Source organism: Schistocerca nitens, chromosome 7 (genome assembly GCF_023898315.1).
Source record: "Schistocerca nitens isolate TAMUIC-IGC-003100 chromosome 7, iqSchNite1.1, whole genome shotgun sequence".
NCBI lineage: Eukaryota > Metazoa > Arthropoda > Insecta > Orthoptera > Acrididae > Schistocerca > Schistocerca nitens.
The window spans coordinates 176513252-176657430 of record NC_064620.1 but is presented as its reverse complement, the minus strand read 5'-3'; the positions used below and the strand labels follow the sequence as shown (position 1 = coordinate 176657430).

At 42.7% G+C, this 144179-nt stretch overlaps 2 protein-coding genes across 5 annotated transcripts; one reads left to right on the top strand and one right to left on the bottom strand.

Annotated features, from left to right (window-relative positions):
- The first annotated feature begins 46064 nt into the window (after positions 1-46064).
- On the top strand, positions 46065-103894 carry LOC126195332 (ubiquitin-conjugating enzyme E2 C). Of its 3 annotated transcripts, none has more exons than XM_049933904.1 (6): positions 46065-46301; positions 46427-46454; positions 74077-74163; positions 100863-101067; positions 101146-101278; positions 103444-103894. In XM_049933904.1, exons 1-5 carry the CDS (start codon positions 46198-46200, stop codon positions 101256-101258), a joined length of 537 nt encoding a protein of 178 aa, XP_049789861.1. In that variant the 5' UTR covers positions 46065-46197; the 3' UTR covers positions 101259-101278; positions 103444-103894. The 3 variants fall into 3 exon arrangements, with proteins under 3 accessions (XP_049789861.1, XP_049789863.1, XP_049789860.1); XM_049933906.1 differs by lacking the exon at positions 103444-103894 and adding an exon at positions 101403-101672; XM_049933903.1 differs by lacking the exon at positions 103444-103894 and adding an exon at positions 101426-101672 and having other exon boundaries at positions 46067-46301.
- An 8027-nt stretch (positions 103895-111921) lies between these two features.
- LOC126195331 (kxDL motif-containing protein CG10681) lies at positions 111922-136865 on the bottom strand. 2 transcript variants are annotated; one of them, XM_049933902.1, is made up of 4 exons: positions 136573-136865; positions 136284-136483; positions 112545-112684; positions 111922-112468 (listed from the first exon to the last, which is right to left on the bottom strand). In XM_049933902.1, the coding sequence occupies exons 1-4, from the start codon at positions 136713-136715 to the stop codon at positions 112427-112429; spliced, it is 525 nt and encodes a 174-aa protein (XP_049789859.1). In that variant the 5' UTR covers positions 136716-136865; the 3' UTR covers positions 111922-112426. The 2 variants fall into 2 exon arrangements, with proteins under 2 accessions (XP_049789859.1, XP_049789858.1); XM_049933901.1 differs by having other exon boundaries at positions 111939-112468; positions 112550-112684; positions 136573-136841.
- Positions 136866-144179: the final 7314 nt, after the last annotated feature.

Genomic DNA, 144179 nt, shown 5'->3' with positions numbered 1-144179 from the left:
AATAAATAATGTCTGAACATCTTTCCAGAGTAAAGAATATACTACAAAAACAGATTAAATTTGAAGATAACAGAATTCCTCGTCATAGTAAATACAGATTAGTACTAGAAGGAAAAAAAATTCTAGCAAATTTATCTTATCAGGTAAACACACAGACACAGGAAGAACATAGACACACAAGGGTACACATAAACATAGTGGAATAACACAAAAGGAAAGGACAGGGTCTGTTTTCAGTGTAACATTTGGTACTGCAGTACTTGTGCTACTTCATTTCCAACCAAAACTTCATTTAATTCCTACAGATCTTTCTTTTTATTTCAACATTTGTTCGCAAAAAACGTCCTATCTATCTGTATTTATACATTAATATATTTCTTACCTCATCATTTGTTTCCAAGAAAATCCTACTTAAACCTGTTCTCACTGTACCCTACTTACGTCTGTTCATTTCCTTTTTGAAAATAATTGTTCCTTATTGTACAGTATTCTTTGGCGAAACCTTTTCTTATAGCTTCTCAATGCATTTCATTGCAACTCTTTTTCTTATATAGCATACCCCCTCTTAAACTAACTTGAATCTATTGAGTTCAAATACATAAACTAGAGAATGAGGCAATGCAGCAGCACAAAACAATTAACACAAACAACAATGACAAAAAATGCAAATTGGCTAAGCAAACAGCAGCATATCTGAATTAGCAATGCAAATGCAACATTAATATAAGGCAATATGCAGCAAACAAGAAAAATAAATGAGTGGTAAAACTGGCCTAGCACAGTAATACAAATTAAAATTCAGGAGGATATTGCCTGACAAATAGCAGCAGCAAATGAAATAACTTATACCTAAACATGATAAAGCACAAGCAGAAAAACTAATACGGTAAAGACAGCAATGCAGATAAGGGAAATGTCTATTCACATCTTAATGTCTATGTCACATCTTAACACTAGAGTGGTGCACCACAACAACTTATTCTACCAAAAAATTACCAAGTCCTTGAAAAGTAAATTATGTATGCAATTCCTGCTACTAGTCACTTCGTCTTATTGTTCTTTCCTTCCAAGTGCTCTTTTTTAAGAACATGGATCACAAAATTATTATTTAATGGATCTGTTGACAGAAAGTGTTTACATTAGCATATGAATTGAATTTTAACCAATGCTGCAGCACAGCTAGAAACCAGATATCAAATAGAATAAGCAAACACATATACAAAGCAAAGCATAAAAGCACCATTCACTAGCCATATGGCATTTCATAAGTTAGTAAAAATTCTCTCAACTCTCATGGAAAGATACTTGTCATAATTAGGTGTGTAGACGTAAGGATATTTCTCATGACTTCATAAGCATTTCAGAAAGTAGCACCAAGTACAAGCTCCAAAGTGTAGTCATATGTCTCCAAGTAATAGTGTGTCAGGTTTGTGGTGCGTTCTGCAAAGAAATATCAATAGCGACGTCAATGGCCTCTCTTTTCTACAGCTGTGCGAGCACATGCGGGAGTGCTGTTAACCTAAAAGTGCTTAAGTGACGCCATTAAATTTGAAAGGCAACACAACAATGGGTTTTTCCAGGCGGCTAGTGCACAGCTGGGCGCAGCAGAGCATTATGACAAGGTCACATACACTCCTTTCCAAAACATTTACAGCAGCAGTTTCCACTATAATGACAGTTTGATACAAATAAAAAAATTTCACACATTGAAAAATTACAGGAGAAGCATGTAGAAACGAAATCTCATAAATAATCGAGTCCAGAAATTTCCGTTGGCATTCTGGTATTCACATCCACATATGAAGGGCTTATTTGAATAGTGGTATAAGTCCATTTTATTTCATCTGAGATACAGAGTTCTAAAGTTAAATGAGCACTGAAAAATCTGCTCATATATATATATATATATATATATATATATGTGTGTGTGTGTGTGTGTGTGTGTGTGTGTGTGTGTGTGTGTGTGTGTCTGTGTGTCTGTGTGTGTACTTGATTATTTATTTATATAAATTTATATTTAACTTTATTCAAGTATGTATACTTGAATATTTCTGGTATCTCAACTGCAGCAGCACTCATTTAACTTTAGGACTCTGTATCTCAGAATGAACAAAAATGGACTTGTACCATTATTGAAATATTGAAATAAACCCTTCATATACACTCACTTTTCATAATGATCATTACCATATCTCGACGTCATAATACACATTGTCGTCGTAAAAAAATCGTCTTAACCACATCAATCAAATCTCAAAATCTTCGTAGCTTCCTCCAATAATCTCAAAAATTTAAAAAAAGTTCTCAGCTCATTTCAAAAATCATGATCCCATCAATATACATCGCTCAAACCTCTCATAGTATCACAATGGTTCCGAAAATATATGAACAGTTCACAAAGTACAGACAAAGTACCGGTACAATTTCATAAATGCAAAGTAATCGAACTGTGTAATTATGTAAATATGTGTCAATGACGTAGTACAAAATTTGTTTCTCTCAGTTAAATGACCAGATAGCTGTGTAATTCTGTGTTAGGGAAATATGGTACCGATGTATAAAATTGTATAAGCAAATACCATATTGGCTAGGGCTCCTTGCACTTGCCACATGCATGGTACACAAAGTAGGTGTACCCCCATGAGGGATAATGTAATTATGCCTCAGATGTTACAGATTAAAACTTCGGAATTAAATGTATCGCCGAAAAACTTCTCTGTATTATTGTAGTTCAAAAATATTTCTAAAAATGTTCCAAGTACAAAAAGTAATCACTCAAATGCGTGTCCTGCAGCGCTAAACTATGCTTCTTGTTGTAAGAAAATTTCTGTCATCGCATAACAGTAATAACGTACCAAATGTCGTAGTTATCGTCGTCCATTAACAAAGATCTCCAAAAATCAATGTACTTACCTTGTCATATACAAAAGTAAAGTGCTACGCGTATAAACATCGTAGTTATTACGTCCATTGCCATGGCCTTGAAAGTACTATACTGTAAAGTGTTGTTGTGTTACGAAAGTAAGTGTCTCATCGTAGCCCTGCCACAAAAGTCATTACCAAAACACGCTTTACTTTTCAGAAGAATGCAGAAAACCATGCAGACTTAAAACAGATACAGCGTAAAAGCAATAATGAAAACTGTGTCACTCATAAGTAGCGTCATAGTATAATCATGTAGCTGTCAAACAAACTATAACATCCTCGATATATATATTTTTCTATTACGAGTGGAATATGAACGTGTGGAAAATTATGTAACCAATATTCATTCAATTATGTAATTATTTCTTAAGAAGATGATAATTATGTAGAACAGAGACAATATTTGTCTCACATTCTTTGTTAATCGATGTCATTCGTTTCTTTTGTTTTGTACCCTTGTCACTGATGCAAGGCGCGAATCGATTTGAGGTCTGTTGAATGAAAAACATTTTAATGTAAAATTATTGTACTTTTATGTTCATTTACTGGTAAAAAACAAATAGAGCCAAATGCGTTAGAACTATTTATGATTAATTATTGGAAAATCACTTCCTCTTTTAATTATAATTTTGTATTAATTGTTTTAACATAGCTGCAAGAAGCACAGCCATTGTTAGTTGCTATGAAAATAGCATGGGTTTGTGTTAAACTAATTTGCAAAGCAATTTAATAAATTTTTTATTGATGGCATTAATTTGAATGATTAATTATTTATTGAGCGAAAAAAATCATAATTAAAAAGGAAATCCTATCTTTTGTTGGCCGCCATCTTTACTTTTAACACAGTGGCAAATTTAAATTACTTGAAACTGCAAGCTATATTCTGATGTGTATGAAATAAATGTGCACTGATGGTACTGAACTCTATTCATAAAAGAAAAAATTAATTGAATCAGATTGCATTTTCTAAGAACAGTGGTGATGGTATTTATTGTTGAATAAGATTTCATTGCTGATGTATGAGGCCAAAATTAAACTACGCACAAATCACAGAGAAAATATTTCTGGTTGCATACGTCAGTGTTGTGTGTGGGTGGTATTCTGTGGTTCCTTTTCATGATCAATTTGCTAAGAATAAATAAAACCATTGAAGATAAAAATTATAAATCTCTGATGTACGAGCTGTAATTTTAGTGATATGAACACAACTTACAGTCAACATTATTACACTACGTCAGGTGGAATTCTTGTGTAATTTCAACAAAATAATTATCCAGGGGAAGTTGTAGTATGAATATTATACATGTGTATAATATTGTCAGTATCATTTACAAAATCAAATCAGTGCAACTGCAAAAAAAGAAAAAGAAACAAAGTGAATTCAAACTGCAGAATACCATAGAGTATTGTATCATCCATATTCATTGCACTTGTCCATGTTGATGATACGCAAAAACCGCCACACTGCCCCCCAAACAGGGACCACCAATGCACATTTGTTCATTTAAATGAAATAATAACACAAAAATTTGTAATTTATTTCAGGTATAAATTGCCACAACAACTTAGTAATTATTTGTATGTATTGTTTTTCACGAACATTGATATCTGTCCACCTAGTTGCTGTATATGTGATGTCGGTGTCACAAGTTACGTCATATACAAAAAAATTACATATATATTTCATATATTGTTATTTTTAATTTATGAGCATGCTTCTTTCTCTCAACGAAATTGTCTTTTCTTATCACTTTTACTTAAGTGCATAAGTAAATATGAAATGGGTTCTTGAAGGGCGCCATACTGTAGGTGCAACCACAACGGAGGGGTATCTGCTGAGAGGCCAGACAAACATGGTGGTTCCTGAAGAGGGGTAGCAGCCTTTTCAGTAGTTGCAGGGGCAACAGTCTGGATGATTGACTGATCTGGCCTTGTAACATTAACCAAAACGGCCTTGCTGTCCTGGTACTGCGAACGGCTGAAAGCAAGGAGAAACTACAGCCGTAATTTTTCCCGAGAACATGCAGCTTTACTGTATGATTAAATGATGATGGTGTCCTCTTGGGTAAAATATTCCGGAGGTAAAATCGTCCCCCATTCGGATCTCCGGGCGGGGACTACTCAAGGGGACGTCATTATCAGGAGAAAGAAAACTGGCGTTCTACGGATCGCAGCTTGGAATGTCAGATCCCTTAATCGGACAGGTAGGTTAGAAAATTTAAAAAGGGAAATGGATAGGTTAAAGTTAGATATAGTGGGAATTAGTGAAGTTCGGTGGCAGGAGGAACAAGACTTTTAGTCAGGTGAATACAGGGTTATAAATACAAAATCAAATAGGGGTAATACAGGAGTAGGTTTCATAATGAATAAAAAAATAGGAGTGCGGGTTAGCTACTACAAGCAGCATAGTAAACGCATTATTGTGGCCAAGATAGACACAAAGCCCATGCCTACTACAGTAGTACAAGTTTATATGCCAACTAGCTCTGCAGATGATCAAGAAATTGAAGAAATGTATGACGAGATAAAAGAAATTATTCAGGTGGTGAAGGGAGACGAAAATTTAATAGTCATTGGTGACTGGAATTCGTCAGTAGGAAAAGGGAGAGAAGGAAACATAGTAGGTGAATATGGATTGGGGGGAAGAAATGGAAGAGGTAGCCGCCTTCTAGAATTTTGCACAGAGCATAACTTAATCATAGCTAACACTTGGTTCAAGAATCATAAAAGAAGGTTGTATACCTGGAAGAATCCTGGAGATACTAAAAGGTATCAGATAGATTATATAATGGTAAGACAGAGATTTAGGAACCAGGTTTTAAATTGTAAGACATTTCCAGGGGCAGATGTGAATTCTGACCACAATCTATTGGTTATGAACTGCAGATTGAAACTGAAGAAACTGCAAAAAGGTGGGAATTTAAGGAGATGGGATCTGGATGAACTGAAAGAACCAGAGGTTGTAGAGAGTTTCAGGGAGAGCATAAGGGAACAATTGACAGGAATGGGGGAAAGAAATACAGTAGAAGAAGAATGGGTAGCTCTGAGGGATGAAGTAGTGAAGGTGGGAGAGGATCAAGTAGGTAAAAAGACGAGGGCTAATAGAAATCCTTGGGTAACAGAAGAAATATTGAATTTAATTGATGAAAGGAGAAAATATAAAAATGCAGTGAATGAAGCAGGCAAAAAGGAATACAAACGTCTCAAAAATGAGATCGACAGGAAGTGCAAAATGGCTAAGCAGGGATGGCTACAGGACAAATGTAAGGATATAGAGGCTTGTCTCACTAGGGGTAAGATAGATACTGCCTACAGGAAAATTAAAGAGACCTTTGGAGAGAAGAGAACCACTTGTATGAATATCAAGAGCTCAGATGGCAACCCAGTTCTAAGCAAAGAAGGAAAGGCAGAAAGGTGGAAGGAGTATATAGAGGGTTTATACAAGGGCGATGTACTTGAGGACAATATTATGGAAATGGAAGAGGATGTAGACAAAGACGAAATGGGAGATAAGATACTGCGTGAAGAGTTTGACAGAGCACTGAAAGTCCTTAGTCGAAACAAGGCGCTGGGAGTAGACAACATTCCATTAGAACTACTGACAGCCTTGGGAGAACCAGGCCTAACAAAACTCTACCATCTGGTGAGCAAGATGTATGAGACAGACGAAATTCCCTCAGACTTCAAGAAGAATATAGTAATTCCAAGCCGGCCGAAGTGGCCGTGCGGTTAAAGGCGCTGCAGTCTGGAGCCGCAAGACCACTACGGTCGCAGGTTCGAATCCTGCCTCGGGCATGGATGTTTGTGATGTCCTTAGGCTAGTTAGGTTTAACTAGTTCTAACTTCTAGGGGACTAATGACCTCAGCAGTTGAGTCCCATAGTGCTCAGAGCCATTTGAACCATAGTAATTCCAATCCCAAAGAAAGCAGGTGTTGACAGATGTGAAAATTACCGAACTATCAGTTTAATAAGTCACAGCTGCAAAATACTAACGCGAATTCTTTACAGACGTATGGAAAAACTGGTAGAAGCGGACCTCGGGGAAGATCAGTTTGGATTCCGTAGAAATGTTGGAACACGTGAGGCAATACTAACCTTACGACTTATCTTAGAAGAAAGATTAAGAAAAGGCAAACCTACGTTTCTAGCATTTGTAGATTTAGAGAAAGCTTTTGACAATGTTAACTGGAATACTCTCTTTCAAATTCTGAAGGTGGCAGGGGTAAAATACAGGTAGCGAAAGGCTATTTACAATTTGTACAGAAACCAGATGACAGTTATAAGAGTCGAGGGGCATGAAAGGGAAGCAGTGGTTGGGAAAGGAGTGAGACAGGGTTGTAGCCTCTCCCCGATGTTATTCAATCTGTATATTGAGCAAGCAGTAAAGGAAACAAAAGAAAAATTCGGAGTAGGTATTAAAATTCATGGAGAAGAAGTAAAAACTTTGAGGTTCGCCGATGACATTGTAATTCTGTCAGAGACAGCAAAGGACTTGGAAGAGCAGTTGAACGAAATGGACAGTGTCTTGAAAGGAGGATATAAGATGAACATCAACAAAAGCAAAACGAGGATAATGGAATGTAGTCAAATTAAATCGGGTGATGTTGAGGGAATGAGATTAGGAAATGAAACACTTAAAGTAGTAAAGCAGTTTTGCTATTTAGGGAGTAAAATAACTGATGATGGTCAAAGTAGAGAGGATATAAAATGTAGACTGGCAATGGCAAGGAAATCGTTTCTGAAGAAGAGAAATTTGTTAACATCGAGTATAGATTTAAGTGTCAGGAAGTCGTTTCTGAAAGTATTTGTATGGAGTGTAGCCATATATGGAAGTGAAACATGGACGATAACTAGTTTGGACAAGAAGAGAATAGAAGCTTTCGAAATGTGGTGCTACAGAAGAATGCTGAAGATAAGGTGGGTAGATCACGTAACTAATGAGGAGGTATTGAATAGGATTGGGGAGAAGAGAAGTTTGTGGCACAACTTGACTAGAAGAAGGGACCGGTTGGTAGGACATGTTTTGAGGCATCAAGGGATCACAAATTTAGCATTGGAGGGCAGTGTGGAGGGTAAAAATCGTAGAGGGAGGCCAAGAGATGAATACACTAAGCAGATTCAGAAGGATGTAGGCTGCAGTAGGTACTAGGAGATGAAGAAGATTGCACAGGATAGAGTAGCATGGAGAGCTGCATCAAACCAGTCTCAGGACTGAAGACCACAACAACAACAACAACTAAAATATAGTTGCCGTTAACTGAATTAAATGTAATTTTGTTAATTTTTATTTATTGACTGCAAAGCAAGGCTTGAGAGAATTTCGGTTGTTGCCGTGGAGTGGCCAAGATAAAACTTACTGAACTCATGGAATCTGTATAATTTAAAAACATGAACTTTAACGTAAATTAATTATCTGTTGCAAATTAAAACGGTTCTTATAACGAAATCTCTCGCATTTACAGTTACTGTTAACACTGAAAAATAAATTAATACTTCAGCGCGTAATGGCCGACCAGAGGCTGCATCGGAAGTGAGCTTCTCGCAGCGCAGATTACTGAAAAATGCTTATTAAAATAATTAGCCACTGCGAGCATTTGAGGTGACAACTATTACAAAGAAATTCACTTTGTAATAATAATAACAATTTTATTTTAGCAATAAATACGAATGGATTACATAAAATATGTGTAGCCGCTCAATGGCTGCCTTCCGTAAATCGAAACAAAGCAGTGTGTGTACCACAAAATACGTCCTTCCTCCTCGGCCGTACAATCGCGTCTGTTTCGATCCTTTTTTATTTTCATAGACATTAAATAAAGATACTACTCTTAAATTATCGCTGCATATCAGTTGTTTCAAGAACATTAACTATATCTTTTACACTAATTATATTCATAAAATACTTAATTACGGTTTACAACCGATGAAAATGCCAATATTCATGTGACGTACCGTCACATGGGCCCCCTAGTGAGGGTCTACGTAATAAAGTCCACTGTTTATGTACAGACTCACTACGGTTTTACATTTAGTTCAGTTTTGTGGATGGCCAAAAGTTTATGTTTAGCCCAACTATTTCAGTTCACTGTTTAATACTCTGTTCATTATACAATTATGGGTGTCATACATAATTCACAATTACAGGTGAGTATGTCTATCAGTCCCATCAGTCTTTCTGTTTTATTAAGAATAGGAACAATCCCGTATCTTACAGACCCGAGGCACTTTGACTTGCGCTCCCCCATTCGGGTTACAAGTGTAAGGAAAAAAACGGGCCAAAAAAACCGCGCCTGGAGCCTTCGGATTGTTGTTATTACGGTTAATTTTGATTTACATTGAATGTGTAGCACCTGCGCACAAATTAACAGACAAATATATACGTATACATTCACATTACAAAAAATCATCACTAAAAGATGAAGTTACATAACGTCCAACAGTCTTTTTTTATTTGTACAGATAGTTGTATTAGGCTTTGTGTTTTTGATTGTTACAATTTTACATGGTATATCAGTTTATCGTCGACTACAACATTTTTGGATCTGATCGAAGTAAATGTTGCCAACGGCGGTTTGTTGCTGGTCTGGTGGTGTGTCGCTGCTGGTGTAGATGGTAGAAAGTGTGACCTCTTGTTGCAGCCGGCGCCGTTTCGTTGGCCCAAGCGGTGACGTAGGCGCGAACAGCTGCCGGTCGGTGGGCGTGGTGCCGCGCCCGCTGCGTGGACAGGGCAACCGCCGATCGCTCGCCGTGTCACGCAACATGTAAACATTTCACCGAGTATCAGTTCATCAGCATAATAAAGTAAATATATCTGCTGTAAGTGTTGGAAGAAAATTCATTAGTTTCCCAAACACTCCACAGTCACTCGTGTTCACTGTTTACGGAATGCATTGTAAGAATGTACGAACGAACGAGTTCCAGGTCTTTAAATAAGTTCTGGTACGAACTCACACATTTTACACTGGTTTAACATAACTGTAGTTTTAAGGTAAGTGTTCATTTGATCGCAGTACGCTCTGTCACTATGGTGAGTGTTCAGTTGAGTACATCGCGGTGACACTTTTCGCTTCATATCACTTGGCCTGCGTCGCTTCTAGCGTGCATCTGCCGGTCTGGAAACCACAGTTCGCTGTGCGCTACCTATAGCGTATTTTCACAGTCCACTGCTATGGCTCCGTTTATCAGAAGTCTCACTTCTTTGCCGAAACATTTATCCACACTGAATGTCTATCATGTTTCGCATCTAAATTGTTTTCTGGGAAAGGTACACCATTTGAGCTATTAATTTTTATGTTTTTGTTCACTATACTTTCAGGACAGTCTTCCACTGTTAAACACAGTCACACATGTTGTGTTCTTGCACAGTTAACTGTTCACACTTTTATGTCGTTCCAATTCGTAGTTCAGTTCATCAGTTTTTTCGCTATTTGAGCATTCGGATAGTCACTTTTAAATTGGAACATGGTTTATAGCATTTTACTAGAATTACATAATAAATTTGCTTTCCATTTTACATGTTAATATTGTATATTTAGAATTCCTTCTAGGTCCGTTTATCACTTAGTATTCAGTGATTGACCTAGTTGTCACCTCTTATTTAAAGTGTTGACCAGTTGGTGATACTGGACCCTTGAGTTCAGTAGGTTTTATGACATGTGTTTTATTTATTCATTCAACACTGATTCAGAAACTTTTGTCATTGTTGCGTTTGCAGCTGCCTTGCTTACGCACGGGTGTACCTGCGAGCGCCTTCAAGCTGGAATCAGTGTGGAAGTTAAGAGATATTATTCTGTTCGAAATTTTTTATTACGCGAATTCTCGCGTTTGTACAGCGATTCGCTGTTAATTTGCGCGTCCGACGACCGTGCACAATGCTTCTTCTCTTTTCAAGGTTTATCCTATACAGAGCGTCCTTATGCATATTCATTTACTAATCTCTTTTCTGTCACGGCACTTGTTTAAGTGCAGTGTTCTCCTTCTGTCACAAGTCACTCATACATACACTTAGCAACTATTCTGTATCTAACAATCACAAGTATAAAATCAAATAAGCATTAAATAAATCTTACTAACTAAGCATACAACTTACATCTACTTTTCACACTACACATTTTAGACTTAAACCCTTAAGTATCCCTGGATATAAACGGTTTTAAGTCCTTGTGCGGGAACAACCCTCTTATCTTTTCTGTATACGGGTGTGCCAACAGGTAACACCCGTCATGTGGTACCTCTAAAACCCTATGTGGTTTTGTATACAAGAGTTGCCACTTTCTGTTGACTTTTTTGATACTTGATGACCTAGGATGACTCTTGAGCATCACCAAGCCTCCTCTGTTGTACGTGTAGAGTTTATTCAATGTGCGATCGTACTTCTTCTTCCTAATGGTTGCATTGTGTTGCAATGCGAGCAGGGCTTGCTGTAGCTTCCGCTCTCTGTTTACAAGTCGTGGAATTCGTGGTAAAGGTTTTCTCGAATTGAGGTACTAACTCAATCCACTTCGTTTGATGATTTGCCGCATATGTGCGGACAAACCTGTTGAAGTCGCGGAAGCAACGTTCCACAGGGTTCGCGCTCGGGTTATACAATGACACACAAACATGCTTGATGTTATGTTCCCAAACAAACACTTTCCAGTCGTGACTTTTAAAATAAGTAGCATTGTCAGTTAATAAGGTCATCGGCTTTCCGACGTTCGGTATGTAATCTGATACCATTTTCCTGACTATTGCTTTTGTGGTAGACATTTTTGTAGGATACAACTTCAAATGTTTTGAAAAAATGTCCAAGGCTGCTACAACATACTTCAACCCGCCTCTTGCTATCGGCAAGGGCCCTGTCACATCAACAGCAACAATCTGTGCTGGTGCTGTCGGCACTATTGGGTGTAGCTCATGTCTCGCGCCACGAGTGCACGGTTTTGTCTTTTGACAAATAAGCCAAGTTCTCACTAGAGCCTTCACCTTACGATGTAAGTTTGGGAAGTAGCAGTAACTAGACAATAAGTCTGCACATTTCTTTCCGCCAAAGAGTCCCCAAGAATCGTGTGTGTACCATATTAAATTCTCTACTTGACTGTGTTGGAATACACACACACCAGTTTTCTGATGTTTCAGCCCTTCGGTGGTACAAAATATCATTTTGTGTCATATATAATTTGGCAAGTTCCTCATGCAACGGATCATCATGCTGCATGATGTTCTATCTCTCGACACATACGCACATATTTATTCTGCCCGATGGAATCTCCCAGTACCAAGATTTTGAATTCTGTAGATTGTTCTACAAGCCCTGCAAATTCTGGTAATGCTCGGGGTAATCTAGACAACGCGTCTGCCACAACATTGTCCGACCCTTTCGCATGCCTGATTTGAAAATCATAGTCCTGTAGAGCTAAAATGCACCTCGTGAGTCGCTTGTGCAACAAACGGCACATAAGCACATAGCTGAGCGCCTGGTAGTCGCAAAAGATGATGACTCTTTTGGCATATACATAGTAATGAAATTTCTTTAAGGCCCAAATTACTGCAAGTGCCTCTAATTCAGTTGCAGAATAGGACCATTCACATGAATTTAACACTCGGCTGGCAAATCCTATTATCTTAACTTCTCTTTGCTGGCCATTGTTGTCTACTTGGAATAAACAACATCCCAGCCCGCAAAAATATGCGTCTGTTGCTAAATAGAAATCTCGTGACATGTCAGGATGGTGTAGGATTTCTACATTCACTAACGCCGCTTTAATTTGGTCCTAGGCTCTCTTGCATTCTTACGTAAAATTCCATGGCCGATTCTTTCTAAGCAGACCTTGTATGTCCTCACTGTTTAGCAACTGCGCCGGTAAAAACCGCCTAAAAAAGGAGGCCATTCCAAGGAATGCTTTCAATTGCTTTTTCGTCTTGGGGTACGGCATCTCCTCTAATGCTTTTAGCTTCTTTGGGTTAGGTAGAATCCCCAGCGAAGAAATAATATGTCCTAAGAACTTTATTTCTTGCCGGCCAAATTTTGAGTTTTCGAGGTTGGCAGTAACCCCGACGGCTGCAAATCTTGCCAGCACACGGTACAAAATCTCGATGTGCTCAGACCAGGTTTCTGTGGCGATGAGAATGTCATCGACGTACACCGTTACCCTTTCAAGAAGAACAAATCCTAACACGGTGTCCAGAGCTGCAATGAACACGCCCGTACTTATTTCAGCCCAAACGGTAGAGCTCGAAATTGATAGCTTCTACCGGCGAAAATAAACGCGGTATATTTTCTTGAATTTGGCGTTAACGGCACCTGCCAGTACGAACTTTTTAAATCCAGGCTTGTTAAGTACTTAACACCTTGAAATTTCTGAATTTGTTCCTCTATATTTTCCGGCCGGGTCCGAACAGGTATTATTATGTTATTAATATCCCGCGCGTCCAGCACCAGCCGAACGCTGCCGTCTCTTTTTGTAACCGCTAACAGCGGGCTACTATATGGTGGTGCTGACGGTTCTATTATTTGCCACTGCAGCATTCTCTGAATTTCTCTCCCCACGGTTTGTCTTTTCGACCACTGTATTGAATAGGAGGCACAGCAGAAAGTTTGGTGAGGTTTTACTTGCATGTCGAACTCATACTCTTTTATTATCCCTGGTTTTTCTGGAAACACTTGAAAAAATTGGTTCAGCACTTGGCTCAAATCGGACTGCTGTGACAGGCTGAGGTACGAAGATTCGGCTACTTTTGATTCAATACGTTGCTTAGTAATAGCACTTTCCCGTTCCCAAGCGGGTTCCGGTTCGCTGCTGTCTTGATTTAAAACACAGTTGTGATTCAACGCGTGAGGATCCTGTAAAGTTACCCAGACGTTCCGGCAGTAGTTCACATACGTGTCCGGAGTCCTCATTAATGGTAGATCAATTTGTCGGTTTGGATAGGTTAAGGTGCATCTGGCTTGGGGAAATTCAATTTTTGCCTTCAATTCCCTAAGTGCGTCAAGACCCAGGATGCAAGGTACTGTGAGATTTTTTACCACCAGGAATGAGCACAGTATGGCTTCGTTTACCCGGGCAATCTCTGCCTGCACCTGATTCTTTATTTGCTGCACCCTGCCCCATAGGGCACCTACTATCCTACAATTTTCTACTGCCAGGCTCGGTAACTTTTTCAACGATCCACGCACTTGAATAACTGCTCATCAATACGAGAAGCACTCGCCCCTCTATCCAATTTTATTATTACTTCGATCCCATTTATCTTTGCCACAAAGGCAGCCTGCACATGTTCTATTTCTTGTTGGTCCGCAGGTCGCGGATCAACGGTCTATTCATCTTTCATCTCGCATCTGTCATTGTAGCTGAGCATATTCACTCCCACATTCTGTCTGCCCCCCTCTTTCATCTTGCCGACCGTCTGGGATTGGCCTACAGAGGTCGGCCAGAGTTTGACGACCTGTCGCACCCTGCCGACACGTGTTCAGACACATCGGTTATTCGAACATTATCAGTCACAGTTGGTGACGTGCACTGCTGTGCGTACACATGTGACTGATTGTTCGGAGGCTGAGGTGGAGGCGGTGGCATCCGGATGACATTCATGTGATTAACTGGCACGTGACCTGACGGCATGTTTTGATATGCCTGCCAGGTTGCTGGCCCTGCCCGTTGCCGCTGCTCATTGTTAGTTCTCATATTTTTATTGCCGAAGTTGGAGTTTCGTCCCCCTTCACCTCGTCTCTTTCGATTGTAGTTTTCTCCGCTCCTTTTGGTGAAGACGGATTTGACTGGTCATGTTGGTACGTATTGTATCCAGTGCTGTGTCAGTGACCATCCACAGTGGGCACACTATTCATAGTGTTTCCTTTATTAGTTAAGTTTTCCCATTGCGAATATGCGTCACTCTTTGAATATTCGTTCGTACGAGGGCTATTATTGGATTGGTTTTTTCCTTTACCGTTCCCTTGTCTGTTGTTTATACTCCCCTGATCTCCCTGCCTGGCATCCTCGTGTATTAAACCGATGGAGTCTGTGGTTGCCATAAACAACTCCAAGTCCATGCCAGGGACGTGTACGAGTTTCTCTCTTATCGTTATAGGCAGTTTACCCTTCAAAATTCTCAGAACGTCCCTGGCAGACATGGGTTCGTCCCAGTATCTTTTTTTGTTCAGGTATCTTTCAAAATATTTTCTCAAGTTACATGAACGGGGATTGAATGGTTCCGGGTTATACATTTGTTTCCGGAGATGCTCCTGAACAGACCTGGACCAGTATCTGGCAAGATATTTACTTTCGAATTCAGACAACGACGGACACTGCTCCGCGATTTCCATCGCCCACAGTGCCGCGTCGCCTGTGATGAAAGAGATCACAAACTGACCGAGCGGGGTGGCGCAGTGGTTAGACACTGGACTCGCATTCGGGAGGACGACGGTTCAGTCCCGCGTCCGGCCATCCTGATTTAGGTTTTCCGTGATTTCCCTAAATCACTCCAGGCAAATGCCGGGATGGTTCCTCTGAAAGGGCACGGCCGACTTCCTTCCCAATCCTTCCCTAATCCGATGAGACCGATGACCACGCTGTCTGGTCTCCTTCCCCAAACCAACCAATCACAAACTGAACCTTTAGGTGCTCAGTCCATGATGCTGGGAGTACATTCCGGAAACTTTTTATAAATATTACCGGATGGACATTCTTTTTCTCGTCATTAAACGTCTGGAACTGCCTGTGTTTTAATAGTGATTCCTCGTGCTTTATTTGCGCTACAGTTGATAGCGCTACCTCTCCGTTCGCGGCGACAACGCCTGAACAATTGACGGGCGAGTAGGGTTGCACTTTCTCGCAGTCAGTTTTTTCCACTCGGCATACATTTATCGGCACATTTGCATTTTGGATGTTCTTGTTGAATGGCGCGGGCGTAAATACCTACTCGGCCCGCTCCAAGCGAGCTATAGCCTGTGATACGCAGTCATCGACTCGCTGCTCGAGCGAGTTGGAAATTTCATCAACAGTTTTAACAATATCTTTCTCTTGGTTTTCCAACACACTCTGAGCTTTGTGTTATTGACCCAAGCGCTCGTCCAATTGCGTGACCTTTTGTGGAATGTCTTTGTTCTGGTCTACCAAGTCAGCCACTTGCTGTTTTACTACATCGATCTCCTGTGACAAATATGACACTAGCGCCCTGTCACGTTGTTCAAACATTTCATTCATTTTTGCCAGGAACCGAGCATCACGCTGCTGTTCCCTGCGTTAAGGTGTTCCTGTCTTGCCTTTTCCTCACGTTCGAGACGTTCTTATGCTAAAATGTCGTTAACTTGGTTAATTAATGCCTGCTCCCATTGCTTGTCTCTCATGTCTAATTGTGCCATCAGCACCATTAGAAAATCGGTCGTTGATACAGGTACTTGTACAACATTCGCTGTCGACACAGTAGCATCCTCCTTCCCTGTGCCAGTAATCGAGTGGATTTCTTTGCTCAATTGAGCTTGATCCTGATCAGTGCCTAATATTTTGTCCGTTTCAGGTTGCTCAGCTTCCGGTTTTGGAAGTTGAGAACCAGTCATTGTGGGTGGGTTCCTCACTGGAAACTCTTGTATATTTTCGTCTGTGTCATAGCCTGACAGATCTTCCCCCTCTAACCGTTTGTCCTTGCGTGTCTTCACCATTTCGACTAGTATTAATCCTGACTGGTAAGACACGAGTACACATAAAATCTATTTTCCCCCAAAAAGACACACACACAAAATATACTAACTACACAAAACACTGAAAACAAGTAAAGCAAAGAAGCTACCTATTACTATTACTACTGAAACTGTTGCACTTTCGTACTCGTTATATTTCCGTTGCACTGTGAAAAATTTTACTTCTGCAAAAACCTTTTGGCAGTCAACTGCATTAGCATTTATTAGATTCAGACAGCTGATTGTGGACCTCAAATGCAGAACACTAATCACTGTCTCAGAATTCTAACACTGATTTTTGTTCAGTAGTAGTAAATGAATCTGTTTCACTATCCACTGACGTTGAAACAAATTGCATAAACACTTTTGACAAATTTTAACTCAAGAAGATAAACACAGTGCAGGGCCCCCGGATCCTTTCTTCCTTTAGCTTCTAGCCCAGAAGCGCATGCATATACACCCTTACCTTTATTAGTTATTGTTGCTTGGTGTTGTCTTTATCTCAGTCGAGACAATGGTATGCATCTAGTCAGCTTCATGTCCATTTATCTTCATTGGTTGAATCTCATACAACTTTTTTATTTTGTGGTACATGGAAATAGATTACATATATGGCATTAATTTCACACACATATAATTATGTACATAAAAAATTTTCTTTTAAATATAGTTTTCTAGATGGACAACCATATCTCAGTCAATTTCTGTGTACTTAATATTGGTACATAAAATTTCGGGCCCTCACGTTGTTGGGCGCCACTTGTGACGTCGATGCCAATTCGTTTCGTCATATACAAAGGAAATTACATATATTGTTATTTTTAATTTATCAGCATACTTCTTTCTCTCAGGGATATTGTCTTTTCTTATCACTTTTACTTACGTGCATAAGTAAATATGAAACGGGTTCTTGAAGGACCTCAGTTATTCATGTACCAACTTTAGATTTTGAACGTGATGACTAAAATATAGTTGCCATTAAGTGAATTGAATGTAATTTTGTTAATTTCTATTTATTGACTGCAAAGCAAGGCTTCAGAGAATTTCGATTGTTGCCGTGGAGCGGCCAAGATAAATCTTACTGAACTCATGGAATCTGTATAATTTAAAAACATGAACTTTAACGTAAATTAATTATCTGTTGCAATTTAAAACGGTTCTTATAACGAAACCTCTCGCATTTACAGTGACTGTTAACACTGAAAAATAAATTAATACTTGGGCGCGTAATGGCCGACCAGAGGCTGCATCGGAAGATGAGCTTCTCGCAGCGCAAATTACTGAAAAATGCTTATTAAAAATAATTAGCCACTGCGAGCATTTGAGGTGACAACTATTACAAAGAAATTCATTATGTAATAATAATAACAAGTTTATTTTAGCAATAAATACGAATGACTTACATAAAATATGTGTAGCTGCTCAATGGCTGCCTTCCGTATATCGAAACAAAACTGTGTGTACCACAAAATACGTCCTTCCTCCTCGGCCGTACAATCGCGTCTGTTTCGGTCCTTTTTTATTTTCATAGACATTAAATAAAGATGCTACTCTTAAATTATCGCTGCATATCAGTTGTTTCAAGAACATTAACTATATCTTTTACACTAATTATATTCATAAAATACTTAATTACGGTTTACAACCGATGAAAATGTCAATATTTAAGTGACTTACAGTCACAACTACTAATAGTGGAGCTCGTGCGACAGGCGAATCACATAGAGCACTGCTGACCACTTCAGAGAAGTACAAGGGTAGGAACAGGAGTTCATGTTAAACCTTAAAAGTTGAAATAGCACACACTCAACTTACATTCAACAGCAGCAGCGATAAGTAGTAGAGATTCAATAAACCGGCTGCGAGAAAGTTGCTGCTAAATGTAATAAATTTGCAAAAGATTCTCTACACAGATCTAAAGAGTTTTCAGTGTTAACATATACAGGGTGAGTTACCTAACATTACCGCTGGATATATTTCGTAAACCACATCAAATACTGACGAATCGATTCCACAGACCGAACGTGAGGAGAGGGGCTAGTGTAATTGGTTAATACAAACCATAAAAAAATGCACGGAAATATGTTTTTTAACACAAACCTACGTTTTTTTAAAATGGAACCCCGTTAGTTTTGTTAGCACATCTGAACATATAAACAAATACGTAATCAGTGCCGTTTGTTGCATTGTAAAATGTTAATTATATCCGGAGATATTGGAACCTAAAGTTGACGCTTGAGTACCACTCCTCCGCTGTTCGATCGTGTGTATCGGAGAGCACCGAATTACGTAGGGATCCAAAGGGAACGGTGATGGACCTTAGCTACATAAGAGACTGGAACAGTACATTACGTCCACATGCTAACACCTTTTTATTGGTCTTTTTCACTGACGCACATTTACATTACCATGAGGGGTGAGGTACACGTACACACGTGGTTTCCGTTTTCAATTACGGAGTGGAATAGAGTGTGTCCCGACATGTGAGGCCAATAGATGTTCAATGTGGTGGCCATCATTTACTGCACACAATTGCAGTCTCTGACGTAATGAATGTCGTACACGCCGCAGTACATCTGGTGTAATGTCGCCGCAGGCTGCCACAATACTTTGTTTCATATCCTCTGGGGTTGTAGGCACACCACGGTATACATTCTCCTTTAACGTACCCCACAGAAAGAAGTCCAGAGGTGTAACATTAGGAGAACGGGCTGGCCAATTTATGCGTCCTCTACGTCCTATGAAACGCCCGTCGAACATCCTGTCAAGGGTCAGCCTAGTGTTAATTGCGGAATGTGCAGGTGCACCATCATGCTGATACCACATACGTCGACGTGTTTCCAGTGGGACATTTTCGAGCAACGTTGGCAGATCATTATGTAGAAACGCGATGTATGTTGCAGCTGTTTGGGCCCCTGCAATGAAGTGAGGACCAATGAGGTGGTCGCCAATGATTCCGCACCATACATTTACAGTCCACGGTCGCTGTCGCTCTACCTGTCTGAGCCAGCGAGGATTGTCCACGGACCACTAATGCATGTTCCGTAGATTCACTGCCCCGTAGTTTGTGAAACCCGCTTCATCGGTAAACAGGTAGAACTGCATTGCCCATTGACAAAATTGCACTCGATGATTAAAGTCATCACCGTGTAATTGCTGATGTAGCGACACATGAAACGGGTGAAAGCGGTGACGATGCAGTATGCGCATGACACTACTTTGACTCAGTCCACCGGCTCTCGCAATATCCCGTGTACTCATGTGTGGGTTCATGGCAACAGCAACTAACACACCAACTGCACCCGCTTCTCCTGTGAAGGGCCTGTTACGGACCCGTTTGCGTGCTACGACCATACCTGTTACATACAGTTGGCGGTAGATGTTTTGCAATGTGCGGCACGTTGGATGCTCTCTGTCCGGGTACCGTTCTGCATACACCCTGCAGGCTTCAGCTGCATTTCGTCGACACTCGCCATAGATGAGTATCATCTCCGCCTTTTCAGAGTTCCAAAACACCATGGTCACAGTTCCTACAACACTACACTATCACAGACGTCTGGTAACACGGTGTACTACAGTTGGTCTGCGTGCGGAGACGAATGCAGAATAACAATAGCAGCAAGCGCTACATGCGGACACTGCGACAGCTAGACCAAACCATAAAGAGTGCACTACAGCCACACTCGTAAACACGGTCGTCATCGTAAACATGTCCCTGCAGATGCTGCTCGCCGACCGTGTCCCGTGTTTGTTACAACACGCAACTGAACGTCGGACGTTTCAAGCGTCAACTTTAGGTTACAATATCTCCGGATGTAAATAACATTTTACAATGCAACAAACGGCACTGATTACGTATTTGTTTATATGTTCAGATGTGCTAACAAAACTAACGTGGTTCCATTCAAAAAAAGTAGGTCTGTGTTAAAAAACATACTTCGGTGCATTTTTGTATGGTTTGTATTAAACAATTACACTAGCCCTCTCCTCACGTTCGGTCTGTGGAATCGGTTCGTCAGTATTTGATGTGGTTTACGAAATATATCCAGCGGTAACGTTAGGTGACTCACCCTGTATTATATATATATATATATATATATATATATATATATATATATATATATATATATATATATACGTGTGTGTGTGTTAGTTATAAGATTATTTTGTGTTTATGTCTATGTGTCAGATATATATATATATATATATATATATATATATATATATATATATATATATAGACATGTTGTGTTATATTGTGTATAAAATGGTTAGGCCAAGGACACTGGTTAAACCTAGTGAGGATACAGAGACAGAAATGGTATCAGATCCTCCAGTAGAACAATCTGTTCACACTCCTACTCAGTCAGTAGAGAATTTAATTACCGATGACAATTTTGTAGATGATGTTCCGACAGGTAGTGAGACTGAAGAGCTGCCAAAGCAGACTGGCACTCCACCAGTCAATCAGTTAGAAAATAGAGACACTACTTGTACCGGCCCAGGGGCACAAGTGCACAACGCACAAGCTATGCAGTTACAGGATATGTTAACAGCATTATTCGAAAAATTTACTATCCAGCAGAGGTGAGAAAGGGCTAGAGAGAGACAGGAACAATAAATTAAAGACCAAGAAAGGGAAAGGAAATTAGTTGAAAATATCAACAACATATTTCTTAAAAGAGATGAGGAAATTGTCCGCCATATCAATCAAACTTTACACGAACGGAATAGTGCAATTACTAATCATGTGAAACAAGAGATTGATGCAGTGAAATCTACAATCGAACCATTAGTGAAAATTCCAGTTCAGGTTAGTAGCCTTCAAATTGATAAAGATAAATAAATAGATTCAAAGCTCTAGCCACAGCTGTCGAAACATTGCAGGAAGATATTCCTTCCGAAATTCATGGGCAAGTCAGAACCGAGATAGCCAGACCGATGTATCCTGAAAACCGTGACCCACAAAATCTGTCAGTATGCAGCAATAACAACACTAATGCTGACAGGCAAACGTACACAGAACATTCTACACCGAATCTTGTTGTACCACAAAGAAAACCAGACTTTGGTAATCAAATGATTTTGCCACACCAATGGGTGACAACAAGAAACGGAGAACTTTTTATGCAAGAAACAATCATGATAAGAAAGCAGAGTGTACTTGTAAAAAGGTAAATGCGACACCTGCAAATGATAGCAGTTCAATGCAACTAACAAATCTGATGCATGAAGAGAGTCTCATCAAGCATCGGCAGTTTCAGATCTTCAATGAAGAAAGCAAAAGAAACGTACACCCTGTTGTATTGATCCGTAATTTCAAAAGTGTTCGCCCAAAATCATCTTCAGAAGAACAAAAGATACAATTTGTGGTATGGTGATGCGTCATTATGGGCATTAAATGCCGCAAAAACATGTAAAACCAAATCAGGTTCATTAAGGAAATATTTTGAAAAATATGTTAACATGACCAGATACTGGGATGAGCCAGTTACCACTAGAGATTTGTTACGAGTACTAAAAGCCAGCCTACCAATCCACGTTAGAGAGAAACTGTCCAATGTTACAGACACCGACTTAAAAGAATTTCTGTCTGTAATCGATTCCTTGGATCTTGTGCAGGAGGACGCCAGAAAAACTTGTGATGTCACCAGCAATACAAACAGTCGGAACGGAAAGAATTCATGGAATTCAAACAAGGGAAATAGGGGCGAAGCTAGTCCTAAACAAAATAAAAATAAATCTTATGGAAACAGCAATTACAACAATAACAGTAATAGAAACCAATACAACCAAGATTGTGGTTACAACGATAATAATAACAGGGATTATAGGAAAGCTGAAGAATACCAACAGCCGAATGGTAATCCAAGGCAGCATCACAATCAGAATTCAATTTTTCATAGTGATATTAACAACCGAAAAAGACGGAATGACCACAGACCAGACAGTCCGTACAAAGATAAGCCAAAGAATATGCACGGAGATAACGAATATTAGCGGCAACCAGGACCAAGCCATTGGCAACCGCCGCAAGGTTCATTTAATACAGGCCAGCCGGTAAACGATGTCCAAGCTATTCCGATGTTAAACAGCCAATATACACCGTGGTGGGATACAAGAAGGCCACCTCCAACTACAACAGAAAATTCACAGAATGTGAAAATAACAGAGGTACCTTCTGATACCAAACAAAATTCACGGAAGCCAACAAACTAATTGCGGTCCGTGTAGGACTTTGCCAGGCGACCGAGGGTAACAAGAAAGGCAATAGGTTGAAGAAGCACAGTGTAAACATGATTCTATATCAGGATGGAATTAAATTAGAAGATGAGCTATATCAAGAACCTGTCATTTCTGATAAGATAGAAAAGGAAATAATTCAAGCAAGTGTCACCGGGAGTATAAATGGGATACCAACTACAATTCTGCTGGATACAGGTGCAAATGTATCCATAATGAATACGTAATTTTTCAAGAAGGTTTTGCAACTAAGAAAATTACCGATCTTACCCGTCGCAAATTGCAAGGTTATTGGAGCATAGGGAAATAAGACACAAACCATAAAATTCTAGACACACGTGGAAGTTACCTTAAGAAATGATCGCTTGACATGCACGTTCCTATTGATGGATAACTTATCCATACCAGTGGTACTTGGACTTGAGTTCCTTCGGGAAAAGGAAGGTATAATTAATCTTGCTCGGGGGACGTGTGATGTTAATCACCAACAGCGACCGATAACTTTGATGTTGAATCGGGAGTTCAGCACAAACCTTCCATTAATGCAAAAGGTACACCTTTCTGTCAGTAAACAGAAGATGTTAATTTTGAACCAAGAGCACCCGCAGGTATGTAGTCAAAAACGAAATAACGATGTACCCAGCAATGCGAATGACATCGTGTCAACAATACCAGAAAAAATAAATGAGACAACCTGCATTAATACTTCTGAGGTTAAGCAATTGACCGAACTATTGTGTGAATATCATGAAGTATTCGTTGAACAACCTGATATCATAAAAGACTATCAGTATAAAATGAATGTATTCCCGCACAAGACCTATTGTAGAGCAGCTTACTCGGTTCCCTGGACTAAGAGGAAGGGGCTATATTGCCATAAAGACATGAAAAAATATTAGCAAAAAATGTTTGTATTTAGAAAAGACTAATAAGAGGTGCTAATGTACCGAACATTAATAAATGTGATGTTTAGATTTACTAATGCAATGATATTATATGTTTGTTAGTTTGCAGATTTACATGTCAAGTGTCACAATATAATTTTCCTAAATTATTTGTGCAAGTAGTAAAGAATCTCCATGAAAACACATTTTATTAAAAGAAATCAGTATCTTCATAAAAGTTCACTTAAATATTATTGTATTAGATGTAATAAATTTTATTATTTTTTTAATGTAGCATACATATCAATGATATGCATAAAATATTTTAAATGAGATTGAGTCATATTGTCCCACACATGCAACGAGTGTTGGTCATGTGTGAGCTGTGTGATCATGTCAGCCACCTCTCGAATAGTATCTGACTGTGCACTAATTAATGTACATATTTCAGTATGAAGTTATATAAAATGACTTATCAGGGACATTCTGGTTAAAAGAAGTCAAACATGGATCTCTGTCTCAAGAGATGATAAAATATGTGTATTTGCCATAATCATGGCAATGTACTGTTATCTCGATTGTTCGAGAATGATCTAATGATCACAACAATGTAGCAGATTCCTAAAGTTTTATACTGTATTATGTTTACGTAACTGGATAAAATTTTGATGTTGTTATTCAGTTATTGTAATGCGAAAATATGTGCAAATGTACTGGACCTCTTTTCATGAAAGGTGTCCTTTGCATATAGACTGTTTGTAAGTACTATGGACATGTACTCACAGCAATCAGAAAGTTGATCTGTGTCTTACAATAACTGCACAAAAGTCTAGTGGACACTGATTTATTTAGCGAAAAATGTGAACAGTGATAAACTGTGATCAAGAAACCTTAAGAACACTCATGTAGTTTCGAAGGTAACAGCAACGCTATGGACGTTATGTTCTGTTTCCAATATTAGCAGTTAAAAGGAACTCGTGACCTCTAATAATTCGATTCAGAGCGTCTATGCAGGTAAAATATTATGTGACTGACTGTAGAGCCAGCCGTGCCACACAGAAAGAATGCAACGTTGGTTTTGCAGTGTGTTGCGAGAGAGAAAGTGTAATCACATTCTCCGAATATACACAAAGCACGCTACGGACACTTGTGATCAACAGTGCCGCGATTGAAATGTGCATATTGTGATGAATTCCTAAATGAATCACTACATTGTATTGAACAGTGTCAAGATACAGTACAAAATTAATTCCGTCTGTGTAAATGTGAGTGATATGGACACTAACAAACTTTCTCCACAGGATGGTAAGAGTGTTTATCTTGTCAGTGACACATGTATTTTGACATTTCATGTACCCGTCTTGAACTGAATGATGAGGCACAAGAGAATCCAGAGCTGCTGCAGGGCTAGTTCTGGCCGGCAGCAGATTGCAATCACGACACAGCCGACGGCAGTTGACGCTATACCGACGCGGCCAGGGGCGGACTGGCGGCAGTCACTACCTGACTGCGTTCCGAAGGGTCGACATGGAAGAAATTTTTATAACGTCAACGACACATTGTTATGTCATACCCAAGAAATATATTAAAACTGTTAAAAAAACCATCAATAAATTTCAATGTATTTCACACATATGACAGAAACATAAATTCGTGTTCCAGTATGTACAATCTCAACTATGTCAAGCCTGACTGTAAATAGTAGGTGAGTGTATTGTCTTGAAGACCCTTGGACGGTTTTGATCCCGGTTTTCCGATTCCAGCTAACCCGAAGGGGGGGGGGGGGTAAGATAATCTGGGAAGTTCTGAAGCAATTTCTGAGGCAATACAGTCACGGAGTTTTGTTGTTATTGCTTAATTCAAATACAATTTTCTATGTCAAGTTACATTGAAATCAAATATTCAGACATTAAAAACAATGAATCTTCGTGGATTATGTGGGCTGATAAAAAAAAGGGTGATGAGAAATAAACGTGGTGAATAAACTATTTTTTTATCAGCCCAAGGGGCAATATAACATCCACGATATATATATATATATATATATATATATATATATATATATATATATATATATATATATATATATGTAATTATTTCTTAAAAAGATCATAATTATGTAAAACAGAGACAATATTTGTCTCACATTCTTTGTTAATCTATGTCATTCTTTTCTTTTGTTTTGTACCCTTTTATCGTCTTCTTCTGATGTACATTGCCGACGCAAGATGCGAATTGATTTGAGGTCTATTAAATGAAAAACATTTAATGTAAAATTATTGTACTTTTATGTTCATTTGCTGGTAAAAACAAATAGAGCCAAATGCGTTAAAACTATTTATGATTAATTATTGAAAATTCACTTCCTCTTTTAATTATAATTTTGTATTAATTGTTTTATTATAGCTTTAAGAAGCGCAGCCATTGTTAGTTGCGATTATATAGCAACTTTGTCTGTACTTCTAGTTGAAAATAGCATGGGTTTGTGTTAAACTAATTTGCAAATCAATTTAATAACTTTTTATTTATAGCATCAATTTAAATGATTAATTATTTATTGAGCAAAGGAAAATCTTAATTAAAAAGGAAATCCTCTATCTTTTGTTGGCCTCCATCTTAACCTTTATCACAACAGAAAATTTAAATTACTTGAAACTTCAAACAATATTCCGATGTGTAAGAAACAAATGTGCATCGGATGTACTGAACTCTATTTATAAAAGAAAAAATTAATCAAATCAGACTGCATTTTCTAAGAAGAGTGCTGTTGGTATTTACTGTTGAACAAGATTTAATTGGTGATGTATGAGGCCAAAATTAAACTACACATGAAACACGGAGAAAAATATTTCTGGTTGCATACATCAGTGTCGTGTGCGGGTGGTATTCTGTGGTTCCTTTTCATGATCAATTTGCTAAGAATAATTAAATCCATCAAAGATATAAATTATAAAAGCTCTGATGTACGATCTGTAATTTTAGTGATATGAACACAACTTACAGTCATCATTATTACACTACGTCAGGTGGAATTCTTGTGTAATTTGAACAAAATAATTATCTGGGAGAAGTTGTAGTATGAATAATGCATTATACATGTGTATAATATTGTCAGTATCATTTACAAAATCAAATCAATACAACTGCTAAAAAACAGAGTGAATTCAAACCACAGAATACCATAGAGTATGATATCATCAATATTCATTGCATTTGTCCATGATGATGATATGCAAAAACCGCCACAAAACCAAATACTGTTTAGTCTGTGACCTCTCAGAAAGTACTTCAAATAAAAAAATCTCATTTCAAGTAAATCAAAATGTTGCAGTAAAACCTCATTAACAATACATGTTCCAAGAATATGAACGTTATGGTAGTCATGTAATAGTACAACTAACAAGCTAAATATACACACACTGAGACTGTGTTGTCTGTTCCCTATAAAAAGTGAACTCGTAAAATTACTGTCTTAATAAATTCCATAGGTTCCTGATTAGATAGTTAACTTCAAAACATCGCTGTATGTAAACAGTTTCTATATGTGACAAAGCGTAATAGCAATGTGAAGTGAAAAGTTTCATAGGAAACGCTAAGTCAGAAAGCAAATTATTTCTCAATAAACGGTTTTACATGAGAAATGTGGTGTAATCCTTTATTTTTCTTAGTACTCATAGTTTCAACTTCAACGCAATTATCATGCAGCATACACCGGATCCTGTAAGGTCCATTGTAAATCAGAAAGAATTTGTGACTCAAATGTTTCTTCTTTAATTTTGTCTGCAGCAGAATTTATATTTTTAATAGCCAAATCAATTATGTCTTTATGTCGAAGTTTACGTATATTTGGACGAGGTACAAGCACTTTTGATTCTGTTCGGTTGTTCCTCATTCTTCAGTACAAGAATAGGTGGTAAAGCAGTGGAGTCATTAGGCATTTCATTCAGCACATTTTGAAATAAGTGTAAATATCTGTCCCAATATTGATGCTTCCTGTGACAATAAAGTCTGCAAAGCTTATTAATTTCATTCATAATGGATTCAGACGGGTTACAACATGGAGAGTACAACGAAATCGGGCTTGATTTTACGATTCTGAAGCATGCATGACCAAAAAGGAGAACTGAATTGTGGTCCGTCATCGGAAATGACTTTGGCAACGTGTCCAACTTCACATAAGAAATTTTTAACAAAGGCGTTGGACACAGACTGTCCAGTGGCTTTGCGTAACAGTGTGAAAGAAACAAATTTTGAAGTAAGTTCAGCAGCGACGAGAACATACGAAAACGCGTTCAATGTTTTGACTAGGGACCCCAAAAGATCAACAGCAGCAAATTCTTTTAATCTAGTAGGAATAAGGGGAAACAATGGAGTACGATGTAAGATGGTAGATGGTTTAGCTTTTTGACAAAGTTTACAAACAGACAAGACTCTCCTAATTCTCTTTTCCATGTTGTAAACATAATAAGTGTTCTACAGAATATCATAACATTTTCGTGGACCAAAATGTGCGTAGCTGAAATGAGTGTACCAGATGAGCTTATAACAAAATCGTCAAGAATACAAACTACTCATAGCTTATCATCAACAGAGCAACGTTTGAAGAGTTTGTTGTTTATAACCAAATAATAATGACGAATCTGCGTGTGTGTCTTTTCATGCCATTTACTTCTGATGTATTCCCAAATCAGATCCTTGTCTTGTTCATAAGCAATGTCCTTTAAAGATGGAGTGACGAAGTTTTCAAAGGCTACTTTTTGAATGTAAAGAATACCGAATTTTTTCTCATGGTTACCTTCTGTTCAAGGCCAGCTGGTTCACGTGACAGTGCGTCCACAACAATGGTTACCTTGCCAGGAATATAGATTATTGTGAAGTGGAATTCTTGCAGAAATAATGCCCAACGTTTCAACCTGTCATGATTTAATTTTGATGACATAAGAAATTGTAATACTCGATGGTCACTATAACCTTTTACGTGTTTTCCCAGAAAGAAAGAAACGAAATTTGTCAAATGCCCAAACGATAGCTAAAGCTTCCAACTCAGTGACACAATAATTTTTCTCGGATTTTGTTGAACATGTGTAGCAAAAGCGATGGTTTTCTGAACAGTAATGTTATTTTGTATTACTTCTTGAAATAAAAGGGCACCAAGACCAATTTTAGAGGAATCCATGGTAAGGTAGAAATCTTGTGACAGATCTGGTTGAGCTAAGACTGGCGCTTTAAGTAGCGCTTCTTTCAAAGAATCGAATTCCAACTGTGCCTTTTCGTCCCAATTCCAAATAGTGTTTCTGCCAGTTCCAAATAGTGTTTTTGCCGGTGAGAGAACAAAGTTTTGGTGTTACTAGAATTTGCATATTCAGGAAACGACAGTAGAAGTTTACGAGACCTAGAAAACTAAGAACTTGTCTTCTTGTGGATGGAACTGGAATGGCTCTGATTTCTTCCTACTTTTCATAATCTGGCTGAATGCCTTCAGAAGAAATAACGTCCACCAAAAACTTCACCTTTGTCCTACCGAATTCAGATTTTTCCAAGTTAACTGTAACCCCAGATTCTGCAAAAATACGTAATACACTGTTGAGGATACGATGATGTTATTCCAAAGAGGCTTCTGCTATTAAAATATCGTCCATGAATGAGGTGGTGATGTGTCTTTTTAAGAGCTCAAGTAATATAGAATTTAGCACACAAATAAATGTTGCCGAAGAAATGTTCAAACCAAAAGGAAGTTTCCGAAATTGATAACATACTCCAAAACAAAGAAAAGCCGTATATTTTCTATATTCTAGATGAAGTTCAATTTGAGAATAGCTGGATCCGAGATCAATAGAAGACAACACTTTTACGCCATTGACATTTTGAAGAAGTTCTTCCAACGTTTGTGGCCTATTTGTTTCAGGAATGATCATAGTGTTTATTTGTTTGGTATCTAAGAAAAGCCTAATCGATCCGCTTTTCTTCTCAACAACTTGTAATGGATTATTGTATGAGCTTTCTGCTGGTTCAATAAAGCTGTCTTCAAGAATAGATTGTATTTCCGTTCTAACATGGTCCCTATAATGTGCCAGAATTACGTACAGTCTGATGCGAAATTCAGTACATTCACGAACACGAAATTGGTATTGAAATCTTTTAATTGTTCCTTTTTTATGAGTGAAAACTTGGAATGTGCTTGTAAAATGTTGAAAACGTCCTGCCTGTCAGTATAATTACAGTTCTCAATTATTTGAATTTTTTCTGAATTAAAATCTTAGTATTTAATACATCATCAATATCATCCCTGTCAGTATTTGCAAAGTGATCTTTAGTGTCAAATACAGTCTTAAGTCCCAAACTATGATCTGACAAAAGGTAAAGCCGAATGATTTCCTTGTCATGGTTTGAAAGCCAATCTTCAAATTTCAAAGCTATTGACTTACCTTCTTTCTCTAAACTTATTTCAGCTTTGTGAGAGTTTAAAATTGCTTTATACTCATTCAAAAAGTCTACGCCCAATATAATCTCGGTCAACAATAATGGAACAATAAGAAAATTCATGGTAAAGCTGTGGTTTTGACAAGATAATTCTAAGTTAGGTTGTTGGCGTACATCTACACTTTTCCAAAAATTGCACCTTATAATTTAATCTTGCGATTTGTTCATGTAAATTTTTAATTTCAAAAGTCCACAAAAAATGTTACAAGGTGTAAATACATGATCTGGTAGGCCATTCCTGGTTGCTATGCAAAGAGATAATTTTTTGAGCAAACTTTTCACTTAGTGGAGCAGTTGTTTCACAGGATGTGTGATATGTCACATCATCTTGTTGAAACCAAAAACCTTCATTTTCATCAATAAGAGGGAAAACCAGTCAGAAAGCATGTTTTGGTAACAGTCACTATTCACAGTGACAGCAGCTCGCTCTTCATTTTCAAAAAAAGTACAGGCCAATCAATCCTCCTGACCAGAACCCACACCTCATAGTCATGCATTGTGGACACATCTCATCTTCCACAGTCACTCGCGGATTTTACTTACGCCAAATTCTGCAGTCCAGTTTTTTGACGTACCCACTGATGTGGAAGTGCTCCTCATCTGAGAAAATTATTCTTTTTGTGAAGTTCTTGTTCTCCACGTGTTGAGCCAAGACCCACTGAGCAAATCAATGCCTCTTTCCATGACCTGTAGGTAAGTTGAACCTTGAATGAATGCATTTTCAGATTTTGAGAAAGGATTTCATGCCGTGAACTTAGTGATAAACACAAGTGTTGAGCTGGTCTGTAAACCGATTTTCTGGAGCTTACTGTCACATTTTCACACACACAACATCAATGTTTCCTTGTGTTGGAACAGAACGTGATCATCCTGTTTCCTTAATGTTCGAAACAGAACCTGTGGTCTCGAACTTTCGGATCAACTTCCGAACTGGTGATTCGGTTGGAGCAGCATTACATCTGTGTGTCACATGCAGTTCACAAACGGTTGCCATGGGACTTTCATTGTTTTTGTAATAACTTTTTATCACTTGGATACTTGGCTCAGTTGTCATCTGCTCCATGATGAAGATAAACATCAAACAACAACGCTCACCACACAAAACCTATCAGGTTCATTCAGGGAATGATTGCAGATAACAAACATGAAAAAAAAAACACAGCTACCAATCGTCATATGACAAAGTGGCTCAAAAATCAAATTCGTCCTTACTTTCCAATTACATACTGAAAACAATAATGGTCCTGTCACATTTCCTTGGGGCACTCTAAAATTTCCTCTGCATCTCTAAAAACAGTAACAGTCCTGTCGCGTTTAATTGGGGCACTCTGAAATTTTCTTTGCATCTATTGATTTTGTTCCGCTGAGAACAACGTATTGAGTTCTATACGCAGGAAGTCGCAAATCTGGTCCAGTATTCGGAAAGATCGTTCTTTTTCACTAAACAAAGTGCAGCACTGTGTCAGATGCCTTCATGAAGTCAAGGAACATGGCATCATCCTGAGTCCTGACATCTACAGTGCTATGGATCTCATGGAGGAACAGACTTGGATGAGTTTCGCAAGATCTGTGTTTGTAGAACCCATGTTGATTTTTATAAGGGAAATTTTCGTTCTCCAAAAATGTCATATTACGTGACCATGATTTATCAACAGAGTGACGTCAGTGATATAGGCCTATAATTAGGCACATCTCTCCTACAGTTCATTTTGAATACGGAAATGGGATGAACTTTTTCCTGTAGCTAGGAACGCTTTGTTGCTGCAGCGACCTACGATAAACTGCTTATAGAAGCGGAACAAGATTTTTCGCATAATCTCTGTAGAATCTTACAGACATCTCATCTGGTCCAGAAGTTTTTCATTATTAATCGATTATAGTTATTTTTCTTTTCTGCAATCAGTTAAGCCTATCACAATATCTACCATTTCGAAGTTCATACGTTAACTCAAAGGAGGGACCACATTATGATCTCCCACAGTGCAAACATTTTGGAAAACCGAACATAGTATTTCGGTCATTTCTCTGTAATCTTGTGGTTTGGTGCCAATATGGTCACTCAGTGACTGAATATGGGATTTGCAGAAGACCAAAACTCTTAGGGTCTCCAGTCAGATCAGCTGGAAAAATTTTACTTTCAAGTCAATGAACCCTTTTCTCATTGTCCTCCTTAGGCTCATTTTTGTTTATTTCAACTTTTGTTTGTCAGTTAGGTCATGACTTCTCTTGAATCTGTGATGAAGCCCTCTTTGATTACGTGTCAACTTTTTAATACGGTTTGTAAACCACAGTGGATCTTTTACACCCCTTAACGGCTTTCTCACAACAATACAATGGTTGGCAACACTGCGCCAACGCGGACTCTTCGAGTATTTGCTGCAATAAATAATTATAAAAAGCGTTGTTATTAAGCTATTTTTAAACGTTTACAGGTGTTATAAATATAATATAAGTGTTGTTAAATTAGTGGAAGTGTTAGTGAAGTATAAAATAAGACTAAACTGAGTAAGAAGCGTATTTTTCTTCTGGCGTCTGTAGCACGAAACCTAGGCCTAATTTCATGCGCGCGAATCGTAAGTAAGCAGTGAATTAAACTTATAGGTAAACTTTCCAGTTGGTATAAATATATTATAAGTGTTGTTACATTAGTGGAACTGTTAGTGAAGTGTTAAATAAGATTAAACGGGGTGAGAGGTTTATTTTCCTTATCGCGCCTATAGCACAGATTTTAGGCTTAATTTCACGCGCGCGTATCGTAAGTAAACAGTGACTTAAACTTATATGTAATCACCAGTTTTTTATTCATTACTCTTTCAATTTATTTATATCTGCCTGAATAGTTTCTAGGGTCCTTTGTTTACGTATTAGTCAGTACTTAAATCAGTTTATACGATTTCTGTTTTTGCCATGAGTGAGAAGTGTGTGACATGCTGTAGGATCGTTAGTTCCGGGGTATGGTGTGATGGGTGTTGTAGTTTCTTTCATTGGGGCGAATGTAGTGGCGTGGGAAATGGGGACATAAATGAAGCTCACCAATATTATTGTTGGATCTGCAGTAGAGACAGGAAAATACTGGAACAGGAAGGGAAAATTGCAGCTCTTCAAGTTGACCTAGACAAAGCAAGGGAGGATCTGGACAGGTTAAAGAGGGAGAAGGGTGAACAGAGGTGGGAAGTGGCGACAGGTAATAGGGGGAACAGGCAAAGGAGAGCATCAGACAGCTTTGTGATAAATCTTGAAAATAGATTCGACCTGTTGCCTCAGTCAGAATCGGATGAGCCTCATGCAGCTGAAGCTGTAGAAAGGGCACAACAAGCTTTCATGGACTTGAAAAAGGTAGGGAAATTTGTAAATAGAAAGAAAGTTCTGTTGTTAGGTAGTTCCCAAGTTAGAGGTGTTAGCCAACTACTGCAGGAAAATCTAGGTCCAGAGTACCAGGTCACAAACTTTTTCAAGCCTAGTGCAGATCTGGGTCACGTAACAGAGGATATAGGTTCTTTATGCAAGGATTTCACGAAGGAGGATGCCGTGGTTATAGCGGGTGGTCCGGGAAACAGCATTGACAGAGACTCTGAATATTCCATAGAGAGTGACCTGGTGAAGATAGCATCAGCAACGATGCATACAATTGTGGGATTTGTGTCTGTGTTGAGACGCCATGATCGGTCTCATTTGAACTCTTCCGTAGGGAGGGTGAACTTGGAGTTGGAGTGGCTGCTTAGGATGGATATAGGGTCCCATATTGGTTTGATTCCTGTGGATGCTATCGATAGGTGGGACTACACTAGGCATGGCCTTCACCTCAATAGGAAAGGGAAGGGAAAACTGTCTGGGTTGATTGCAGAAAACTTAAGGGGTGACACTGTCACAAGTGGTAAAATACCAGTCGTCACAGGTGTCAGAGGGATGCCTTTTTTAGGATAGGGAAGGGGGAAAGAAAACGAGTTTTAAGAGAGATTGGCAGACACACTCAGTTTGAGAAAACAGATGAACAGGAGTCAGATTTTAGCATACAGCTTCCATTTAAACAGTGTTTAACAGTAAGTAATCAGAAACTGCCAGTTCATCTTCGCCAAAGCAGTTACAATCCCATTAGTATGCAGTATCAGTTATTTTTATTACACCAGAACATTCCGGGACTCAGAAATAAAGTTGATGAACTACTCATTTGTATCGATGAAATGAATTCATCTAACCAAATTGACATAATCTGCCTCTCTGAACATCAAGTGACCACTGGTATAGATGTGTTAGACATTTCAGGATTTAAGCTAGCTTCCTACTTCTGCAGAGTAGATACGGATGGAGGAGGAGTTGCCACATTTATTAAAAACTGCCATAAATTCAAGAACATTGACATTAATAACTTCTGTTTAGAGCAGCATTTAGAAGCATGAGCAACAGAAGTAGAGTTCCATAACAGATCCTATATAATAGTAACTATTTAGTGAGCACCTGCAGGAAATTATAATCTATTCATAAATCATCTAGAAGCTCTTTTCGGTTATTTAACAGAAAGAAACAAAGAAATTATGATTGCTGGTGACTTTAATACAGATTTTCTAATTCAATCTTCCAGTAAACATTTACTGCAGTTAGTAATGTTGTCTTCCAATCTAACTCACACTGTAAACTTTCCAACTAGGATCACAAAATCCTCAAGGACAGCCATTGATAACATTTTTATAGACAAATCAAAGGAACAAAATCATATCATAAAACCTGTAATAAATGGACTATCAGATCATGCAGCTCCTTGTTTTAGATGTAAATTCTAAGCAGATTATCAAGACTGCTAAATCTGAGTACAGGAGAGTATTCAATCAACCAAAAAATGAGTGTTTTAGAAAACTCCTCAAAGATATGAACTGGAAAGATGTTTATAGTGCTCATGACATGAATGAAAAATGTAACACATTCATGTACAATGTCGGTACCATGTTTGAAAACTGTTTTCCTCTAAAAGTTACTCAAATTAAACAGAAGTCTATAATAAAACCATGGCTCACACAAGGAACAAAGATTTCCTGTAAGACAAATAGGAAAATGTATCTGTCGAGCAAGAATAGCTCCAATGCTGATGATTTAGCAAAATACAAGGAATACTGTAAAATATTAAAAAAAGTAATTCAGACATCTAAACAAATGCACTACGAGAAGAAGATAGCAATGTCAGGTAACAAAATAAAACCAATATGGGATATAGTGAAAGAGGAGACTGGTAGAACCAGAAAGGAACAGGAGCAAATAGCACTAAGGGTAGATGACATATTAGTAACCGATGCGCATAGTGTGGAAAATCTATTTAACAAGTACTTTATATCCGTTACTGATAGAATGGGATTGTCAGGATCAGTAAATAATGCCCTTGAATATCTGAAACTAGCCTTTACAAATAGCTTCAGGTACATGAATATGTCACTCAATTCACCAAAAGAAATAACTTCCATAATAAAATCTTTAAAAACAAAGCATTCTAGTGGTTACAATGAAATATCAACAAAGTTAATTAAGGTGTATTCTTGTGAGTTTAGTACAATTCTAAGTTACTTGTGTAACCAGTCGATTATAACTGGGACATTTCCTGACTGGCTAAAATATGCAGATGTTAAGCCTCTATTCAAGAAAGTTGATAAAGAGGTGCCATCAAACTACAGACCAATTTCACTTTTGCCAGCATTCTCAAAAATTTTAGAAAAAGTAATGTACAGACAGCTTCTCAACCATCTGACCACAAATAACATATTATCAAGAACACAGTTTGGATTTCTGAAGGGTTCTGATATCGAAAAGTCTATTTACACCTACAGTGAAAATGTACTTAATTCATTAAATAACAAGTTACAAGCAGCAGGTATTTTCTGTGATTTGTCAAAGGCATTCAATTATGTAAACCACAACATCCTTTTAAATAAATTAGAATTCTATGGTGTCACGGGCAGTGCTGCAAAATGGTTCAAGTCATACCTCGCTAACAGGAAACAAAGGGTGTCAGTGCAAGGGACTAGTGAATTAAGTCATCAGTCATCATCAGAATGGGAAGAAATTACATGTGGTGTCCCACAAGGATCCATCAGTTACACTGCCAGAAGCAGAGTTCATTTTGTTTGCAGATGACACAAGTATTGCAATAAATAGTATGTTGAGTGTAGTTCTAGAAAGATCTGATAATGATATTTTCATGGATATTAATAAATGGTTTAAAGCCAACTCACTGACATTGAACTTCGAAAAGACTCACTATATGCAATTCAGAACCTGTAAGAGGTTTGCACCTAGCATATGCATAAAGTATGAAGAAGAGCAGATAGAAGAGGTTGACAGTCTTAAATTCCTGGGATTACAACTTGATAATAAATTCAGATGGGAGGAGCACACCACAGAGCTGCAGAAACGCCTTAACAAATCTGTATTTGAAATTCGAGTGTTAGCAGACATAGGCGACATAAAAATGAAAAAGCTTGCATACTTTGCCTACTTTCATTCCATAATGTCATGTGGTATAATATTTTGGGGTAACTCATCAAGTCAAACAAAAGTTTTCAGAGTCCAAAAGCGTGTAATACTGATTATTTGTGGAATAAACTCACAGACGTCTTGTAGAAAACTCTTCAAAGAACTGGGTATACTAACTACTGCCTCTCAGCATATTTACTCCTTAATGAATTTTGTCCTAAATAATATATCTCTTTTTCCAACAAACAGCTCAGTTCATACATACAATACCAGGAACAAAAATGATCTGCACAAGGACTTAAAAGCACTTACTTTAGTTAAAAAGGAATATCCATCTTCAATAATTTGCCAGCAAACATAAAAAATTTAGTTACAAATAAATATCAGTTTAAAAGGAGCAGTCTGTATCCTGTCACTCTCGCTAAGCAAAAATCTTTTCCTACCTTTATTATCAGTCTTTATAACACCTGTAGTCATTCATGCTATTGCAGCCTTATAATGAAACCATTTAAATAGTTTTTTCACTAAAACTTGTATACAGTGGTTTAGGAACAAGCTAATCTACTTAAATCACATACGAGTACATTGAAGATTAAGAAAATAAAAATTTCCCTAAGTGATGCAGTAAGTTAAGTGTAATAGAACGACGATTACAGGTTGATGATAACGAAAATCGCAAACTTGTCAGTTTATTAATAATCTTGCCTCTCTTTTGAGACTGAGTGGAGAGAGAAGAAAAATAAAGATCGTCATCATATTGGCATGTAGGTCATTACAGCTGGTTCTAAGATCAAACCATACAGTGATGAGGAATTAAATCTATCCTATCTTTTTCATCCTGCCATTTACCTAAGAGAATTTTGGAAAACTACAGAAAACTTTAATGCAGGTTTAGGTTCTAATGCGAGTTTCGGCAATTGGCTGTGCCTCACCAGTATGGCATATGCCATCTGAATTGCTTTGAGACCGGAAATGTTTTTATGATATATGAGAAACTAGTTTCTTACTTCGATCACTTAAGTGAACATGTGTCAGAGATGTACACAATTTGAAGGACACTCACACGTTCAACAATATTGTCAAATTTTCCATATACAGGGTGTTACAAAAAGGTACGGCCAGACTTTCAGGAAACATTCCTCACACACAAATAAAGAAAAGATGTTATGTGGATATGTGTCCGGAAACGCTTAATTTCCATGTTAGAGCTCATTTTAGTTTCGTCAGTATGTACTGTACTTCCTCGATTCACCGCCAGTTGACCAAATTGAAGGAAGGTAATGTTGACTTCAGTGCTTGTGTTGACATGCAACTCATTGCTCCACAGTACTAGCATCAAGCACATTAGTACGTAGCATCAACAGGTAAGTGTTCATCACGAACGTGGTTTTGCAGTCAGTGCAATGTTTACAAATGCGGAGTTGGCAGATGCCCATTTGATGTATGAATTAGCACGGGGCAATAACTGTGGCGCGGTACGTTTGTATCGAGACACATTTCCAGAACGAATGTGTCCCGACAGGAAGACGTTCGAAGCAATTGATCGGCGTCTTAGGGAGCACGGAACATTCCAGCCTATGACTCGCGACTGGGGAAGACCTAGAACGACGAGGACACCTGCAATGGACGAGGCAATTCTTCGTGCAGTTGACGATAACACTAATGTCAGCGTCAGAGAAGTTGCTGCTGTACAACGTAACGTTGACCACGTCACTGTGTGGAGAGTGCTACGGGAGAACCAGTTGTATCCGTACCATGTACAGCGTGTGCAGGCACTATCAGCAGCTGATTGGCCTCCACGAGTACACTTCTGCGAATGGTTCATCCAACAATGTGTCAATCCTCATTTCAGTGCAAATGTTCTCTTTACGGATGAGGCTTCATTCTAACGTGATCAAATCGTAAATTTTCACAATCAACATGTGTGGGCTGACGAGAATCCGCACGCAATTGTGCAATCACGTCATCAACACATATTTTCTGTGAACGTTTGGGTAGGCATTGTTGGTGATGTCTTGATTGGGCCCCATGTTCTTCCACCTACGCTCAATGGAGCACATTATCATGATTTCATACGGGATACTCTACCTGTGCTGCTAGAACATGTGCCTTTACAAGTATGACACAGCATGTGGTTCATGCACGATGGAGCTCCTGCACATTTCAGTCGAAGTGTTCGTACGCTTCTCAAAAACAGATTCGGTAACCGATGGATTGGTTGAGGCGGACCAATTCCGTGGCCTCCACGCTCTCCTGAACTCAACCCTCTTGACTTTCATTTATGGGGGCATTTGAAAGCTCTTGTCTACACAACCCCGGTACCAAATGTAGAGACTCTTCGTGCTTGTATTGTGGATGGCTGTGATACAATACGCCATTCTCCAGGGCTGCATCAGCGCATCAGGGATTCCATGCGATGGAGGGTGGATGCATGGATCCTCGCTAACAGAGGACATTTTGAACATTTCCTGTAACAAAGTGTTTGAAGTCACCCTGGTACGTTCTGTTGCTGTGTGTTTCCATTCCATGATTAATGTGATTTGAAGAGAAGTAATAAAATGAGCTCTAACATGGAAAGTAAGCGTTTCCGGACACATGTCCACATAACATATTTTCTTTCTTTGTGTGTGAAGAATGTTTCCTGAAAGTTTGGCCGTACCTTTTTGTAACACCCTGTATTGACTGTCTGAATGAATTATTTTCAATCCTAAAAATACTGATGAGCAGTATTGATAGACCTCAAAATATTCTCAGTATTGTTTAGATTAGATTAGATTTACTTTCATTCCAATTGATCCATAGTGAGGAGGTCCTCCAGGATGTAGAACATGTCAAAAAAACAATAATACATGACAAAGATTTACAACTGAAACAAATAAGCTGATGTACCTTCCACAGTTCCCAAGTGGAATGATCGTCAGTTTTTTAATGAACTCGATATGAAAAAAATATTTTACAAACACTAATGCACTGAAATTAAAATAAAAAAGTTTTTTATTTATAAGGTAATAAACATGTAATAGAACTACACACTTATTTACAATGAACACATTACTGCACTGAAATCGTTGTGAAGTGATATTGTACTTACACACACACACACACACACACACACACACACACACACACACACACAAATCATCTGGTTCTACTGAGAAATTCGTCAATGGAGTAGAAGGAGTTGGCCACCGATAAATCCTTTAGGCTTCTCTTAAAGTGAATTTAATTGGCTGTTAAGATTTTTATGGCTGCTGTTCCTGAATAATGCACACCTTTTTGTACAAGAGTAAGTGACTTTAAATCCTTTTGAAGATTATTCTTATTTCTAGTATTGATTCCATGAATTGAGCTATTGGTTTGAAGTAGTGATGTATTTTTAATGACAAATTTCAGTAAGGAATAAATATATTGGGAAGCAGAAATTAGTAACCCTAGTTCCCTAAACAGGCTTCTGCAGGATGTTCTTGAGTTCACACCACATATAATTCTTACTGCACGTTTTTGTGCCCAGAAAACTTTAGCTTGGCTTCACGAATTACTCCAAAAAATAATCCCATATGACATTATGGAATGAAAGTAACTATAGTATGCCACATTTTTCATTTTTATTTCCCCTATGTCTGACAGAATTCACATTGCAAATAGAGATTTGTTTAGATGCTTCAGCAGTTCTGTGGTGTGCTCCTCCCAGATGAATTTATTATCAAGCTGTAATCCCAAGAATTTAACAATTGTGACCGACGTGTGGGTGCTATTCTGTCATTCTGCGCAACGGATTAATCTGAGATGTACCCTTTACCCTGTGGCTCCAGCAAGATGCAATTTCCACCCCCACACTACTACAGAAGTCAGACAGACGCTCCTAACGTGCTAAAGAGAAATGCGTGAAAAACTTTCAACAATAAATATCTTCTGGAGTCGTCTGCTGTAAGGAAATGACACAAAAATTCACAAAATTTCTTGCGTAACTAGTGGGATACTTGGGTACTGGAGTAGTGCTAGTCAGTGTAAGAAAACCATGAAACTAACGAAAATAATTTTTTTTTGCAAAAATTCTGAGAAATCACAATGGCACTTTTAGTTATGAACTGAACAAGTTATTTCCAGGTTCTTTTCGGAATGTGAAGTTACCTCTTAAGGATAGGATTCGCTAATGAAATTTCTATACAAAGTTTAAGATTGTTATTGACTTGGCAGAATGGCTGAGAGCCACGCCTACTCAACTTGAATAATTATCCATTAGAATGTTGCTAGGCATGATCGAGGCTGTCGTGTGTGATATGCAGTGAAGCGTACTGTTGTGGAGGATATATGGGGCTCGCAAGAGCTGTAGCGCACAATACCGTAAGCTGCGATGACTGCTGTCTGTGCCGCTCGCTGCTGACAAATAAGATAACTCTCGTCTATCTAGATTGACCTTCGTCAATAAAACTCTCCCTACGCCTTGATGAAGTCAAGGATTCCTATTTGCCCCTAGTCTAACTATTGGCGTGGTATACCGGTTAGATAACCAGTTCACCGCAATGCCACTCAAAAGTTCGCGTGCAGGCGTTTAACTATAACTCTGTCCATTCACGCCGCACAATAAGTGTGGCGGCCAACACAGTGAACAACGCTTAATCGCAAGGACTCAATATAGCATCGCACTCCGATTTGCTCTCGACAGAGGTGCTCTCCCAGTGAAGTACTGAGGAGAGACTTGTTCCTCGCTCTTTGAGTACACATACGAGCACACACGCTCTCGTTATGTGTTCTCGCTCCAAGAGCGACAATGGAATGGATCCTCTCCACGCCAGACATGAAAGGGTATATCTTTCGGTCTCTTCCATTACTCCTTCAGCTCAAGGCGTCAGGAATATCGTCTGCCAATCAGCATTACTCTTCTAAAACGGCAGAATGACGTTTCGTATAAGGCGACTAATCCGGAAATCTGTAGCATCAGCGTTTGGCGTTTGCTGTCTCCCTGTGAAAACCTCTAAAACTGCGTGCTATGTCTGTAAAGAATGCGTAGGCTGGGCTCTCCCACACAATGTAGCGGAATTTGCTTTTATGCCGAATTCGGGATCGTTCTCCCTTTCACTCGGGCAAACGCTGTCTGCTCTACGGGCAGTCGCCGGCCGACGTAGATAGGTTGACTCATCCTCTGAAGGGACTGGCCTCCTGGCATGAGGTTTGCCTCTCCCAGACTAAAAGCTTTTGTGACCGTCATGTCTTGAATGTGTGTGTGTATGCCTGCCTCAAATATTTCAACCTCGGTGCACATTTGCAATTTACTTGTTATTTGCATATCGTTTACATGAATTCATACAACATTGACTTTATCTTATCGAGACTGGGATAGAATGAAGCGTGTTGAAGTGCGGAATATGATTGTGAGAGCGGAATATGTAAGCAATGAAGATCAGGAGACCACAACGTCTTACACAATGTCCACTTATTCTATATGCTTGTAATCATATGTGAGGAATATATTCGTGGGACACCCCTTACAAGTTCTGAACTGACTGTAGTGTGTCTTTTCAAAGTTTAGTGACAAATAATTGGCTAGGAACCAGTGATTAATGTCCACAATTTTTTTATTAACCGATCTTTCTAAGACTACACTTGATTTTCTATTTATTGCAATGTTTGAATCATAAGCAAACAAAACGATCTTGGCATCTGGTAATGTTACTGATGAAAGGTCATTGATATATACAAGAAAAAGTAAGGTCCCTAAAATGGAACCTTTTGGGACACCACATGTAATTAGTTCTCAGTTGGATGATGCGTGATACATGTCTCTTACCTAATAACACCCTTTGTTTCCTGCCAGAGATATGAGATCCGAACCATTTCTCAGCATTTCTGTTACACTATAATTTTCCAATTTACTTAAAAGGATATTGTTATTTATACAGTCAATTGTCTTTGACAGATCGAAAAATATACCAGTTGTCTGTAATTTTTTGTCTAGTGAATTAAGCACATTTTCACTGTAAGTGTAGATAGCCTTCTCAATATCAGAACCCTTCAGAAATCCGAACTGCGACTTCTACAGTATGTTATTTGAGATAAGATGGTTATAAAGCCGATTGTACATTACTTTTTCTAAAATTGTTGAGAATGCTGGCAAAAGTGAAATTGGATGGAAATTTGATACTATTTCTTTATCTCCCTTCTTAAACAATGGCTTAACTTCAGCATATTTCAACCATTCAGGAAATATTCCACTAATAAACGACTGGTTACACAGATAGCTTAATATGTTACTTAACTCAGAATCACATTCTTTAATTAACTTTGTTGATATTTCATCATACCCACTAGATGTATTTGATTTTAAAGATTTTATGGTGGACATTATTTCTGCTGGGATAGTTAGGGTCAAATTCATATTATGGAAGTTACTTGAAATGTCTGGTCTGAGGTATTCCATAGCAGCATCTACAGAACCTGACAACCCCATCTTTTCAGCAACAGTTATAAAATGTTTGTTAAAAAGTTCTACGACACTACACACACCTGTCACCAATGTATCATTTACTCTTAATGCTATTTGTCCCTCTTCATGTCTGGTTCTACCAGTCTCCTTCACTATATCCCATCTAGTCTTTATTTTGTTATCTGATATGACTATCTTTTCCATGTAATATATTTGCTTTGATGTCCGTATTACAGTCTTCAATGTTTTGCAGTATTTCTTGTAATGTGCCATAGCATCAACATCAGAACTGTTTCGGATTGACAGATACAGTTTCCTTTTTGTTTTAAAAGATATCCCTATTCCTTGATTAATCCATAGCTTCTTTGTAGACTTTGCTCTAACTTTGGTTAGTTTTGGGGGAAAACAGTGTTCAAATAAGGTAAGCACTTTATTAGCAAAGTGTTGTATTTTTCATTCATGCCATGAGCACTGTAAACATCAGTCCAGTGAACGTCTCTGAGGAGTGTCCTAAATAATCAATTTTTGGCTTATTGATTAACCTCTTGAGCTCAAATTTAACAGATTTTATATCCTGTTCAGTATTAACATTTAACAGAAGGAACTGCATGTCATGGTGTGATAGACCATAGAATATTGGTTTTGTAACATCATTTTGTTCATTGGACTTTTCTATAAAGATATTATCAATGGCTGTTTGTGAGCAATTGGCTATCCTAGTGGGGAACTTTACAGAAGGAATTAAGTTGAATGACAGTGTTACTAACTCAAATAAGTTCTTTTTGGGAGAGTCTTTGAGGAAACCTACATTGAAATCACCAGCAACAACTAATTCTTTGTTTTTGGTTGTTAAATGGGCCAGTGCAGCTTCAAGGTGGTTTACGAACAGATTAAAGTTACCTGCAGGTGCTCGATATACACTTAATATCATGAAGGATTTTTTGTGAAATTCTACTTCTGTTCCACATGCTTCCATATGCTGTTCTAGGCAAAATTTATGAAAGCCAATGTTCTTACATTTATGACAGTTCCTGATGAATGTGGCAACTCGTCTTTCTCAATTTCTGCTCTACAAAACTGAGACGCTAACCTAAACCCTGTAACACTTAAAAGTTCTATACCAGTGGTCACATGATATTCAGAGAGGCAGATTATGTCAGCTGGGTTTGAGGACTCTAATTCATCTATGCAAATTATTAATTCATTAATTTTATTTCTCAGTCCTCGAATATTTTGATGCTTTAAAGATAGCTGACATATCACATTGACTGAGTCTTAACTCAGTAACTCAGAGATGAAATATCTGCTGACTGTTGAAAATTCTTAACCAATAGCTGTTTATGCTGATGTAACAAGCTAGAATTATGTTTTTTGGTTTCTTTCTCAAACTGTAGCTTGTTCTCACTCCTAACCTCTCTTAAAATTTGGTTTCTTTCTGTCATCCCTACCCTAAAAAAGGTCTTTTCTGAACCCTATAACCACTGGTATTTTATCACTCATGACAGTGCCTCCCCCCTTTAACTTTCCTGCTATTTTCCCAGCCAGTTTACCCTTCCCTTTCCTGTAGAGGTATGGGCCATGCCTAGTATAATCACCCCTACTGAGAGAATCAACAGGAACCACACCAATGCGTGACCCTGCACCTGACATAAGCAGCTGTCCCAACTCCAAATTAATTCTCTTCACAGAAGAGTTCAAATGAGGTCGGTAATGGCGTCCAAGAACAGATACAAACTCAACACAAGTGTGCTTTGATGCTGATGCAGTCTTTGCCACGTCCCACCCACTATAACCACGGTGTCTTCCTTAGTGAAATCTTTGCAAAGTGATCCTAAATCCTCTGTCACCTGCTGCAGACCAGCACTAGGTTTAAAAAAAAAATTGGTGACCTGGTATTCTGATTCTAGTTCATGTATTGTCAATACATACTTAATGTGTGAGGTCAATTATTGACTGTTTGACAATATTCTCCATTCAGGTGGTGACAGAGCTTCAGGAACCAGCAACGAGGTGTTAGTGTGCACTGTTTATTTTTTTCGATTCGCCATTGCATATCATACCTTAGATTGAATTCTCAACGAGTCTTTTAACACAAAAGAATTTTAATAGACATATGCAAGGGTAATAATTGTATATACCACTTTCGGATAGTAAACGGAGGATTTCCTATGGCGTCGCTTACTTCATTAATTTTATAATATAATATGGATTGTTGCGTTACACAGCAGTTCTGAAAAACGTACAAATTTCGAAAAATACGTCATATATCTGCAGTGACTAGTAAGAGATCTCTGAAGTGCGTGTCAGTTCCACCAAATTACCACAAAGCATAAAAAAAGAAATGTTTAACGTTAATTTCCTGAACAGGTCCTTGCCGTGGAGATATAATTGCTTCATAAGTTGCCATAGAATTTTACTAATTGTGCTTGCTGATATTACAGAACTAAATTTCGAGCATTGGAATGACCGGTCTGTCGCCAGAAATATCTCTAAGATGTGCCTATCTCTTGCCGAATGCGACTGTCTCCCTCATTAACGTGTTTTGCTTCCCGATTTTAGCTCGTATCGATACTAATAATAATCTCGCACTCATTTCCTCTTTCTCGTTGTTTTCTGTTGCTTGCAAGATAGAACTAATATAATTGCAGTAAACGCTTTCTTTTGGGTCTTCGACATCTTAACCGTGTAAACTAGTGTTGTCAAAGGCAATTTTTATCATTGTTTTTGTTAGTGTGAGGTCGCTTCCATATATTGAAGGTTTGACAAACCATTATTGTCAATAAGTATTGAGCTTGTGCAGGCCCCTTTACTTTTTGTCAGATTTTATAAACCTGTTTTGGACCCACAGTTAATTTATGTTATTCTTAAGTTACTTGTACTTGGCATTTTTTGGCCACCTACTAACTGCCTTTAGAATGTTCGAGCCAAACAATATTTTTCATCTGTATCTCGCTGTGTGTGTTGCCGAACCTCCTTGGTGCCGCTGTTGTGATTGTTTGTTCTTCCTCAGATAAACTTTGCATTATGAACACAGTGAGCGCTCTGTTCCAGATATCTTATTGGCTGTGAGTAGTTTTAAAAACTGGGGTGCCACATTTATATTGGTTTTGAAAGCAACGTACGTTAAGGGATGGCACAAGAGACCAATCGTCTTGTAGATGACAGTAGGACGCTTGCGAAAGCAAATGAAGAATCGCAAACAATCTCAAGAGATAATCATGCAGTTAGTAAGAGGTAATGTATTTCTGTTTATTTTGTTGGTGTTGTGGATAATATTTTAATGCAGGAAGTTGCTTGTTTCTAACTCAGTTCATAGATCAACCTGAAAACTGATGATATGATGCTTCTCTCTTTTTCAGGCTACAGAAAGAATTAATGTCTCTAATGGTGAGTATAGGTCAGATGCCTAGTAAATTTTGTTGTCAGTTCTATCTTTTTGTGAGTAGTTTTGTGTCCCGGATCTCACCGATAAATTTTCAAAGAAATTGGAGCTGCGGATATTTGCTTCAAACTGCTATCGTGGTATGACCATGAAGTATTGTTTTACCGATTTGCTATTTAACTAGCTGTCTATTGAACTATAGCTAGTAGCAAATGGAATTGGATAATACGAGGGTTGGAACTTCAATAGTGGCAACTATTTATTTACAGTTCTCCCAAAATAGAGACGTGTTTCAAAGTTTTACTGACCTTCAAAGTTGTCACCAGCATTGTGTATAAACCGTTGCCAGCTATGTGAAAGTCGTAGTATGCTCTTAGCGGTGCCAGTTGTGTTGACAGCTCGAGCGGCGCGGACGAATTTGTAGCAGTTCTGAAGCAAATGCCGTGAAGTGTTTCCTTTAGTTTAGAAGTAGAGTTGAACTCACGAAGGCTTAAGTCAGGGGAGTGCAGTATGTGGTATAGCACTTAGCTGCCCCGTCAGTCAAACAAATAAATAATAGCTTGCACTGTACGTGCTAAATGATGATCAGGTCCTGCAGAAAGTGTCATCACTTCTGCCTCGAAGCTGGTCATAGGTTGTGTTCCAAAAATGAACAGCATAGAGGTGGAAGTGATGACACTTTCTGCAGGACCTGACCATCATTTTGCAGGACAATGCTGAAGCACACACAGTGCAAGCTGTTACTGATGGGGCTAAGTGCTAGACCACCTACTGCACTCCCCTACTTAAGCCCTCGTGAGATCAATTAGATTTCTAAACTGAAGGAAACACTTCATGGCATTTGCTTCAGAACTGCTGCAAATTTGTTGCTCAATTGTCAACAGAACTGGCACTGCTAAGAGTATTCTAAGACTTCCACAGCACTGGCAACGGGTTATACACAATGCTGGTGGCTACTTTGAAGATCAGTAAAACTTTGAAACATATATCTATTTAGTATGAGCTGTAAATAAATAGTTGCCACTATTAAAGTTCCAACCCTTGTATATATTGAGCCCATTGTACTTGTATTTAATTAGCATCTGTTTGACAAAGCTGCTGATAGAGTATTTGTCATGAAAGTTTATAACAAATTGAAAGTTTACATTAAGTCACTGCTCACAATTCTATACTTACAGCAGCATACAAAAGTGCTGATGTAATTTTACCAAGTTATGCCCATTAACATGCATAAACACTGGGCAGTCACTGGTAAAGTGAAACTGGGACAGTCAAGAAATTTGCTAGATTCTTAGTCATAGCTGTCTGTGTGCTACTCTATGAAATTTGTCACTTGCTTCATTGGTTTCAAACATTACTGTTCAATGCTTGTTATCAGAAAGCATGTGTATTTGTTACTTAAAAGTTTAGTAGAGGACCCCTTGCTTTTTTATAGTTTTTGTGTGATATGTGTTCATAATTCACACCAAAATACTTCTCCAAGAAGTAACCATTATATATAGGTGTTTTGAATTTACATTGCAGTTTTAATCTTTATAATAAAAAGTGAGTTGAACATGGCTACACTGCATGTCAGTATGTTAAAAACATTTATTTCGTATTTATATTTGTTGGCCTCACCCCTTCATTCCAATCTTCCAACCTAAATTGGACACTGGGCTATGTGACAGATTAGTCTTCTGGTTGGCAAGGGTTGGGGGTGGTGTTCACTGTAGCAATTTTGTTGACTTAAGTGATTGTAGAGTCAAGATCTTAGGGTGGGCGACAGGTCCGTGTGCCCCTAGTGTTGAATGCTAATTGATTTGTTTTGTTTTAGAACTAGTACTTACTTTTAAGTGTCAAATATATTGGTATGTTCCCCACTGTGCTGTGAACACATTTCCATACATCTCCATGTTCTTGGCATATTTTTGAGCATGTTTGGTTTCATAGTGTGAAATGTTTGCCCCGATAGCTGAGTGGACAGCGTTACGGATTGCCGTCCTACGGGCCCGGATTCAATTCCCGGCTGGGTCGGGGATTTTCTCCGCTCAGGGGCTGGGTGTTGTGTTGTCATCATCATTTCATCCCGATCGGGCGCGCAGGTCGCCCAATGTGGCGTCCAATGTACTGAGACCTGCACCAAGGCGGCTGGATCTGCCCCATAAGGGGCCTCCCGGCCAATGACGCCAAGCGCTCATTTCCATTTCCATAGTGTGAAATGCATCCTGAATAGTATTGTGCTGGTCTTGTAGCATGACTACATGAAGATAGCATATGCAGGTGTTACTGGTGAACCACGACCTATCCAACATTCTAGAAAGAGTTCATTTAGGAACTCGCGCACTGCAAGAGCATAGTGAGGAGGCTCTCTCTTGCTGCAACTGTATGATTTTTGTGAGGCCCTTTGCATCAAGCTGAGATATGAATCATGTTTGTTGCGTAGGCAAATAACTTGTGCCGTTCAGTCTCTACAAAAAAGTATGGGCGAAGCAAATGTTGTGATGTCATTGCTGCCCATATCATTACATGAGGTGGGCTCCTTTCTAACTTGACTGTGTAAGGAGTAGTCTCTTTGGCCCAGGCAACATTATTTCTAGCAGTTGTGGTTCGTGACTAGCTACTATGGGGCTCCAGCCTTTGCAGCATTACTTCCACTATCCATTTCCCCCTCTGCCTCTTGGTTGGTTTTCATGGTGCTGACCCAGCTTGGATCGGATTTATGACTGGACCCCAAGTTTCCACTTCCAGCATATTCTACAATTTTTCATTAAACAAACACATGGTCCCTGTTGTTGGATTTGACGTACCATCAATTTTCAAAATTCTCCAGAAGTGTGAATTGTGCAAGAAGGTCATCCAGGGCAGTGTATGCTCCACCTTTGTGCCTTTCCATATGTGCACCATTCCCTTTAATATGGCAATACAGCCAAAACACAACACAGTAGTCATCCTGTTGGGGAGGGGGGGGCGTCAAGTACCTCCACCACAGTAGCCCCCAGGCCACGCAGGGTCACACTGTTGGTGCTGAAGCTGAAAACTCTGTGTATGCCATGGGACATGTGCCTGTAATGACTGGGGCGCAGGGAGTCTGAGCAACAGATTATGGCCCGATTGCCATTTCTGAGGCTGGGTGGGGAGAGGCCCCATTGAGAGTGAAAGGCTCCCCTGCAGATGAGCCGCAGAGGAAGTGAATGAAGTTATCTCCTGCTAGTGGCCATACAGTTCTAGCAGTCTCCATGAAAGGACATTCCTCTTTCAGTGCAGAGAGAGATGACCCTAAAATGTTTCCTTCCCTCGCTATGCCGTGGGAGGAATGTAGGGCTTGGCGGCAAGCAGAGCAATGCTTCATTTGTTTGAGAATTGATGCAGATTCCTTCTTGCCATAAAGCAGTTATTTTTTGTTGAGAACTTGGAAGGTAAGGTTGGGCAAGTGGCAGCCACCTGTAAAATGAAAAGTGGGTCAGTTTTGATCAAAATGGCAGCCCCTGCCCAGTCACGGCTGTTGCTCGCTTGTAACAAGATGGGTGACATACTGGCAACTGTCACTCCCCATAAGTCTAAATTTGGTTCAGGGCATCATTTTCCACAGAGACCTGGACTTACAATCAGATGATGAGCTAAGTGCTACCTTGGAGCAATTCAGTGTACACTTCATCTGTCAAGTATATAGGAGGGCCAAATGACAATAGGGTTGCTACATGTGCCTTAATCTTGGCCTTTGAGGGTGATTCATTGCTTGAAAACTTCAGGGTGATGGTATACCAATGTGCTGTGAAACTGTATGCTCCCTCTCCCTGCCCCAGTGCAGTGATGCAAGTGTCTGGAATTCAGATACATGTCTTTGCATTGCAGTGCGAGCCCCATATGTTGAGATTGTGGACAAGCGCTACATGTGAATGCTCCTTGTGCCCCTGCCCCCATCTGCGTCAACTGTTGAAAGCACCATTCTCCCTGCTCACCAAATTGCACTGTTTTCCAGAGAGAGAATAAAATACTCTCTGGGAAAACTCGCCCACTGAGAGGGAAAGAAGTATGAGCTTTTGCACCTAGCATTTCCAACAATGTCACACGCAACAACATCGCCCTCTTTGGGGACGGTACTCCTGCCCATTACACCGCCTATAGTGGGTCCTCAGGGCTGCTCACCCGTGCCTGTCCCCTCTGATGGTTGGGGGCTCCCCTCTTGCTGCTTCTCCCACACATACTTTGGGATAAGTGGCTTCCTGTGCACCAGGGACATTGGTCCCCACCTCCCAGCCAGAGACAAATCATATTCCTCAGGCTTATTTGGGACACTGTGTTCCAACATTTCCACCGGTCGACATCCGGACACTAGCCAGTGGCTGAAGGAACAACAGACTGCTGGCCGCAGAGCTTCGTGATCAACCTCTGTACCTGCAACTGATTCAGAGAAGCCCTCAAAATCATCAAAACCCTCTAAGGAGAGGTAAGACAAGAGAATGAATGCAAGAATGACATTCCAGTGTCCCCCCATGCCACCAGATCCTCCCTGTTCCATTACTGTGGCTGAGGTGGAGAATCTGGCAGCTCCTGAGGCCCCAGTTCGCAACATACAACGGAACTCATTGCCTATGTATGTTGACGCCATAACCCTTAACCAGTTATAGCAGGTGACCCTAAGGCATAACCTTCTCTCTTTGTTCGTTCAAGGCCTCGAAATACATCGACGATATTATTCTCAAGAGGAATTGTAGCAGTATTTTCCACCACCTGGCTGAGCTATTCATCTTTTAAACATTTGTCCTACCTTCTGCATTGCCCTTCAGGAGACTTGGTTTCCAGCAATGCAGACCTTGGCCTTTCGTGGATACCGTGGATATTATAAGAATAACGCTACTTATGACAAGGCGTCGGGTGGAGTTGGCACGTACATTCTGGACACTCTGTATAGCAAGTTTGTAGGCTGTGGCTGTTGGTGTAAGGACATTTCAGGATATTACCATCTTCAACGTTTACCTCCTTCCCAATGGTGAAGTCTCAGAATATACTGTTTGCATTGGTTTCTCAGCTCCCTCCACCTCTCCTACTCTTGGGTGATTTCAATGCCCATAACCCTTTGTGGTGTGGAACTATGATCACTGACTGTCATAAAGTCCTTCAACATTTACTGGCACAATATGGCATTCTTCCCTTGAATACTAGTACCCCCTAACACTTCAGTGTGGCACACACAACTTTTTGGCCATTGATCTTTCCATTTGCAGCTCCTATCTTGTCCCATCCTTCCAATGGAGGGTCCATGGTGACCTGTATGTTGGTGACCACGTGCTGATCTTCCTGTCCCTCCGCTGGGTGCCTGCCCAGATGGGCTCTTCACAGTGCTGACTGGGGTGCTTTCACCTCTGCTGTTTGGAGATATTGATGAGACAGTCCCGAATATAACTACCGCCATTCTTTTGGCAGATGATCTAGTGGTCCCCTGTTCCTCAGACCCACCACGACGGAAGACAGTACCTTGGCAGTCATCGGAAATTGGAGGCTATTCGAGGTTGTAGGGCAGGCTCTCCAACACCCGGGTCCCCCACTTAATAAAAAGATGGAAGTGAGAATGTTGGTAACGGTATGTTTCAACCATCGGACAGTGTTCTTCCCCTTATTAGGTTTGGGCTAAGATCAGACATCTCTTTGGGTACCAGATGCCTGCAGGTGTATCTGGTATTAGGATTGCACTATCTATGCTGACGAAAATGCTGTCATTGAATGTTTTGCTCTGCACTATGCTAAAGTCTCAGAGCCTGCAAATTATCAACATGCCTTTCATGTTTTAAAATAGCTGGAGGAGCAAAAGAAATTATTTTTCACTACATGCTACCTGGAGCCATATAATGCTCCCTTCATTGAGTGGGAGTTTGTCAATGTCCTAGCCCACTGCCGTGATGCAGCACCAGAGCTGGACGGCATGATAAAGCACCTACTGGTGAATGGTAAGCGCATTTCCTTGCCATCTTTAACTGCACCTACATTGAGGGCGAGTTCCCATTGCAGTAGTGAAAAAGCATCATTGTCCGAGTATTGAAACTGTGTAAGCACCCTCTAGAGAATTGCCCAATAAGAGTCACCAATGTTATCTTAAAGTTGCTTCATCGCATCGTGACAACACTGTGTTGGCCCCTTGAGTCATGGGGTGTTGTCTCATGGTGGTTTCGCCAAGGCGGTTTACCCTACTGATAAATCTGGTTTACTTGGATTCTGCCATCCGAACAGGTTTTGTCTGACATACCCACATTATAGCTGTCTTCTTTGACCTGCAAAAGACTTAAGACATCACATCCTTGCTACCTTGCAAGAGTGGAGTCTTGGGAGTCTGCTTCAGATTTTCATCCAGGCCACACTCTGTTCTGGTTTTTGGGTTGGTGCTTTCCACAGTACCCTCCATACCCAAGAGGTTAGAGTCCCGCAGGGTTCTGTATTGAGTGCCCCTCCCTTTCTAGCAGCTGTCAATGGTCTAGCAGCAGCTGTGAGGTCCTCAGTATCACCTCCCTTGTATGCTGACAACTTTCGCCTCTACTGTTGCTCCTCTGGTGTGGGTGTCACTGAATGTAGATTATAAGGCACCATACGAAAGGTGCTGGCATAGGCCGTCACCTGTGGTTTTAGATTTTCCACCGCGAAGACTTGAGTGATTCACTTCTGTTGACATTGTACCATTTACCCCCAACTTGAACTTTACCTTGATCACCCACTATTCAATGTGGTGGTGGTCGTAGATCATCATGTCACACTTCGCTGTCTGAGTATCACCAGCTGGGGTGTAGATTGCACTACTCTTACGCAGCTTTACAAAGCAGTGATAAGTCCCCCTATAAGTCCAGCATATGGTTTGGTATCTCCCTCAGCATTGTGGATACTGGGTCTGATAAATCACTGTGGCGACAGGAGCCTTTTGAACTAATCCTATGAACAGCTTACTTGTAGAGGCTAAATTCCCTCCATTGTGGATCAGGTGCCGATGACTGCTTGTCAATTATGTTAACCACATTTGCAGGTCCCTTAAGCATCCGAACTACCATTTCCTCTTTTCCAAACACAGTAATCCGTCTCTCATATCAGGGATTATGATCAAAATCGGCTTCCAGTTTACCCTCTCTGAACATCAGCTGTTTACTATCCACTCCCCAATTTCTGCCCCCCTGTGGGTCCGGTGGTGAGAATAGACCCGAGGTATTCCTGCTTGTTGTTAGAGGCAACTAAAAGGAGTTTCACACGTTTTGGCCTTTGTGATGGTCCCTTCTAGGGTTTGACCTCCATTCTTCAAAATTTTCGCGAAGAGTGAGCCAATTGGGGAAGGGTGCCTTACATGGTGCATCGTGTCTGTCGTGCATTGAGATCTTTTGCCCACTTTCTCGTCATCACATTTTAGTCCTGCTCAATCTCTTGGGCAAGGAACCTTCCTGGGTGAGTTTTCCACCAAGCACTATGCAGTGTCGCTTTCTGGGTCGACAATGACCATGGACTTCTTTGCACCTGATATCCAGCACGGTAGCCAGTCCGTTGTGATGGGGCCGCCATGTACCCTGTTGGTTGTAGCCCCCTGACCACATTGGGATTGCTCTGCTGATGCCTGCACTGTTAACTCCCTACATATGTCAAGGGGAAGATGCCCATCCCCTTGGGGCATCGGGACTCCCAGCAATGGCCATCTTGCCAGATGGCCTTTGCTGTGGCTGGGTGGCACCTATGAGGGCCCATGGTCGGAATGGGTGGCATCAGGACGTATGACGCGTGATGAAGCATAGTCCATCTCTTGCCAGTGGTGAAACACCAGCAGTCTCTAAGCGATCACAAGCTCAATTAAACGCCCAGAAGTATGACCCCAAATTGTTCCCCTGCCTGGCCACACGTTGGAAGGAATGTCAGGCTAAGGATGGCAGCTGATCTTATTTGCCCTGGTATCTTGTATGTTCAAGAGCTGGTAGGGAATCTTTCATGATGATGAAGCCTCAGTTTTTTTGTTGAGCATTTAGAGGACAAGTTTGGGGAGGTGGAGGGCTTGTCCTAAATGAGATCTGGGTCAGTCTTGATCAAAACGGCATCCTCTGCCCAGTCACAGACATTACTCGCTTGTGACAATCTGGGGGATGTTTCTGTAACCATCACACCCCATAAGAGCTTAAATATGGTCCAGGGTATCATATTTCACAGGGACCTTCTTTTGCAGTCTGACGATGAGCTGCGTGCCAGTTTAGAGTAGCGAAGTGTACATTTAGTTCGGCGTGTCCACCAGTCAGAGGGATAATCAGGATGCCTCCGGTGCCTTCATCTTGACCTTTGAGGGTGATACGTTGCCTAAGAAGGTCAAGGTGATGGTCTACCGGTGTGATGTAAAGCCCTATATCCGTCCCCCAATGCGGTGCTTTAAGTGGTGGAAGTTCGGTTGTATGTCTTCCTGCTGTACTTCCAGTGTCACATGCCGAGATTGCGGATGCCCATCACATCCCAAATACTCCATGTGCCCCGCCTCCCGTCTGTGTCAACTGTGGAGAGCACCATTCACCTTGCTCGCCTGACTGCAGGGTTCTCCAGAAAGAAAGGAAAATCATGGAGTACAAGACCATGGACAGACTGACCTACACTGAGGCTAAGAGAAAATTTGAATGCCTGCGTCGTGTACGTATGACAAGTTCTGGCACAATCAGCTCCCCCAACCCCAGTCACCTCTCAGAGCTGGAAGACTACACCTGCCCCCCTGATGTTGGGGGGGGGGGGGGCACGTCTCTCCATGTTGCTCCCACACAACCTACTTCAGGAGCACCCCCCCCCCCCCCCCCACACACCCAAACCATTGGGAGTCAATCCCCACTTCTAAGCCAAGGAAGCATGTATTCTTCGGCTTCTCTCACTACGAAGGGCCCCCTTGGGTCACTCCCTTCCCAGGTTTCGGCTAGTGGGAAAAATGACACCTACGAGTGGCTGAAGAGCTCAAAAGCAGCTGGTCGTAGGGATTCACGTTCATCCTCATTCCCGGAGACTGAGCCAGTGAAGTCCTCCCAGCCAGGGAAACCCAAGGAGCAGCGAGAGAAATAAAAAAACACCCATAAGACCAAGGAAATTGTGGTGGCACCCACACCACTGCTATTTATAAACTCTGCATCTGAGGATGGGGTGGAGATTCTGGCGCCCACCGAGGACCTATATCTCGCCAGACCCTCAGACACAATGTATATACAGGGTGTTACAAAAAGGTACGGCCAAACTTTCAGGAAACATTCCTCACAGACAAAGAAAGAAAATATGTTATGTGGACATGTGTCCGGAAACGCTTACTTTCCATGTTAGAGATCATTTTATTATTTCTCTTCAAATCACATTAATCATGGAATGGAAACACACAGCAACAGAACGTACCAGCGTGACTTTAAACACTTTGTTACAGGAAATGTTCAAAATGTCCTCCGTTAGCGAGCATACATGCATCCACCCTCTGTCGCATGGAATCCCTGATGTGCTGATGCAGCCCTGGAGAATGGCGTATTGTATCACAGCCGTCCACAATACGAGCACGAAGAGTCTCTACATTTGGTACCGGGGTTGCGTAGACAAGAGCTTTCAAATGCCCCCGTAAATGAAAGTCAAGAGGGTTGACGTCAGGAGAGCGTGGAGGCCATGGAATTGGTCCGCCTATACCAATGCATCGGTCACAGAATCTGTTGTTGAGAAGCGTACGAACACTTAGATTGAAATGTGCAGGAGCTCCATCGTGAATGAACCACATGTTGTTTCGTACTTGTAAAGGCACATGTTCTAACAGCACAGGTAGAGTATCCTGTATGAAATCATGATAACGTGCTCCATTGAGCGTAGGTGGAAGCGTAGGTGACGAAACTAAAATGAGCTCTAACATGGAAATTAAGCGTTTCTGGACACATGTCCACATAACATCTTTTCTTTATTTGTGTGTGAGGAATGTTTCCTGAATGTTTGGCCGTACCTTTTTGTAATACCCTGTAGACTGCTCAAGCAAAAAGTCAGTGGCAGCAGATGAACCTGAGGCGTAAACTGCCTCATTGAATGTTCTATGCCTTCCCAGTCTCACTAGGTCATTCTCCAGTGGAATTGCGGCGGTTTTTTCCACTGCCTGGCTGAGCTACAGCAACTGTTAAGCTTTACACCTGTTATCTGCATTGCCCTCCCCCAGGAAACCTGGTTCCCAGCAATGTTGACCCCTGCCCTCCTCCGTGGCTAAAAGGGATATTACAGGAATCATAGCGACTATAATTGAGTGTCAGGTGGAGTTTGCATTTATGTCCTAAACTCAGTCTACAGTGACACTGTGCCCCTTCAAACCCCTGTTGAAGCTGTGCTGTCAGGATAAGGACAACACAGGAAATAACTGTCAGCAATGTATATCTTCCTCCAGATGGTGCAGTACCCCTGAATTAGCTGCACTGATTGATCAACTCCCTAAACCCTTTTTACTTCTGGAAGATTTTAATGCCCATAACCCCTTGTGGGGTGGTACCATGCTTACTGGCCGAGGCAGAGATGTCAAAACTTTAATGGCGCAATTCGAACTCTGCCTCTTAAATACTGGGGCCGCCACACATTTCAGTGTGGCTCATGCTAGTTACTCGGCCATTGATTTATCACTTTGCAGCCCAGGACTTCTCCCATCTATCCACTGGAGAGCACATGACTACCTGTGTGGTAGTGATCGCTTCCTCATCTTGCTGTCACTGCCCCTGTGTGAAGCCCACAGCTACCTGCCCAGATGGGCTTTAAGCAAGGAGGACTGGGGAGCTTTCACCTCTGCTGCCACCGTTGAACCTCCCCCACACGGTAACGTCAATGTGATGGTTAAGCAGGAGACTAGCACAATTGTTTCTGTGGCAGAAAAAGCGATCCCTCGCTCTTTAGGGTGCCCTGGCGTAAGTAACCTTAGTGGTTGCCAGAAGCTGCTGAAGCAATTAAGAAGTGTCAGTGATCTCTACTGCGGCATCCTTCCCTGCAGCTCCTCATAGCCTTTAAACGGCTCCGGGCTCGTGTTCACCAACTTATCAAATGGCGGAAGCAGGAGTGTTGGTCGAGATATGTCTGAAGTGGGAGTGTTGGTCGAGATATGTCTCTACCCTTATGTGCTATATGTCACCTTCCCAAGTCTGGGCAAATGTCAAACGTATTTTTGGGAAGCATATCCCAACAGGTGTTCCCAGTGTTACCATAAATGGCGTGTTCTCTACCGACGCAAACATGATTGCCAAGCACTTTGCTTGAGCCTCTGCGTCGGAGAATTACCCCCAGCCTTCCGCACTCTCAAACGGTTGCTGGAAGGGAAAGTCCTCTCATTCACTACGTGCCACAATGAATCCTGTAACACCCCATTCACAAAGTGGGAGCTCCTCAGTGCCCCTGCACATTGCCCCAATGCAGCTCCTGGGCCTGATTGGATCCACAGCCAGATGATTAAACATCTCTCATCTGACTACAAGCGACGTATCCTCATAGTCTTCAACTGGATCTGGTGCGATGGCATCTTTCTATCGCAATGGCGGGAGAGCACCATTATTTCGGTGCTCAAACCCGGAAAAAAACCGCTTGATGTGGATAGCTATCGGCCCATCAGCCTCACCAATGTTCTTTGTAAGCTGCTGGAACGTATGGTGTGTCAGCGGTTGGGTTGGGTCCTGAAGTCACGTGGCCTACTGGCTCCATGTCAGGGCGGCTTCTGCTAGGGTCGCTCTACCACTGATAATTTTGTGTCCCTCGAGTCTGCCATTGGAACATCCTTTTCCAGATGCCAACACCTGGTTGCTGTCTTTTTTTGACTTACGAAAAGCGTACGACACGACCTGGCGACATCATATCCTTGCCACATTGTGAGTGGGGTGTCCAGGGCCTGCTCCAGATTTTTATCCAAAACTTCCTGTCGCACCCTGCTTTCCATGTCAAAGTTGGTGCCGCCCATACTTCCATCGATATCCAGAAGAATGGAGTCCCACAGGGCTCTGTATTGAGTGTCTCTCTATTTTTAGTGGTCATTAACGGTCTAGCAGCAGCTGTCAGGCCCTCCATCTCACCTTCTCTGTATTCAGACGAGTTATGCATTTCGTACGGCTGCTCCAGTACTGGTGTTGCTGAGTGTCACTTACAGGGAGCTATCCACAAGGCGCAGTCATGGGCTCTAGCCCATGGCTTCCAGTTTTCCGCCATGAAGACGTGTGTCATGCATTTCTGTCAGCATCGTACCATTCATCTCGAGCCAGCACTTTACCTTAATGATGATCCACTCACAGTAGTGGAGACATATCGATTCTTAGGTCAGGTTTTCGAGGCTAGTGCGACTTGGCTTCCTCATCTTTGTCAGCTTAAATGGAAGTGCTGGCAGCACCTCAGTGCCCTCCACTGCATGAGCAACACCAACTGGGGAGCAGATCACACCACGCTGCTGCAGCTGTACAGAGCCCTTGTTCAATCCTGCCTTGACTTTGAGTGTGATTTATGGTTTGGCGGCACCCTCAGCATTGCGTTTGCTTGACCCATTCCACCATTGCGGAGTTCAACCAGCAACAAGAGCTTTTAGGACAAGTCCGGTAACCAGCGTACTGGTGGAGGCTGGGGTCCCTTCATTGCAGATCAGATGTGCTTAACTGCTCGCCAGTTATGTTGCGCACACATTCATAGCTCTCCTGAACATCCTAATGACTGTCTTCTTTTCCCAACCATGACGATTCACCTCCTGCATAGGCGGCCCAGATCAGCGCTAACGATTGCAGTTTGCATGCTATCAATAATGTCTGAACTGGAGTCCTTGCCTGTACCACCACTCCTCGAGGTCCATTCACTTACACCTCTGTGGTGCAGCTGTAGGCCGAAGCTTCGCCTGGACCTTTTGTGTGGCCCTAAGGACTCCATTAACCCTGCAGCTCTCTGCTGTCACTTCCTCTTGATTCTTGAAGTGTTCTGGGGCTCTGAAGTGGTTTACACCAATGGCTTGATGGCTGAGGGTAATGTTGGCTATGCCTTTGTTCACAGAGGCCATATTGAACAGTATTCCTTGCCCGATGGCTGCAGTGTATTCACTGCAGAGCTGGTGGCCATATCTTGTGCACTTCAGTATATCCGTTCATGCCCTGAGGAATCGTTTCTTCTGTGTTCTGACTCCTTAAGTAGCCTACAAGCTATCGACCAGTGCTACCTTCGCCATCCTGGTGGTGTCCATCCAGGAGTCCATCTATGCCCTGGACCGGTCCTGTTGTTGAGTGGTGTTTGTTTGGAACCTAGGACATGTCTGCATCCCAGGCAATGAACTTGCTGATGGGCTGGCCAAACAGGCTACCGTATTTACTCGAATCTAAGCCGCACCTAAAAAATGAGACTCGAAATAAAGGAAAAAAAAATTCCCGACTCTAAGCCGCACCTGAAATTTGAGACTCGAAATTCAAGGAGAGAGAAAAGTTTTAGGCCGCACCTCCAAATCGAAACAAAGTTGGTCCATTGTAATATGAGACACAATTTAGGTCGAATGAATGACGATACACCTACAGTAGTTTGGTTCGAGTCGCAAGCTTAGCCGTTAAGCTTTACCAGGTAACCCTTGCTATGCGTCAGGCGCTCCGTCCGTATTTATACGGGTACCCTTCCTTTTTCACGTGCTTCGTCTGGTTTGAATTGATTGCTTATTTTGATTTGATCTGATAAGTGCCGTTTTCTTTGTTATAGGTGTTAACGTCACTCTAAGCTGAAAATGCATTACTGTACTGTGTCATGCATTGTTTGTCGCATTCTTATAGTGTGTGTTTACGGCCTGTCGCCGCTCGCGGCATGGCTTGCTTTTGTGCGCGCTACCGCCGCTTACAATTAAAAAAAGAATCATCCCATTAGCGAAACAACGGCAAGAGACTGCTATTTGTTGTTACTTACACTGCTGCTTTCTTTGATAATGATCAGCAAGAACCAAATAATAGACTGCTTATGATAGAACATGTTCTGAACGAGAGTTAGGTGAAAATTTTTCTCCGTTTGAAAATCTTTGCGGCCGCTTCTTTAGAACATCAAATTCTGCACAGAAATTAGTCATCTTAGATTTAAAAATCTAGTCGGTTGCCGTGCTTCATTTCTGACTGTATCACTATTAGGCATAAGAATAATAAGAATATAAACATGACACGATACGTATATTCTTCGGCGTTTGCTGTAGTCTCTCTAGTTTCGTAGTTTATTAGGCAGACAGGATTTAAATGAGATAGCAGCAAACACGAAAGAATACATGGCAAAATGTTTATGTTCGTATTATTCTTATGGCGAAGAGAATACTGTATGTGATTCACATTTCATCAGGTTTCTATTAGCAACCATCTCTTCTCACAGGTAGGAAAAAATTCAGAACGTAGATTTGGCCATATTGACAAACATCCCAAACAGTCTTGCCAGTCGGATTTTCGTAGTACATTGAAATTCTGCTACATTCGAAGATGAACAATACGAATTTGTATTTACTTCGTTGAATAATGTATGAAAATGTAGTGGTTGAAACTCGGGGCGGAGAAAAAAGCTCGTCTTCCACCTTTTTTTAAATTTATTTACTGACGCAGAGATTTTGGCGCCAGTATTTATATTTATGCCTACAAAGCATGACTGTGTAGCGTTACATATATTCGACGGCAGAAGTTAGTTGTGGCGGCACCTACCAACATTTTTCAGAACTTCCGCTTGCTTTGCACTCGATTCTAAGCTGCAGGCGGTTTTTTGGATTACAAAAACCGGAAAAAAAGTGCGGCTTAGATTCGAGTAAATACGGTATGCGGAAACCACTTCTGCAGATGGGCATCGCTGAACCTGACCTGCATTCTGTCTTACCCCACAGTGTTTTTCGGCTTTGGGAGTCTGAATGACATAACAGTACGCACAACAAACTGCGTGTCATTAAGGAGACTGGGACTGATGACCTCAGAAGTTACCCCCCTGCGGGTTCGGGGGTAAGAATAGGCCCGCGGTATTCCTGCCTGTCGTAAGAGGCGACTAAAAGGAGTCTCAACTGTTTCGGCCTTTAATGTGATGGTCCCCTGAGCGGTTTGACCACTCTATTTCCAAATTTTTCCGTTAGTGCGTACCATTTGGGGAAGGACACCTTACGTGGTGCATCTTAAATCCATCTTGCCCTAAGATCTGGCACACCTGATATTTTCATGGAGTTGGACTTACATCGAGCTTCCGGCCACATCCGCTGCAGTGTGTTCCGGATAGCATCCCTTCCCTCCATTGTGCACTTCCATCTTTGCCCTCGTGATGTACATGGATATTTCAACACCCGACCTGCAGCACGGTAGCCAGTCTGTTGTGGTGGGGTCGTCATGTACCCTCTTGGTGGTAGCCCCCTGACTACACAGGGATCGCACTGCTGATGCCTGAGCTGCTACCTCCCCACGTATGCTGAGGAGTAGATGCCTATCCCTTTGGGGCATCGGGACTCCCGGCAAAGGCCATCATGCCAGGTGGTCTTTGCTGCGGCTGGGTGGCGCCTGTGGGGAGTGGGTGGCATCAGGGCGGATGACCCGCAATGAAGCGTGGTACATCATCTCTCGCTGGTGGGCCTCCACCAGCAGTCTCTAAGCAGTCGAGGTCTAACCTCAATGGAAAGAAATTTGATCAGAGGTCATTTCCCTCCCTGGCCACTCCATGGGAGGAACGTTTGTCCAAAGAAGGCAGTGGAGATTATTCACTCCGGTACCTCGTGTGTACGTAAGTAAATGGGGAATCATTTATGTCGACCAAGCCCCAGTTTTTTGTGGAGCATTTAGAGGACAGGTTCGGGGAGGTGGAGGGCTTGTCCAAACTGCGCTCTGGGTCAGTTCTCATCAAAACAGCATCCTCTGCCCAGTCACGGAGGTTGCTCATTTGCGACAGGTTGGGGGATGTTTCTGTCACCATCACTCCCCATAAGAGTTTAAACATGGTCCAGGGTATTATATTCCACAGGGATCTTCTTCTGCAGTCAGACGATGAACTACGCGCCAATCTAGAACGAGGTGTTCACTTCGTCCGGTGCGTCCATCGGGGTCCGAGGGATAATCAGGTAGCCACCGGTGCCTTCATCTTGGCCTTCGAAGGTGATGTTTTACCCGAAAAGGTCAAGGTGATGGTTTACCGCTGTGATGTGAAGCCATATATCCCTCCTCCGATGCGGTGTTTTAAATGCTGGAAGTTCGGGCACATGTCATCTCGCTGTACTTCCGGCATCACATGTCGAGATTGTGGACGTCCTTCGCATCCCAATACTCCATGTGCTCCACCTCCCATCTGTGTTAACTGTGGAGAACACCATTCCCCCTGCTCGCCGGACTGTAGGATATTCCAGAAGGAACGAAAGATAATGGAATATAAGACCCTGGACCGCCTGACCTACACCGAGGCTAAACGGAAGTATGAGCGGCTCCATCCTGTGGCAATGTCGTCGACCTACGCCGCTGCTGCAACAACGGTTCTCCCATCGTCACTTATCGTTGGCTCTAAGATCTGTCAGAATCCACCGGCCCCCTTGGTTGTGGGGGCACTTCACTCCCTGTTGCTCCTGCTCCATATTCTTCAGGAACAACAGCCCCCCCCCAACCATCGGGGACATCAGTTCCCCCTTCCCAGCCGGAGAAGAGTAAGACTTCTTCGGCTACTCTCGCCAGGAAGGGGTCCCTTCGGGACCTACCTTCGCAAGTTCCGACCAGTGAAAAAGTGGACACCCACAAGTGGCTGAAACAACCACCAGTCACTGGTCGTAGGGCCTCACGGTCGTCGTCTGTCCCTGAGACTGACCCAGTGAAGCCCTCCAAGCCTGAACCACTGAAGGCACAGCGAGAGAAACAGAAGAAGAAGAAGAAGAAGAAGAAGAAGAAGAAAGTCCCCAAGGCTAACGACATTGCGGTGGCACCCATCCCACCGCTTCCTACAAGCACTGCGTCTGAGGACGAGGTGGAGATTCTCGCATCCTCTGAGGACCTCGATCTCGCCGGTCCCTCAGACGCCATGGAAAGCACTAGCACAGGTGCTCATTCGGAGGCAGCAGGTGACCCAGTGGCGTAATCTGCCTTCCCAGTCCCGTCACGCCTTTCTCAGACATGGACAATACCATCCTGCAGTGGAACTGCAGCAGTTTCTTCCACCATCTAGCTGAGATTCGCCAACTTATCAGCCTTCACCCTTTCTTTTGCATTGCACTTCAGGAAACTTGGTTTCCAGCAATGTGAACCCCCACCCTCCGTGGCTATCGGGGTTATTATAAGAACCCGGGCAGCTTATGAAAGGGTGTCTGGTGGCATCTCTTCACAGCGAGTCTGTCCCTCTACATACAGCTTTAGAGGCTGTCGCTGTTCGGGTGTGGACACCACAGGCTGTTACTGTCTGCAGTCTTTACCTTCCACTGGGTGGTGATGTCGCGCAGCGTGTCCTGGCTGCGCTGATAGCCCAATTGCCGCCGCCTTTCTTGTTACTGGGTGACTTTAACGCCCATAACCCTCTGTGGGGTGGGTCAGTGGCAACAGGTCGAGGCGCCACCGTTGAGCATTTATTGGCGCAGCTCGATCTCTCGATTTTAAATGATGGTGCCTCCATGCACTTCAGTGTGGCGCATGGCACATACTCCGCCATTGACCTATCGATCTGTAGCCCTAGCCTCTTACCGTCTGTCCAATGGAGTGTGCATGACGACCTGTGTGGTAGTGACCATTTTCCAATCTTTCTGTCACTGCCACGGCGTCACTCTTCTGGGCGCCCCAGCAGATGGGCTATGAATAAGGCTGACTGGGACTTGTTCTCCTCCATTGCCGCTATTGAGCCTCTCTCTAGTGACGACATTGATGCGGTGGTTCACTCAGTCACCTCCAGCATCGTTACTGCCGCAGAATCTACCATTCCCAGTTCTTCTGGGTCCCCTCGGCGGCGGACTGTGCCACGGTGGTAGCCTGAGATCGCTGAGGCGATTAAAGATCACCGGCGGGCGCTCCAGCGTCACAAGCGACATCCCTGCATTGAACACCTCATCACCTTCAAATGGCTGCGTGCGCGGGCCCACTGTCTTATCCGCCAAAGCAAGCAGGAGTGCTGGGAGCGGTATGTGTCCACCATTGGCCTTCATGTGTCTCCATCGCAGGTCTGGGCCAAGATCCGACGCCTCTATGGTTATCGGACCCCTGTCAGCGTCCCTGCGCTCTCACTGAATGGAGCAGTTTGTACAGACTCTGACGAAATTGCCAACAGCTTGGCAGAGCATTTTGCTCTTAGTTCCGCTTCTTCCAATTACCCACTGGCCTTCCGCTCCATTAGAGCGCGGATGGAACGTCGGAGCCTTTCTTTTCGCACCCACCATTCTGAATCCTACAATGCTCCATTCAGTGAGTGGGAATTTCACAGCGCCCTAGCTGCTTGCCCTGATACCACTCCTGGGCCAGATCGCATTCAGTGTCAGATGCTGAAACACCTTTCAGTGGACTGCAAGCTACGCCTCCTCGACCTTTACAACTGTCTCTGGGTCGAGGGTGAGTTTCCATCGCAATGGCGGTAAAGCATTGTCATCCCCGTTTTGAAACCGGGCAAGAGCCCTTTGGAGGTGGACAGCTACCGCCCCATTAGCTTCACCAACGTTCTTTGCAAGCTTCTCGAACGGATGGTGAGCCGGCGCTTGAATTGGGTACTGGAGTCTCGGGGCCTTCTGGCTCCGTCTCAGGGTGGATTCCGTAAAGGCCGCTCTGCCACCAACAATCTGGTGAGTCTGGAGTCGGCCATCCGTACTGCCTTTGCCCGCCGTCAGCACCTGGTCACTGTCTTTTTCGACATGCGGAAGGCGTACGATAAGACATGGCGTCATCACATACTTTCTACGCTTCATGGATGGGGTCTTTGAGGTCCTCTGCTGCTCTTTATCCGAAATTTTCTGTCGTATCGTACCTTCCGCGTGCAAGTCGCGGCCTCTCATAGTTCCTCCCCAGTCCAGGAGAACGGGGTACCACAGGGATCTGTCCTCAGTGTCTGCCTGTTTTTAATCGCCATAAACGGGCTCACTGCAGCGGTGGGAAATTCTGTGTCTGCTTCCCTGTATGCTGACGACTTCTACCTTTACTACAGCTCTACTGGCATTGCAGCTGTTGAACATCGGCTACAGGGCGCTATCTGCAAGGCGCAGTCTTGGGCTGTAGCGCATGGTTTTCAGTTTTCGGCTGTCAAGACCTGCGTTATGCATTTCTGCCGGCGCTGAACGGTCCATCCTGAGCCGCGGCTTTATCTTGCCGACGAACTCCTTGCTGTGGTGGAGACCCACAGGTTTTTGGGTGTAGTTTTTGATGCCCGGCTGACTTGGCTGCCTCATATTCGGCAGCTTAAACAGGTGTGTTGGCGGCATCTAAATGCTCTTGGATGCTTGAGCCACACCCGCTGGGGCGCCGACCGATCTACCCTGTTACGGCTCTACCAGGCGTTAATCCAGTCCCATCTGGATTATGGGAGCCTGGCTTATGGTTCAGCATCCCCATCTGTGTTGCAGGTGCTGGACCCAATCCTCCACAGCGGGATACGCCTTGCCACTGGTGCTTTTCGTACCAGCCCTGTGGACAGCATACTAGTGGAGGCAGGTGTCCCTCCACTGCGGTTATGGCACCAACGTTTGCTGGCCGCTTATGCTGCCCATGTTTTCAGCTTGCCCGGGCATCCTAACTATCGGCTACTATTCCCAGAGTCGCACGTCCATCTTCCAGAACGTCGACCCAGGGCTGGCAGTACGATCGCGGTCCGCGTCCGAGAGCTTCTCTCCGGGCTTGGGGCCTTACTTGTTCCGCCTCCTTTCAGGGCACCTCTGCGTACACCCCCATGGTGTGTGCCTCGCCTTCAGCTGGAATTGGCACAGGGCCCGAAGGACTCAGTCCTTCCGGAGGCCTTCTGCCACCACTTTCTTTCCCTCCTTGCAATGTATCAGGGCTCTGGCATTGCATACACTGATGGTTGCTGGTCGTGCCGGTTATGCGCTTGCTCTAGGGGACCATTCCGAACAACGTTCATTGCTGGCTGGCTGCAGTGTTTACACATCTGAGCTGGTCGCCATCTTTCGTGCCCTAGAGTATATCCGCTCCTGCTCAGGTGAGTCCTTCGTGATCTGTAGAGATTCCCTGAGTGGTTTACGAGCTCTCGACCAGTGTTTCCCTCATTCTCGTCTGGTGATGGCTATCCAGGAGTCCCTGCATACTCTTGCCTGTTGCGGCCGCTCTGTGGTCTTTGTGTGGACCCCCGGTCATGTCGGTATCCCGGGCAATGAATATGTTGACCGCCTGGCGAAAGAGGCCATCAGTAAACCATCTATGGACATTGGCCTCCCAGAGACTGATTTGCGAGCAGTCCTCGGCCGAAAAGTTTTTGGGCTTTGGGACGCTGAATGGCGTGATCGGATCACGCCCAATAAACTCCGTGCCATTAAGGAGACGACGACTGTGTGGCGGTCATCCATGCGAGCCAACCGCAGGGACTCAGTCGTCCTTTGTCGGCTCCGCATTGGCCACTCTTGGCTGACACACAGTTACTTACTGCGTCGGGAGGACCCTCCTCGGTGTCGCTGCGGGGTGGCTTTGACAGTGGCGCACATTTTGTTGGCCTGCCCCGTTTTAGCTGTGGTCAGGCAGACATTTGCGCTGCCTGATACGCTCCCTGCCCTTTTAACTGATGACCCTGCTATGGCTGGCTTAGTTTTACGTTTTATTCGGCCAGGGGGTTTTTATAATTTAATTTGAGTGTTTGTTTTATTTTATTGTTTTGTGTTGATTCTGGCCTTTGGCCTACGGTTTTAAACTGTGTTTTTAATGTGTTCTCGGTGGTTGGCTTTTCCTTTTTTATTCTATGGTCGGCCAACCACTGCCACATTCCGTGTGATTTTAATTTGTTATGTCTGTTCTTTGAGTTTTTCTTGTCCTGTGTTGTCTGTTGTCTGTATTATCCGTTTTTTTACTCTGTGTGGTAGTTTTTAAGTTTTGGAACAAGGGACCGATGACCGTTGCAGTCTGGTCCCTTTAATCCCACAAACCAACCAACCAACCAACCTCAGAAGTTAAGTCCCATAGTGGTCAGAGCCATTAAGGAGACTACGAATGTGTGGAAGTCTTCCATGCGGGCCTCTCACAGGGAATCAGTTGTCCTCTGCCGGCTCCGCATTGACCACACTAGGGTGACCCACGGTTACCTCCTGCTCTGTGACGACCGGCCTCAGTGTCAGTGCAGCGCCCAGTTGTAACAGTGGCCCATATTCTGGTGCACTGTCCCACTTTGACTGCACAGCGACAAAATCTTGGATTACTGGACTCATTGCCACCCATTTTATCTGACAACGCCTCATTGGCTGATTTAGTTTTGCATTTTATTCGTGAGACTGGGTTTTATCATTTGATCTAAGTTTCAGCGCATGTCCTTTGTCACTTTGTGTCCTCCACCCTAGTGCTTTTAGGGTTGAGGTTTTAGTGCGTTGCAGAGTGGCTGGCTTTTCCGTTTTATTCTCGTGGTTGGTCAGCCACTGTATTCTGCTTTCTCGTTTTACTCTCTTCTGTTTCTAGTGTGTCTTTGTTTTTTGTTCCTTTTAGTGTTCGTTCTTGTGGTTTTTCCTTTCTTTCCATTTTGTGTGGTATGTCTCGTCTGTTTTATTCTCACACTTGTGGCATTGTTTTATTAGGAACAAGGGACTGATGACCTCGTAGTTTGGTCCCTTGTACCCTCTTTTAAATCAGCCAACCCAATTTCTGGCCTGAGTGTAGCAGGTGATATAGTGGACCTTATCGGTATTTCCAACACCTTGGGCTGCAATTTTGTGATTGTATTTCCAACACCTTGGGCTGCGATTTTGTGATTTCGAGCTCAACCTACTGTCACCTTGCTTTCCTGCATTGGAAACGAGTGGAGGAGGCTTGGACAACAGTTCTCTTCCCAGCACTGTGAGTGCTACAATGCTTCTTTTACTATGAGGGAGCTGGCTCATGCTCTCACTTCATCCTGATCCACCACTCCAGGGCTGGACAATGTTAACATTCAGATGTTGCAGCACCTTCCTCTTGCTCTCAAGCACTTTATATATACAATCACATCTGGGCAGAGGACAAGTTTCCCAGATGCTGGCATGACAACACTGTCATACCAATACCTAAGCCTGATAAGGACAAAACCTTCCTTCTAGCTACTGCCCCATTTCTCCCACCATCTGTGTTTGCAAAGTAATGGAACATATGATTCATGCTCGGCTGGTATGGTGGCTCAAGTCTTGCCATTACTAACCACTGCACAATGTGGATTTTGAGCACGCTGTTCTGCAGTTGACCATCTTGTTACTTTGTCAACCCACGTCATGAATGGTTTGTCGCAGAAATACCAGACTGTGGCTGTGTTTTTTGATTTGGAAACAGCCTGCACCACCTGCTGGAGGACTCCCTACACGTGGAGCTTCAGAGGCCTCATGCTCTGTTCCTTCAAGAATTTTTAAGACAGAGCTTACAAGATAGGTGTGGGTTCTGCTTTGTCAGACGACTTTATCCAGAAAAACGATGTGCCTCGGGCTTACGTCCTGAGCGTCATCCTCTTTTTATTGCCATTAACCCTAATCTTGTCTGTCTCCTGCTGGGCATTTCCAGCTCTGTTTTCATTGACAATTTTGTGATCTATTGCAGTTCTCTATGGACTTGTCTCCTTGAGCAGAGTCTTCATTGATGTCTCGATCATCTTTACTCATGGAGCATCAATGATGGCTTTTGCCTTTTGACTGAAAACACTGTTTGTATGAATTACTGGCAGTTCAATTGGTTTCTTCGAACATGTTTACATTTTGGACCTGATGCTTTTCTGTTCGCTGAAACTACGAAATTCCTAGGGCTCATGCTCCATAAGAAACTTTCTTGGTACTCCCACGTGTCTTACCTGGCTGCCCGTGCGCTGTACCCTGTTACTGTGTCGAAGAGGTCCTGAGCGGTACTTCCTCGGGAGCAGATCAGATCACCCTCCTCTGTTTGTGCTGATCCCTTGTCTGTTCGAAACTAGACTATGGGTGTTTTGTTTATGCATCTGCATGCCCATCCACCTTATGCTGTCTCAATAAGATCCACCATCATGGCATCCATTTGGTCATTGGCGCCTTTTACACTAGCCCAGTTGAGTCTTTAAGGAGAGGCTGCCGAACTACTGCTGTCACACTGATGTGATACTCTTCTCAGCAGATATGCATGCAGTTTCTCTGCCATGCCTGGCCACCATTCTATGCCTCCTTCTTTGATGACTTCTGTGATTGCCAGTATGGGGCACTTCACACTTCTGATACCCCCTGGAGTTCACTTTCGGCTATTGCTGCAGCAGTTTAACTTCATGCTATGTGCCACTTTCCCGACCTTAGTTTTGTGGCAGCAGCCCATATTCACCTTGGACTTGATTTGCTTCCTAAGGACACTACTGCAGACTCGCTCTGTCATTGTAAGTTTCTTGACCTTCGCACAGAACTTTGCGGTAGTACTTTATGTGCACTGATGGCTCTCGGGCTGACCGTGGTGTCACGTGTGACCTCATCATTGGCACCACCGATTTTTCAGTATCATCTTCTGGAACACTGCTCAGTATTTACAGTGGAGCTCTTCACCCTGTCTCAGGACACACAGTTGATTCGGCAACATAGGCTTCTCAATTGTGTCATTGTCTCAGGCTTTTTGCCCTGCAGAGCCTCTGTGAGCTGTAAACCATGCATCCATTAGTGCAGTGGGTCCAGGAAAGCTTTCACTTGCTCACTCTTGATGGAGCCACTGTGATGTTTATGTTCGTGTGATGGGATACGAGGTCACTGACACTGCTGCCAAGGCTGCAGTCCTCGTACTTCGGCCCACTTGTTCTTCTGTTCCCTCTAATGATCTGTGTTGCAGCCTGTCAGCAGGTGGTGTCACTTCGGCATCACCACTGGTCTTCCCTTCATGGGAACAAGATCTGGGGAATTAAACCTCTCCTAGCAGCTTGGCCAATGTCCTCTTGGCCTTCTCGTTTTAGTCATCACCATTTGTTAAGTGATGATCTCCCCTCACTTCGTGCTCATTCTCATCAACATTTAATGGTTTGCCTTTTCCTGATGGAATGCCCTTCTTTTAACCATGTACATTCTAATTTGTGTCTGCCGTCTGAGTTTCAAGCCATTTTAGCGTATGATGCGCGGTCTATTGACGGCGTTTTACTTTTTATCCGTCATAGCAATATGGTGAAGGACATTTAATCTTTAATTCATGTCCTCCATGTTTATAGGGTGTATAAACATAATTGTTAGTTGAATTTTTAATCTTGTATTGTTCATTGTTAATCATGTAAATAATGGATATCATTGGGGTCCAAGAGAGTCCCTGTTTTTAACTGCCTTTCCTTCTGTCAATTGGTCTTAGCGTGTAGTCTTAATGTTCTACGGTTCTGACATGGGGTGCATATAATCTTAGTTGTTTTTGTACCCTAAAACAAAACAAAACTAACTACGTGTGATAAAGGAGATTGACTCGGTGGAGGTCCTCTATACAGGGCTCACAAGAAACCTACTGTCCTCTGCCAACTCCGCATCGGCCATACTTGGCTGACTCGTGATCATCTCCTCCACAGCAAGGACCCACCCCATGCAGTAATCTCACTGACTCGTTACCCCTGGTGTTACATGGTACCTCAGTGGCTGATTTAGTTTAACGTTTTATTTGTGAAGCAGGCTTTCACAGCTCTCTTTAAGGGAGGGCCACACCTGCTCTTTCACTCCCCCCCCCCCCCCCCCCCCCCTTGTATGGTCTGTTAAGACTTGTTCAACTTTTGTTTCTTTGTGCTTCTCTTGCCTTGTCTGTGTTGCCAGTCTTTCCAGGGCAATCTCTGAGTGGAGTTCCTCTGGTAAGTGGCTGTTGCTGGAGGATGTCTGTACCCTCATTGCACTCGGCTTTCAGGTACTGCTCCCAAGATGGGGTACCTTGCCTGCCTTTATTCCTGTCTTCTTTTCTTCTTTTTGTCCCTTATCTCAGCTTTACTGACCTTGGTACACTGTGGGGTCTTCTTCCGCTGGGGTTCACACAGTAGGCTCTCTCTGATCTACAGTCATGTAGATCTGTGTTCAAGAAAAAAGTGATTGATGACTTAGTAGTTTGGTCCCTTTAACCAGCTAACGAACCACAAGTAGCCCCATGCAAGTGCAGGAGAATGTCTCCTGTAGCATAATACTACTCCCACCAGCCTGCGCCTGTGGTGCACTGCGCGTTTTGAGCCACCGTTCGCCTTGATGACATTTGTGGTGACGACTGTCAACCTAATGTAGCAAAACTGTGATTCCCCTGAAAACCTGACACTTTTCCATTGACCGACTGTCAAATCCCGGTGGTCCTGTGTCCTTCGTAGTTGTAATTGGGTCAACATGTGAATACATTAGGGTGGTCTGCTGCGGAGCTCCATGCTCCTCAGTGAATGGTGAGCTCCAAAATACTTGTCTGTGCACCAGCATTATGCTGTTTCGGCAGAGATGCACATATCACCACCTATATTACTTTACGTAGCAGAAAAGCCTCCTGACACCAAATTCTGTGAAGAGTCATGGATGTCCAACTATTTAGCACATAGTGGTAGTTTCACTGTCTTTGTACCTCTTTTTTGGTGCTAATGACAGTAGCACATGAAAATTTGACCATCTTTGCCGTTTTTGAGATACTCGTTCACAGGCTTTGTTTAATAATAATCTGTTCTTTGAAAATGTCTCTTATCTCAGTGGATTACCCAATGTGCAGCCCATATCTGGTGGGGTGATTCCAAATCTGTCTCAGCTGTGTTTATATATTTTTCATAGCATGCCACTTGCCCACAACGGCACTGGTTGGCATCCAACCTCGTGGTGCGCAGTGCTCATAATATTTTGGCTTACCGGTGTATAATTGTTTCACTGGGTAGCTCCCCTAGCTAAATGCATCTGATAACATTTCAAAGTACAGAAATTGGCACAGAAGTACCACAATTGGATGATTTCAGGATTGCAGAAATACTTGCCGTATATAGAAGCCACTGCACTGAGTGGTTGATGCCAGTAATCAAGTAAAACTGCTCTCGCATATCAATGATGTTTGGACACAGTTAAAGATCATTAGCATTTGTTTGCTTTGGCACCTTAGTGAATTGTCAAGCTTCAACAAGAAAGTGCTGAGCTCTTAATATACGAGAACACTTGCATGATTTCAGTTATGCCTGTATGTTGAGAACATCTGTAATATGATAGTTTCCACATCATGCCACAGGAGAAGTACATCAGTCACTGTATTGTCAGCAGCTTTTGTGAATGGATTTGCATGGTTCAATAATATTTTCATTGCCTTGTGGGGCAAATGTCTCAAGTTGTCACTGTTGGCAGAATCAAGAGGAGTTAAATTTGTTTGTTCACTAATGTAACACATTCAAATTAGAATTTAGTTTTTGTTAAATTTTATTATATTTGAATAACAAAATAATTTTGATTAATTTTTTTGACAATTAGGTGTCCTCTGTTATAAAATCTAATGATAGATGTAAAGCTGAAACTGGTTACCTGTTAAAAGCAAACTTAAAATGTCAAGACTATGAATTCTGAAGTTTTTGTATATTGAGGCCAAAATGAGCTTATTTCATGTAATATATTTAGTCTAGTATTGCAATGGTTGCACCTCACTGAAGTGAACTTTTGGTACCAATACTTTTAATTAAGAGTGAGGGATTGTTTGAGCTCTGCATTCAATATAGATCTGTATTGTAATTAAATTCATTGTTCTTTTGAGTGTTGTGACACGTTGCTTTCTTGCCTGTAGAGTGCAGTGAAAAAAAGAAGAGTTTTAAATGTGTTATAGAGTACTCCACACTGCTCTGTAGGTACAATAGAACCTTGTCCAACTTTCACATTTGGGCTCGGGGTGGTCAGATGATCAGAGGAGAATAAAATAAGTCATTTACAGAGCTGAAAACGGTGTAGTCAGAATTAAGAAAAAACACTTACATTTTTAATAAATAGGAAGGAAAACAGATTGCTACCTGAAAATCTACTTAGAAAGTGTAAACTGTTTTTGTTTCAGTTTTTGTAGGTTTCTGGCTGCACTTTGCCCACAGTATATCCGCATCTGTAGCGGTTGATTGTTCCAAATATTTGAAGGTAGTCTCAAATGCATCCTTTATTGCAGAGTGGCTGATATTTTCATCTTCTGCTATTCCTTCATCTGGCTCCTCTTTGTTTTTAATGGTTGTCACTCTAGAACCCATTTGAGACTAATGTAGTAACTGACTCACCTTTGTCAAGTCATAACAGAACTCTTTCTGTTTGATTGTGCACACAACACATTTCCTTTTCTGATTTGTAGCTATTTTTAGTACTTCAGATTCACTTACACCTGTTAATGTGAACTTGGAATAGACTTGCACTGCTGCTTTAATATTAAAAGGGATGAGTAATAAACTTAAAAGGTGGACCGATAACGGACACCAGCTGTGATGTTCTTCAGCATGGAGCACACACAGTCAGACACGTGGCTGGATAATCCGAGGAGTAGGTTAATCGGACGTTGGATAATCAAGGTTCTACTGTAGTATATTAAATCAAAGTGTGTTTATATTATTCTGACAGCCTTTTATAATAGTGTTGGGATGTTCATGTTATGATGTCCATCAAATTAAAATTAAAATTTATTACAGATGAGTCCTGATAAGACTGTGTCGGCATTCCCTGATGGTGAAAACTTATTCAAGTGGATTGGGACTATAACAGGTCCTGTGGGAACGGTTTGTATTCATTACTTATGTATATTGCAGACTTATAGGATAGAGGCTTGCTGATGCTTCAAAGGTTTCATCAAGAGTGTAAAGTTATGTTGTAACTATTTTGATAAGCATAGTAAAACTTTTTAGATTTGATGATTCAGTGTGTAAGTGGTAGACAATAATTCAAGTTTTAGAATGTCCTCAAATAGACTTACAATTTGCTGTCACTACTTCCTCTGAGGTTTGGAGTCCATCTTAAATCCCATATATTGCTGTGTAGGGAAATAAATTCAAAGATTAGAGGATTTTGTGAAGAGAAAGGCATACCATCTCCAATATGGCCATTCATGGCAAAGCACGGTGTTGTTAAAACCAACGCCCAGCATAAATACAGATATATTTTGATAAAAGTGCAGACTCCAAATGAAAATAACTTGCTGCTTCAAACATGTGGCCATACCTCTTAAAGAATCTTCGTATTATGTGATTGGCCTCACAGTAATAGCACCATCAATTAATTTGTTCCCCCCAGGGGCTCATGGTCCTTTTGTGAGTACGTGCGTGGTGAGCATGGGCCCCGAGCTATTGCAGCCTTACTTGTTTCCCGGGCTGCATTTCCTTGCCCATCCCCTCCTTTCCTGTCTCTGCTCCTTCTCCTTTGCCCTCTCCTCCCCCTCTCTTGGTGTCCTTGTTTATGTTGGCCCCACTATCCTCCTGGTAATATTGGCTTTGCAGTTTTGTTTTGTTGCGTAATTACCTCATATTTTCGGCATTCTCTGGTCCCCCTCTGGGGTTTGACCTCCATTACTAAATTTCCCTTCCGTAGTGTGAGCCATTTGGGGAAGAGCACCTTACCTAGTGTCTCCGACGTATGCCCTCCTAGTTCATTCCACCTTTTCTTTCACGCTGTTGTCTGATGCTAGGGCGCATAGCCAGCACGGTAGCCAGCCTTTGTGGTGGGGTCGCTATGTACCCTTTTGGTTGAGCCCCCTGAACACACAGGGATCACACTTCTGATACCTGAGCTGTGACCTCCTCATGCAAGCCTTGGAGTGGGTGCTCGTCATCCTGGAGCATCGGAACTCCTGGCAATGGCTGCCGTGCCAGAGGGCCCTTGCTGTGGCTGGGTGGCACCCATGAGGAGAGCCCCTGATCGGAGTGGGTGATATCGGAGCAAACGCTATGCAAATGAAATGCATACGGGTCCAGAACTCTGGCCGTTCTTCTGCGGCCATCTCTCTGCTTGGAACTGATTCTTCTAGTGCTGCTTCTCCTGCCACTTCGGCCTTCCCTTCCATGGCTACCCCCTGGGAAGAGGGTCAGGCCCGACGGCTAGGGGCGAAACCTTTCCCCCGCTATCTTGTTTACACCCCAGGACTGATGGGGATACTTTCACCAATACCAAACCTTTATTCTTTGTGGAACACATTGAAGACAAGTTTGGCGAAGTGGACTCCCTGAGCAAGATGCGGTCGGGTTCGTTGCTGATCAAAACTGCTTCAGCGGCCCAGTCTGCGGCACTTCGTGCCTGTACCCATCTTGGCACAATTCCTGTGTCCATTACCCCCCACCAGTCTCTCAATATGGTTCAAGGTGTGATTTTTCACAGGGACCTCATCCTTCAAACTGATGAGGAACTTCGGGACAATCTCGGACGGCGGGGTACTAAATTTGTTCGGCGTGTTCAGAAGGGTCCTAAGGACAATCACATTGATACTGGTGCCTTTATCCTGGCCTTTGAAGGGGATACCCTCCCTGAGAAAGTAAAGATTATGGTTTATCGAGGTGATGTGAAGCCGAACATCCCACCTCCTATGAGGTGTTTTAAGTGCTTGCGTTTTGGACACGTCTTTCCGCTGTTCACAGGCCCCTCTATGTGGTGACTGTGGACGTCCACTCCATGAGGGGAGTCCCTGTGTTCCCCCTCCTGTCTGTGTTACTTGTCATGGCAATCATTCTCCACGTTCACCAGATTGCCCAGTATATGAGAAGGAAAAGAAGATACAGGAGTAAAAGTCCCTTGATCGTTTAACCTACACAGAGGCTCGTAAGAAGTATGCACGCCTTCACCCTGTGTCCTTGACGTCCAGTTATGCTTTGGTTACATCTTCACCCCTTCCTCCCCCTTCCTTACCCCAATCCCAGACCCCTCTCCTCCCCCCCCCTCCCCTGCGGCTCCCACACCTTCTCCTCTGGGCACGGCTCCCCCTCCCCAGCCAGAGAAGTGTCCCACTCCTTCGGCGTCTGCCAGTCAAGGGCGCCCCTCCCGGGATGACCCTTCCTGGCACCTTCCAGGCCAAAGGTCTGCTGCCACGCGACGACCGCAAGAACCGCGGTCTGTCGGCCCCCAGGTCACCCGATCTCTTTCTGTTCCCGATCTTGGCGCAGCTGGTTCCTTTATGCCACACAGCCCTCCTCAGACTCAACCAGAAAAGAAGAAGAAACATAAGTCTGGGGACAAAGAGCCTCTGGTGTCAGCAGAGATCCCGTCCCCAGCTTCACAACCAGATTCTGACCTGTCGTTCATGGATGTCACCCCCTCCTTGTCGGTGACGGGTGGTGACCCGGCGGTATGACTGGCTTTAGCCTGTTCAACCCCCATTTAAATCATCATTCTGTGGTTATCCAATGAAATTGTAATGGATACTACCGTCACCTTCCGGAACTGAAATCCCTTATTTCTTCTTACTCTGCAGCTTGTGTGGTTCTACAGGAATCTCATTTTACTGACGATCACTCACCGACCCTCTGTGGGTTCTGTTTTCTGTCGAAATTGGGTCGGACCCCTGCGGGCTTCTGGTGGCGTTTGTACGTTGGTCCGTACAGACATTGCTAGCATGAGGATTCCTCTTCAAAGTACATTGAAAGCAGCTGCTGTTAGGGTCCACCTGGACTCTGAGGTCACAGTTTGCAATCTTTATCTCCCTCCTGACAGGACTCTTACACTTGCTGCCTTAACTGCCCTTCTTCAGCAACTTCCTGCTCCCTTCCTCCTTCTCGGGGATTCGGGGATTTTCCTGCTCATCATCCCTTGTGGGACAGTGCATTTCCATCTAGACGAGGTCTTCTCTTAGATCAGTTTATTACAGACCAAGACTTGTGCCTTCTTAATGGCTCCCCTACTCATTTCAGTGCCGGTCATGGTACCTTTTCTGTCATTCATCTTTCTCTTTCTTCTCCCTCTCTTCTCCCTTCATTACACTGGTAGCCGCACGACGACCTTTGTGATAGTGACCATTTCCCGTTGATTCTCTCTCTCTCTCTCTCTCTCTCTCTCTCTCTCTCTCTCTCTCTCTCTCTCTCTCTTTTCCCGCTCCCCGATGGACAGGTTACCTTGTTGGTCTTTCCAGTTCGCCGATTGGCCTCTATACACTGCACAGGTAGTGTTTTCTCCCACTTTGTCGGGTTGTATTGATAACGTCCTACGTGACGTGTCTGACACGATTGTTCGCACTGCTACCCTTGCTGTACTGCGCTCATCTGGACTATTTCGTAGCCGGCAAGTCCTGTGGTGGAATACGGCCATTGCCATTGCCGTCCGTGATCGCCGTCGAGCTTTGCAACACCTTAAGAGGCACCCATCTGTTGCCAGCTTTATTACCTTTAAGCGCCTTTGCGCTAAAGCCCGTTATTTAATCAAACAGAGAAAACGGATATGTTGGGAACAATTTGTTTCTTCCCTCAGTTATACTGCCCCAATGACATGGGTATGGACTACACTTCGCTCTCTCCAAGGTTGCCATCGGCAGTCCACCCTCCCAGGCCTTCACCTCCCAGATAGCTTTTGTACGGACCCGTTGATTCTTGCGACCCATTTTGCAATGGCATCAGCATCAGCCTCCTATCTGGCTGCTTTCCTTCACTGGAAACAGCGGGCCGAAGCTTCCACCGTATGTTTTACCCCTTGTCAGTAAGAATCTTACAACGAACCTTTCACTGAATGGGAATTTCTTTCCGCACTTTCTTCTTCCCATGATACGGCCCCTGGCCCAGACCCCATTCATAACCAACTGCTTCAACATCTCAGTGCTCCACAACGGCAACATCTTCTCCGGGTGTGTAACCGTATCTGGCTCCAGAGTGACTTCCTTCTCAGTGGAGGGATAGCATTGTCGTTCCTGTCCTTAAGCCTGGTAAGAAGCCCCTATTTGTTGACAGCTATCGGCCAATTAGTCTCACCAATGTTGTTTGCAAGTTACTTGAACGGTTGGTAGCCTGTCGGCTCAATTGGGTCCCGAATCTCAGGATCTATTGTCCCCTTACCAGTGTGGCTTCAGTGAGGGATGGTCTCCGATTGATCATTTACTTCGCTTGGAATCCGCAGTTTGGCAGGCTTTTTCCCAGCGCTGCCATTTGGTTGCAGTATTTTTCGACCTTCGCAAGGCCTATGACACGGCTTGGTGCCATCATATCTTACTTACCCTTCATGAGTGGGGTCTTCAGGGCACACTCCTGATTTTTATCTGCCAGTTCCTGTTCCATGGGTCATTCAGGGTTAGGGTTGGTACATTTTAGTTCTCCATGGACCCAGGAGAATGGCATCCCACAGTGTACTCATTGCTATCGATGGACTTGTGGCTTCTGTCGGTCCTTCGGTCACCCCTGCCCTGTATGTGGATGATTTCTGCATTTGTGTTAGTTCCTCTTCGATGGCCTCTGCAGAGCGGCAGCTCCAGGAAGCTATACGGTGTGCCTCTGCATGGACCCTCTCACACGGGTTTCAATTCTCTCCTTTAAAATCGCAGGTGGTCCACTTCCGTCACCGTACTACGATCCACCCTGACCCAGAGCTCTATCTTGATGCACAAAGATTGCCTGTGGTCCCACAGTTTCGTTTCCTGGGTCTTCTTTTCGACAACAAGCTCACTTCAGACTTCTGAAGGTAGGATTTGTCCGTAAACTCGATGTCCTTCGCTTCCTTGCCCACATGTCTTGGGGTGCGGATCACTCCATCCTTCTCCACGTAAAGGGCTTTAGTGCTGTCTCGCTTGGACTGTGATTGTCAAGTTTATGAGTTTATGGCTGCTTCTGCCACACTGTGCCTCCTGGATCCGGTCCACTGTTGTGGTGTCCATTTGGCCACCAGTGCCTTCCCTACTAACCCTGTTGATAGTCTCCTGGTTGAAGCTGGGATCCCCCCCCCCCCCCCCCCTCTTTCTGCTTGGCGGTCCCAGCTTCTGGTGTCTTATGCACTCGCTGTCTGTTCCTCTCCCACTCATCCTTCCTATTCTATCCTGTTCCAAGACCATGGACATCGCCCACCTGATTCCCACCCTCAAGCGGGTTTACCGGTTGGGCTCCGCCTTGCGTCTCTTTGCCTTGATTTTCAGCTTCCTTCTTCGTCCTGTCTTCCACGCTACTACCCCCCTCCCCCCTCCCCCCCTTGGTTAGTTTTTCGGCCGAGGTCCGAAAGATTCCATCCCCCCGATGGTGTTCCGTTCCTTTTTCCTCCGAATTTTATGGGAGTTTTGGGATGCTGTTGTTTTTTACACTGATGGCTCTAAATCTGCTGATCATGTGGGGTATGCCTTCACGTCCTCTTTTGTAACGGAAAATAATCTGCTGCCACCTACATGTGGGGTGTTTACTGCGGAATTGATGGCAATTTCCCAGGCCCTTAACTTTATCAAACAGTCCCAACACAACTGGGTTTTGTTATGTACGGACTCGATGAGTGGCCTTCTGGCTGTTGACCGGTGTTTTTCGCACTATCCCTTGGTCTCTGCCGTCCTTGACCATCTCGCTGATATTCACCGTGCTGCTTGTTCCGTTGACTTCCTTTGGTCCCTGGCCATGTGGGTGTCCCGGGTAATGAACTTGCTGATCGTTTGGCTGGGGGAGCAGTCACTTACCCCTCATTTTCTGTAACCACTTCTGCAGTGGATTTACGGCTTCACATTGAATCCCACTTCGCACAATCGTGGGCCAACTCTTGGGAGGCTACTTCCCATCTAATAAACTTCGTGCGATTAAGGTGACACCAGGCCCGTGGCATTCTTCCTTTCGCCTCTCCCCGAAAGGACTCTACCACACTGTGTCGTCTCCGCATTGGCCATACCAGGCTGAGCTATGGTTTTCTTTTGCGTGATGAGCCACCCCCACTTTATGGTTGTGGAGCCTTCCAGTCAGTAGCCCACACTTTGGTTGAATGCCCCCTTCTTTTGGCTCTGCGTGCTAAGTACTGACTCCCCCGCATTTTACCTTTGATGTTGGCTGACAATTCCCGGATGGTCACTCTGGTTCTCGGTTTCCTCCAGGAAAGTTGTTTTTATTCCCAGTTTTAAGATTTTTAATCTCTCTCTGGTGTTGGGGCAGGGCGGTGAGTGTTGGGGTATCTCCCACTGTAAACCATGTTTGGAGATTCCAGACTCCCCTCCCTGACAGATCCTCTTTTCTTCCCCCTTTACTCTTTTATCATTCCCCCCCCCCCGCCCCCCTCATATGTACTTCTACATTCTAGCGGTTGCACCTTTTAAGTCGCAGGTGGTCTTGCCTCTGCTGCTTCAGAAGTGGGATATTTCCTGCCTCTAGCATAGCGTTGGGTTCGCTCTCTTGCTGACTTACCTCATTTTGTTTTTACCATTGACAACATGACTGCCCTTTTACATTTTTTAGCCTTTTCCCTTTTATTGTTCTGACTTTTCTGAGATGTCACACTATCGGAATGGACCACATTTGAAACAAGGGACTGATGACTTTGCTGTTCGGTCGCTTAAACCCCAAACAACCCAGTTTAGGGAAGGAAAAGAAGATACAGAAGTATAAGTCCCTTGATTGTCTAACCTACACTGAGGCTTGTAAGAAATATGCACATCTTCATCCTGCGTCCATGACGTCTAGCTGTGCTTTAGTTAAGTCTTCAGGCTTTGGGAGACGGAATGGTGTAACAGCATGCACAACAAACTGCTTATCATTAAGGAGACTACGAATGTGTGGAAGTCTTCCATGCAGGCCTCTTGCAGGGAATCAGTTGTCCTCTGCTGGCTCCGCATTGGCCATACGTGGCTAACGCATGGTTACCTACTCCGTCGCGAGGACCCACCTGAGTGTCGCTGTGGATCCCAAATGAGTCGTCCACCTCTTGCTGGACTGCCCACTTTTAGCCGCTCTGCGGCAGACTTTTAACTTTCCCAGCACCCTGCCTTCGGTGCTGGGCGACAATGCCTCTACAGCAGCTTTCGTTTTACGTTTTATCCGTGAGAGTGGGTTTTATACTTCTATGTAGGTTTTTTAGCACATGTCCTTTGCCCCTCTGTGTCCTCCACCCTAGTGCTTTTAGGATGGAGGTTTTAATATGTTGCAGAGTGGCTGGCTTTCCCTTTTTATTCACGTGGTTGGCTAGCCACTGTAATCTGCTTTTATGTTTTACTCCCTTCTGTGTCTAGAGTCTCTCTTGTTTCCTTGTCCTCTTTTGTTCCTTTTGGTATTAGTTGCCATCCCTTCGTTCGTGTGGCTTTTCCTTTCTTTCCGTTTTGTATTATATGCTTCGTCTGTTTTATTCTCACTCTTGTGGCATTGTTTTATTGGGAACAAGGGACTGATGACCTCGTAGTTTGTTCCTTTCTCTCTCTTTTAAACCAACCAACCCTTCCTTGTCGGTGACAGGTGGGGACATGGTGGCATGACTGGCTTCAGCCTTTCACCCCCCCCCCCCCCCCATTTGAATTGTCGTGTGGTTATCCAATGGAAGTGTAATGGATATTACAGTCACCTTCCGGAGTTGAAATCCCTTATTTCGTTTTACTCTGCAGCTTGTGTGGTTCTACAGGAATCTCATTTTACTGATCACTCACCGACCCTCCGTGAGTTTCGTATTTTCTATTGAAATTGGGTATGGTCTCTGGTGGCATTTGTATGTTGGTCCATACGGACGTTGCTAGCACGTCCATTCCTCTTCAATCTACATTGGAAGCAGCTGCTGTTAGGGTCCACCTGGACTCTGAGGTCACGGTTTGCAATCTTTATCTCCCTCCTGACAGGACTCTCACACCTGCTGCCTTCACTGCCCTTCTTCAGCAACTCCCTCTTCCCTTCCTCCTTCTCGGGGATTTTAATGCTCATCATCCCTTGTGGGACAGTGCATTTTCATCTAGTCAGGGTCTTCTCATAGACAAGTTTCTTGCAGACCACAACTTACGCCTTCTTAATGATGGCCCCCTACTCATTTCAGTGCCGGTCAGGGTACCCTTTCTGCCATTTATCTTTCTCTTTCTTCTCCCCCCCCCCCCCCCCCCCCTGCGGGTTCGGGGGTTAGAATAGGCCCGCGGTATTCCTGCCTGTCGTAAGATGCGACTAAAAGGAGTTTCGACCGTTTCGGCCTTCCATGTGATGGTCCCCCTTGGGATTTGACCTCCATTTTTCGAAATTCTACAGAAGTACGAGCCTTTTGGGGAAGGTCGCCTTATGTGGTGTACCACTGGTCCTCAGTGCACTAAGACCTTGGCACTCAGCATTGTACCGGCGTTGTAACCATACCCATTATTCCTCAAATGGGGCCTAAACGCCTGATGGGTTGTACAAGTTACGCCCATAGTGCGTCCCCATCTGCACCTACGATCATGATGGACTTTCCATGACACCAGAAATCCAGCACGGTAGCCAGCCCGTTGTGGTGGGGTCGTCATGTACCCTCTAGGTTGTAGCCCCCTGACAACACAGGGATCGTACTGCTGATACCTGAGCTGCACCCTCCCCACGTCGGCCAAGGAGTAGATGCCAGTCTCCTTGGGGCATCAGGACTCCCGGCAACAGTCATCCTGCCAGGTGGCCCTTGCTGAGGCTGGGTGGCGCCCGTGGGGAGAGCCCCTGGTCGGAGTGGGTGGTATCGGGGCGGACGTTTCGCAGATGAAACGTCAACATGTATCAGGTCGCTCTGCGGCCTAGTCTTTCAAAAGGAAAGGTACTGTTTCTAGTTCTGGTTCTCCTGCCCTTTCCCCCTTGGCCACTCCCTGGGAGGAGGAACAGGCCCGCCGGCTTGGGGCGAAGTACTTCCCCCGCTATTTGGTCTGTTCTCGAACCGATGGGGGGACGTTCGCCACCTCCAAGCCCATGTTCTTTGATCAGCACATTGAGGACGTCTTCGGGGAAATCGAGGCTCTCAGTAAGATGCGTTCGGGGTCCGTTCTTATAAAGACCACCTCCGCCACACAGTTGGCGGCGCTCCAGGCGTGCGACCGCCTAGGGGACATCCCAGTGTCCATTGTCCTGCATCTGGCACTAAATAGGATGCAGGGGGTTATTTTTCATCGGGACCTCCTGCTGCAATCTGATGAGGAGCTCAGGGCCAACCTGGAGCGCCAAGGCGTGCATTTCGTCCGGCGAGTCCAGCGCGGCCCCAAGGACCGTCGCATCGACACCGGGGCCTTTATCCTCGCCTTCGAGGGGGACATTCTCCCGGAGAAGGTAAAGGTGATGTGCTACCGGTGCGACGTGTGACCTTACGTCCCGCCTCCTATGCGCTGTTTTCGGTGTTTGCGCTTTGGGCACATGTCGTCACGGTGTGAGGCTGAGCCCCTTTGTGGCGATTGTGGACGTCCTCTTCGTGAGGAACATACATGCACCCCACCACCTCGGTGCGTTAATTGTCCTGGCATCCACTCGCCTAGATCCTCAGACTGCCCCACATATCAGAAGGAGAAGAAGATACAAGAACTCAAAACTTTGGATCGTCTCTCTTATTCTGAGGCCAGGAAGAAGTATGACCGCCTCCATCCCGTGCCGTTGACCACTTCGTTTGCCTCAGTTGTGTCCACTCCTTCCGCGGTATCCTCACCCCTATCCTGTCCCCCCTCCGCCTCCTCCCCCCATCCGGGGTCTCTGCCTCCGCCTCCCAAATCCCTCCCTTCCAAATCCTCCTCCCCCGTGGCCCCCGCACCCTCTGCCCCAGGGGCCACCCTTCCTCCTCCTCCCCCCCCCCTCCCTCTCAGGTGTCCATCGGGGAAACGTTCCGGACCCCAGCTTCCGAGGTCCGGCGTTCCAAAATGGACCCTGCGCGTGAGGACCTTCTTCGGGTCCAGCCCACCATCCCTGCGCCTTCTCGGACTTCCAAGAAGGCCTCCAAGAAGAAGTCTCTATACCCCTTTCCACCCTGGCACGTTTCGTCTGACGCTCCATCCGTGAGTCGCTGCTCCCGGCCGTCCTCAGTTTCGCCAGGAGGCTCTGCTGCCAGGCGCTCAGCTGGTCTCTCGTCGGCAAATGATGCTGCCCCTCCTACACAACCAGGGACAGCGGCCGCAGCTGGCGACGACTCGATGGACCAGGATCCGCCTCCCGCCGGTTGTAGCGTTGTTCCCTCGAAACCTGGCCCTCCGCGGCCGTCGAGGTGACCAGCTCTTCCCCCGTCTCGTTCCCCCTCTTTTTTGACTAGCGATGGCCTTGTTACATTGGAACATAAGAGGTATCCGATCTAATTGGGAGGAATTACAACTGCTCCTCCGCCTGCACTGTCCGCTCATCCTTGGTCTCCAGGAAACCAAGTTGCACCCGACTGACCGTATTGCCTTTACCCACTATACCTCGGAGCGGTATGACCTCTCACCCCTGTGGACGGTATCCCAGCTCATGGTGGGGTCATGTTGCTCGTTCGGGACGATGTCTATTACCATCCCATCCCATTGACCACCCCACTCCAAGCAATAGCTGTCCGTATTACTCTTTCTGCTTTTACTTTTTCAGTTTGTACCATCTACACTCCATCGTCATCTGCTGTTAGTCGGGCTGACATGATGCACCTGATCGTTCAGCTTCCCCCGCCGTTTTTATTGTTTGGCGACTTCAATGCCCATCATCCCCTTTGGGGCTCTCCTGCATCCTGTCGAAGAGGCTCACTCTTGACGGATGTCTTCAACCATCTCAATCTTGTCTGCCTCAATACTGGCGCCCCGACTTTCCTCTCGGACTCTACTCATACCTACTCTCACTTGGACCTCTCTTGCCCGTCGGTTCGAGTGGTATGTCCTTTCTGACACCTATTCGAGCGACCACTTCCCCTGTGTCATTCGTCTCCTGCACCACACCCTATCCCCACGTCCTTCGAGCTGTAACATACCGAAAGCTGACTGGGGACTTTACTCCTCCCTGGTGACCTTTCCGGACCACGATTTTCTCAGTTGTGACAGTCAGGTCGAATACCTCACGGCTGTTATCATCAATGCTGCCAAATGTTCCATTCCTTGTACTACCTCTTCTTCACGTCGCATTTCCGTCCCCTGGTGGAACGAGGCTTGTAGAGACGCTATCCGTGCTCGACGACGTGCTTTACGCACCTTTCGCCGCCATCCTACGTTGGCGAATTGTATTGGATACAAACGACTCCGAGCGCAATGCCGTAGAGTCATCAAAGACAGCAAAAAACTTGTTGGGCCTCTTTCACCAGCTCCTTTAACAGTTTTACTCCCTCTTCTGTCGTACGGGGTGGCCTGCGCCGGCTGTCGGGCATTAAGGCCCACTCCTCGGTACCTGGCCTGACCTCAGGTAATGAGGTCCTCGTTGATCCTGTGGCTGTCTCCAACGCCTTCGGCCGGTTTTTCGCAGAGGTTTCCAGCTCCGTTCATTACCACCCTGCCTTCCTTCCCAGGAAAGAGGCAGAAGAGGCTCGGCGACCTTCCTTTCACTCGCTGAATCTGGAAACTTATACCCCCTTTACTATGCGGGAACTCGAACGTGCGCTTGCACTGTTCCGGTCCTCTGCTCCGGGGCCAGATGCCATTCACGTTCAGATGCTGGCACACCTTTCTCCGGCGGGCAAAAGCTTCCTTCTTCGTACCTACAATTGCGTCTGGACCGAAGGTCAGGTCCCCATGCGTTGGCGTGACGCCGTCGTTGTTCCTATACCCAAACCCGGGAAGGATAGACACCTTCCTTCTAGTTACCGCCCCATTTCTCATACAAGCTGTGTCTGTAAGGTGATGGAGCGCATGGTTAATGCTCGGCTAGTTTGGATTCTTGAATCTCGACGGCTACTTACCAATGTCCAATGCGGTTTTCGTCGCTGCCGCTCCGCTGTTGACCACCTTGTGACCTTGTCGACATTCATCATGAACAACTTTTTGCGAAGGCGCCAAACGGTAGCCGTGTTCTTCGATTTGGAGAAGGCTTATGATACCTGTTCGAGAGGAGGTATCCTCCGCACTATGCACAGGTGGGGCCTACGCGGTCGCCTGCCCCTTTTTATTGATTCCTTTTTAACGGATCGAAAGTTTAGGGTACGTGTGGGTTCCGTATTGTCCGACGTCTTCCTCCAGGAGAACGGAGTGCCTCAGGGCTCCGTCTTGAGCGTAGCCCTTTTTGCCATCACGATCAATCCAATTATGGATTGCGTTCCACCTAATGTCTCCGGCTCTCTCTTTGTCGATGACTTCGCGATCTACTGCAGTGCCCAGAGAACATGCCTCCTGGAGCGCTGCCTTCAGCGTTGTCTAGACAGTCTATACTCATGGAGCGTGGCAAATGGCTTCCGGTTCTCTGAAGAGAAGACGGTTTGTATCAGCTTTTGGCAATATAAAGCATTCCTTCCGCCATCCTTACATCTCGGTCCCGTTGTTCTCCCATTCGTGGAAACAACTAAGTTTCTAGGGCTCACGTTGGACAGGAAACTGTGTTGGTCTCCGCATGTCTCTTATTTGGCAGCCCGTTGTACACGTTCCCTTAATGTCCTCAGAGTTCTTAGTGGTTCATCTTGGGGAGCGGATCGCACTGTCCTGCTTCGCTTGTATCGGTCCATAGTCCGATCGAAGCTGGATTATGGGAGCTTCGTCTACTCGTCTGCTCAGCCATCCCTCTTACGCCGTCTCAACTCCATCCACCATCGGGGGTTACGTCTTGCGACCGGAGCCTTCTACACTAGTCCTGTCGAGAGTCTTTATGCTGAAGCTGCCGAATTACCATTGACCTACCAGTGCGACGTACTGCTGTGTCGGTATGCCTGCCGGCTGTTGTCTATGCCAGACCACCCCTCTTAAGAGTCCTTCTTCGCCGATTCTCTCGACCGTCAGTACGGGTTGTATGTCTCTGCCCTGCTGCCCCCTGGAGTCTGCTTCGACAGTTGGATTTTGCCCTCCCTACCACCTTCAGAGAGGGTGAGAGCCCGACACCACCTTGGCTCCAGGCTCCGGTTCATATTTATCTCGACCTCAGCTCACTCCCGAAGGAGGGTACTCCGGCTGCAGTGTATTGCTCACGGTTTGTCGAACTTCGTGCTAGACTTGCCGGTCACACCTTTATTTATACCGATGGCTCCAAAACTGTCGATGGTGTCGGCTGTGCCTTTGTCGTCGGGGCCGCCAACTTTAAATACCGGCTCCTCGGCCAATGTTCCAGCTTTACGGCCGAGCTTTTTGCTTTCCATCAGGCCGTTCAGTATGCCCGCCGCCATTCATCGTATGTACTCTGCTCTGACTCACTCAGTGCTCTTCAGAGCCTTGGAGCTCCCTATCCGGTCCATCCCTTGGCTCAACGGATACAGCAGTCCCTCCATTCTTTCGCTGATAATGGTTCTCCTGTCAGCTTTCTGTGGGTTCCCGGACATGTAGGAGTGCCTGGGAATGAGGCTGCGGATGCTGCAACCAAGGCTGTAGTCCTCCTGCCTCGGCCAGCCTCCCATTGTGTCCCGTCATTTGACGTTCGTGGGGATGTTTGTAAGAGGCTTGTGTCGTTGTGGTGGGATGCTTGGTCATCCCTCCAAGGAAACAAGCTCCGGGCAGTAAAACCGCTCCCAACTGCTTGGACAACTTCCTCCCGACCATCTCGGCGAGAGGAGGTCCTTCTGACCAGGTTGCGGATTGGGCATTGCCGGTTTAGCCACCGCTACCTGCTCTCTGGTGACCCAGCCCCGCAGTGCCCTTGTGGTCAGGCATTAACAGTGCGCCATGTTTTATTGTCGTGTCCCCGCTTTAGTCAATCTCATGTCCTGTCCCTGCCATCTACTTTACCGGATATTTTAGCTGATGACGCTCGAGCAGCTGCTCGTATTCTGCGTTTTATAACTTTGACTGGCTTGTCCAAAGACATCTAACCTTTTTACTTATTTTATCTACATCTTTGTTAGGTCTTTCTGGTGTCCCCCCCTCCCCTTGAGTTTTACTAGATTCCCTGTGCTCTAACAACAGTGACTGGGCGCTAATGACCGCAGTAGTTGAGCGCCCTTAAACCCCACAAAAAAAAAATATCCCTCCCTCCCTCCTTCCCTCATTACAATGGTCGCCACACGACAACTTTTGTGATAGTGACCATTTCCTGTTGATTCTCTTGCTCCCTTACCGCTCCCTGATGGACAGGTTACTTTGTTGGTCTTTCCAACGGCCTCTATATACTGCACAACTCGTTTTTCTCCCTCTTTGTCGGATTGTATTGATGACGTCCTACGTGACGTGTCTGATGCGAATGTTCGCACTGCTAGCCTTGCTATCCCGTGCTCATCTGGACCATTTCGCAACCGGCAAGTCCTGTGCTGGAGTATGCCCATTCCCATTGCCATCCGTGATCACCGTTGAGCTTTACAACGCCTTAAGAGGCACACATCCGTTGCCAAACTTATTACCTTTAAATGCCTTCGCACTAAAGCCTTTTACTTAATCAAACAGAGCAAACAGATGTGTTGGGAGTGCTTTGTTTCTTCCCTCAGTTCTACTGCCCCTATGTTGTGGGTTTGGGCTACACTTCGCTCTCTCCAAGGTTGCCATCGGCAGTCTACCTTCCTGGGCCTTCACCTCCTGGATGGCCTTTGCACAGACCTGTTGATTCTCACGGAACATATTGCGACCCATTTTGCAACAGCATCAGCCTCCTATCCGGCTGCTTTTCTTCATCAGAAGCAGCAGGCCGCAGCTTTAGTCTTATTTTTTACTCCTTATCAGTCAGAATCTTACAACGAACCTTTTACTGAATGGGAACTTCTTTCCGCATTTTCTTCTTCTCATGATACGGCCCCTGGCCCAGACTCCATTCATAACCAACTGCTTTAACATCTCAGTGCTCCACAACAGCAACATCTTCTCCAGGTGTTTAACCGTATTTGGCTCCAGGGTGACTTCCCTCCTCAATGGAGTTATAGCATCGTGGTTCCTGTCCTTAAGCCTGTTTGTCAAAAGCTGTCGGCCAATTAAGGAGGATTCACACTTAACGGAACGTCACCGTCATGTTTTGGACAGTCGACGGTCAGAGAAATTTCTGAGCATTCACACTAGACGGCACGTCAACGTCGAAACAACGTCGTGTGATGATTCATAATACACTCGCCAGAAGCGCTTTTGTAGTCTATTGGTTTATTATCGGCATAGTTTCGGATCTTCATAAAATGCCAAAATTTGTTAATAAAGATCTTACCTGGATTCTTGTTTCACTTAGATGAAGAAAAATATCACGTTCTTATTCCTGATACAGGTATTACCGAAAAAGTTTAATATAAATTATCAGTGAGCTATTCATTCATTTACTGATGATGCTGTTTTCCGTAGGAAACATGTCTAATAGGATACACCAGATTTTGGCTGCCTACAACACTATTGAAATTTTAAATGTAAATAGTATAACCAGATAAGCTTCTGTTCCTTCATATGTAACAGTAGCTCTCATTCAGAACAGTAATTCATATCATAGTAAAATATTGGTTATCACTGTAAGGGCTTAATATGATTAATAAGTATATATTCATCTCTCACCTCCTTCCTCCCCCCCCCCCCCCCCCCACACACACACACACACACACCATCAAAAAATAAGAAAGCCTAGCCTAACCAAAACCCTGAAAGAAAATTTCTTATTAATTTCATGTTAAGTCACCTAATACTGGAACTATTCTCCGTTAAGTGTATACAGCATCCACGTGCAGTACATAATTTAAAGATCCTGAGATGCTAGGTGCACGTCAATACAACATAAATTCAGTCAACACCAGTGTATTTACGTTGCTGGAGTTTGTAAGTTTTAAAAAAACACCTTGCACAGTATATAATGTTTTTACCGTGGAACGCTGCACACGGTACTCCACTCAAATATTCATCGTTGTAGCGAAAACTTTCGCACATACTAACTACGTACCACTTAACAATCCTTAGTAGAAAGTAAAATTAAATTGCGTTTCATTTACCTGGACGCCCCACCTCTTCTCCAATTTCATTCCACCGTGTTTCTTTCCAAACAGAATCACTATATCTCCTATCAGTCATATTATATAGCTCTGAATGGGAACGAACTAATTCAATCAAATACTCGTCGAACTCCATTATCTAAACAAAATAATAAATACAATAGAAAACACCGGAACTTACTTGTAATTAGAATAAATAACAAAGAGAAACTCGGAACTATAAAAAATTGATTCTTACATGTTAGGTACAAGCAAAGTTTTCAAACCACATCTACCTAACCTCAATCTTATCAAAATATATAAACAGGGGCCGAGTAAAAACATGGAGGTAGTCCTTCGAAAACTAGAGATTTACATCACGTCAACTCACCGTCATGACTGGAAACACCCCCAGGGGGTCCACAACTCTTTTGTGGACACGTGCGTAGCGAGCACGGGACCCCGAGCTAATGTGGCCCTCCTTCCTTTCCGGGCTGCATACCTTCCCTTTCCGCATCCTTCCCCGTCCCCCATCTTCGCCCCCCCCCCCCCCCCCTCACCTCTGGCTCTTCCCTTACCTTTCTCCCCCTCTGGGAGTATAGTTTGTGCCTATGTCCGGAGACGGACGCTTGAAACTGTTCCAAATTCCTTGATTTCTACGCTTGCAAGTCCTTGTCCTTCCTCTGTCCTTCTCTTTTCCTTCCCTTTTCTCTTTGCCCTTTTCTCCGCTGCGGCGTTTGAGACCCCCTCTTCTTTACTTTCCCTTTCTTTTTTTTCCTCCCTGTGCGTGTCTGAAGGCCGACCCACGCACTTCCATGCGTAGCCGGTGGCAGGGTAACGCGTAATTCCCCGCCCCGGGTAGACAGGTAGGACACGTACGTACCCCCTGGTAACGGCCAGGCCCAGGGAGGGGTGATTACCCGAGCTGATACCTTCCGAAAGTGCCGATTGGTCCCTCCGTCCGTTTGTCGGGAGGTGTGACCTGAGGTGTGAACAATCACCTAAGGCGGGAGTGCCCTCAGAGAGGGCCCCCACAAGGGAGGAGCGCGCCATCGGAAACGCTGGTAATCATGGGGGATTCTTCCGCAATGGTTTCCTCACCTTCCACTATGTCTGCTCACAAACGTAAGTTCACTGAGTCTCAGCCACAGTCAGTTCTTCCATCGTTGCCACAGTTCCTTGTTGTTTCTCGGTCTGACGAAGGTCACGACTTCTCCACGGTCAACCCTTTCATTATTCAGAAAGGTGTCGACGCAATTGCAGGTCCTGTAAAGTCTTGTTCCAGATTACGGAATGGCACCCTGTTGTTAGAAACACACAGTGCCCTCCAGGCACAAAAATTGCTGCGTACTTCTCTGCTCCACACCTTCCCTGTCCGGGTGGAACCGCACCGTACCTTAAATTCCTCGCGTGGAGTCGTTTATACACGCTCCCTCGATGGATTGTCTGACGAAGAAATTCAGCACTACCTGTCTGACCAGGGCGTAACGGCTGTTCATAGAGTTACGAAAAGGGTTGACACGAAGATCATTCCAACCCGCACTGTCTTCTTGACATTTGAGAAAGTTCAACTCCCATCGAAAATCAAAGCAGGCTATGAGATAATTTCCGTTCGCCCTTACGTCCCAAACCCTACGCGTTGCTATCGATGTCAGCGGTTCAATCACACCAGCCAGTCCTGTTCCAATCCGGCCAAATGTGTTACGTGTGGCAAGGATGCCCATGAGGGTGTTTGTCCACCTCCATCCCCTCGCTGCATCAACTGTATGGGTGACCACGCTGCTTCCTCTAGAGATTGCCCAGTTTTTAAGGACGAAAAGCTCATCCAGGAAATAAGAGTGAAGGAAAAGGTGTCGACCTTTGCTGCTCGAAAATTATTCGCCAGTCGACAGCCCACCGTGCCTCAGACAGGCAAATACAGCACTGTCCTTGCTTCCCCTCGGCCAACAAAGGAGGTGGCCACGCAGACTTGCGACCTCACCTTTAGTGCCACGGTCGTCCGATCGGCCAGCGCAAAGATCGCCCGTTCAACTTCACCACTTTCGCCTGCCCACTCTATGGCTCACCCTTCGTCGGGTTCTGCTAAATCTCGAGCCCAAAAGTCAGACACCAAGTCTTCGAAGAAAGAGCATACTCGTGAAGAGTTTTTACGTACGGCAACTTCACCACCATCGGTTCCTCCTTCATCTAAACCTCATACTTCCAAGAAGGCTACAAAGAAACCCAGTTCCTCTCCTTCTCCGCCAAGGCGTGTCCCATCCACAGCGCCACCTGGCGGAAATCGCCCTCGGCCGTCTTCTGTGTCGCCGAGGCGCACTGCTGGTGGCCGGTCAACCAGCCGATCGCTGGTGGCAGGAGCTGCTCCTGACCAGCCTATGGATCAGGATCTTCTGCCTTCGGCTGAATGCCATTCCCTGCTGTCGGTCGCAAGCTCTGAGCAGTCGTTGAGTTGACAGCACCCTTGGTCACAATCCTCCATTTTCTGTTCACCCTATGTCCATTATCCACTGGAATATCCGCGGCATTCGAGCCAATCGGGATGAATTGTCGATCCTCTTACGATCCTACTCGCCGGTCATCTTCTGTCTTCAGGAAACAAAGCTGCGTCCTAATGACCGCTTTGTTTTCCCTCATTTTCAGTCTGTCCGATATGACCTCCCCTCTGTGGAAGGCACTCCAGCCCATGGAGGACTCATGATTCTTCTCCATGATACTCTCCATTATCATCCAATCCCCTTAAACAGTTCCTTCCAAGCTGTCGCCGTCCGTCTTTCCCTTTCTGGATACACGTTCTCTCTTTGTACTGTATACATTCCATCGTCCACACCAATGGCACGAGCTGATCTCCTTCATCTTCTTGGTCAGCTTCCACCCTCCTATTTGCTGGTTGGGGACTTCAATGCCCACCACCCGCTTTGGGGATCTCCACATCCTTGTCCACGTGGCTCCCTATTGCTAGACGTCTTCCACCAAGCGGATCTAGTTTGCCTCAACACTGGGGTCCCCACGTTTTTGTCTGCCTCCACGACAAATTTATCTCATTTGGACCTTGCGATCGGTACTGTTCCGCTCGCTCGGCGGTTCGAATGGTTCGCTCTTGATGATACACACTCGAGTGACCACTTTCCATGTGTCCTTAGGCTGCAGCCTCAACTGCCATACATGCGCCCGCGACGCTGGAAGTTTGCCCAAGCCGATTGGACACTTTTTTTCGTCTCTAGCGACATTCGATGACCGTCGCTTTCCCAGCGTCGACGATGAGGTCACACATATTACCGACGTTATCCTTACAGCTGCGGAACGTTCAATACCACGCACCTCCGAATTGCCCCGGCGCCCCCCAGTTCCTTGGTGGAACGAGGCATGCCGTGACGCAATACGTGAGCGGCGACGTGCTCTTCGCATTTTCCGTCACCATCCTACTTTGGCAAACTGTATCCACTATAAGCATCTCCGTGCGCGATGCCGTCGCGTCATCCGCGATAGCAAGAAGGCAAGCTGGAAATTCTTTATTAGCTCCTTTAACACCTTCACTCCCTCCTCGGAAGTTTGGAGTCGGCTTCGACGGTTCTCAGGCGCGCCTAGTTTCTCCCCGGTCTCTGGGCTCACTGTCGCGCATGATACCTTAGTGGACCCCGTCGCAATTTCTAACTCATTGGGTCAGCACTTTGCTGAGATTTCGAGCTCTTCAAATTACCCGCCAGTGTTTCTCCCGAAGAAAAGTGCAGCGGAAGTGCGACCTCTTACTTTCTTCTCTCAAAATCGCGAAAGCTACAATACTGTTTTCTCCATGCGGGAACTCCAACATGCCCTCTCTTCTTCTCGCTCCTCCGCCCCAGGATCGGATGGTATCCATGTCCAAATGCTGCTGCATTTATCACCCCATAGTCTGCGTTACCTCCTTCGCCTTTATAATCGAATTTGGACCGACAGTACTTTTCCCAGACGATGGCGGGAAGCTATCGTCGTTCCCATTCCGAAACCTGGAAAGGACAAACATCTCCCCTCTAGCAATCGCCCCATTTCTCTCACGAGTAGTGTCTGTAAGATTTTGGAGCGTATGGTGAATTACCGTTTAGCTTGGTGGCTGGAATCACGCAGTCTTTTAACACCTGCCCAATGCGGATTCCGAAAGCATCGCTCTGCAGTTGACCATCTTGTTGCTCTCTCCACTTATATCATGAACAATTTTCTCCGGAAACGCCAAACGGTAGCAATATTTTTTGATCTGGAGAGAGCATACGATACCTGTTGGAGGACAGGCATCCTCCGCACACTGTTCTCTTGGGGCTTTCGAGGCCGGCTGCCCCTTTTTCTTCGCGAATTTATGGCAGAGCGAACATTTAGGGTGCGGGTGAACACTACTCTCTCCCGTACTTTCTCTCAAGAAAACGGGGTACCCCAGGGCTCCGTGCTGAGTGTTGTACTGTTTGCCATCGCTATAAATCCAATTATGGATTGTCTCCTTCCTGATGTTTCGGGCTCCCTCTTTGTGGACGATTTTGCGATCTACTACAGCTCTCAATGGACCAGCCTTCTTGAACGTCGTCTTCAAGGATGTCTCGATCGCCTCCACTCTTGGAGCCTCGAAACCGGCTTCCGTTTTTCTCCCAGTAAGTCCGTTTGTATTAATTTTTGGCGACGTAAGGAGTTTCTTCCGCCCTCCTTACATCTAGGTCCTGTCAACCTTCCGTTTTCAGACGTCACTAAATTCTTGGGTCTTATGTTTGACAGAAAACTGTGCTGGTCCTCCCACGTTTCCTATCTTTCGGCTCGCTGTCTGCGGACGCTCAACACCCTCCGTGTCCTGAATGGTACCTCCTGGGGAGCGGACCGAGTGGTCCTTCTCCGCCTCTATCGCGCCTTAGTGCGCTCGAAATTGGACTATGGAAGCATAGTCTACTCCTCTGCTCGGCCGTCTATTCTTCGGCGTCTCGACTCTATCCACCACCGTGGATTACGTTTAGCGTCTGGAGCTTTTTACACTAGCCCTGTGGAAAGCCTTTATGCTGAGACTGCTGAACCTCCGCTGTCCAATCGGCGAGCGGTCCTTCTGAGCCGTTATGCTAGCCATCTGTCTTCCATGCCTGCTAATCCAGCCCATGACCCTTTTTTCGACGCCTCCTTTGATGTAGGGTATGCAGGCCGCTCCTCCTCCCTACTACCCCCGGGAGTCCGCTTCCGTCAACTGCTCCATTCTCTTCCCTTCCACTTTCCTAAAACCTTCTTGACAACTTGGGGTACAGCACCGCCTTGGCTCCGTCCCCGGATCTGTCTGCTCCGTGATCTTTGTCAATTTCCCAAGGAAGGTACACCTTCACTTGTTTATCGTCGGGCATTTGCTGCTCTATGTGCACAAATGACGGACGCCACCTTTATTTACACCGACGGCTCGAAAACATCATTGGGTGTAGGGAGTGCCTATATTGTTGGCGACGCCCCAAATCACTTTCGGCTTCCCGACCAGTGTTCGGTTTATACTGCGGAGCTTTTCGCTGTTCTCCAGGCTGTCCACTACATCCACCGCCATTAGCGTATACAGTACGTAATCTGCTCGGATTCTCTCAGCTCTCTCCTCAGTCTCCAAGCTCTTTATCCTGTGCACCCTCTGGTCCACCGGATTCAGGACTGTCTGCGCTCGCTCCACCTGGGGGGCATCTCGGTGGCGTTCCTCTGGCTCCCGGGACAAGCTGGTATCTGTGGGAATGAGGCGGCCGATATAGCGGCCAAGGCTGCAGTCTCTCTTCCTCGGCCAGCTATTCAGTCGCTTCCCTTCACCGATCTACAGAGCGGTTTATGTCGCAAAGTTGCTCATTTATGGCTTGAACATTGGTCAACACTTCCCCGAAATAAATTGCGGGAAGTGAAAGCCCTTCCTTGCGCTTGGACCTCTTCCTCCCGAACGCGTCGTCGGGAGGAGGTAATTTTAGCTAGACTCCGGATAGGGCACTGTCTTTTTAGCCATCGACATCTTTTAAGCGGCAATCCTCCCCCACTCTGTCCCCACTGCTCTCAGCTGTGGACGGTAAGACACCTTTTAATTGAATGCCCCTATTTTAATCCATTACGCTCCCGTCTACAGCTATCGCCTGATCTATCGTCGATTTTAGCAGATGACACGCGCTCAGCTGACCGCGTTCTCCAGTTTATTAGTGACAGTGAAATGACGTCAGTCATTTGAAGTTTTATCGGGGACCATCAACTCCTCTCTGTAGTGGACTTTTAAGCCTTGTTTCTGCTTTTAGTGTCTCCAATTATTTGAGTTTCGTTCCCATTTTTGCTGTTTTCCATTTTCAGTTTTTATTATTTCCTCAGTCACGGACCGGGCGCTAATGACCATAGCAGTTTTGCGCCCTAAAACCACAAACAAAAAAAAAAAAAAATGACTGGAAACATTCTCCAAAAGAATGCGTGGCGTTGACATGACGGAGACGTTCCAGGACGCTGACGTTGAGTGTGAACACAGCCATTAGAAACACAGGGAATAATGTTTTGACGTGACGGAGACGTTCCGTTAAGTGTGAATCGACCTTTAGTCTGACAAACGTTTTTTGCAAGTTACTTGAATGGATGGTAGCCTGTCGGCTCAGTTGGGTCCCGAATCTCGGGATATATTGTCCCCTTGCCAGTGTGGCTTCAGTGAGGGATGGTCTCCGATTGATCATTTACTTCGCTTGGAATCCGCAGTTTGGCAGGCTTTTTCCCAGCGCTGCCATTTGGTTGCAGTATTTTTCGACCTTCGCAAGGCCTATGACACGGCTTGGTGCCATCATATCTTACTTACCCTTCATGAGTGGGGTCTTCAGGGCACACTCCTGATTTTTATCTGCCAGTTCCTGTTCCATGGGTCATTCAGGGTTAGGGTTGGTACATTTTAGTTCTCCATGGACCCAGGAGAATGGCATCCCACAGTGTACTCATTGCTATCGATGGACTTGTGGCTTCTGTCGGTCCTTCGGTCACCCCTGCCCTGTATGTGGATGATTTCTGCTTTTGGGTTAGTTCCTCTTCGATGGCCTCTGCAGAGCGGCAGCTCCAGGAAGCTATACGGTGTGCCTCTGCATGGACCCTCTCGCACGGGTTTCAATTCTCTCCTTTAAAATCGCAGGTGGTCCACTTCCATCACCGTACTACGATCCACCCTGATCCAGAGCTCTATCTCGATGCACAAAGATTGCCTGTGGTCCCACAGGTTCGTTTCCTGGGTCTTCTTTTCGACAACAAGCTCACTTCAGACTTCTGAAGGTAGGATGTGTCCGTAAACTCGATGTCCTTCGCTTCCTTGCCCACATGTCTTGGGGTGCAGACCACTCCATCCTTCTCCACGTAAAGGGCTTTAGTGCTGTCTCGCTTGGACTGTGATTGTCAAGTTTATGGCTGCTTCTGCCACACTGTGCCTCCTGGATCCCATCCACTGTTGTGGTGTCCATTTGGCCACCAGTGCCTTCCCTACTAACCCTGTTGATAGTCTCCTGGTTGAAGCTGGGACTCCCCCCCCCCCTTCCTTTCTGTTTGGCAGTCCCAGCTTCTGGTTTCTTATGCAATCAGTCCTTTCCTCTCCCACTCATCGTTCCTATTCCATTCTGTTCCGAGACCAAGGACGTCGCCCACGTGATTCCCGCCCTTGGGTGGGCTTACCAGTTGGGCTTTGCCTTGCATCTCTACCACGCACCCTCCCCTCCACCCCTCCTTGGTTAGTTCCTCGGCCCCGAATTCGGATGGATCTCTGCTGAGGTCCGAAAGATTCCATCCCACCAATGGTGTTCCATTCCTTTTTCCGACGAATTTTATGCGAATTTAGGGATGCTGTTGTTTTGCACACCAGTGGCTCTAAATCTGCTGATCATGTGGGATATGCCTTCATGTCCTCTTTTGGAACAGAAAATAATCTGCTGCCACCTACATGTGGGGTGTTTACTGCGGAATTGATGGCAATTTCCCAGGCCCTTAACTTTATCAAACAGTCCCAACACAACTGGGTTTTGTTATGTACGGACTCGATGAGTGGCCTTCTGGCTGTTGACCGGTGTTTTTCGCACTATCCCTTGGTCTCTGCCATCCTTGACCATCTCGTTGATATTCACTGTGCTGCTTGTTCCGTTGACTTCCTTTGGTCCCTGGCCATGTGGGTGTCCCGGGTAATGAGCTTGCTGATCGTTTGGCTGGGGGAGCAGTCACTTCTGAGATGTCAGTCTGTCTGAATGGACCACATTTGAAACAAGGGACTGATGACCTTGCTGTTTCATCCCTTCAACCCCAATCAACCAACCAATTCATTTGTTTGAGAATTTGAGATAAGAGACATCAGTGAAACAAAAGTATAAGTCCAGATAGTCAGCCATTTAGTCAGAAACCAGTGTAACGAAGGTATTAATGAATAAATGTGCCTTGACCACAGGATTAAATTATGGATGAAAACAATCAGAATCCTGAGCTGGGCAGTGTTCTGGAAACTGAGTCATCCTGATCACTAAGGATGTTCCAAATATCATGGAGGCTGCCTATAATATGTTCATACTGCCAGTTAAAACATGTAATCTGCAAACTATGACTGTGACTAAAGCAAGTGCTCATAAAATACAGCACACACGAGCCTTGCAGCAACATATGCTAATAGTAAGCCTCAGGGATAGGATTCAGAGAACATGATTAAGAAAACAAAGTAATGAATATCCTACAGAGAATTGAAAGACCAGAAGTGTAGCTTGACAAGATAAGAGCAGGTGGACCCCTGCAGCTGTTCCCTGTGGATCATGAAATCAAAAGACAGGCACTGGAAGACCACAATCACTGGCAAGGCATTTCATATTGTTTTGCTTTCATTATTTCAAAGTCTTCTTCTGATGTTCGCTACACTCAGATCTCACTACACACTTTGCACATTGGTCTCCTCTTTAACTTTTGAATGGAGTTGTTATATTATTTCATACATTGATTGTTATATTATTTCATACATATCTCCAATAATTGCTTTGACCGCTTCAATTATTAATGTTCTCATTGTCTCTGACCTATTTTCGCTTGTTGTTTACTATGTGATTTTTAGTGCACTTTTGAGTCTTGTAATTGCTCATAACTTTAGAGATATCTCTTGTCTACTTTTAATCAGCAACTTTGTTCTTCATGGACTTGTTCTACGAATGAGGGATTGACAGGCTCATAGTGTAGTTATGTTGCACAGGGAGTAGGGGACCAATCTGCAAGTTTCGCACCTATGGTTTACAGTTTTATTGAAATACTTCCTTGCAGCGATATTATTCTGTTGCTCAGTGGGAGAATGTGATCAAGTAAGCTTTTTCTAGAGAATATTCAGTCAAGTGATTGTTTCAGTCGTTGTCCTCTTCACCTAATATTTAGACAGATGTACCACTACACTGATTTTTATACATAGTAATAACTCACGTGAAGATGGCTGAATGTTTGTCAGTCAAACTATTATAGCAAGATGTCAACATTTGGTTGCAATTCTGGAACATGATGGAATACACAGCAAGCTGCAAAAATTTCAAGAATAACATTTGTCATGTTCAAAATATTGGGAAAAAAAGTTTTAAAAACTGGACTGTGATTGATTGTCACTTTCCTACTATCATCCAAGTTGTGATACCTGTTACAAAACCAGGGCATCCGCGTATTGAGATCCCCAGTTCTTCAGAGATATGGTCTGACATTTAGTCATTCATACTTGTGTGACCGCACAAGAATCATCTGTGTCACTTCACTGTATCATATGATGATGCATTGCCGCTGTACATGTAAAACAGCTAGTCAGTCTTTTGCAGCATTTTCCCCTATGAAATGCAGGAAACAAATTAAACATTACACTCCAATTTATCAATGGGCTGCACCATTTTGATTTGACTCATCGAGTGGCATGCTATGGTACTGTGTTGTGGGGATTTAAACGCATGCCAGGACTGTAGAAAAGGTTCTTTTTTATGCAGTAACACGCTACCATCCAAATTGGAAGGTAAATTACTGAGTTGAGCAGGACATTTGTAATCAAATTTCCATTATTGGAATATATAGACTGAAGGCACACATTAAGATCCAGAATAATTTTAGGCATGATTTTACGTAGAATCTAGTGGCTTATTAAAAGTTCTCCCAGCTGGGGAAAAAAAAAAAAAAAAATTCGTGAGATGTTAAATAAAAAGCTCTTAAAACTAAAGTATGTACTCAACTTCTCCAGCAAAGTATAATATGTATGTCCTGTGTCTTATTTGTAGATTCAGGCAACGGCCTGCTAGCAAAGTGTCTGTGTCAGTGGCAAAGTTAAAATTTCAGTATTGTTTGCCCTGTTTTTTCCCTTCATTTGTTATTTGCTTGAACTGCAGAACTATGGTTGTGTAAAAATGGGATGCTGTTGAGCGCTATACCTAGTGTTGAAATTTTTATCCCTGGGAAAAAAGTGTTGTTTGTAGTTATCATAGATCCACAATTTGCCCTTTTTAGAATTGCATTTTCTAGTTTGCATATGGAAAATGCTTGCAACTAAAATATTTTTTTGTTTCCTGTCTAATCATCCTAGAATCAATGTGCCTTTATTCATATCACCCCCTATTCTCCCTCCACTTTTTTTCTGATGCTTCATATATGTAGAAACAACATATGTAATGTAGCAGTTTGTAATACTTATCAATAACTTGTTATACAGGTGTATGAAGGTCTGGTGTACAAATTAAACCTGGAATTTCCCCATAGCTACCCATATTCAGCCCCACTAGTGCGATTTGCTACCCCATGTTATCATCCAAATGTCGATCAGGCAGGAAATATCTGTTTGGATATTTTGAAGGAAAAATGGTCAGCTCTGTATGATGTGCGCACAATTCTACTCTCCATTCAGTCTCTGCTTGGTGGTATGTATACTTGAAAAGTTGTTAGTTTTATGTATTGTTAATTTTAGATGTGTAATTCTTTCATTTTTCTGCCCAAAGAACCAAACAACGAATCTCCATTGAATGTCCAGGCAGCAGCCTTGTGGTCAAATAAAGTTGAATACAAACGTCATCTGCATAGTGAATACCAAAAACAACGAAAGGGACATTGAGAATGATAGGGGATTAATATGTAAGTACTTTCATATTCTTTTCTGTCTTTGTTCAGAGATCTCAGAAATCTTGCTTTACTGCCAGTTAGTTTGACAAGATAAAAATGGATTTTTGTAATTCAGCATTGTTAATTTTTGGTTCAGTTGTAAATCAACAATGTTTGCAGGTCATAGGAAGAGGATGTTGCTGATGGGAACTAAATGTGCAACGTGACACGTGTGAAGCACAAGGACAATTTCACTGATTGAGATTGTGATATTTATTTTAAACTGTTCTTGCTTTATCTTTTATATTCATTTATTTATACATATTTTAATAATTTCGTATGTTGTGGTTTAGAGCATACTAGTAAATCCTTCCCATTTTACTGTTCTAAGTTTGTAAAATTAAAGTCAGTTTCTCTTAAAATTTAACATCTGTAGCCTTCATTGACCAAATGAAATTGTTTTTCTTGGCAAATACAAATTTAAGAAAATGTTTGCGACAATTTTCTAATGCCATTGCCAGTAAACATACGTTATGAGCACTGTTTTTATTGAAACAAAGAAAAATTGTAGAATTTCTTTAGATAATTTTGTCTAGTAGGAGAAAATCTAGATATCTGCAAGAGAAAGAGATGTACATAGCAGAGATCACAAAAACAAATGGTATTTAAGTGAAGGAAAAAACTTTAAATTTGACAGTGCAGCCCATGAAAAGGATAGTGAAAACTGTTCAAATTGTTGGGGGTGAGATCCGAACCAAATTGAATGGTTGTATTGGCATATGGATGGATACAGTTGTGGTGATGCTAATAGATCTTTCCATTATGTATATGGTAAGTTTTAAAAGAACATGCAGCGGGACTCAAATGCCAATTAAAACTTAAGGCATTAGTTTTTATATTTCACTGGCTTTCTTTTCTGTTGAATAGTATGAAAATTGAGTTTTAACTGTGACCTAAAAATTAATTTAGTAGGTACAAAGAGATGAATTAAAACAAACTGTTTTATAGTGAAGCAGTTGTAAAGATGTGGAGTATATCGTGGCAACAATGTTTTCATTGCAGAAAGCCAAAAAATACTACATCTAATGAAGACAAAATTGTGAACAGTTAAATGCGGATCAAGGCCGATATGAACTCATTGCAGTAATCTTATTCTTTGTTTGCTACAAGAATTGGCCACAAAAGGAACAGTGTAGCCAGCATGGAAATGTCTTTGCATAATTATGACAGGCAGTGACTTGCATTGAATGGTAGAACATGCACTTAATGGCATTTCTGCATATTGTACACATTCTCAGATGGTCTGCTAATAAATATCCCATAAGCAATACAGGTCCTCTGGGTTTCTGACAATTACAAAACGTAAGCTCTTTCTCATATTGTTTTGAGGGTGGAGACAAAAATGACTTACAGTGGTTAACCAAGGCAAGAATGTCAAAGATATGTTTGTTACGAATTGTGCTTCATTGGAACTCAACAAAATACAACTACATATCAAGGATGTGTTGATTGCTGGAATAAAAAGTTGTGACCCCAAAATAGAACCACACTTGGGAACAAAAATTAATACTTAAATTACACATTCTTGATGTTCACAATCTGGGTCTCTCTCTCTCTCTCTCTCTCTCTCTCTCTCTCTCTCTCTCTCTCTCTCTGCTGCAAATATCTCAGTCTGTAAGCAAGTCTTAGGCGCTCTTTAATTTAAAAATTTGCGCCTTGGTTAATAAACTCTACAAATTGATGTTTCTGAAATGAAAAATGTTCGGAATAACTTATTTAATCACATCACAAAGTTGACTGACTCAGCACTTCCCTGATGGGCTGTTGCGTACATTAATATAGCTTTCAATAATTAAGATGTGCATATATTTATTGTTTAAAACAGTAATTTTTAAGTTTACAGTTGGAAGTTATTTATTTTCGAAAACAAATTAGAGAATTCAGATACAAACATTTCAGAACAATAAACGTGCAGATACATGAAATGCATGTTTACAGTAATCTTTAATTTTAAAATTTTTTCACTTTTATTTTAAAGTCTGATTTTGATGCTAACATGAATAGTAGATCTTTACATATATAAACAATAATATCAGGTTTCTGTTTATACATTTCGTAAATACAAGTTTTAGTGTTTGTTTACAATGGTTACACACATTGTGGGATAGAAACTGTAGTTTATCATTATTTCATTCCAGGTACCTCAATTTATATTTGTGTTTACATCAGGAGGTAGGATTGGATATTAAAATATCAGCTGTATCACACTCCTAGTTCTCATTCTGTTAAGACTGCTTGGGGAGTTAAAGAGAAGACAGTCTGTATTCACAGTAAGTTGGTAAATGTTAGTGAATAATTTACCACAGTTTTGTCGTCTGATTTGAACATGATCATTTAACTAACATTGATAGGAAAAATCTGCAGCAAATACGTGCCTGTGTAAGCTTATGCACAGCATTGTTGGTTGGTGATCCTGAGTTTCATTCTGTGTGACAATTTTTCTAGCTGCTGGTGTAAAGTTGTTGATGTATACACTTTTGAAGGGACATAATATCTAAATCTTGTAAAAAGTTGGTAGTTATATTTTTTAATGAGCAGCTATTTGTAGTGCACACTACCAAGAGAAAATTGTCCTAGACTACTTCACATGTCTTAGAAAATAAACTGCAATGAAACATTTAATTTAATAGGATAATTCATATTATAGAAATAAATACAAACAGTAATGTGGACTCTGTTTTCATTAAGAGCTGCTCACAGTTTACATCATATACTTCCTTTGCTTATGTCTTTACTCAGAAATACCAAGCTTAGAATGAAAGCAACAAGTAACCACAAAAAAGTGAAGACAACACAAAACTTTATATTCGAAACCTGTTCTTCCCCCATTAGTGCGCAAATAGAGATTTCCTCTCAGTTCCTTCTCCTAATGAGCAATTTTATTAATGATGCAATTATTCAGGGTTTTGAGGTAATCTGTTGACATTTTGGTGTGTTGGGTGTTCTACTTGATATCAGTGTTGTCCATGCACAATATTTTGAAAACATAGCTCTTCATCAGATGCTATGTGATACTGCTACCTGAGTGAAAGGGGTCCATTGTTTATACCTGTGACCTTCTCCATAATGGTTGATTCCAGGCACTCCATCTGTGATCCATTTAAATTAGAAACATTCTGAGATTTTCAGTGTTTGGTCCTGCAAGCCTTGCCATGAGCTGGCATTTCATTTCTGGTCAGCTGTGACTAGATGGCCAGTTCTGGGCACTCTGCCTGTGGTATGTTCCCACTAGAATTCTCCTGAGGTGTGTGTGTGTGTGTGTGTGTGTGTGTGTGTGTGTGTGTGTGTGTGTGTGATCCCCAGTGATGAATAATGAAAATCCACTCACTGTCAGAGAACCACTGGAACACTTAATACTAGACATTCTCTGAAAAATAGTGGCCACATCTGCAAAAGAAACTGTATAAAACCTTTTGGCAACCAGTGATGTATCCCTTCACCTGACTTAAGTGGGGCAAAACTGCTGTCACCAGTGTTAATACACTTTAGTGTAACTGTAAAGGAATTGAAAAAAAAGCTAACAGAAGTGGAATACAGACATATAAAGTTACCTAAATTTAGACCAAACACCTTGTGGGTTAAAGAAACAGCCATAGTTGGGGTAAATTGTCTTAAGGGTACCTTGATGCGAACAGGGAACATTTTCACACATATTTTGACAGTATGTTGCTGATTGTCCATGAAACTCTGCAAGTTGCAGTGTTTTATTTATTTATTTAGTTATTTGCTAACAAAAAATAACATTCGGTAGAGCAGTATATTATGGGGGACAGTCATGAAGCTCATAGACATTATAATTTTGAATAAATAAAGTTACGTAATCAAGGTGTGCGTGTGCAGCCCTGGTATGCATTGAAATCTGTATACCACAATACTGTTGCACGTTGCTAGAGCCAAAACAGATAGATGCTGCCAATTACCACTTTAAGGGTGCTGCACCATTTTATGTTGGCTTATCTAGTGGTGTGATGTGGGTAAACACCCCCCCCCCCCAAAACACACACACACACACACACACACACACACACACACACACACACCTCTGGTGTGGGAATTTCAGTCTGTGCAAAGACTACAGATATTTATTACAAACAAAACAATTATGTAACTTTTGACAAAGTAATTATTAAGTTTGACAATCCCTTGTAGAAAATATTTACCTAAGGTAGCTTAACATTTGCAAATATTTGTCAATGTGTGTAATATCACACTGCTGTTGCAGGCGTCTCAACTTGAGCAGAAATATATCTCACCTCTTGTAATTTGGAGTATATCTGAGGAAGTAACAAATTGTTTCACATAATAATTGCTTTAAGACTTACCACCAACATTATGTAGTATAGCCACATCAGCACATTTTTACAAAGTATTAGGAAGAACAGACACCATTATGATATTCACATGGGAAAAATTTGGTGAATATACACTGCCAGACACAAAAAGTGAGCACCAGGCAGAGGAAGAAAGGAAACTGTATGGTTCAAGAGGGTTATGTGACAATTTCAGTGATTATAATACTGAGTCAGGTTTACAAAGAATATTACACCATTTCTGGCCTGGATGCATGCACTGATTCAGTTTGGAATTATCATAGTTGTAGCTTCTCCTGAGGCAAGACGATCAACTACTGTTGTAACTGGTCCTGGATACTGGCACTGAGATGGATTCGAAGTTTGAGCTGGTCCCACATATTCTATTGAAGACAGATCTGGGGATGTAGCTGGCTGGGGTGTATCTCAACATGCACAGTATAAAGACTTGGGCATGTGTGGATGAATATTGTCCTGTTAAAAAATAGCACCACATTCCAGTTGCGCAAGAGGTAATACACGAGGATGTCTGTGATGTACACTTGGGCTGCCAGAGTTCTTTCAGTCATTACCATCTGTGACCTGAAGTTGTACCTGATCGATCCCCACACCATGACACAAGGAGCAACACAACTGTGTTTCTTCAAAATTTAGGAAGAATGGGGCCATTCCCCAAGCTGCCACCATACTTGCTGATCATTTGTGGTAGTGCAGAATTGCAATTCATCACTGAACACAATGCTTCCTGGTCAAGTCAGCACTCCAAATGCAGTATTTGTGTTGAGATTTTAATGGCAGCCTATTTATGGGATGGTAATTTCCTAGTCCAGCTGCTGCTGGTATCTGACCTAGGGTGTGGGATGACATAGAATGTTGGATGGAAACCATTAATTGCTGTCCTATGCAAGCACAGATGTCAAGGGTTTACAATGTGCTTCGTGCGCAATATGGTACCCTCCCTCGACCGGAACACTGACAATGAGTATGCCTACCTTCATGTTCACATGCAGTCCAACATCAGGCCACGGTCATCTCAGTGCCCTAAAAATCTAGGTAACAGCACAATCCAACCAGCTGGCCAAATGGCAACCCATGAGTAGCCTTTCAGACTGTTAGATGCAAATAACACTGTTTCACACAAATATGCATTATTTCCATGTCTTTCTGTGATCACTCAGTATCTGTCACTGTTCACGCCTCTTACATGTCCTACCAGGCCTGGTAACAACACTAATGCAGTTTGGTGACCATTGTACCTTTCACAGAGAATTGCAATTCTAAATCATTTACACAACTGCAGATGGTTTGTAGGTGTAAGTTCTGTTGACATTAAGATATGAAGGGGTCAGAGCTTCAGCAAATCATTCTGCTTTAGCAGTTTCCTGATCATCTATGGCTGTGAAAGCTGTTGTCCTGGTAATTGCACCACCATTGAAATGTGCATCTATCAGACGTTCAGAAATTTACAACTAACGTAGACCACTTTGTGTGCCTACTACCATACACAGTTGTTTGAACTTTGTTTTGCATTTGGACATGTGGATATTTACCAAAGGTCTTGGACACTGCAAGATTTCTTTATACTGTCTTTACTGCTTCCATAAGTGGCAGACGAAAAATGCCTGACTATATTCCTTACTGGTAGCGTCATTCATCTACTGGCCTTCTCTGTTTAGGTACAATCCATGTGTTTTGTGGTCTGTGAGAAAATATTCTAAGGTACCAAGTAACCCCAACACCACCATGTTCTGCAAATCCCCCCCAACAATATCTCTCTCTCTCTCTCTCTCTCTCTCTCTCTCTCTCTCTGTCTCCTCACACACACACACACACACACACACACACACACACACACACACACACTCTACTTCTTATTGCTAGCTTGTAATAATGCATAAAGTTCACTGTCTGGACCAATAACCTCACTGTTGAGTGCCCTTAACTCACACATATCACTGTATTTGAGATGACTGCCTTTTATCACCAAATGATCTGTCATTAACTCTAGTTATAGCTTGATGGTGTGGTCTCATGGGGGTACAGATCCCCACTTAAGTGAGATCTGTGGTACATGAAAATGTCTGCAACACACACGACATGACAAGATGCACCTAGCACTTCACACATTTCCTATTATTCTTTTGGATCCAGGCTTGAAACTGACAGTTTGGTTAGGAGTACATGTGGTTTTTATTTCTAAATTAAAAATTGTTACCTATCATTACTTTTCAAATGAAATATAGAATTTATCTAAAAAGAAAGATGATGAGACTTACCAAACAAAAGCGCTGGCAGGTCGATAGACACACAAACAAACACAAATATACACACAAAATTCAAGCTTTCGCAACAAACTGTTGCCTCATCAGGAAAGAGGGAAGGAGAGGGAAAGAATGTTTCCCTCTGAAATATAGAATTTATTTTATGTAGCAAAAATGACGTGGTCTGTAAAAATTATTCTCATACCAGGTAACCCCAACAACTTAAATCATGTTCTGCAACTCCACCCCCCCCCCCCAACACACTTTTTTAATTGAATTTTGTCATTACCCTATTATGTGTTATTTTATTTCATTGTATGTCTTGAATTTATCATTTCAATAATAACAAAATTTTACTCAAAACACAGTGCATAAAATGATGAAATAAAAGGAAGGAAAGAACATTGGCTGGGGCATTATATAACTCTTCAACAATAATGCTGTACAGCTTAAAAATTGTTCTGCCTCATAGTGAGGGCTCACACTTAAATGGCCTATCATGAAAGGTCTTATGGGGTAGTGGGGAGTGACAATCATTTTAAAAGTTTCTTTCTGTTCATTAAATGCTAGCAGCTGGAAGAGCTTTGTGGTTTCAGTCTTTCATACTCTAACACCATAAAACTTAAAACATTGTTCAGCAAAATTGATCATAAGTTAAACTGTCACTTTAGTGATGCTGAAAAATTCCTCCAATTTTCTTGCCTTTGTAATTAACTTACAAATTACTGTGGAAGCTGTTGTCGTAAAAGTTTGTATTGCTGCAGTGGACGTGCACTTTCTTGCTTTTCAGCACTATTTTGCTTCAGCTGCACCATATACATTAAGGTTAGTGCTTAATTTTCACAATAAATTTAATTAACTAAATGCCCTATCAGTCCAAAAGTTTTGAGACTAAACAAAACACTGAAAAGTTAAGATGGTAATTATAATGCTTCTGGTATTCTACCCAGTCTTCCGCACCTAAGTACGCCACATAGGACATTCATAAAACTGTGTGAAACTGTCCGAAAAGTTTACTGTGATAATGTTCAATTCGTGTGTCACATTGGCTTAAACTTTTCCAGAAAACAATTGACTGAGATTAAAGGTGCACAAACTTTTCTTTTCAGGAGAATCTTGAACAGTTGATTTAGAGACATTCCTCCACTGCAATTTGTGGCATTATGGCCACAGGTCCACTACTTGACTCTGCCTTGCCCACAAATGACTGGTCGATTGCACATATCTTGTTTGTAGTTGTTAGTTAAAGGTGCCACTGTAGTTATTGCACTGTCCTCACTTTTGTGCCAGGAATAAAATCAGTCTCCGAAATTTGTGGACAGATGGTGTATGTGCACCAGGTACAGTACAGTGATAATGATAGAAAAAGTATCAAATTTAATGAGGCAACTTCGAGTTTTTCTTCAAGCTAAATTTAAATGAGTTTGTTTCATGTCTCCTGGAATATGAAAAATGTACAGCCTGTCAAGCATCGAAGCAGAGGTCTGGTCACCTAGCAATATATATGTATTTGCTTTGTTTTCATTCATGTGTGTTCCAAACATATAGTAATACACTCTGCTAGAATTAAAAATGCCATGTGCCAATGTATTCCATTATTTTTGCGGAGTGTCACACTCAACTGAACAGCAGTTACTGCTCAAGATTTGGGATGTATGCAGGACCATGTAGATAGTTCATAAAACTAGTATCTGTTGACTGTTTGGAGGCTATTTATATGAAGTTTCCTATTAGAGGTCCACTGAAGTCCAACCAATGACAATAGTTTCTAGATTATTTCATTTAAGTGTGTATAGGCTCCTCTTTGCCATATTTTGATAAGTTACTCAGCAAAAAGATCTGAGACAGCAACTGATGATGATGATGATGATAAATTCAATCCTGTGACCCCTCTGTTTCCACAAATGCACTTTATTACTGGGCCCTACGATTCTGAAATGAATGTGTATAATTGAATAATAACTTTAGGACTGATGTGTGAAAATGTTAATTGAACCTAACACTTTTTAATCAATCTGATGTATCATTCTTACAGGCCACTCAGCCTGTAACAAAGCAGGTAGATCGTTTCCAGCTGTTAAGTTTTCCTTCATCCCAAAATTTACAAATTTTTTGTCATCTCTTTGTTATGCTCATCTATACAGCAGGTGCACGGTACATAAAAATCTCTAATATTGACTCAAGTCTTATCCAATTTAACTTTACTATCATAGACATCCTTGGTTACCTGGAATTAATCAGCTAGCTAGTTTGCCTGAAAACTGTGCTGGTTACAAAAACATCAGTGATCTCAAATTTCATTGGTGAACATATACGTAATTACTATGTTCCTGAGAGAGTAGATGAACATTTAGAAAACTATAGAGTTTATACAGCTAATGTGAAAATGTTAGCAACTCTCGCACTTTAGTTTGAGTAAAAACATTTACTGAAATAGAATCCTATGTTTAGGCAAACTCACCAGCATAATAAATTAGACATTATCATTGTATCTCAAGGCCCTTTTTAAAATGATTCTGCCTCTACTATTCATTTACTCAAATATGAATCTGGAATTGTAATTTATGAAAATCCAATATACAACAGCTAACTTTAGCTTTAATTATTGTATTTTTATAAAAGAACCCTGCTGGAAGCCATTTTAGGCCATTCTGTGTTAAGTTTGAATGGAGTAACACATACGTCCAGAAATACAGAATGTAATTTGCACTACATCATATATGATAAGTTGGAAAATGGATGTTTTATCTAAATCTCTCATTTGGAAGTACTGTCTACTGCTGTGACAAGACCAAAATACAAACAGTGCTGCTTCTGACTTACTTGCTATGCACTTTGTTTCTGTATAGATGACCATTACCCTTAAAGGACAATGATTTGAGAACTTTATACAGTGACTGTGTTACACATTTACTACTTATGTGTTAAGTTACAGCACTTTTAACAATTACATTATAGGACATCATGCGAGTGTAGTATATGGGTAACTGTTAATCTGTATATAGTTTAAGCAGATATATATGAACTGGCCTTAAACAGTAGTACATTCAACATTAGTGCAAGTTAAGTGTTTAAATTGCAAATATCTGATGTGGGTAACATTATTAGTAGTATATTGTCCCTACCACCAACTTTCCAGCCAGATTCGACCGAGGCACAGCTAGTGAGGGCATTACGTGTATAGGTAACAGCTAGGCTACAAGTCCAGAAAATCTGTTCTTGCCAAACATTCCTCATATTTCTCTCAAGAGATGCATTATAATACTTTAAAAGCTTACCTACAAGTAGTGGATGAGAAATTTCAGCCCATGGCTTCCATAATTGGGTTGCTGTTTCCTCTTGCAAGGAGGATTGGAAAGTAGTGAAATACTGGCAATAAGTTTGATTTAAGTTTTTGAGTCACATTATAAAGGCTTAAAGAATGGGAACTGATCCAAAATCTAAAAATGCAGGGAGAATTTGTCCCACCAGCATGCAAATGACTGGTATCATGTAAGTCAAACTCCATCCTCTTATGTTTTGTATGTATATTTTGCTTTCCTACCTGTTTTGACACATTGTACTGGCCACCTCTGCATTTAAAATGACTAGCATTATTGGCCAGTGATGAATGTCTCAGATTTTTTCAGGGATAAGTCTGAAATGTGTGTGGCCAATTGAGCTGTTCCTTGAATGAACAGTAGGAAAATTGACTTGCAAATCACAGAAGTAGTCAGTTTGGAAGGCTTGCACCAGGCTGGTAACCATGATATTATTATTGTTCTGGAATTTAAATCTCTGATATATCACAGCCCCATCTTTCCTTACTGACCAATACAGATTTATTCCAATGAAGAAATTGCTCAAATTCCAAAAATATTTGTTCCTTGTACCTGTTAGCCTTTTTTTCAGTTTCTTCCACAAATAAGCAGTTTTGCCAATGTTTTTGTAGTGAACTATATGAAATGTAAGAACAGCAATAAACACACGAAGGAAGTTAGAAATAATTTGGTTTTCACTCTTCGGATAAATTTATCTAAAGAACTATTGTGTGTGTTGTGACACAGGTAAAATATCATTCATTTTACTTACATAGTCCCTTCAACATGGCACTGTTCAGCTCTCCAGTTTTAGTCTAACTTGCTCCTCACACACAACAGACTTCAATTTTGTTGGGTACTCATTTTCATCTGTCAGAACAAGTGTTATATAGTGCTTGCAGGTGTTCATACATCTTACTTCACATGTTTGCTTTGTGGAGTTGCATTATATTTTATTATTTTGGAATGGCAGAAAAACTTCACACATTTCGTTATCTTATATTACTTGGTATGTACAATAAAAATTGACTAGAATGTAATGCCCTTTTGTTCTTCATAGCTCCAGTAACACAGTATATACATTTAATATGACTCGATCCAAAAAGAGATGTTCTCATTAACAGATTGAAACCATTAGAAAAATATTTCTTGCAATATATAGCATAAATCATCCTGTATCAGACGTGCATGGTGATGTGTCATTGTTACTGTTTCCATTGGCACTATCTGTAGAAGAACTGTTGCCTCTCCTTATCCGTTCTCTTCTGTGTGTCTCTTCATCCTCATCATCGTCTGCAAATATTACAAATATTAAGAACAAAAAAGATGGTCATAAGCCACAATTGAAATACAAGGAAAATTATTGTACCTCACCATGGTCAGCAAAACTACTGGAGCATGTATCTCCAGGCTCAGACAAACTTCCAGCATCAGGTAAATGTTCAGGATCTTTCAGGTACGTAGACTTATTTATGTTCTGATTCTGAGCAGTTTGCTGTTCAGCTGCAGCTGCAACAGTCCACAAAAGGCAAATGAGAACTATAACTTAAAGTCTCTCCACTTAAGTGAGTTACACAAATATCCATTACATTTATTCAAATACTTACTGATAATATATCTCACTTGTCAGTTACAACATATGAACTAAAATGTGCACACTTTGAATAAAATCTTTTTGAGTAAACCAACATTTTTGTCAATCATTTGTAGTGATTCTTTACAGGGTGACAAAACTGAAGTGCATAGAAAACATGGAGCACATTGCAAGGAGGAGATGCAGCTGTCTCAGGATCACTGCAAGACACATTCCAACTGGTAATCTCACTAGAGGGCAGGTATCAAGTCGACAGTCCTCATATGTGAAAAGTGTGGGACACACAGCATGTAAGGGAATTGACAGGCAATTGCTTAGGGACACAAAGAGCTGGTACCACTGGCACACACTATGGGAGTAGTCAGGAAGTCATCAGTGGCCAAATAAACTCCATGATCATGGACTGGGTCTAAATTTCAAAGCCACAGGCATAACAGAGCCATGAATCTAAAAACCATAGTCTAGTCAGGATGAGACCAGGGCCCCGTAAATACAGAGAAGAGTAGCACAACACACACGTGGGCAAGGAAGTAATGTGTTAAGCTTGCACATACAACTTGTCTTCAGTTGAATAGGGGCTCCCAACACAGCTTTTTTTATCAAAAGTGAGGCCCAAAAAAAAAAAACAGAACTGTGCAATAACTTCTAAGTTCTTAGTTCTGGGTCAGGCTGGACCATAGTATGACAGAAATGCATCTGTCTTTTGACAGAGAATTGGAAACTATGGGGAAACTGTCCAGGCAGAGATCCATTGGATTGTGGCTTGGAGCTGCCATTCAGCTGAGACCAACAGAGGGCACTAGCACACTGATGTCACTAAGGAAGAGTGTGATACTTAGAACAGAACCCCATGGGACACCATTCTCTTGGACCATGGAGAGCTGAGTGAACTCTTAAACAACCAGTGATACAAAAATTGGTAGAGCCTTGAAAGCCGCACGCATGGAAGGTAAGAAAAATGTGATGACATCAAGCCTTGTCATGTGTTCTGTAGGTCAACAACTACTGTGATGAGGTGCTGGCATTTAGAAAAAGCCTGTAGGATTGCTGTTTCCAACCAGACCAAATGGTCTGGTTGTGGCTCATCCCTCCCACAAACCATGGTGACAAGGGGCACCAAGATGAGAACCCAGCATAATTTCAAACAGTTTTCAGATAATGTTGGGGAGGCTAATTGGTTGGTAGCTGTAGAGAGACACTGTTTCTGCCTGGTTTACAGGTTAGGATGGCTCGCCATTGTGAAGGGAAGACACCTTCAAGCCAAACACAGTAAAGATCATGAGTAGATGAAGCCTTTGAGTAATATACAGATGTTAGATTATTGGAGACTCAGGGCCTGGGGCTGTATTGCGAGATGAGGTAATTCTGTCAGTCTTGTGACTAGGGCCTCCCGTCAGGTTGACCGTTCGCCTGGTGCAAGTCTTTCGATTTGACACCACTTCGGCAACTTGCGCGTCGATGATGATTAGGACAACACAACATCCAGTCCCTGAGCGGAGAAAATCTCCGACCCAGCTGGAAATCGAACCCGGGCTCTTAGGATTGACATTCCATAATGCTGACCACTCAGCTACCAGGGGCGGACATTCTGTCAGTGAAGGTTTCTTATATGATTTGGCTTGGCTGGAGAGTAAACTTGTGGGGACATCGTCAACTTGTCATTTATGTAACAGAAAGGAGAACACTGGTGTCAAAGTGTCAGCAAAAACTGACACATCGATAAAGTCCACCCCCAAAGGACAAGACCCAGAACAGTTTTGATTGCTGATGGCAAGAATACTATGGACTGGGCACATACTTAAGATGAACAGGCATATGTTCCCAGAGATGGGAGACAGCACTCCCTGCTTTCCTTCTTACTGTGTTCAGTTAACATCTACAGCTCTGCAATTCACACTTAAGTGCCTGGCAGAGGGTTCATCGAACCATTTTTGCATTCGGAAGAGAAAGTTGAACGAAATTTTGTAAATAGATCTTGCCACCAAGAAAACTGCCTTTGTTTCAGTGACTGTCATCCCAACTGAAGTACTGTATCATTGACACTCTCACCCTTATTGTGCAATAACACGAAACTAGCTGCCCTTCTTTACACTTTTTCAATGTCCTCCATCACTCCTACTTGGTAAGGATCCCACACTGTGCAGCAATTTTCCACCAGAGTATGGACAAGTGTAATGTAGGCTGTGTCTTTAGTGGGTTTATTGCATCTTCTAAGAGTTCTGCCAACAAAATGCATTCTTTGTTTCGCCTTCCCCACAATATTATCTATGTGGTCTTTCCAATTTAAGTTGATCGTAATTCTAATTCCTAGGTATTTAGTCGAATTGACAGCCCTTAGATTTGTGAGATTTATCGTATATCCGAAATTAATCGGATTTCTTGTAGTGCCCATGTGGATGACATTGCACTTTTCTTTGTTTAGTTTCAATTGCCACTTTTTGCACCATACAAAAATTCCCTAGACCATTTTGTAATTGGATTTCATTGTCTGATGATTTTACTAGACGGTAAATTACAGCCTCATCTGCAAACAACCTAAGGGGCTGCTCAGATTATCGCCTAGATCATTTATGTAAATCAGAAACAGCAGAGGGCCTATGACACACACATATGAGGCAACAGTTTGTTGCGAAAGCTTGAATTTTGTGTGTGTTTGTGTCTATCGACCTGCCAGCGCTTTCGTTCGGTAAGTCACATCATCTTTGTTTATATATATATACAATTTGATTAATAGTCGCTTGTGAGGTACGGAATCAAAAAGCCTTTTGGAAATCTAGGAATATGCAATTGATCTGAGATCCCTTGTTGACAGCACTCATTACTTCATGGGAATAAAGAGCTAGCTGTGTTCCACAAGAACAATATTTTCTGAATCCATGTTGGTTATGTATTAATAAGTCATTTTCTTCAGGGTGATTCATGTTAGAGTACAGTATATGCTCCAAAATCCTACTGCAAAAATAGAGGTCAGTGATATGGGTTAATCCTATTTCTTGAACATTGGTGAAACTTGTGCTACTTCCCAGTCTTTAGGAACAGACCTTTCGTCAAGTGAGTGGTTGTATATGATTGCTAAGAAAGGTGCTATTGTGTCTGCATACTCTGAAAGGAACCTGATTGGTATACCATCTGGACCTTGCCTTTCTTAAGTGATTTTAGTTTTTTTCGCAACACCTAAGATACCTTCTTTTATGTCACTCATGCTAACAGTTGTTCCGGTCTCGAATTCTGGAATAATTACTTCATCTTTCGTGAAGGAATTATGGAAAACTGTATTTAGTAGCTCTGCTTTGGTGGCACCATCATCTGTAACATTTCCATCGCTATTGCGCAGTGACAGTGTTGACTGTTTTTTGCCACTGGTGTACTTTACATACAACCGGAATCTCTTTGGGTTTTCTACTATATTTTGAGACAATGTTTCATTGTGGAAACTATTAAAAGCATCTTGCATTCACGTCCACACTAAATTTCGAGCTTCCGTGGGGATTTTGCGTTCTTCTGAATTTGGCATGCTTTTTTCGTTGCTTCTGCAATAGTGTTCTGACGTGTTTTGTGTACCATGGTGGATGAGGTATGAATCTACCTATTGGGTCTACACTTATATAATTAGCTTGGAAGGAATGGAGACTCAGCCTTAGGAAGGCATCAAGTGAATATTTATCTGTTTTAAATAGCTATATTTTGTGTTTATTTTTAGTGGTTTTGGGTGATAGGGTTTTGAGCCTTGCTACAATGACCTTGTGTTCACCAACCCCTGTATCCGTCATGACACTCTCTATCAGATCAGGATTATTTGGGGCTAAGAGGTCAAGTTTGTTTTCGCAACCATTTACAATTCGTGTGGGCTAACTGTTTGAAGTAATTCTCAGAGAAAGCGTTTAGTACAATTTCTGAAGATGTTTTCTGTCTAGCACAGGCTTTGAACATGTATTTTCACCAAGAAATCGAAGGTAGACTGAAGTCTCAACCAACTGAATGAGTGGAGTACTTATTTGTACTGAGATTAAAGTTGTCTTTGAACCGTTCAGCTATTATATCATCTGAGTCGGGTGGTCGATAGGAGCCAGTTATTTTCGTAGGGCTGTTGAGTAACTACAAGATAAACTACTACCAACAGACAGAAACCCACCACCATCTACTTCATTTCTGGCTTTAGCCAGCTTTCTGTTCCTATAATGATTTCAGCTTCAGTGCTTTCTACAGGGTGTTTCAAAAATGACCATTATATTTGAAACGGCAATAAAAACTAAACGAGCAGCGATAGAAATACACCGTTTGTTGCAATATGCTTGGGACAACAGTACATTTTCAGGCAGACAAACTTTCGAAATTACAGTAGTTACAATTTTCAACAACAGATCGCGCTGCGGTCTGGGAAACTATAGTACGATATTTTCCACATATCCACCATGCGGAGCAATAATATGGCATAGTCTCTGAATGAAATTACCCGAAACCTTTGACAACGTGTCTGGCGGAATGGCTTCACATGCAGATGAGATGTACTGCTTCAGCTGTTCAATTGTTTCTGGATTCTGGCGGTACACCTGGTCTTTCAAGTGTCCCCACAGAAAGAAGTCACAGGGGTTCATGTCTGGCGAATAGGGACTGTATGTTTCGGATAGCCCAAAGCAATCACACGATCATCGAAATATTCATTCAGGAAATTAAAGACGTCGGCCGTGTGATGTGGCCGGGCACCATCTTCCATAAACCACGAGGTGTTTACAGTGTCGTCTAAGGCAGTTTGTACCGCCACAAATTCACGAAGAATGTCCAGATAGCGTGATGCAGTAATCGTTTCGGATCTGAAAAATGGGCCAATGATTCCTTTGGAAGACATGGCGGCCCAGACCAGTACTTTTTGAGGATGCAGGGACGATGGGACTGCAACATGGGGCTTTTCGGTTCCCCATATGCGCCAGTTCTGTTTATTGACGAAGCCGTCCAGGTAAAAATAAGCTTCATCAGTAAACCAAATGCTGCCCACATGCATATCGCCGTCATCAATCCTGTGCACTATATCGTTAGCGAATGTCTCTCGTGCAGCAATGGTAGCGGCGCTGAGGGGTTGCCGCGTTTGAATTTTGTATGGATAGAGGTGTAAACTCTGGCGCATGAGACGATACGTGGACGTTGGCGTCATTTGGACCGCGGCTGCAACACGGCGAACGGAAACCCGAGGCCGCTGTTGGATCACCTGCTGCACTAGCTGCGCGTTGCCCTCTGTGGTTGCCGTATGCGGTCGCCCTACCTTTCCAGGACGTTCATCCGTCACATTCCCAGTCCGTTGAAATTTTTCAAACAGATCCTTTATTGTATTGCTTTTCGGTCCTTTGGTTACATTAAACCTCCGTTGAAAACTTCGTCTTGTTGCAACAACACTGTGTTCTAGGCGGTGGAATTCCAACACCAGAAAAATCCTCTGTTCTAAGGAATAAACCATATTGTCTACAGCACACTTGCACGTTGTGAACAGCACACGCTTACAGCAGAAAGACGACGTACAGAATGGCACACCCACAGACTGCATTGTCGTCTATATCTTTCACATCACTTGCAGCGCCGTCTGTTGTTGAAAATTGTAACTACTGTAATTTCGAAAGTTTGTCCGCCTGAAAATTTACTGTTGTCCCAAGCATATGGCAACAAACGGTGTATTTCTATCGCTGCTCGTTTAGTTTTTATTGCCGTTTCAAATATACCGGTCATTTTTGAAACACCCTGTATCAGCGCTTGAAGCTCTGGTACTTTTCCAACACAGCTACAACAATTTACAACTACAATACAGACTTGCTTGGTCGATTCTTGTCATTTTTTGCCCCGAGCCCTTTTTGATCTTTCCTGAGACTGTCTAACCTAAACAAAAACCACCAACTTCTGCTACCCGTGTGTAGTGGACACCTGACCTATTTAGCGGAACCCAAAGCCCCACCACCCTATGGCACAAGTCGAGGAATCTGCAGAACCGTCTGAGCCTCTGCTTCAGACCCTCCACTCGGCTCTGTACCATAGGTCCGCAATCGGTCCTGTCGACGATGCTGCAGATGGTGAGCTCTGCCTTCATCTCGCCAGCAGGACTGCCAGTCTTCTTCAACTCAGATAGCCACCAGAAACCAGAGATAATCTCTTCCAATCCACAGCGACACACGTCATTAGTGCCAACATGAGCCACCACCTGCAGTTGGTGCACCCTGTACCCTTCATGGCATCCGGAAGGACCCTTTCCACATCTTGGATGACTTCCCCTGGTATGCACACAGAGTGCACATTGGCTTTCTTCCCATCCTTAGTTGCCATATCCCTAAGGGGCTCCATCACCCACCTAACATTGGAGCTTCCAATGACACGCAATCCCACCCTCTGCACTTGTCCGGTCATTGCCGCAACAGGCGGGGCCGCCCTTTCTGGCTCAGTACTTTTAGCAGTGGGCAGTACCTCAAACCTGTTATGGAGGCGTAAAGGTACAGCCTTGTGGCCAGTGCCAACTTTCCAGGGATTCACGACCCCACTACGGTTCGCCAATCACTCAGGCAAGTGTCGATCGGCAGGGACATCTGAAGCCAAGGGCGCAGTGGCATCAGAGATCCCAGGCGATCTACAGGTTACAGAGGTGTCAAAACACTCGCCTTCGGTGTCCCAATGTCACCGTGGCCCAGGGCAACAGCCTGGAGCCTGTATACCACGGCCCACACAGCTTCCAGCTGTTGACAAATGGTGGACAATTCCCACAGAATCCGTTCAAAACGAACAGATGACTCACGACTATGCAAATTTATACTATACAGGTACTAAAACGCGTTGCTACAACTCTCAAATACTATAATAAGCCCAAAATTTGTGAATTAAATTATGAAACAAATAAGTCAGTTAAAAGTACGATATGCTGCTGCTTATCCCAGCAGGAGCGAGCTCACTGGCTGTGGTAACATTGGTCCGCAAAGGCTGTTAGATAAAACACTGTAGGGCTCTTTGGCAATTCTGAACAGCTATTACAAAGTTTTTGGTCCACCACGACACTGAGTGGCAGTGGAGGGGACCTCTAGAAAGGGGAATAAAAGTCCTGGAGGTGTTGGTGATCACATTTGAGGTGTGTTGCACGACCTTGTGAATGCAATCTGATCTGATTGGGGTGGGGGGTGGCGGCGGCGGGGGAGAGGATGTAACAGCAGAGACACACAACTACCAGCTGGCTCTTTGAAGCACTCAGTGTGGTAGTTAACTCATTTGCCAATGGCAAAGAACACACAGGGCCACTGGAAAATGGTCACTGTCCTGAATATTGTCACATAGTAACTAATGCAGTGAAGCCATGAGAATGTAATACGAGAATATTATCTAAACAACCGAAAAGGTGCCATGAGCAGCACAGAAGTGTGTAGGAATACCAGCACTGAGGGAAACAGATCAGGGTCAGTGAGAAGCTGGACAAGTACAAGGTGGCTACAACAGGAAGTGGTACTCCCCCACAGATGGTGATGTGCAGTGGTATCCACGAGGAGGAGGGACTTGTAGTATTAGTTAGCGGCCTATGGAGGTATGAAAACATCACTGAGATCGCTTGCACTCTTACCATTACTGCTTCGAATGTGTGATGATGGGGGATCAACTCACTGACCACATATGTACAGACCCCTCCATATGCCCTGTCACAGCCAGCACCATTCCAACACAATGCACATTACCCACAGAGCATTGAGGAATGACCATCAGTGAAGTGTGTTTGTTGTAGAGCAATGCAAATTGCACAAGAAGATGAAATAAGGTGGTGGTCCATGTTAATGCGCATTACAGTTCCACTGAATGATCATGGTATAGGGTTAGTCATTCCCCAGGATCGCTACCTGTCATCATAGACATTCCAGTGAGTGCTGGTTCTGGGCCACCAGAGTAGTCTTGTCCGTATTCTCCTCCTAATACAAAGCCTATCTGCAATGAGCAAGCAGCCCTGGAACCCATGGGTCACAGTTCCTTCAGCCTTTGACTAAGCATTTTGGCAGGAAAACCATCCTAAATATCTCATGCAATTCTTTCTGGATGCATCTCTACTAGCCTGTTTTCTGCACTTAATCTTCTCCCTTTGAGTCTCCAATCAGCAAGACTGTGAAAGTGTTCTAGTGCTTGTTCCTTTCGTTCTTTTATTTTGTTGCTAAGATCAATCCATAATTCAACAACTCATGCATTATTTGTGCTGTCTGCTTGAAGATGGTCCAGGGCTTGACAAATCTCAGAAAGTTGTTGGAGAAAATGAATGGCACTTTTATAAGACTATCCAAGATTTTACTCAAGCTAGGAGTTCAGAATACTCTGTTATGATTTCTACATATTTTGAATAAAGTAGTTGTAAGAATAGGTTTGTGTTTTTAATAGTGTGGTATGTCAGGTGGGGAAAAGTAAACTTCATGGGTCTTGCCCACAGTACGTTGGCCAAGTGAAATGTAAGCTGCACAGGCTCGGCTCATGGTACAACCAGGCAAAACGTAAACTTCACTGTACTGCCCCATGGTACAACTTCTTATTATCTCTTTGTACTACACTCAGTTACAAGTTATTCTTGGTCACATCCACACACTGAAATGTTTTCAAAACTTCTGCTACAGACAGTGGTGTGACATTGTACGACAAAATACAGGTGATCAGTTATTGAGGATGATATCGCAGACAAAGATTAACTACTACAGCCCTGGATTTGCAAAGAAATAGTCCAAATATATAGACCTATATAATGACCACTGACGAAAGAAGCAACCTTACATCAGGTACCAGTAAATAACATGGAACTACATATATTTAATATAATATTTGACAATGTGTTCTGGAAGAACTACCCAGTTCACAGAAAAATTAAGAACCAGGTCTTATTTTGCTCAATTTGTCTGCTTTTCTAAATATGCGAGTTTCTAGAACAGCACTCTTCGACCAATTCTGTTGAATTCCCTTTTTTTTTTTCTCCTTCACACACACACTATTATTAAGAACACAGCAAAATATCTTTTAATTTCAATGCAATCCACAGTAAACCAACAGTTGATTCCTCATAGTCTGCTTCCATGGGCCTATCTGTCATGTGCATGGAACAACTGAAGAGTGGGCAGCTTGGGTCCTTCAACTGCTGGCTAGCATCAGGCCTATGATCTGTGGGATTCCGGGGAGACGTGTCCTATCACCAGCAGGCGTTGGAGAAGGAAGTTGCTTCTCTGGTCGGGTGTGGGAAGTGGTTCCTGAAAATGAAGCAACAAGAACCACAAGAGACAAGTGCGGGGGGAGAACTAGTTTGGAAGAAACTGAGGTAGTGGAATGACGACTGTGAGTTTTGTGTAAATTAGTCATCATATATACTGTAAATAAACATTATGTGCTTATACGTTTATACTTCTGTATTGTCTTTTCTTTCTTGAAAGACTGGGCAAACTGGTGAACATTGAGTATGGTGTTATGCCACATTTGCCACATTTTTGGTCCGCTATGCAGTAAGATGACAAACTTAAGCATCAGAAGCACCTCATTGGTGATGGGATGTATGGTTTCAAGACACACGTGTACGCCATAACTCTAAATTTTTCCGGGAGCACACTTCTTTCTAAGGCTAAGATAAATGTGCCTGTGCCTGTTCAATTATCCTTGGGACTCAATTATCCTTGGGACCTTTTTGGATGCGTCAGACAAATGTGTGCCTTGCCATACAAAATTAACCCATAGTTCCTTATTGGGAATGTACAATCCCTGTGGAAGTTGATTCCTTGGACCATATTCAAAGTTTTGTGCGGCACAAGGGTCACTGGTATGACACCTTGACAATCATGGCCTGAAGATTTTTAGTTTGTGCAGCAGAGGATGATGTAATCAGTAGCAATACATTGAGCATTTTTCCCAAAGTCAATTTCTCCAAATCTATCTTCAGTATCTTCCATAAAAATTAATGGTTATTGTCACAGTAAAAGTATCCCCCATCAATTCAATTACTTACTAAATATTGAATAAATTATTTTGCTCCCAGACATCTGGCTTGTCCCTCTCTCTGTGGGGTGGCCAGGGTAGGGAAAATAGTAGGATTATGAGTTCACATTGAAATGTCTAGACCTGTCTTATGAGAGGGCCGAATCATATATGTTTCATGTTGAAAAACGTCCATCAACTCTGATCAAGGGCTCTCCCCATGGGTGCTACCTAGCCACAGCAAAAGCGACTGGGTATGATGGCCATTGCCAAGAGCCCTTGTGCTCCAGTGAGAGTCATTTAGTCTTTGGTACATGTGGGGAGCAAGCAGCTAAGGCATCGGCAATGTGATGCCTGTGTTATTGATGATTACTATTATGATTTTGGATGTAGAGCACTCAACAGCTTGATCATCAGCACCCTAATGAAAAGTCAACATGTCATTCTTACAGGGGAAGGGATTATGAAAGCTGTCCCCACAACTCCACATCATAATTTGTAAACTGTTCCAGAAAGTGCACCTTGTAAACCCTATCAGGAACAGCAACTGAAACACAGGGGGGCTGTATGAACAGTGATAGGAGTGTAGGTGGACGATGCGGGAGACCCGCACCGCTGTACTAGGCAAGGTCCTAGTGGAGGTGGTTTGCCATTGCCTTCCTCACAACAACACCCAGTCATCTCGAGGCAGAAAAAATTCCTTGCCCCGTCGGGAATCGAACCCGGGACCCCGTGCGCGGTAAGCGAGAACGCTACCGCAAGACCACGAGTTGCGGGCAGAAATGTGGTAAGTACTTAAAATTGAAGAAAATAGAATTATAAAAACGTTGTCTGGAGTAAAAGTTTTCTTGTTCTCAGTCAAGCTTAAAATCACTTTAGTTTTCTGAAGACACCAAGGCAGCAGTTTGTTCCATCTCAGGCTATGTTTTCAGAGGTAATATATAGCCAGAATCTTGAGACAGTCAGTAGCAAATAACTACATCACATGTGGCCTATTCCTGAACAACCACTCAAAGTTGAAGTGAACTACCACACTAAATGCCAAAGGCTGAGGCAACACTCAAGTTTTTCAGGGCCTGTTGAGGAGGAGGAGGAGGAGCAGCCACTGACTCCAGAGTAGTGGTTCACCCGGCTCAGAAGTGCGCTGGTCTGAAATCCTCCAGTTGATATCTGAATACCCTCATGGTGGACAGTGTATATCATAAGATACGAAATACAGGGTGATCCATAAATCACACTGCCGTAATCTAACCATGATCTGAGAACTGCCCTGTAAAACTGCTGGAAGACAGAAATTTGTCCACAAGTCTTTCAGGTGTGGCAGACAGGTTAATTTGGAGTCAAACAGTAGGCCCAAAAAATGCACGGTGTCTTTAAAATTTAAAATATTGTTCCCCATTGTGGTTGGTTAAACTTCAATGAGTACAGTTAAAACTGACACACTTGGTCTTCACTGGTGAGAACCTAAAGCCAGTGTTATAGGCCTAAGCTTCCAGCCTCCTCATGGTCAGCTGTAGTTGCCTTGTTGTCATGGTGAGATCTGGGGGGAAGAGTAGAAGACTCCTAAATCATCCACAAACAAAGAGCATTTAATAGGGGTCCTGACTGCAGAGGAGATGCCACTAATAGCAGTTGCAAACAATGTGACACTGAGTACACTGCCTTGAGGGAACCCCCAATCGCCCAAGTCATCACCAAAAATATTGAAAGCATTGATCCTCAAGAAATGATTGGATAAGAGATGGCCGATGTCCATGTAATTCTCATTCATAAAATTGGTGAAGGGTAGTGTAGCTCCAAGTGGTGTCATATACTTTTTCAATGTCAAAAAACACACCAACCAAGTGGTTTTGGCATAAGGAGGAATTTCCAGGAGAATTAAGTTGTCAAGGGCAGAACCACAGAGGTTGCCCACTAGTTGTTTTTATCTTAACAGCCATTCACCTTATCAGCACATAGCACACATTGCGGTTGAGGAGTTTGTTATACAGGTGTGTACCTTCCTCACATTCCAGGCAGTGAAGCTAAGGCCCCCATCCTCCGAAATACACAAAGTTCCGCTGCCACGCTTAATGATAGTTTTTGAAGTATGCTCCGAGTTTACAACAGAATAGGCCTGGCGGTGCTGGCCAGACCCCAGCTTGGTAAACCTATTGTCGACATAATCGTATCCAACCACTGCTTTTGGGGGTTCCTGGCAAAAACACAGTCCACCCTTCCCTAAGTTGTGGGATACATGTCGCCAGGCCCCTTCACTAAGGCCTGTCCAGCTTGGGCGAGACTGCCAGTAGCTTTACCCACCAAAGCTGTCAGTGTTATTGAGGCATGCAAACTCATCTACCCACCTGGTGCTAAAAGTGCCTACAGTAAGACAGTGTCCCCTGAGAGGAGACCTAGTGTTTTCAGGGGGCTCGACTGAAAGGGTACATGATGACCCCATTATGTCAGATTGACTACTACGTTGGCTTTGAAGTGCATAAAAGAGTCTATTTAGGTATTGTGCACAGGTGATCTTTAAGATTTGCATGCATAAACCACTATTTAAAATGTTCTTCCCCATGAAGTCCACACTACAGAAAAAAGTTCAGAAAATGAAGGTCAAACCCAGGAAAGGACCAAACGTAAAGTAAATGAATGAATATTCCGAGAAAGGAAAGCACAACTAGGGAATAGCTGAATCAATATCAAAGGCTACCAATACAAGAAAGAGAGTAAAATCAGGAGGATGCGAGATTGCGTACAGGAGAGACAGTAAGTGCTGCAATAACTGGGGCCCCATGCTCACCACGCACAAAAAAGGCGTTGAGAAACCCCAGAGGGATGCAAGATGGGGAAGAAGCCAATGCATGAATACGATAGTAGATATTTTCTGTCTTATTCCATTCACTTATGGAGTGAATGAAGACTGGCCATCTATACGTTTCTGTGCTTGGTGTAATCTCTTACCACATTTTATTCCAATGAGCCCAATTTCAGTTTCCTGATCATCTATGAACATTTCCTGGCAGATTAAAACTGTGTGCCCGACCGAGACTCGAACTCGGGACCTTTGCCTTTCGCGGGCAATTGCTCTACCAACTGAGCTACCGAAGCACGACTCACGCCCGGTACTCACAGCTTTACTTCTGCCAGTACCTCGTCTCCTACCTTCCAAACTTTACACAAGCTCTCCAGGAGTGCTAGTTCTGCAAGGTTCGCAGGAGAGCTTGTGTAAAGTTTGGAAGGTAGGAGACGAGGTACTGGCAGAAGTAAAGCTGTGAGTACCGGGCGTGAGTCGTGCTTCGGTAGCTCAGTTGGTAGAGCACTTGCCCGCGAAAGGCAAAGGTCCCGAGTTCGAGTCTCGGTCGGGCACACAGTTTTAATCTGCCAGGAAGTTTCATACCAGCGCACACTCCGCTGCAGAGTGAAAATCTCATTCTGGAAACATCCCCCAGGCTGTGGCTAAGCCATGTCTCCGCAATATCCTTTCTTTCAGGAGTGCTAGTTCTGCAAGGTTCGCAGGAGAGCTTGTGTAAAGTTTGGAAGGTAGGAGACGAGGTACTGGCAGAAGTAAAGCTGTGAGTACCGGGCGTGAGTCGTGCTTCGGTAGCTCAGTTGGTAGAGCACTTGCCCGCGAAAGGCAAAGGTCCCGAGTTCGAGTCTCGGTCGGGCACACAGTTTTAATCTGCCAGGAAGTTTCATACCAGCGCACACTCCGCTGCAGAGTGAAAATCTCATTCTGGAAACATCTATGAACACTTTCATACAGACTGTACAGAAATGTTACAGCCCCACACTTTGAATTCATTTTATTTCTGCTGTCATGGGGGATTGATATGGATTTTAAATGTCTAAAGCTAGCCCAAGGTGTTGGAAGAGAAGTGGTGATAACAAACTGAAGCAAGGGAATGACAAGAGTCTGTGGCTGTTGGAGGGCAGGAACTAGCAAAGATTCTAACCCAGAGGTTTGTTCAACCAAAGGATATATTAGAGGAACATGTGAATAATTCATGAAAGCTAGTGTTAGGGATGGAGACACATGTGGCAGGAGCAGTGAAGTAGGTGTGAAGTTTCCCACATTGTGCTGAATAACATGCTCTGCAGCTTGGTGGCTTAGTTGTCATGCCACAAAAGTTTGGCTGAGGCCATTCATATGAGTTAACAGTTGTTTTGTAGATACATAAAGAGTATTAGTTACAGAAAAGTCAATTTATAAAAGCTTTTTAACCATAGAGAAGGCCTATCTCTAGTTGGATAGAAGATGCAAGAGTCAGGACAAGACCAGTTTGTAAGTAGATGCCTAGAACAAGCTTTAAGATGAATCTTTCAAAAGAATGTAAAACTATGTGTAAAGTTGAGGAATTAAAGTTATGGCATAAGGACAGATATGGGATTTTGTAGGTCAGATGTGCTTTTAATTACACTCTTTTGGGAAGACCATTCCACAATTCAGGGTGCAACAGCATGGAGTTGAATTGTGATTCTGCTGTTAAGGTCCAGGCAGTACCATATAATGTGGACAGTGGGGTATGTTATCTATTGGCATTTCTTATCCTTTTCCTCTCCCTGTACAGCTCCATCCTTCATTATTTGCATTTTTATCATTCCTCTGCCCTTCTCCATTTTTTGTTAGCTCCTGGTTCCACATTAATGTGTGAACTTGTCTCATTCCTCAAACTAATTTCTTGTAACATCTGTGACACTTTAAAATTACATAGCTGCACTGTGACTTCAAATTGTGTGAACATGGACCCCCTAAATAACACCTCAGCTCAAGAAAGAAACACAAAGGGAAAGCTAAAGGACACCTTTCGTCAATTATATGTATTGCGTAAATTATGAAATATGCATGGTAACTTTTAAGAACAAGAACTTCCTTTAAGCCGAGACATACGATGCCTTTGTTGGATGTATCAAGTCATTAGCACGATGTCATGTGGAGTGAATCTAGTTCATTTAAGGAATGTGGTAACTGCCCTAGGAACAGGTGACTAATCTTATTCACAGTCTGTGAGACAAATATAACACATAAATGAGTCTTCTGAAGTTGCATATGGAACACTGAAGGAGAATAAAGTCTTCATAAAACTTTCACTATTGATACCTTCATTGGCAAACTTGGCAAAAGGACAGTGAATGCATTAACACCAACATCTGAAGAAACTGCAACAACATATTACAGAAGTGAAAGGCCATGCAGAAGTTGAACAACTTCACGGTGATTTTGCTGAGAACTGGTCTGCGACTACCACAAGAAGTACAAGGGAACGACAGAGGATATGACTCAGAAGATGAATTGCCATACACAAAGAAATTTCTATACCTGCATTAACAGCTCATTATTTCTGATGGTGCCCTTACTCACTTAAAAAACTTCTTTCAACTGTTTGAATTCACGGTCACCTGTGCCAGTAAAATTGATATATTGTGTTATTCAGCACAAGAAGATGCTTAGCAATGATGTAGGTGGTCTGCTGGAGCATCACCCTACAAAACAAGCTTACCAGTCCACGTACAGCTGCAGTTCAGAATTTTAGATAAGTAATGAAGTCACACACATCAACAGGCCTCCTCCTGTCACCCAAACTGGAAGCTGAATACAGCCAGCAAAAAGCAGAAGAATGCTCAACACTACCCTTGTCAAAGGAATTGAGAAAATTCATGGCTGGATGCAAAGTAAATGGGCATAGTCATATTGTATGAATTTTAAGGACTAAGGAATTTCATTTGTCCAACCAAGATCTCAGAAGAAGCAAAACATTCAGATTCACAAGCTATAAAAAAAGAATGTTTGTGATCTGTGTATATGGCACGGCTAATATATTGCAGAGTTTATAAATATCAGTTGTGAATGAAATGAAATACTGTGATCTGCCCACTGAATATAGATTTCCAACTACAAGACAGCAACACTAACATATGGACTCACTTCCAGCTCACAATGTTTAGTGTGTTGTGGGTACTCCAGTTCCTATTTATATAACTGGAAATGTCACCCAATAAAAAAGGAAGATACTGAATTGCTCTAACACATTTAGTTTGTTGAACTGCTAATTTCATTTCTAAGTAGTGTTGAAAAGTATTATCCTTTGGAACGTGTGTGGTGTGGTGAATCACAGCTGCATACTACTGTGGCTACCTGTTGGCATGATGGAAAGTGAACATGATGAAGTTTAAGTCAGTTGTTGGTACCTAATCAAAACGTTCATGTGTGATTTTGTATGGTTTGTAAATAAGATCAGCTGGTATTTTGTTCTATTAGGTTAGACTTTAACCACATCAACAGAATTTTCAGGAAAATAAGAAACAACACCTGTATGTAGGTTACTGCATTGACAAAAATTTGTATCTCAGGCTACACAAAACATTAATTTAGGATATTATTTTTCCACATAGAGATCTGATGGCTTTGCCAACTCTCAACCAAATTGTCACATGTAATCTCTTCAACTTTCCTCGTGTTTCATTATCTCATTGAGACTGGGTATTCTGTCAATAGTCTGCATCTTCCCAACAAACTACTTCTAGAGGACCCTGCTTATAATCCACTAGAATGTAACTTCACCAATAGGGTGCACAGAAAAACCAACCAGCATCACCCAGAATATATGGGTTACCAATGTCCCACATAGAAAGTGTACCAATGTATCCCATCATGAGCAACATTGGTGCAGGCACATAGTGCAGCCACCTACCCAACAGCCACTTACCTTGTGGGGACGTTAGCACCACATGTGGCAAAGTGCATGCACCACACCTGCAACCCGGACACATGACACTTCTCAAAAAACTTTTGTACCTCAGATGCACACATCAGCGTCAGTTACTACATGGTGTCTGTTCACCAGGGTACCACTCCAGAACAAACTTTTTGATCAGTGATAGGTTTGCTGGATCTTTTCATCCATATTTAAAAAATACTGAAATGATCCAGCAAAGGCCAATTCTATAAGGAGACTGGAGGCGTGGCAATGGGTGGTTGCTTGCCTCTGATAATGGCCACTCTTTATGGAGAAGTTTGAGAATGAGCCCTTGCAACTGCTATCAACCAGCCATTGTGTTTCTTCAGTTATGTGGATGACATGTTTGTCATCTGGCCCCAGGGTCGGTAAAGACCCTTGGACCATCTGAACTCGTGACATCCCAACATGAAGTTCACCGTGGAGGTACAGAAAGATGATAAACTTCCATTCCTGGAAGTCCTGGTGAAAAGTAAGGCCGACGGCCTTCAGCCAATGTGTATCGAAAGCAAACACACACTGACTCATATCTACAGGCCAATAGCTGCTGTCAATTAGCACAGAAGACTGGGGTGGTTAGAACACTTCTACACTGAGCCTAGACACTGACTGACTGACAGCTTGATAACAGAATTAGAACATCTACATCTACAGTGATATTCTGCAAACCACTGCAAAGTGCATGGCTGAGGGTATGTCCGATTGTACCAGTTATTGGGGTTTCTTCCTGTTCCATTCATGTACGCATCACAAGAAGAATGATTATTTGAATGCCTCTTTACGTGCTGTAATTATTCTAATCTTGTCCTCATGATCCTTGTGTGAGTGATGCATAGGGGACAAGGGGTTGTATTCCTAGAGTGATCATTTAAAGGCAGTTCATGGAACTTTTGTTAGTACAATTTCTCGGGAGAGGTCATGCCTCTCTTCCAGAGTCTCCCAGTTCAGTTTCTTCGGCATCACGGTCGAGCAAACCTTTGACCATTTGTGCTGCCATTCTCTGTACACATTCAATATCCCCTGTGAATCCGGACTAGTATGAGTCTTACACACTTGAGCAATATTCCAGAATGGTCACACAAGTGATTTTTAAGCAGCATCTTCAACTAATTTTCACTGACAATAGATATTCACTCAGGGACATCTGCAAAGCATTACATACCACCAGACAAAATAATACTCTGCAAGAAGAACAATAAGTAGAGAACAGGAAGATAGATATATTTTCTGCCGTGCGCAGGACCTATCTCTGTCAAGATCAGCAGAATCCTGAAGAAAGACAAAATGGAAAGTGTGTTGTAGGTGCCCATCAAAATCAAATACACTATGGATTATGATAGAACCAGGATACTGGAAGAAACTCCCAGATTTTGGGATAGTGTCATCAAAGAATCAATTGAAAACAAGATGGTGGAAGACCTAATCAACTGGAAAGCAGGATACCAACTCAGCAGTGTGTGAATTCCGGGGTTTGAACTGCTACAGAAGCACCAGAGAAAAGTTCCCAACTCCAATAACAGCAGGTATGAATGACAGGACCAAACCAGATATGGAGCACCAGGTGGCAGTGGCTGCCACATAAGAGATGGATGCAACGGATGCAGAAGTTATATAGAACAACATTAACAACCACAGACCACAGGGACTGCACAGGGGCAGAACTAATACGGAAAACTGGATGGCGGTCTCCACTGCAAGAGGCTTCTGCAGCAATAATGAATGTAATACAGAACTCCAGCAGCATGTGGAAGACCAGGAAGCAGCTGCTGCCACTGGAGACAGCCGCAATGGGTGTGAAAGGAATAACAAACACCTGGAGCAGTGCAGAAATGCGCTTCGTGGGTGTGGACTGATGAGGAATATCCAAACTGAAGTTGACTGCTGAGGGTACTCCAGGAACCACCCAGGTATAAATGTACGATCCAGTCAGCCAGTCTCAGGGAACACCCGTTGAAGGTGTCAAGTGACCATGTTTAAATAATATGTAGGTAAGATGTGGACCAGAAGCAGAACAACTAATCTCAACAAGATGACAAAATGTCACATTCAAACCTAACCATGCTTTGGGCTTTGTTACAGGTCTATCTGTCACCAAATTGCTTTCTTGTTGGTCTCAAAATCTAAAGCAAATAGATATACGAGGGCGGTTCAGAAAGTAACCTCCGATTGGTCACAGTGCAGGTTGTGGGGGGAGTAGCGACGCCATCTGTGCGTTCACGCACTCAACAGGTCAGTCGGCATCAAGCCGTGGTCGAGTGAACGTCGTACCTGCGCTAGTTTAGTTTTTGTGGCAGTTTGAAATGTGTGCTGCAATAGAAAACCCCGCCAAATCTGAAGTGCGTGCTGTTATAAGGTTTTTTACAGCCAAAGGATATTCTGCAGCAGCTATTCATCGTGAGCTTTGTGCCGTGTACGGACCAAGAGTTATGAGTGAAGGAGTTGTCCGTGAATGGGTACGTTTATTTAAAAGTGGACGAGAAAATGTTCATGATGAAGAGAGGAGTGGTAGACCATCATTGGTGACTGACGAACTCGTTCAGACAGTTGATGCAAAAGTTCGTGAAAATCGACGTTTCTCAATGTCGGAGTTGTCTACTGGTTTTCCACAGATTTCTAAGACTCTCTTGTACGAGATAGTGACAGCAAGATTGGGTTACCGTAAGTTCTGTGCACGATGGGCGCCCAAAATTCTTACCGACCACCACAAAACTCAAAGAATGGCCTCTGCATAAGACTTTCTGTCACGTTATGAGGACGAAGGAGAACCATTGTTAAACATAATCGTGACCGGTGACGAAACCTGGATTAAGTACGTGAACCCTGAGACAAAAGAACAATCAAAGATGTGGGTACATTCAAATTCGCCTACCAAACCAAGAAAAGCCTCGCAAGATTTTTCTGCCAGAAAACTGATGGCAAAGGTGTTTTGGGATGCCAAAGGGGTGTTGTTGGTTGAATTCATGGAATGTGGTACGACCATTAATCAAGACGTGTACTGTGAAACAATAAAAAAGTTACGACGGGCTATACAGAACAAACGCCGTGGTATGCTGACTTCTGGTATCGTTTTTTTGCACGATAACGCCCGTCCTCACTCTGCTCGCAGAACAACGGCACTTCTTGAGTCCTTCAAGTGGGACGTTATCAACCATCCACCTTACAGCCCAGACCTGGCGCCAAGTGATTATCACCTCTTCATGCATTTGAAGAAATGGCTCGGGTCACAGCGGTTTGATGACGACGAAGAGCTCAAAGATGCGGTCACAGGCTGGCTCCAGGCACAAGCGGGTGATTTTTATGCAGAAGGAATTTCAAAGCTTGTGAAGAGATATGATAAGTGCCTCAATCGCTATGGAGACTATGTAGAAAAATAGTGCTGTAGTTGTAAGATGTATATATTAAAATATTTTTATTTAACTTGGTGTATTTTTTTAAATCGACCGGAGGTTACTTTCTGAACGGCCCTCATATAATATAAGCTTATTGGCTATGACTGACGGAAAAAAAATTGCCTACAGAAGCATGCAATGGAAGAGTCAGTTACTTCGTAAGTACGCTTTAACTGCTTTCAGCGTGTTTGATATTTGAAAGATATGTGTTGATAACTTTAAAAAGACCAGATTTTGAATTCATGAGATCAATGTGAGGGAACATGACAATGGAAACTGGTTTAATGTCTGGCAAAAATTTTAGCTGTTCTTAAAAACCTGTTAAAATTAAAAACAGTAACTCCTTTTCTGAGAATGTATTACTGTATGAAATAGTTAAAAAATCTTTTAATTCTATTTGGAAAGCTATAACGAAATAAGTTGGACAAACTGAAAATAGATTTGTCAGAAAAATTATAATCTTCCAAACACAAAAAACAACAAAAATCTTCAATTGTTCCATAGCTAGAGCATTTCTATATTTTGTTCACATGATGAATGTCACCCAGAGGCATTTTTCATCTAGTTAGAGGTCTGTATCATGGGCCAGGAATTTTTTGGTCGATACAGAAGAAAAAATCATATTTTGGTTTAAACACACATTAAATTTGGTACAACTATGGCTATGAAATAACAGTTTTTGATTGCCTGCTTGAATTCCTTTGGATCATGCCTTTGATGCTTTCATGGATTTCTGGCAACCATAAAATGGCAGGAGTCATTTCAGATCCATGCATCTGTTGGTTCAAACAGAACCCGTAACATTTGTTCACAAGAAGCAACAGTTTGATGCAGAAACTGTTACTTCCTGTAGAATAAGTGTGAACTGAGAAGTAATTTTAGAAGAATGGTAGTGCTTGCACAAAATTACTTGGCACCAGTGCAAAAACACATGGTTGTTCTCAGTACTGGGCATGTTAACAACTAAGTTCAGAATGGGGAGCCACATTAGTTTGCCATCATCTGCTGAACTGTGTGCTTCATCGTTAGAAGTTGCTATCTCCATTGTTTATATGCAGCTGATTTTCTTATTCGGTATTCTAATAAGAGACTACTGATTTGTCAAATTATTGGTCATACTGTCACAACCTGTTAGTAAGATCGTTTGCACTCTCAATACCTGTAGCTGGCATGTTCTGCTTGTGCATGGGCTTCAGTTGTTTAATTGCATCTCCCCTAGTGTGCAATGACTGCATGCAACAGAGCCCCAACCACTACTGTTATCCCCTGCCATATCACAGTTATGGCCAAAATTATTTTCTGCGCAATCTAACAGTGTGGCTGCTATTGAAAATAAACTATGGTACAATTACCTCCCAGGTAAACAATCCTTGTCGCAAAGTCTGTATGCAATTTCAGGGAAGTTGGCTGAGCCTAAGAGTATGTTGGTGGCAGTGTAATTACATGAATGCTACAGAGGAGGACACTGCAGCATACACCTGTGAGTGGACCTGTATCTTTCTGCACAAATACTCACTGGATTTTTCCATCCAATACAGATGGGACTGATCTCAAAGATTCTTTGTAATACTAGTGATTTTTTGTGATGGTATCTAAAGGCAAAGTAAGCTGTGCTTGAGCAGGAACAATGCCTACTCTAAAAGAGTATTGAAGATATCTCATTTCAGGAGGATTCCTGTGTACCAACAATACACACATGAACAAAAATAAAAATGATCTGAGAATATTTCCCTCAAGCAATAAAGTGAAACTAAACTGACAACCATGGGATGTTGAAAATACACCACCATCCCAAAATAAATATTGTCCACAGCTTAATACTAAAATCCGACACATGAAACTTCAAAATGTAGTATCACAAAATTCCCTTCACCTGTAAAGCTCAACTGAACCCAAGAATACCAAAATGCCACACACAAATCAAAAACCAAAGACCCCCACTCACTTAACCAATTAAAATTCAAGCAACAAACTATACACCAACAGAAACAGACCATAAATAATGCATTAGAAACCAAACAAAATTACTACCAACCAAAGCCACTGATGAACACAACTAGGCGCTACCACACACAGTCAGAGATGAAGCTAAATCACAGCAAAAACGTATCCTCTTTGTCATGTCATGTCATTGCTTGGCACAACCCAGAGCAAACCACTAAAAACTTTTCCACGTCATATCTATCTCAAACAGGAAAAACACTGTTACATTTCAGCCACTACCCCCCCAAAAAAAGAACCCTTATAATATGTAACACAAATGCATAAACTGGCAAAACAATAGATCAACATAACTCTCTTGTGACACAGCACTCTCTTTCAACAACTATTTCACAAAATGATAACACAAAGTCAGATATCATATAGCACATGTAATATCTTTGAACACAAACACCCACCACAAGAGGGCACCAACAAATACTATAACATGCACACTGCAAACACAACCCGATTCAAAAACACCATGCTACAATGACATCACATAACACAACAGACAAACAGCACAGTTCAAAGCAGACAGACAGGTGGAATTGGATGCTTCCCTTGACCTCAGACTACAGTCAAGTATGAAAGTGCAAAAAATAAGTGATGAAGCTATTTCTGTTCCATCCCAAGAGTAACTCTTGCTCATAAAAAAGCCGAATATTCATGGCCGGGGAGGGGGGACAGGACAGAGGGTAGGGTACATGCTAAATATGAAGCGAAGTATGTGACGGTGTCTACTCCCTCTACACCACTTCTCTCTCCATCATAGTCAACACAATGGACACTGCTTCCCACTCTCTATCAGTGATGATGAACAGGTTCACTCATGGTTCACAGTACTAGATCTAAAGCAGGAATGTAAATAGAAACTAATACCAAAGTGGTAAATCTATTCAAAATACTTAGTGAACTGGTTCAAGTTCATGAGAATAAGGTTCTTGCATAATTGCGATGTTCCCTTTTTTTGTACATTATTTCATTACAGTCAACACAAAGAATGACTTCAAATAGAGGATACTTGCACATTTGTCATAACTCAACTGAACTGCACGAAGCACAAAACTACAACTAACGTAAGTGCCTTTAATCATATAAAATTTACAAACACTTCACTCTAAATGCTGAAATCAACTTCACGTTAGTGTATGTTTACATACAAACAGATCATCTGCGATTTTCCACAGTGCTGAGTTTATGTCTAAGAACCGCAGCTTCTTATAACACGAAGTAGCTTCATCTACTGCTATAACATTATAGACTGATTTAAACAACGTCACTTTAACCCCACGGGATATGGGTTTAACAGTTAAAATTACTAGCGAAATGTTTCACAAAGAACTGAGTTGCAACTACACTTGGCTTCACGGTATTCCATTCCACTAAAGGCATGCATCATCTCTTGTTGTGGCTAAATTTCTCTGCATAACTGACAATCTAATTAGCTACAAACGTGTATAGCTACCTTACTATGTTATATTTACCTGCAAAAGCCTGCGGATACTGAGCACTCAATTTAGTTTTTAAAATTCTAATGCGTTTAAAAATATTATCTAAGTCTTTTTTCATCTCCAGAAGCAGCTGCGTATGTTTCTTGAATTCCGACCCTGCTGACTTCAGTCTAGTTACTGAGAGAGCATTGCAATTTGTCAGCATTTCATTTGTCTTTTCAAATCTTTGTAACCTGTAACAAAACAATATTTTTGGTTAACAAATAATTTAATTGATTTAAAACATTATTCGAATGGAAAAAACGTGTTCTTGTCTACCAACATTTGTTTCTGAGCTCTAATCATTGCTTCAACATCCTGTTGATCAACTATGCCAGCCAAGCCCTGAATAAAAACTTCGGGCGCAGTATAATTCTGAAAACATTCTATACTTCCCAGATCACTCTCTGGCGTATTTTCCGCCATATCGCCTGTCACAACTATGTAAACATTGAATGATCGAAACAGTGGTTTGTAACATATCGATAGCAAAAATTATAATCAGAGATATAAGCACTACCATATAAGAAAAATTTTATTTCATGGGTGTCCGCATGTTTCTTTGTCCAAGAAGACAAAGAAACCATCATTATTGTTTTCCACTTGTACTTACAGTTTATGAAATTAATAAAAAAATTAATAACTTAATATAGATTCATGCTTTACAAAACTGAACGTCAAAACATCCTACAACGAATTTCAAACATTGTTTACACAGGAGCGAAAGAGAATTCTCTCTGCTGTAAACGGTAGGCGAGGGCGAGCGTAGAGTATTCGATCGTAATCAGTTCGCATTTTCATTCGCTGTTGTCAGTTCTTTGAACGGACATTACACATGCAAAGAACTGTTCGCGCACTTCACATCTGCGCAGACAGATCGTTGCGTGTTGACAGAAAATTTGCGCATGTTTGAGCTGTGCAAACCTTAAAGTTGGAATTGAAAGGTTGAGCTAAATTGCTAAAATCTGTAGGTGTAAATGGGTGCAGACGGAGTGTGTGTACTGGAAATACCGCAAATCTGGCACACGTAATCTGTTGAGTCAGCCGTTTGTTCAGTCTAGCAGCCAGAGGTACTAGTCTTAAGAGTACATAGTGAATTCTAAAATGGCAGATATGCGTCACTGATTCAGGGAGTTATACTGCTGAATTTACTGAAGTACAGGGTGTCTATCGAAAGACACCCAGGAAGGGTCCGCGCGGCGCGTTTGTCGACTGTTGCCGCTGCGTTTGCCGGTTGTCGCTATGCGTAGTTCTCGGACACCTATACTTTGCGCGTGCTCCCTACATTATGCGACTGTGTGTACGGTGTTTTCTTTTGAGGTTTTTTTGTCAAGTTTAATCGCCTCAGATATTGTTGCTACACGTCATTATTGCAACTGCGCCGAGTCCGGGGCTTTCCCTGCCCATATGTTGCTGGGCCCGGCCCTCAGACAGAAACACCAAGCGCTTGTCTTCTATACTGTGCGATTGAGTGTTCAGGTGTTTTGTTTTAAGTTTCCTGTCGAGTTTCCAATCGGTATGGTATACACAAAGGATCAACGAGTGTTTCTTGTGTTGAGCTATGCAAAAACTGAATCATATATGAAGTGTCAGCTTGAATTCATACGAAAACTTACCAGTGTGCATGTTTCCAATGATTCATCGATACACAAATCAGTGAAGAAATTTCAAGAGACTGGATCTGTGTTACACGAACAAAGGCCTAGAGAACCTAGTGTTTTAACTGAAAATAAATTAGACGAGATAGGAGAGGCCTTGGAAAGAAGTCCATGAAAGTCTCTGCTCCGTTTGGCACTTCAGACTGGTTTGTCAAGAGCATCTGCTCACAGAGCTGTAGACAAACTGAAATTGAAACCATACAAAATAATGGTAGTGCATCAACTGAGAAATTCGCATATTATTGCTTGGTGTAGTTATTACAACAGGCTGTTACAGTGTTTGCGCGATGGGGAAGTTGATCGGAGATGCTTCTAATCTGATGAAGCATGGCTGCATTTGTCAGGGTAAGTAAATTCTCAGAACAGTCGACGATGGAGCTCCGAAAATCCTCATGAATTATATCAACAAACTTTACACACTGTGAAAATAGGAATGTACTGTGCAATTAGACTGCGATGAATTATTGGACTAATCTTTTTCCACACAGCAATATGGTGTGACAGGTATGTGAAGAATATACTGCATCCTTTTTTTCGAGAACTAAGACCTATGGCAGCATTATGAAATGTTTTTGACTGGCCTCCTCTAACTCCAGATCTAAGTCCGTGTGATTTATATCTTTGGGGAATGTTAAAAGAAAAGGTTTATGCAACTAATTCCCACATGCTTGAAGAGTTGGAAAACTGGATTCGGCTAGACATTTCCCAGATTTCGTCAGTCGAAATTCGCCAAGTGTTTGCTAACATGTTCAGGAGATGTCAGCCTGCTCTTACCAAAGAGGGACATCACTTTGCGCACCTACTGTAAATAAAGAAAAGCTTAAGTTAATTAGATGGCAACAATGTCTATACTTAAATCAAGGAGAGCGCACACGCAGGCGACTAACAGAAGATTAGTGTGAGAATCAGGCGCCGCGGTGGCTGGTGGATGCAGTGTCGGTGGCCAGTGGCTGTGCCATGTGACCCAAGGAGTCCTCCTGTGCGTCTTTCGTGAGATATCTTGTATGTTACAATCTTTAGTGAATGAAGGGTTTCCACGGTAGCCAGGGATAAACGAGCCGTTAGTATCTGTCACTTTAAATGAAATCACTGCAGCAGAGGTTACACAAGCACTACCAAAACGAAAACAATACAGCTGTGGGACCACACCAAATACCCCCCGAAGTGTGGAGAATACAGACAACTGAGCATTGAAAGCGTTGCATGTGGAGCAACCTTAAGGCTGAAATCACAGTGGCATCGATATTGGTGGATTCCGCTGACGACCGACGTCGGCCGAAGACGGCAACTATATGCATGCTCACAATGCAGCCAACCTTATCGCCCAAACATGGAGACAACGAACGACAATCTTTCAAATCCGAATTAGTTTGTTTTCTTCAGCCATATTGGCAAACGCAATAAGAAATGTGGACTGTAAGAAACTGATAAGCTCATTCAAATGGTTCTGAGCACTAAGGGACTCAACATCTGAGGTCATCAGTTCCCTAGAACTTAGAACTACTTAAACCTAACTAACCTAAGGACATCACACACATCCATGCCCGAGGCAGGATTCGAACCTGCGACCGTATCGGTCACGCAGTTCCAGACTGAAGCACGTAGAGCCGCACAGCCACAACGGCGGGCTACACTCATTCAAAGAAGTTTGTGGCATCCTGAGGCGAAAAAGATTACGATCGGTATATAGGGCCTTGTTCGAAATTTATGGTTTGAAATTGAGGGTTTATTGGAATTTAGAAGTGGGCAAAATCGTTATCGGAAATTTTAAACTTAAATTATTATCTCAAAAAATAATTTGTTCAAGTGAAAAGGGTGGCATGTCTTCTTATGTTGAAAGTTACTGTAGTGTACCTTTTCTGGGAGGTGCTAGATGGGCATTAATTGTCTACAATTATTATTATTGCTGGCGATTGTTACATGAAGTGTATTGCAATTGAGGAAAATGGCTGTGAGCACTATGGGACTTAACTGCTGAGGTCATCAGTCCCCTAGAATGTAGAACTACTTAAACCTAACTAACCTAAGGACATCACACGCATCCATGCCTGAGGCAGGATTCGAACCTGCGACCGCTAGCGCGGTTCCGGACTGGAGCCCCTAGAACCGCTTGGCCAACCTGGCTGGCTGCAACTGAGGAGTACATGTTTCCATTTCTCAGTGCTTTAGGTGTTCAGGGTATCTTTTTCTAAACTTTACATTTCTCTTTCATGTGTACACTGAATGACAGTCATTGAAGGTTAATTGATGATTGTCTGCACAACTTTAGAAATATTTAGCAGAACATAGTATTTCTAATCTTTGTTTTCAAATTTACCATGAATCATATTGAGTATGTAACAGAAAATTTATATTTCGAAAACTTGTGTGGTATTTCCAGTAAGTGAGGACAGAGTCTACAGTACTCACCACACTTGTTTCAATACAGGCGTAGCTCATTCACATGCATTCAGCGTCTTTTTAATAGCAAAAGCCGCATTGCGGCACTCTTCTCCAAGCACAGAGACATTGTTGTATCCAACCCACCCTAGGGGGGGGGGGGGGGGTAGAATAGATTCTAACGTAACCTAAACTCTTTGGCCCCACCAAAAACTGATGAAGAAGACCAGATGCACTGCAGCCAAGCTGTTGGCCAATGTTATCGGGTGATCTCTGGCGATGGTGTCTGTAGACAGTTGTCAGTACCACTGTGAATGCAGCCCAAGGCTGCGGTCATTTTGGCATCGATTCCTTCTACTATCTTTTCAAATCAGTATACAACCATGTATGTGGTCGGTCACACTGTAGCTTATCAAATTATCTGAGTGTACTGACTTCAGACGACAATCAGTGAAATCCATGTTAGTTTGTTTTCTTTAGTGGTATTATCCGACACAATAGGAAATATTGACTGTGAGAAATAGATAAATATAATCAAAGGACTCTGTGTCATCTTGAGGACGAAAAATATCATAATCGGGATAGTGCCTAAATCAGAAACTATGAACTGAAATTGAAAGTTTAAAATCTTTATTAGAAATTTTATGTGTAAATAACCTCAAAAAATAGTTTGTTCAAGTGAGAGGGATGGCGTATAATATGCATATAGTTAAAATAGTGGATCCTTTTTAGGTTGTGATAGGTTGAGTTTTAGTTGAAAATAAGCTATTGTTAGTGAAGAAGGTATTTTAAGGTGCAGCACCTTTCCAAAAACGTAGCTATTTTCACACATATAGGTCAATATAATCATTTGGGGACATGAAATAAAGCATAATAAGCACAGTTGGTTGTACCTTTTGTGTGATTATTACATTTTGCACATTTCCCCTTCTGCTTTATGCTTAAGCACCTCTCCCCCATTTTTATCTGTTTCGAATAGATTAGATAGAATTTTTTCTTCTTATCGAACAGGATTTTAAAATTTTGTTTAATCAAAAGTGAGAATGGTTGATAAATATTAAAATAAAATTTATGGAAAGCACCAGTAATTATTCATAACAGCATCAAAAATGGCCAAACTCAGCAACAATAGTCAACCTCAGTAACAATGATCAACCTGCAGTTGTGAAATCACATAGAATGTAAATAATTATGTTGTAATGGTTGATAACCAAATTCAATTAGTGCTGGCATGAATTTAATATTTCCTGACTTATACTGACTGGCCACTGTCTTGTTGACCACGTTATTGTTTTGGAAGAAATACAAATTGCGAATTTAGGAAGAAGTACAAGTGAAGGTACAAAACCACATTCGACCAAAAACATTTTCTCTCTCTTCTTAAATTGGTACGTATTGGTCATGAGAAATGCAAAATCACATTACACAAGAGATTTTGATGTAGCCAGACCTTGAATTAACAGGTTATAAGGACCAGTTAAGATGTCTGAGGTCCTCATCAAAAAGAATCAGTACCCGAACACATCACATAGCACGTCCGAGATATTCCATCTCTGTTTCTCTAAGCTCCCTCTGATGTACCAGCAGGCACTCGTGGGAAGCTGTGGATGCACTTAGGAATTCTGTAAGTTTGCTCTGTGAGTTAGAATTGATATATGAGAAACGAGGAATGAAGGATAAGAAAAGAAACAAGTAGGGCAACAATCAGCAAACCTATAAGAATAATGGTAGACATAATAACTGAAATGAACAACGTGGAAGGAATGAGGAGAGAGAACCTCAGCCCCACTTCGGAAATTCCAGTAACCAGGGATATGGAAGTGACAGTGCGCAGTGGTATGACCACAACTGCCTTGAGAGAGGACACAACCAGCAAACAACTGGCAGTTGGCACGAGACAACAGAAATCGATAGGGTGGCGAAGGGATTGAACTCCATCCACCGAATCCGTCTCACAGCCAAAGTAATCACAATACTGCCAGGCAACAACGGGAGAGGTTCGAATCGCTCCCATGAAGAATTTCGGAAAGGGCTGCATACACTTCATTGGACATGAGGACATAAGTGACATTTTAGTTGAAGGGAAAAAAAAAGAGACTACAAGGGAAGTCTTGCACTGAGTCATATAAGACGCTACACTTAATAATTTTTTCCTGCAGCCATGCCAGGTTTTTAAGATTAGAACCTTATTTTTGAGTTTCTCATATATCTTTATTTTGATATGTCATAGTAGTTAGGGTATATGCTTTCCTTTGTTACACTGCGCTCCTGGTTGCCGTTTTTTTCCTTCTTTCACACATTTTTATTCTGTGAGGTGACGATTAGTATGGTGTACGCCATCTTGGATTACGATATCATACAGACTGCCCTAGTATTCTCAGGTTGGCAGCTTATATACTGATATCATACGGACTGTCTTTGTATTTCACACCAATAGAATAATGAATCATATCGTATTTTTTAATTTCCTGCCAATTATATCTAGGAGAACAATTCTACTTCCACAGTTCCATTATAAGAGTGGAGAGAAATCTCGCGATTTTACACATTGGGCAACTGGTCTATGTCAGAGGGGAGGTGGAAATTTGGCAACAATGCATGACATCATCGATGATGTCATTGGGGCAATAGGTAGGGGGATGGTGGTGCCTTTTGTCCAAGAACCAGCGTTGCAATCCTATGATGGGATTATAAGTGATCAAATTTTTCCTTTCTCCCTCGTCTCTATTGTGGCACTGTTATAAACAGTGCAGCAGTATATAAGGAAGGAAGGGATTGCAACCAGTTTAACAATCCTGGATGTGATCCATAACTTCCTTTCAAGTCCACAGATTTACAGTGAGTGAGATGGATCACTTTTGTTCTTTAGGGTCCACAGTGCAAAATATGTCTTCTAATGGCACCATTATTACGAATATCAGCCAGTTACACTGCTCTTTGAATGGTTTTTATTTTATAAATTATTTCCACCATCAGGGTTTGACATACAACAAGAAATATACAATAAGACTTGCCTTAAACAAAATTACTTCGCCGGCCGAGGAGGCCGAGTGGTTCTAGGCGCTACAGTCTGGAACCGCGCGACCGCTACGGTCGCAGGTTCGAATCCTGCCTCGGGCATGGATGTGTGTGATGTCCTTAGGTTAGTTGGGTTTAAGTAGTTCTAAGTTCTAGGGGACTGATGACCTCAGCAGTTAAGTCCCATAGTGCTCAGAGCCATTTGAGCCAAAATTACTTCACTTTTGATAATAAAACATATAAACAAAAAATGGAGTCATGATGGGATGTAGCATTGCTGAAACTATGGCTGACATATTCCTTAACAGGTTGGAAACAAAATTCTTTGAAACAAAAAACGCAATTAATCAGTCACATACTACTATAGATACGTAGACGACACCTATTGCTCATAGGAGGTAACATTACTGACACTATTAAGAACACTAACAACAAACATTGCTTCGAAATTTACAAAAAGCCTACCACCACAGACAACAGACACTCATGTCATCCAAAAGGCCACAAACTCGCATTCTTCCACACAATGCTTAACAGATTAATAACTTTGCTTCTAGAAGATGAAGCATTTCAGAAGGAAATAAAAATCTCATGTAAGGTGTCAGAATCTGGGCACTTACAAGTTAGTTTATCAATATTAGTATTAATAATAAGGGGACTAGCAAGGGCATCAGGTCATGAATTCGTTGACTTATGAGGAATACGAGGCACTCTCGAGTAGTATTCGATGCATGTCTGCATGATTAAGTTACTAACTTAAAGCGTTGGTGAAAAGTGTTGAAGTTGAGAATTATAGAATATAAAGTCTGCAGCTGGCCGTCGCTAGCCAGGCCGC

Excerpts from the sequence above, each read along its gene's own strand:
- LOC126195331 (XM_049933901.1), bottom strand. The coding sequence starts at position 136,715 with ATGGCGGAAAATACGCCAGAGAGTGATCTGGGAAGTATAGAATGTTTT. Across the intron at positions 136,484-136,572 it reads ATTAGAGCTCAGAAACAAAT|GTTACAAAGATTTGAAAAGA; the intron begins GTTGGTAGACAA and ends GTTTTGTTACAG. Across the intron at positions 112,685-136,283 it reads GTATCCGCAGGCTTTTGCAG|CTGCAGCTGAACAGCAAACT; the intron begins GTAAATATAACA and ends GGACTGTTGCAG.
- LOC126195332 (XM_049933904.1), top strand. The coding sequence starts at position 46,198 with ATGGCACAAGAGACCAATCGTCTTGTAGATGACAGTAGGACGCTTGCG. Across the intron at positions 46,455-74,076 it reads AAGAATTAATGTCTCTAATG|ATGAGTCCTGATAAGACTGT; the intron begins GTGAGTATAGGT and ends AATTTATTACAG. Across the intron at positions 74,164-100,862 it reads TAACAGGTCCTGTGGGAACG|GTGTATGAAGGTCTGGTGTA; the intron begins GTTTGTATTCAT and ends CTTGTTATACAG.